The sequence below is a fragment of the Phalangium opilio genome, unplaced genomic scaffold (genome assembly GCF_054372755.1).
Source record: "Phalangium opilio isolate 3A_F unplaced genomic scaffold, DU_Popi_V2 ptg000038l_1, whole genome shotgun sequence".
In the NCBI taxonomy this organism is placed as follows: domain Eukaryota; kingdom Metazoa; phylum Arthropoda; class Arachnida; order Opiliones; family Phalangiidae; genus Phalangium; species Phalangium opilio.
The window spans coordinates 1658484-1802662 of NW_028324161.1; the positions used below are offsets into that span (position 1 = coordinate 1658484).

Consider the following 144179-nt stretch of genomic DNA (forward strand, 5'->3'; position numbering starts at 1 on the left):
GTCGGAACAAGATGGTCTTGCTGCAAATGGCCCAGGCCGTCGGAAAAAACCCTAAAGATGGAAGCACCAAGAAACTGCGCTGTCTACTGGACAACGGAAGCCAGGTAACGATTATCAAGGAAAGTGTTTCTAAAAGCCTGAACCTACCGGTAATCTCTGAAGAAGAACTGGACGTATACCCCTTTGAGGGAGCTGAACCTATACGCAGCAAAAGGAGAAAAGTTCGCCTAGAACTAGCTTGCACTTTTGACCCCAAGCGTCGAGTCACAATAGAAGCTTTCGAATCGAAGAAGGAGATAAGCGGAGCAGTCTTCTCGGTACCAAGTTCGGGTGTCGTTGAAGAAATGAAGAAAAGAGGACTCCGTCTAGTAGACACGCTTGAAGACAACGATGGCCAAAGTGGCTCTTCTTCCATAGATTTGCTTTTGGGCTCAGATGAATACTGGGGAATTGTTTATGGAAGGTTCGAACGCCTTTCTTCCAAACTCGTCGCGCAAAATACTGTTTTTGGATGGGTCATAAACGGACCAACGATGGTCACGTCCACGTCAATCGGCATAAACACGGCTTCAGTCATGCACATAAGCGCCGTAACTCCGTCCGAGGAAGAATTGGTCTCCACGCAACTCCGATCATTCTGGGAGCTCGACTCAATTGGTATAAGGGACTCGGATTCAAAATCACCAGAACACAGCGATGTTCTAACCTCTTTTGAAAGGTCCATTCAATTCAAAAATGGACGTTATGAAGTGTCGTTCCCTTGGAAACCAAATAAATTGGCACTCGCGGATAATCTCAACGTCGCTAAAAAGAGAACCCAAGTTTTACTAAGAAAACTGCAATCAAATCCAGTCCTATTCATGAATTACAACGACGTAATTAAGGAACAGTTGGAATCAGGAGTTGTCGAAAGAGTTAGCACCTCTATGACCTTAAAAATGGACCTCCCCACTTACTACTTTCCTCATCGAGAAGTCATTCGCGTCGCCAGCGAAACTACCAAGCTTCGAGTCGTACATGACGCATCCTCACACGCCCTAGGAAGTCCATCACTTAACGACTGTCTGGAAGCAGGGCCTAACCTGAACCCAGAACTTCTGGACGTTCTCATCCGATTTCGTGAGAATCGTATCGCATTTACCGCTGATATAACAAAGGCGTTTCTACAAATTTCGATCTGCGAAAATGACCGAGACGCTGTCCGTTTCCTGTGGATTGATGTAAACAATCCAGATGCTAACTCCAACCTATTGGTATACCGAATGACTCGGGTCCCGTTTGGAGTTACTTCAAGCCCATTCATGCTTGCAGCTACGATACGACACCACGTAAAAAAGTATAAGGAGAAAGAACCGGAAGTCTGTGACAAAGTTGATAAATGTCTATTTGTCGACGATTTGGTCACGGGAGGAAAGCACGTCGAGGAAGCTTTCGAAATATCTACCAAATCAACTGAGATTTTAAAACAAGCGGGGATGGAACTACATAAGTTCAAGACCAACTCACCGGAACTACAAAAACTATGGCACCTTCAAAACCCAACGACAGAAGAAGCGAAATCCACACAAAGCCTGTCAAATTCAGCAACTCTGAAGATACTAGGATTGTCCTGGGACACCACATCTGACTGCCTGATTTTCGTCATGGATGACCTATTGGAATTTCTCATTCTTCGGAAGAACACGAAAAGATGGGTACTCAGATCTGTAGCCCGAATATTTGATCCTCTTGGATTACTAGCACCCTTTACAGTAAAGGCTAAATTCCTTTTCCAAGAACTTTGGCAAAACGGGTCGACCTGGGACGAAGAATTATCGACAGACCTCTCGTCGAAATTTAACGAATGGTGCGAAGAACTCCGAAATCTGAGAGAAGTGAAAGTTCCACGGTACTATTATTCCCAAACGGGCAAAGAAAATTTGCTAGAGATCGAATTGCACACCTTTGTGGACGCGAGCGAAAAGGCATACGCCGCAGTCACGTACCTCCGTTTCAAGACTTGCGAAGGAAAAATAGGAACAGCGCTGGTCTCGTGCAGAACTAGAGTTTCCCCATTAAAGAAACTAAGCATGCCACGATTGGAACTAATGGGAGCTGTAATAGGATCTCGCTTAACTTCACACCTACTCGGAACCTTTGCTATTCGACCCACAAAAATTAGAATGTGGACCGACTCGACTATAGCACTTCAATGGATAAGAGGATCCGCGACCGAATGGAAGCCTTTCGTGTCTAATCGCGTTAGGGAAATTCAGACCCTAACAAATCCAGCTGATTGGAATCATTGCCGAACTAAGGACAATCCAGCGGACCTACCAACGCGTGGTAGTACCGTGTCAGATCTAATACATAATAGTTTATGGTGGAAGGGACCTACTTGGCTCGGTAAAGAAACCGAGGCTCACCCAAAACAACCAATAACTAAACAAGTATCCAACCCGGAAGTACAAGACGAACTCAGAAACTCCTTCCGGTCTGTTAATCTTGGCCTAGTCACTGTCCAGCCTGCTTCCGAGCCGGTATTCGAGCTGAAAAAATTCAGTACATGCTTTCTGAAACCCGTGTATCGAATAACAGCCTGGATATATCGTTTTACTGAAAACTGCAGGAAAAAGAAAACAGACAGGTCATTTGAGGAACTATCAACGGAAGAGCTCACACGAGCTGAAAAATATTGGATCAAGAGATCACAAGAAGACTGCTTTCACACAGAGGTCACTGCCTTACGTAACGGGCAAAGCTTTGAAAAGGAATCGAAAATCTATTCACTCCACCCCTACCTCGACGATGACGGTTTACTTTGCGTGGGAGGACGCTTAACCTCTACCTCTCTGAGCTACAGAGAACGTCATCCATGGATTCTCGCGTCCAAACATCGACTTTCTGAGCTCATAGTCTACAATGAGCACGAACGTTTACTTCACGCTGGGGTTACCGATACTCTGGTAGAAGTCCGCGAACATTTTTGGATTCCTAGCGGTCGGCAAATGGTTAAAAAGGTGGTACATCATTGTTACCATTGCCGTTGGACTCGAATTAAAGCCTCTGCCGCCGAAATGGCGCCGCTACCGTCCTTTCGAACAACGCCAGCTCCGGTCTTTGAAGTTTGCGGTCTGGACTTTGCTGGACCCCTTTACACGAAAGATGGGCAAAAATGCTACATTGCGTTATTTACCTGCGCCGTTACTCGAGCTTGCCACTTAGAGCTGGTAAATGACATGTCGACCGATAGCTTTCTTCAGGCATTTAGACGATTTATTGCCCGCCGCGGGATAGTTAAATCCATCTATTCCGACAACGCCAAGTCATTCAAAAGAGCCGAGCTGGATCTCAAGGAACTGTTCAAAAACATTCGAAGTCCGGAAGTATGTCGTTACTTTGGCAACCTAAAGATATCTTGGCATTATATCGTAGAAAGAGCCGCTTGGTGGGGCGGTTTCTGGGAACGCCTAGTCCGCTCAGTTAAGGGCTGCCTTAAAAGATCCATGGGACAGGCCCGTCTCACCATTGACGAAATCACGACCTACCTAACAGAAGCCGAGGCCGTCATAAACTCTCGACCAATATCATACGTCTATCAAGACGCTGGTGAACCAACTCCTCTCACCCCAGCGCACTTTTTGGTCGGAGGTCGACTCACCGCACTGCCTTCAAGGTCGTTTACGCAAAACCCTACAACTCCTGCTACGCGGATTCAATTAACCAGACGTTTGAAATTGCGTCAACGAATAAATGATACTTTCTGGTCGAGGTGGAAATCCGAATACCTTTTGGAATTACGCTCTGCGCACCACCGCTTAAATAAGATTCCAACACCGGAATTAAAGAAAGACGACGTGGTCTTAATTGAAGACCAAAATGTGCCCCGTTTATGTTGGAAGATGGCCGTAATTGAAGAAGTCTTTCGCGGACGCGACGGTATCGTAAAGTGACGGCCACACCAGTAATACGCGTTCGCTCTCTTCGCTTTGCCATGGTTGCAAGGTTCGCAAGCTTGAAACGCATTCAAGCCACATATAGCAAAACTTCTCGTTTTCAAAAATCGCGCCAGCCGCGGGTCCGAGGTAGCGTAGATTAGCGAAAGGACTCTCCGATATCTGCCAGCCAATCAGAGGGAGCGCTGCAATACGTCATTCATACAGTTGAGCAACTTGAGCTAGCTAGAGTAGTACCGTGCCACCAAGGCTTAATTTTACCTAGATAGTGGACTGCTCATTGTTTAAAATAATCATGGCAGATATTGAAATAAACGATGAGGAATTAATAAACGTTGTAAGAACGTTTCCAGAGCTGTGGAATAAAGCCTGTACTGCCTATAGAAACAACAGGAAGAAAGATGGAGCGTGGATTCGAATCTCCGAGAGGCTACATAAACCAAGTAGGAGTAATATTTATTTAATAACTGATTAGTATTCAATATATCAAGTTTATTATTGTGAATGGTAGTTGATGATCTGAAATCACGTTGGAAGTCAATAAGAGACAAATATGTCCGAGAGAAAAAGATTATGGATGCTTCTAAAAAAAGTGGAAGCGCTGCTTCCCACAGAGAAGCCTGGGAGCTTTTTGAGAGCTTACATTTTTTAAAGGACTCCATAAGTCATCGAAAGTATGTAAAAATGAATAAATTAGATCTTATAGACGCTTGTCATTAATCGAAAATCTATGTAGAACGAGCAACAACATGGTAAATGCCGAAAAACCACCACATCAGGACGAGCTTGTAATTGAGACTGATGATGGGGTGTTCAGTATCATCGAAGACCAATTGAGGGTATCAGATGAAGAAACCAGTAACTCAAGGCCAAGTACATGTTCTTCTAGTTCAAGTAGTAATACTCGAAAATCGTCGACATCCGACCACCTAGAGCAGAATGAATGCAAGTCTTCAGGCAAATATAAAAGACCAAAACAAAAACCTGACCCATACGAACAATCTCTTCTAAAAATCTGGAAGGAAAACAATGATAAAATGAAAGATTGTGATGGTGCTTCGGAAGATCCAGATAGGCTATTTTTACTCAGCTTAGAAAAGGATTTTAAAACCTTAAATGAGAAAAACAAAAGAAAGGCAAAACATGCTCTAATGGAAGTCCTAGAGAACCTGATTGATATCCAAGAAAGAGACAATTCATTATTGGAAAACGACCATTAAGAAATTTTCTTTATTAAAAATAAAACATTGATACTTTCAAATAAATCATCAATTATGATTAATCGTGTGCTCTTGCTTGGTTTCCTACTTTACCGTTAGTTGCAAAATAATCTTTGTACAAATCTCTAACTTGAATAGCTTTAAAACAATCTAAACAGGCTATCCGAGGTTTTAGTTATCATTACATGTAATAATGTAAGATAATGTGACGAAGCGGCTCAGTCAACGTGGGGCAAATGCCTCATTAAGTTTTGCTTGGCCATAGGCGTCAGTGGTCAAGCTAGAATTCCTCTTAAAGCAGTGTATAAGCAACACATGACGCAATGTTTTTGAAGTGAACGCGGTCGATCACCGTTAGAGTTAGCAGGAAAACCTGAGGCTTTGTCAATTTTATTTAAAAAGTATTTTTATTGGAAATTTTAAAAAAACTAACAGCACTAGCATTAACCACACTCATAGCAATGTTTAGTAAATAATAACCTTTATCGCATTGCTTAGAAAATAATACCATTAATCGCAAAGTTTAGGGTGTGGCGTAGTTTATGAACGGTTAATTAGAATTGAAATTTTTTTTTTGAAAGCAAAATCCTGTGATAATTTGATTTTACTGATTTTCTTGCAAATAAATCGTTTCCTTAAATTTCAAAGTTTTCAATATTTGCAATAATAGCCAACCCACTAAGAAGGGGCATGCGATTTGTGTGCGGAAAACTTGTAAATTTTCCCTCAGCATTCGCCCACAGCTCTTTAAGATAATCGGTAACACCCTGCCCTTCCGTAAAATTAATGTGAGTTATTTTGATCAAAAACCTGTTCCATTTATCAAACTTGGGAAATCGAAATTTTAAATGAAAGATATTTCCACTTACTTAAATCCTGGTGGTTCAATTTGGTTGTCAAAAAGTGGTACCAAGATCTCTCACAGAAAATTTGCTTTGATTAAAATTAATAATCGAAATTCTAGTTCTATAATATATCGACGAAAAGTTTTTTATCAGTTTTCACATCTACGTTTAAGCTTTGAACTGTTACACTCGACTGTAAAATATTCCTATTCGCGACTTAAACTCGAATTGGGTAGTTACACGTATGCGTTAAAATATCAAGTGTCGGAAAGATAGCAATCAGCTTTTAAGTGCTATATATATAACACGCGATTTAACATTGCCACCTTTAAGCAAGCTCGCATCTCATGAATGTTTTCAGGCTTCGTGTTTTTCTTCTCTAGTATTCTCACTTTAATTAATTATGAGATTTTAACATTATTTTTTTTAGTAAAACAAAACTTCTTGAAGTTGCTAATTCACAGTTTAATTGCGCCATAAGAGGAATCTTTTTACCCCTTCATATCCTTTCATTTTTTTAATCTTAACTGTTTTATCCTTTACTTCTTTGGCATGATTGTTTATATAATAATAGCAGTCGACGAGGTCACGAGGCTGCACTTATTACATTTTACGATGGTAAAAGCACCACCAAGCGAGAAAACACGGCGAACTAGATTAGTTAAAAAATATTCTCGCTTCGCCTAGATCATTTCAGAGGCTCGAAATGAACAATAAATATTCATGATGCAAATGATTTTATTCATTACTCAACAAATGAAACTTATCGGAACTCGTGTTATTCTACTTTTGAAATAAGCCTTTTAGCACACGGAGTCCTCAAGGGATTTCGAAAAAATTACCTAGTACAGGAAACGAATACATTGGATCGTTTCCCTTCTACTAGCAGAAAAACAAGTTGGGGATACGAAAATTTTACCTCACCGAGTCAAAATAAGAACTATCTACCTACTTATTTACCTATTTGAAATATTGATAAGCAATTGCCTTCGCTAAGGTACAAACAAAAATAGTTATTCAAGTGTTATGAAAAGTTGTATTCACTAATCCACAATTCGGATACCATGTTAACACTTTTCTCTCATTATACCTCAATAATAGACAGAATAATTGCCAGTTTTTCTAAATAGTTAAGTTAAAATGTCTCTCGCCACACAAAACGACACTATAAACAAAAGAATGAAATTATTGCGCGATCAAACCTTTAACTACGGCGAACAAGTTGTGGTCATGTCCATTGATTCTATTAGTGAACCTAAAACTATTAATTTAGCAGTAAATTTAATTCTCGGCTCACTCTGAACCATTAAGACCTCTCTAGAGAGGTTCATAGAGAGCTCAAAACACGACGCCAATTATAATCGTATTTCTTTTGGCTCAGTCGTTGGGTGTCTTAACTTTTAGGTCCAGACCAAACCAATAAGACATCAAGGGAAGGAATATAAGAATGGCTAGATTTTTCTTAACAGTCATTATAAGACCACATGATGTTCTTGTAATATCGAAATGAAACAGAGCTTTTCATTTCGATATTCCTAGAACATCATGTGATCTTACAATGACTGTTAAGAAAAATCTAGCTATACTACGATAATATCAGGGAGCACAAATAGACAAGAGAGTCAAAGATAGAAGTGGAAAGTCTAACGGCCGGCCAACAACATTTAAATAAAAATAAGCTTGGGGTATGAATCAAGAAGTAATTGCTTTCTACTCTAACCAATAAATTGAACCATGTATCGTCAAGACGTCAAGGCAAGGCATTATTCATTATATTCGCCTAACGATGATGGGGCGAAATGTTCCTTAAAAGTATACTGTTCGCGCTCTTTAGGAATGAATGTTAACTCGATAACAAGATTACCTTTACAAAAATCTTCTTAAGAACTCTTAAGAAAATTCCTTGGGAGATTTCTTTGGAAATCCTTATGGCGTTCTTTAGGAAATTGGGAATATTGGCCTCTTTTTCTTTGGAAATACCTTTGGAAATTTCTTGGGAAGTATCTTTGGAATTTTCTTGGGAAACCTCTTTGGAATTTCCTTGGAAAATGTCATTGGAATTTCCTTGAGAATTGTCTTTGGAATTTCCTTGGGAAATGTCTTTGGAATTTCCTTGGGAAATGTCTTTGGAATTTCCTTGGGAAATGTCTTTGGAATTTCCTTGGGAAATGTCTTTGGAATTTCCTTGGGAAATGTCTTTGGAATTTCGTTGGGAAATATCTTTGGAATTTCCTTGGGAAATGTCTTTGGAATTTACCTAGGAAATGTCTTTGGAAATATCTTGGGTAAATATATTTGGAATTTTCTTGGGAAATATCTTTGGAATTTTCTTGGGAAATGTCTTTGGAATTTACTTGGGAAATGTCTTTGGAAATTTCTTGGATATTGTCGTGCGAAATATATAGAGAAGTGGTAAATTAATTTAGCCACTTGAAACGAGGATACTTCTTACATGCAGAACCATATCCCAGTACAGGAAGTGTTGTTCTTATATGCTGAACTACACCCCTTATAGCGAGTTAAGATCTCGCATGCAGTGTGAAACTGCTTATAGAGTTGTAACCGTCCACACCAAGCTTCTCCTTCCCGCGAAAAACCGCGTCGTCTGCTTTACTCAATTTATATTTTTTATACTAAATTTTGTATAATGCCAAATTGTCCCGAAGTGGCGCCTTAAGCGCCACTGCTGTCAAACAATTAAAAAAACATTTTGTCGCGGGGATAAAAACCCCGCCGAAAGTCAGTCTCGGCAGTCAGTAAATGTAACGCGCTCGAGTCAGACGTGTTCTATTTTTTTACAATGAATTCAAGTTCATATTATTAAACTACCACTGCGTTTTCCTTGCAACAATGGACTATCTGGTAAATATAGTTAGTCATGGACAATAAGTCCTTTAAACGGGAACCTGGGAACTTCTTAATAGCTAGTTTTATTTAATTTCTTTGTGAGCCGTGAAATTAGGCCCCCTTTCCTACTTTTAAATTTTACGGTTACATAAAGTGCCGAGCTTGCCAGGACTCGTTACGACTAACATTACCATTTGTACTTAAACGCGTACTTGTGACATTACTTGTGCCTTTGCTTGAAAAGCCGACCCACAAGCTTTGTTCGCGGTGCTCAACGCGCAGTTGCCGGGATCCTATACTCCCCCGAGGAGGAACACTAGTCCTACGCATGGTCAAGGACAAGCGGCAGGAGGAATCCCACCTCCGCCGCCGCTACCGCAAGGTGCAGCGACCAATGTTTGGCTACAAACTATTCAAACCCTAGCTACTACATTAGCGAATGTAGGCACTAGACCAGCTGCCAAAAATAGGCCAAAACCATCCCCTCACTTAATATTTAGTGGTGTTGAAGGTGAAAGCGCGCCGGAATTCCTTCGGACTCTGACGGAATTCGCTGAATTTCACAGCATGACAGACAATGACATTATCGCGCTTCTACCCCAAATATTAAGGGTTTAGAGACATGAATAGGCCTAATCAAACAATTACGTGGCGTACAGTGAAAGGCGGGTTTAGAGACTATTTCTTTTCTGTACGAGCAGAGGAATCCCTCCGCCTATAAATAGCGCAATTTAAACAATCCGACAGTGTGTCTTTTGACGCGTATATCGCTACAATTACTGCGATGAATCAAAACCTACGCGTTCCGTACACTGACTCTGAACTTGTTGGTATTTGCAAGAAAAATATCCTCCCCGAAATACGCATCCATGTCTTTAACGACAACATAAGGACAATGCGCAGTTTTATCGAAAAGGGTCGCGTAACAGAAGAAATTTTACGAGCGACCCCTTCTAGCTCATTGTATCCTAGAGACAGTTCAAAGTCTACCTCGCGTGAAACCAGTGGGAGAAGAAATTCTCCCACAGCCGCGGTTTTAACTATACCGCCGGGGGGAGGTGCGAAATCAAAGGTCGCGACATCAAATGCAAGAAATACCAATAGACCAAAGACTCCTACACAGGTTAAGCCCGAGCAAAACGATTTAAGTCAAATCGAATGCTACAAGTGCGGACTCTTAGGGCATTATGCCACAACCTGTCCGGACAAACAAGAAGTCGCGCAAAGACAGGCTTCGGAAAACGCGAAAGCGGGAAGACAAAAAGGGGATCGTCTTCCCGCCGCGCGAAGAAAATAAAGCCCCTTATGGAAATTGGCTCTATGGATGTGCGTCGCTGTGAGGTTGATCCTCCCGTGGCCATAGAAGCCGTGTATTCGCATGGGACTTTCACGACTAGACTAGATTCAGGCGCTGATGCTTGTTTTATCAGCTTATATCAGTGGCGTAATTTAGTCAGAACTTTGAAACCAGACTTGGTACTTCCGGAAGAAGAAGAGACTCAATGTATAGTGTTAGGCGATGGACGTTATTCCTTCACGAAGGGACGCGTGCGAATAGACTTCCGCTTAGGACAGTTGAAACTAAAGCAAGAGTTTCACGTAGTTCCCTCACTGCCAAACGATTTTTTTCTGGGAAGAAAATTTCCTGTGTAAACATCGTGCCATTTTGGATTTTGGTACGAAAACGTGTCAGATTGACGGAACAACGTTTCCATTCGTGCTTAATCTCCCTGGGTTAAAGACACCAACCCCTCAGATTATCGAGGATATTGAACAAGCTGTCGCGTCGCCTACACTGAGTCCTGAACAGAAGGAAGACTTAAAAACTCTCTTATTACGATTTCCAAAACTATTTTCGGAAAAAGCGGGACGCACTAACTTAGTATATCACGAGATACACACTACCACCGATGTTCCCGTTAGTCAACGCGCGTATCGTGTTAGCGACGAGAAAAAAACGGATAATTGAAGATCATCTTCACGAAATGATCCGCGACGGAATCGTGAAACCATCCGTTAGTCCTTACGCGTCGCCTGTGGTACTTGTCCACCACAAATGCGGAAAGATACGTTTCTGCGTTGACTATCGTGCTTTAAATAAAGTGACCGTGAAAGATCCGTATTCGCTTCCGCGAATAGAAGAACTATTAGGAAAGATGGAAGCCCCAAAGTTCATCACAGCACTGGACTTAAAGAGCGGCTATTGGCAGATAGATCTCCATCCGCAAGCGAAAGCGAAGACCGCTTTGATCACGCACGCGGGGAAGTACGAGTTCGAAGTACTTCCGTTCGGTCTATGCAATGCGCCGTCGTCGTTTCAACGACTCATCGACGAAGTCTTCAGGGATGGACATCACTTTTCCATCTGTGTCTATCTTGATGACATCGTCATTCCATCCAGTACTTGGGCTGACCATTTGCAAGCCTTGGAATATGTCTTTCACCGACTGTCTGAAGCGGGACTTACGCTTCAGACCAAGAAATGTCGCTTTGCGCAAAGCGAAGCGACGGTGTTAGGGCATATAGTAAATGAACGAGGGATTCACATTGATCCCTCCAAGACTAGGGCTATAGTAGACTTTCCCGTCCCAAAGAACGTGAAAGAAATCCAAAGATTTCTGGGCATGGCGGGATGGCACTCTCGATTCATCCTGCAGTATTCCAAAATCGTTGCCCCGTTAAACCATCTTAAGAAGAAAGACGTTCTGTTCCAGTGGAAGAAAGAACAGCAGGAAGCGTTCCAGGCCATCAAGGATGCGATCTGCATGGCGCCTCCTTTAGCGGCTTACAACCCTAAGTTGCCGTGTATCCTGACAACGGATGCTAGCGACGCCGGACTTGGAGCTTTCCTGTCGCAAATTCAAGATGACGTCGAGGTACCTATTGCCTATGCCAGTAAACAACTGACCGACGTCCAGCGAAGATATACCACCACGGAAAAGGAATGTCTTGCTATCTATTGGGGAGTTGGAAAGTTCCGGCCTTACTTGGAGAATATACCGTTCACTGTGATCACCGATCACAAAGCTCTCCAGTGGTTGTTCACTCTGAAAGAACCAAATTCTCAACTTGTTAGTTGGGCAATGTACCTGCAGACGTATGACTTCAAGATCATACACAAGAAAGGAGTTGAGAACAAGGTTGTGGACGCATTATCAAGAGCGCCTGTCTCGCTATTAGCCATGTCCTTGGAAGACATGACTTCACCGTCCTCGTCAGAAGATTCCAGTCCAGCGGTATCCTCGTCAATGACGTCGACCTCGTCCTCAACCAGCAGCGGATTAGCTCCTCCTGCCAATCACGCATTGTACCACTCTTTCACGCTGGAAGAAGTACGAACGCCCCAACAAGATGAACAAGCCACTAATGACATCATAGTCCAGTTATCAGGAGATAATCCTCAACGACATCGGTACTACGAACTAAAGAACGATGTCTTGTATCGAAAGGCCTATGGTAGACAATCAGCGAAAATCTATTTGCCACAGCGGTTCCAGCGGGACGCCATCCGCTTGTTCCATGACCAGCCTCTATCTGGACATCGAGGTCGAGATCGTACCTGCGACAAGGTACGAGCCAGATACTGGTGGCCATCGTTCCGGCAGGACGTTACCGAGTACGTCCGCGGATGTCCTTTGTGTCAAATGCACAAGGCCCGCAATAGAAAACGTCCAAGTCTCATGCAGCCTAAGGCCATTACTGAGCCATTTGACTTGCTGGGAGTGGACATAATGGGACCTCTACCAAGAAGCCGTCACCATCATAAATACCTCCTAGTTTTCACGGACTATGCTACTAAATTTGTAGAACTATACCCGATGAAGAACATCACCGCCAGAACGTGCGCGAAGAAACTCGTCTCCATGATAGTTCGCTACGGATGCCCGAAAGCCATCGTGAGCGACAACGGGACACAATTCGTTTCTCAACTTTGGAAGGACATTCTCAAGATGTTCAAAGTCAAACCACGATACATCACTCCGTATCATCCACAGAGTAACATCGTGGAACGCACAAACAGAGTTCTGGGCGAAATTATTTCAACGTTCGTTGGTCGAGATCACCGAAGATGGGACGAGAACTTGCCATTCATCCAGTTCGCCATCAACTCGACTACACACACCACAACAGGAAGAACTCCTTTCTACCTAAACATGGGCAGGGAACCGAGATTTCCCTGGGACTTGGACGTGGGTATGCCTGTAGCGGACTTTGTTGAAAGGTCCGCATCGCTCTCAGCTTTAGCGAAGCAGCTTGCTTTGTCCAAGGAACTTGCCAAGAAAGCGCTACTACGATCAAAGGCGGGAAAGAATTGAATTTCCCGTTGGTGCGCTTGTCTGGAAGGAGACGCATCCCTTGTCTCAAGCGGCACGTGATGTCGCCGCTAAGTTATGTCCCAAATGGGATGGTCCCTACAAGATCGCAAAGAAACTAAATCGATTGCGATATCAGCTAGAAGACCCAGAGACTGGAGAAAACAAAGGGATCGAGAATATCGCTCATTTAAAGCTATATTGGTGGAATAAAGATTCTGCCAACCGGACGGAAGCCAGACATCCTCAACTTCAAGCAGTTCATCTTCTACAACGTCACAGTCCGTACCTATACTTCAGGACGCCTGAGTCAGTACTGGTGACGAACGTCGTGAGACTCGACGAGAAAGAAGACAACGACTGTTGAGAGACCAAGAAGTACAAACTGAGTCGTCTGGAGAAACCTCTTCCTCAACCTCATCTTCATCCAAGGATGATGATGGATCCTCTTATGTTCCCTCGGAAGATGTACCAGATCTACCTGCGGAATCTGAACCAGACGCTTTCGCCTTATTCTCAGATCCTCCAGCGGTCTTCCGAGTGAATCGGATGCCGCCAGACCTTTCTCCTCCTTCCTTTCCTGATAGGAGCTCGAGGGAGAAGTCTCTCCCTCTACCCTCTCCTCTATCTCACCCTGACGATTCCAGTTCTTCCTCTGAGTCAGAGGAAGACGATACGGAATTGTCCAACCCTGTTCCCATAAATCCTATGAGATTTGTCAATCCTTTTCGTAAAGGATGGAAACGTGAGATAGTGCTGAGGAAGCATCCAAAGCCTGGAGGTCCTGAACTGGACATTTATTATCACCCTCCAGCAACATATCCGCATCAGACTCTTCGGTCTCGCCCAGACGTAGAACAGTCTCTACGCCTGCATTCAATCACAGATGTGACGTCTTGTGATTTTAATTTTGCCCGTCAAGCAATCTCGCGAGAACCATGGGAGACTATTCGGAACGAAACATAACGTTTTGACGCGACCCATGGAATTCGCCATCGCGAAAATTAGCAGCGATAGAAGACTGCTGCCGAGGCCAGGAGGCATTCCTCGCCGCCTGCCCAAGACTCAGCGGATTGGGAACAAGAGTGCCGCAGCAGACGACTTTTCTTTGGGGGGGAGGATGTAACAGGGCCGGAAATAAGAAAAATTTGTTATAGGACATGTGTCCACTGACCCCCTTCTTGACTGGAAAATTTATAGGACATTTTCCACTGGAGTGTGTAAAAATTGTATCGCACGTCCATAGTCAAGCTATCAAAACTTCGGAAAATTTATTGGTCAAACTGTCCAGTGACCCCTTTAGTTTTTAAAAAAATTATGGGACATTTCAAAATTTTATTGGACAATGTCCAGTGTCCTGTGCTTATTTCCGGCCCTGGGATGTAACCGTCCACACCAAGCTTCTCCTTCCCGGGAAAAAACCGCGTCGTCTGCTTTACCCAATTTATATTTTTTATACTAAATTTTGTATAATGCCAAATTGTCCCGAAGTGGCGCCTTAAGCGCCACTGCTGTCAAACTGTTAAAAAAACATTTTGTCGCGGGGATAAAAACCCCGCCGAAAGTCAGTCTCGGCAGTCAGTAAATGTAACGCGCTCGAGTCAGACGTGTTCTATTTTTGGTACAATAAATTCAAGTTCATATTATTAAACTACCACTGCGTTTTCCTTGCAACAATGGACTACCTGGTAAATATAGTTAGTCATGGACAATAAGTCCTTTAGACGGGAACCTAGGAACTTCTTCAATTGCGAGTTTTATTTAATTTCTTTGTGAGCCGTGAAATTAGGCCCCCTTTCCTACTTTTAAATTTTACGGTAACAAAGTCAGACATTTAATCGACTTAAATCATCCGTAAACGGCAGAAAGCTTTAACCTTGTGCAATTGTATGGGGTACTAAGTGGGTTTTGGAGGCTTTAACGGCCAAGCAGTAGATACAGACGTTGTTGTTAAATTTAATAATGTATATTCACTGAAAGTTTTTACCTCTCCGAGTGACGATGACGTCACGGAGAGGTATTACACCGGACGTGTCTGTGTGTATGTCTGTCACCGCGTTCGCAATTGGTAAATCGGAGCAAAGATGTTCGCAATTTCCGCACCGCCTTCGCAAGTCGCAGAAACTATTAATATTGTTGCTCTAACACCACCACAAATAGACGCCGTACTCTTCTTCCTGGCTCCTATACACCACCACCTTCAGCCCTTTCATGCATTCCACATGCATACCAGCCTGAATTAACTGGCTTCTAAACACCACCATCATCTGGTGTTTCGTGCATTTCACATGCCAATCTGTAGCTTTGGCTTCTACTCTATTATCATCGTTATGGTTAAGATAACGCGGCGATCAGCTAGGGTTACGAGAAACGTCTAGCCTCCCTAAGGTAGGATCGCCACCAAAGGTTTTCGCAGTTGCGCTTTTTCTTATCCCTTACTGTTAATCAATCGCCTTATATACCCTAAATTTTCAAAAGTTCTGATATAGGTGTTCCCTACAAGTATAACGTTAAAGATAGCTATGTTTAAAATTATTTTCGGAATTAAGTTTCTTAAACCGACTTAACTATAATTAACGTAAAATACTGACGATTAAATTAATTAATATCAGTTATATTTATTTAATTATTTAAGATAAACTTCTTTCCATGTAATGGCACAAGTGAGAGTTTATATAGAACGAGTAAAGAAGATTGCATCTGAATCGAAACACTACACGCGTATCAAAGTTAATATAAAGCGAGTAGGATGATAAGATCTCTTACAAAACGATAACATTTTCTTTTTGCAGAATATTAAATGGAAATATTTTAAATATTTTTCGGATTTACGATTCTTTTAGTAGTTGTGTAGCTATAAAGCTCTGTTTCATCTAAATATTCCAAGAACATCTTTTGATATTAACATTTCAAATTTGGTGTTTTCTTTTTAATTCAGCTTTACTACATTTATTTATAGTGTAAACGCAACTCTTAACTTTATTACATAATATGGATTTTAATACTTCGTCTCTCTATAAGTATTGAAACAATTAGGTCTATGAAATAAGATACCCTTGATTTAAACCAGAATTGATCTTGTTTCGTGTCCTCTTATAAGAGGTGTTAACGGTTCAGAGTGAGCCGAAAGTTAAATACATACTTAAGGGATAGATATTAGGTCCTCATTAGAATCATTGAGGATACACAGGGAATACGCTTAAACCTTTGCAAATGAACTTGGCAATATCCCGCCAATTGAACTACGTATTTCCAGTTTTCTCACTGGCTAATGGAAAGTAAATTCGTCTCGGCTCGGAGAGGTTCATTTTGGTTTCCCAACTTGTTTGAGTATCAGAAACGCGTTTAAGCTAATTTTCTCTACAATGTTTTTAAAAAAATACTTATTTTGGACTCTAATTACGCTCGAAATAAAGATAAAACGTGCCATAAGAGAATTAATCAAAAATTCCGACTGACAGCTTATACTCACTGTAAATCTAAACATAACGATTTTAATTACTCTTATTTTACTTTTAATCTATTTTATCCATTACATCAACACCTCACGGATTATTAAAGGCAAAAAAAATAAAAAAATAAAAAATAGGTAAATATAACATTCCATTTCAGTGCTTGCTGAGCCTTAGCTACGGGACAAGCCTTCGTGAAACGTTTTTATTTTTTTTTAAACCATCAAGTTAATGTCTACCTAGTAAAACTTTAGCTAAACAATTTGGGTAAAATATTTTGAGATAATTATATGAAAAGCATAATTGCAATATATTTGGCCCTTTGAAATTCATCTCTAAAATTCTTAACTAATTTCGTTGGAAAATAAACCTTTAGAAATTCATCTATAGAATTCTTATCGAATTTCTTTGGATATTAAGATTTACTCCCATTTAACCCAAACCGTTTCTCCCAATTCCCATATCTCCCAATCCCATTTGATCCAACACTATGTCTTTCCCCCAATTTCTTTTGTCCCAATTCAGCATAAAACATATGTTAATAAGTTCAATGAGAATTTTTTGTTTTATTAACAATGATATGTTTTACATATTCAGTAGAAGAATGTTTAAGAAAAGGTGGCAGCTAACTATTAGGAGAATATTTTGGGAAAGGTGGCAGCTAACTATTAGGAGAATATTTTGGGAAAGGTGGCAGCTAATTAGTTGGAGAATGTTTTGGAAAAGGTGGCAGCTAATTAATAGGAGAATATTTAGAAAAAGGTGGCAACTAATTAATAAGACAATATTTTGGAAAAGGTGGCAACTATTTAATATGAGAATATTTTGGAAAAGGTGGCAACGAATTAAAGGAACCATTGTTTTGGAAAAGGTGGCAACGAATTAAAGGAACCATTGTTTTGGAAAAGGTGGCAGCTAACAATTAGGAAAATATTTTGGAAAAGGTGGCAGCTAACTATTAGGAAAGTATTTTGGAAAAGGTGGCATCTAATTAGTAGGAGAATTTATTTATTTATTTATTCATTGGAGGGATAGGGTTGCAAAGCCAAATTGACTTATGTGCAACCCCCCAAAAGCATTAAGGTACATCAAATGAACCGAAAAATATTAAATTCAGGCGTTGTTTAATGTTTTGGAACAGGTGGCAGCTAATTAATAGGAGAATATTTAGGAAAAGGTGGCAACTAATTAATAGGAGAATATTTTGGAAAAGGTGGCAGTTAACTAATTAATAGGAGAATATTTTGGAAAAGGTGGCAACTAATTAATAGGAGAATATTTTGGAAAAGGTGGCAACTAATTAATAGGAGAGTATTTTGGAAAAGGTGGCAACAAATTAATAGGAGAGTATTTTAGAAAAGGTGGCAACTAATTAATAGGAGAATATTTTGGAAAAGGTGGCAAGTAATTAATAGGAGAATATTTTGGAAAAGGTGGCAAGTAAATAATAGGAGAATATTTTGGAAAAGGTGGCAAGTAAATAATAGGAGAATATTTTGGAAAAGGTGGCAAGTAATTAATAGGAGAATATTTTGGAAAAGGTGGCAAGTAATTAATAGGAGAATATTTTGGAAAACGTGGCAACTAATTAATAGAAGAATATTTTGGAAAAGGTGGCAAATAATTATTGGAACCATTGTTTTGGAAATGGTGGCAGCTAACTATTAGAAGAATATTTTGGAAAACGTAGCAGCTAATTAGTAGGAGAATGTTTTGGAAAAAGTGGCAGCTAATTAATAGCATAATAACCTAACCTAACCTAACGTTTTGAAAGCAACCCTTTGCGGCATAAAATATTAGGCGAAACCATTCGATTGGGAGAAATGAGAATTGAATAGTTTGGGATAAAAATTCCGATTGGGAAATATAAGATTGGGAGAACTGGGAATCGGAAAGTTTGGGATAAAAATGTATTTTGGGAAACACAGAATTGGGAGAAATGGGACCATACCGATATTAAACCCTAGAGCTTCATTGGACATTTATCTCAATAATTCCTATCGAATTTCTTTGGGAAATAAACCTTAGACTTTCTTTGGAAATTTATCTCAAGAATTCCTAAAGAATTTCGTTGGAAAATATTCTCTAGACGTTCTTAGGAAATTTATCTCTAGAACTCCTAAAGAATTTCTTTAGAAAATAATCCCAAGACATTCTTAGGAAATTTATCTCTAGAACTCCTAAAGAATTTCTTTAGAAAATAATCCCAAGACATTCTTAGGAAATTTTTCTCTAGAACTCCTAAAGAATTTCTTTAGAAAATAATCCCAAGACATTCTTAGGAAATTTTTCTCTAGAACTCCTAAAGAATTTCTTCAGAAAATAATCCCAAGACATTCTTAGGAAATTTTTCTCTAGAACTCCTAAAGAATTTCTTTAGAAAATAATCCCAAGACATTCTTTGGAAATTTTTCGGGGTCGACTAATCTGCAGGTCCTCTGAATGTCTGAAATGCAGTCCACGGTAGGAAACCTACTATTTGTAGTATGCAGGTCGGTTCACATTTTCAATATAGGAAAGCAATTCTAAAATTCATTGCCTAATATACAGTCCAACAAATTTAGAGTTTCAACTCTGAAATCTTTTGACTAAAACGCAGTACTCTGAAGTGCAGTGCTCGAAATCTATTATTTTCAACTCTGAAACCAATTGACTAAAATGCAGTACTCTGAAAAGCAGTCCACGAAAATAATAAATTTCAACTCTGAAATCGATTGACTAAAACGCAGTACTCTGAAATGCAGTACTCAAAAATTATAATTTCAACTCTGAACTCTATTGACTAAAACGCAGTACTCTGAAATGCAGTCCTCAAAAATTATAATTTTAACTCTGAAATCGGTTGACTAAAATGCAGTACTCTGAAATACAGTCCTCGAAAATTATTAATTTCAACTCTGAAATCTTTTGACTAAAACGCAGTACTCTGAAATGCAGTCCAACAAAAATTATAATTTCAACTCTGAAATCGATTGACTAAAACGCAGTACTCTGAAATGCAGTCCTCGAAAATTATCAATTTCAACTCTGAAATATTTTGACTAAAATGCAGTGGTCTGAAATGCAGTCCAACAAAAATTATAATTTCAACTCTGAAATCGATTGACTAAAACGCAGTACTCTGAAATGCAGTCCTCAAAAATTATAATTTCAACTCTGAAATCGTTTGACTAAAACGCAGTACTCTGAAATGCAGTCCAACAAAAATTATAATTTCAACTCTGAAATCGATTGACTAAAACGCAGTACTCTGAAATGCAGTCCTCAAAAATTATAATTTCAACTCTGAAATCGGTTGACTAAAATGCAGTACTCTAAAATACAGTCCTCGAAAATTATTAATTTCAACTCTGAAATCTTTTGACTAAAACGCAGTACTCTGAAATGCAGTCCACGTAAACTATTAATTTCAACTCTGAAATCTTTTGACTAAAACGCAGTACTCTGAAATGCAGTCCAACAAAAATTATAATTTCAACTCTGAAATCGATTGACTAAAACGCAGTACTCTGAAATGCAGTCCTCGAAAATTATCAATTTCAACTCTGAAATATTTTGACTAAAATGCAGTGGTCTGAAATGCAGTCCAACAAAAATTATAATTTCAACTCTGAAATCGATTGACTAAAACGCAGTACTCTGAAATGCAGTCCTCAAAAATTATAATTTCAACTCTGAAATCGGTTGACTAAAATGCAGTACTCTGAAATGCAGTCCTCGAAAACTATTAATTTCAACTCTGAAATCTTTTGACTAAAATGCGGTGGTCTGAAATCCAGTCCAACAAAAATTATAATTTCAACTCTGAAATCGATTGACTAAAACGCAGTACTCTGAAATGCAGTCCTCGAAAATTATCAATTTCAACTCTGAAATATTTTGACTAAAATGCAGTGGTCTGAAATGCAGTCCAACAAAAATTATAATTTCAACTCTGAAATCGATTGACTAAAACGCAGTACTCTGAAATGCAGTCCTCAAAAATTATAATTTCAACTCTGAAATCGTTTGACTAAAACGCAGTACTCTGAAATGCAGTCCAACAAAAATTATAATTTCAACTCTGAAATCGATTGACTAAAACGCAGTACTCTGAAATGCAGTCCTCAAAAATTATAATTTCAACTCTGAAATCGGTTGACTAAAATGCAGTACTCTAAAATACAGTCCTCGAAAATTATTAATTTCAACTCTGAAATCTTTTGACTAAAACGCAGTACTCTGAAATGCAGTCCACGTAAACTATTAATTTCAACTCTGAAATCTTTTGACTAAAACGCAGTACTCTGAAATGCAGTCCAACAAAAATTATAATTTCAACTCTGAAATCGATTGACTAAAACGCAGTACTCTGAAATGCAGTCCTCGAAAATTATCAATTTCAACTCTGAAATATTTTGACTAAAATGCAGTGGTCTGAAATGCAGTCCAACAAAAATTATAATTTCAACTCTGAAATCGATTGACTAAAACGCAGTACTCTGAAATGCAGTCCTCGAAAATTATCAATTTCAACTCTGAAATATTTTGACTAAAATGCAGTGGTCTGAAATGCAGTCCAACAAAAATTATAATTTCAACTCTGAAATCGATTGACTAAAACGCAGTACTCTGAAATGCAGTCCTCAAAAATTATAATTTCAACTCTGAAATCGGTTGACTAAAATGCAGTACTCTGAAATGCAGTCCTCGAAAACTATTAATTTCAACTCTGAAATCTTTTGACTAAAATGCGGTGGTCTGAAATGCAGTCCAACAAAAATTATAATTTCAACTCTGAAATCGATTGACTAAAACGCAGTACTCTGAAATGCAGTACTCAAAAATTATAATTTCAACTCTGAAATCGTTTGACTAAAACGCAGTACTCTGAAATGCAGTCCATCAAAAATTATAATTTCAACTCTGAAATCGATTGACTAAAACGCAGTACTCTGAAATGCAGTCCTCAAAAATTATAATTTCAACTCTGAAATCGATTGACTAAAATGCAGTACTCTGAAATGCAGTCCAACAAAAATTATAATTTCAACTCTGAAATCGATTGACTAAAACGCAGTACTCTGAAATGCAGTCCTCAAAAATTATAATTTCAACTCTGAAATCGTTTGACTAAAACGCAGTACACTGAAATGCAGTCCAACAAAAATTATAATTTCAACTCTGAAATCGATTGACTAAAACGCAGTACTCTGAAATGCAGTCCTCAAAAATTATAATTTCAACTCTGAAATCGATTGACTAAAATGCAGTACTCTGAAATGCAGTCCAACAAAAATTATAATTTCAACTCTGAAATCGGTTGACTAAAACGCAGTACTCTGAAACGCAGTCCTCGAAAATTATTAATTTCAACTCTGAAATCTTCTGATTAAAACGCAGTACTCTGAAATGCAGTCCACGAAAACTATTAATTTCAACTCTGAAATCGATTGACTAAAATGCAGTATTCTGAAAAGCAGTCCAACAAAAATTATAATTTCAACTCTGAAATCGATTGACTAAAACGCAGTACTCTGAAATGCAGTCCTCAAAAATTATAATTTCAACTCTGAAATCGTTTGACTAAAACGCAGTACTCTGAAATGCAGTCCAACAAAAATTATAATTTCAACTCTGAAATCGATTGACTAAAACGCAGTACTCTGAAATGCAGTCCTCAAAAATTATAATTTCAACTCTGAAATCGTTTGACTAAAACGCAGTACTCTGAAATGCAGTCCAACAAAAATTATAATTTCAACTCTGAAATCGATTGACTAAAACGCAGTACTCTGAAACGCAGTCCTCAAAAATTATAATTTCAACTCTGAAATCGATTGACTAAAATGCAGTGGTCTGAAATGCAGTCCAACAAAAATTATAATTTCAACTCTGAAATCGATTGACTAAAACGCAGTACTCTGAAATGCAGTCCTCAAAAATTATAATTTCAACTCTGAAATCGTTTGACTAAAACGCAGTACACTGAAATGCAGTCCAACAAAAATTATAATTTCAACTCTGAAATCGATTGACTAAAACGCAGTACTCTGAAATGCAGTCCTCAAAAATTATAATTTCAACTCTGAAATCGATTGACTAAAATGCAGTACTCTGAAATGCAGTCCAACAAAAATTATAATTTCAACTCTGAAATCGATTGACTTAAACGCAGTACTCTGAAATGCAGTCCTCAAAAATTATAATTTCAACTCTGAAATCGTTTGACTAAAACGCAGTACACTGAAATGCAGTCCAACAAAAATTATAATTTCAACTCTGAAATCGATTGACTAAAACGCAGTACTCTGAAATGCAGTCCTCAAAAATTATAATTTCAACTCTGAAATCGTTTGACTAAAACGCAGTACACTGAAATGCAGTCCAACAAAAATTATAATTTCAACTCTGAAATCGATTGACTAAAATGCAGTGGTCTGAAATCCAGTCCAACAAAAATTATAATTTCAACTCTGAAATCGATTGACTAAAACGCAGTACTCTGAAATGCAGTCCTCAAAAATTATAATTTCAACTCTGAAATCGTTTGACTAAAACGCAGTACTCTGAAATGCAGTCCAACAAAAATTATAATTTCAACTCTGAAATCGATTGACTAAAACGCAGTACTCTGAAATGCAGTCCTCAAAAATTATAATTTCAACTCTGAAATCGTTTGACTAAAACGCAGTACTCTGAAATGCAGTCCAACAAAAATTATAATTTCAACTCTGAAATCGATTGACTAAAACGCAGTACTCTGAAATGCAGTCCTCAAAAATTATAATTTCAACTCTGAAATCGATTGACTAAAATGCAGTGGTCTGAAATGCAGTCCAACAAAAATTATAATTTCAACTCTGAAATCGATTGACTAAAACGCAGTACTCTGAAATGCAGTCCTCAAAAATTATAATTTCAACTCTGAAATCGTTTGACTAAAACGCAGTACACTGAAATGCAGTCCAACAAAAATTATAATTTCAACTCTGAAATCGATTGACTAAAACGCAGTACTCTGAAATGCAGTCCTCAAAAATTATAATTTCAACTCTGAAATCGATTGACTAAAATGCAGTACTCTGAAATGCAGTCCAACAAAAATTATAATTTCAACTCTGAAATCGATTGACTAAAACGCAGTACTCTGAAATGCAGTCCTCAAAAATTATAATTTCAACTCTGAAATCGTTTGACTAAAACGCAGTACACTGAAATGCAGTCCAACAAAAATTATAATTTCAACTCTGAAATCGATTGACTAAAACGCAGTACTCTGAAATGCAGTCCTCAAAAATTATAATTTCAACTCTGAAATCGATTGACTAAAATGCAGTACTCTGAAATGCAGTCCAACAAAAATTATAATTTCAACTCTGAAATCGGTTGACTAAAACGCAGTACTCTGAAACGCAGTCCTCGAAAATTATTAATTTCAACTCTGAAATCTTCTGATTAAAACGCAGTACTCTGAAATGCAGTCCACGAAAACTATTAATTTCAACTCTGAAATCGATTGACTAAAATGCAGTATTCTGAAAAGCAGTCCAACAAAAATTATAATTTCAACTCTGAAATCGATTGACTAAAACGCAGTACTCTGAAATGCAGTCCTCAAAAATTATAATTTCAACTCTGAAATCGATTGACTAAAATGCAGTGGTCTGAAATGCAGTCCAACAAAAATTATAATTTCAACTCTGAAATCGATTGACTAAAACGCAGTACTCTGAAATGCAGTCCTCAAAAATTATAATTTCAACTCTGAAATCGTTTGACTAAAACGCAGTACACTGAAATGCAGTCCAACAAAAATTATAATTTCAACTCTGAAATCGATTGACTAAAACGCAGTACTCTGAAATGCAGTCCTCAAAAATTATAATTTCAACTCTGAAATCGATTGACTAAAATGCAGTACTCTGAAATGCAGTCCAACAAAAATTATAATTTCAACTCTGAAATCGGTTGACTAAAACGCAGTACTCTGAAACGCAGTCCTCGAAAATTATTAATTTCAACTCTGAAATCGATTGACTAAAATGCAGTACTCTGAAATGCAGTCCAACAAAAATTATAATTTCAACTCTGAAATCGATTGACTAAAACGCAGTACTCTGAAATGCAGTCCTCGAAAATTACTAATTTCAACTCTGAAATCTTTTTTTAGTCTTCGAAACATTTTTGAAAATTATTTACAAAATTATTTTTGTACCATTTTTTTATACTTTTTACTTTTATTTAACTATTTCAAAATTTTTCAGATTATTATTATTTATTTTTAAAATGTTTATAACAGAATACCTTTCGAACACTTCTGCGGGGCTTTTTTAATTTTATTATATTTTTATTAGTCTTTTTTTCAAGACGTCATTTTTTGAATATAACAATAATCATTATTAAAGTTTATTAGCGAAGCATATTTAATATAATAGTTCCAATCCTTTATCCAAAAGGAACATTTTTTTAAATATGTACGACGAAAAAATGATGCAGAAAGTTAAATCTGTTATCCCGTCCTCAACAGACGGATGGATAACCGTTCTCAACTTGAAGTTGCACTTGACCTTCTGCATCATTTTTCTTCATGCAAATGCGGTAGTTGGTTCATCTATCTTAAATGGCCTTAATAATTATTATCATCATTTTCAACAATACCGACATTTTTGGCAGTTATTACAACGCTTAAAATATAAATACTAAAAACCTAAAAAAGCTGTACAGAAGTGTGCGAAAAATATGTTGTTAAAAAGAAAATTGAAAACAATGTTTAAAAATAATGTTAAGAAAAAAATTTGAAAAATAAAAAATTAAAGAACTAAAAAGGTTAAAATAAGTTAAAAAATATTCTTGTACAATTTTATAACTGAAACTTCTTTTACAAATGAGTCATTTAAAATGGCTATATGTTCTTGGTTACTCTGTATAGGAGTTCATATTGTAAACCTTTTTCACAAATGTTTCGAAAACTAAAAACATATCATTAAATTCGGGTGAAAAATCTGGGAAGAAATCCTTCTGCGTAGAGTTTACAAGTTCTCTCCCCGCTTGTTAAAGGAGTTTTCCTCCGCGGTCTAACCCGGTTTCTCCTTTCCATCAAAACATGCAGAGGTTAACGGTAATAGTTAGTATAGGGCGCTGTCGGTTAGCTGTGGCATAGGGGCTAGCCACCACCCCTCTATGCATTGTAAAGGCGTTACAGAAGTGGCAATAAGTCGCAAGATGACTCGGTCCAATTAGCTAGCTGAACTTACTCTACTTTTTAATCAGGCCTATAAATAATCCATTTTATATAACGAGTGATCTATAGGAGTAGTAAGCTATTTCTTTTAAATTTTATTCATTCTATCACTCACAGAGTTTAATTTAACCAGGGATAGATAAAATTTTAGAAGTAGGAATGGTGAACTGAGAAATGTGGGCGCGCGTCAAAGTTCCGGACCCCCTTCCACGGGACGGAGGGGTAAGCAAGAAGGTATCGTTCCTTTCAACCGAATTCCCAATGGACCGAAAACCCATTCGACCGAATATCCCGCAATGATTTTAGATTTCCAGCCCAATGGCTATATTCCCGATGGACCGAAATCCCAATCGTCCGAATATGCCCCTAAAAAATACATGAATATAACTTGAAACACTGTAGCCGTCAGCGATTCGGTGGTGTAGTGGATACGATGTTGGACTGCGAAGCGATAGGTTGTTGGTTTGAATCTCCGAAAGGTATGTTAACAATATTAAAACTAAATGTTTCGTGATACTAATTAAAACGCTCACTTTCATTCCTTTCAAGGCAAGAGATATATAGAATTAATAAACAAATTGTGCTTAAATGATGTACAGTCTCAATGGTAGTTCCATCAATGTCTTTAAATTTTAAATTAAAATTTTAATATTTTGGTTTCGGGTGGGTTAGGTTAGGTCAGGTTAGGTTAGGTTAGGTTAGGTTAGGTTAGCTTAGGTTAGTTTAGGTTTGGTTTGATTTGGTTCCAATAATTCGTTGACACCTTTTCCAAAATATGCTCCTTTTAATTAGCTACCACCTTTTCCAAAATATTCTCCTATTAATTAGCTGCCACCTTTTCCAAAACCTTCTCCTATTAATTAGCTGCAACCTTTTCCAAAACATTCTCCTATTAATTAGCTGCAACCTTTTCCAAAATATTCTCCTTTTAATTAGCTACCACCTTTTCTAAAATATTCTCCTATTAATTAGCTGCCACCTTTTCCAAAAGATTTTCCTATTAATTAGCTGCCACCTTTTCCAAAATATTCTGCTATTAATTAGCTGCCACCTTTTCCAAAATATTCTCCAATTAATTATCTGACATCTTTTCCAAAATATTTCTATTATTGCTAATAAATTGTTCGTGGTAAGAGGCGGGCTTTTAATACTCATAAAAATAATCTTTTTACCTCCAAACAAGGTTGGGTGAGGTTAGGTTAGGTTAGGTTAGGTTACGTTTGGTTAGGTTAGGTTAGGTTAGACTAGGGTAGGTGAGGTTCGCCGTAATTAAAACGTAGTTAAAATGAGTGCAGTAATACATTTTCAACTCACATTTATTTTAACAATAATAAGTTGTGAAATTAAAAATATATTTAATGCAAAACCACACAGTATGTCTTCTTCCAGTTCAATAGAATTTCGGTCCAATGGGACTATAATAAAATCGCACCTTTGGCTACGTTCGGTCGAATGGGACCCCAAAAAAAAGCCCCTTCTGTCGAATGGGAATGCGGTTCAATGGGACCAAAGCTGAAAGAAGAGGCGGGTTTAGGTAAAGAGGTAAAAAGGAATTAGGTATTTTTCACCGTCCCTGTCAGCAACGTCATCAGAACGTAGTTTAAGTGAGCCAATAAGATAATTTAAACTTTTCGTTACGTGTTGAAGGAAGGAGGCTCTATACTGGGCTATGAGTCGGACTGAAGTAATCAGAACGTAGTTTAAGTGAGCCAATAAGATAATTTAAACTTTTCATCACGTGTTGAAGGAAGGAGGCTCTATACTGGGCTATGAGTCGGACTGAAGTAAATATTAACCGTTCTCCATTACTACTTCTAAAATTAAATCTATCCCTGATTAAACAAAACGTACTGTATCTATGTGTGTGAGGAAGGAAAGCTCATTCTAACATCTTGGAGGACTGCATTATAGAGTACTGCATTTTAGTCAACTGATTTCACACTAGAAATTATTATTTTCGAACACTGCATTTCAGAGTACTGCATTTTAGTCAAAAGATTTCATAGTTAAAATTATAATTTTCTAGGACTGCAATTCAGAGAACTGGGTTTTAGTCAACCGAATTCAGACTTAAAATTATTATTTTCGTGGACTGCTTTTCAGAGAACTGCATTTTAGTCAAAAGATTTCAGAGTAGAAATTATAATTTTTTAGGACTGCATTTCAGAGTACTGCACTTTAGTCAACCGATTTCAGAGTTGAAATTTATTATTTTCGTTTACTGCTTTTCAGAGAACTGCATTTTAGTCAAAAGATTTCAGAGTAGAAATTATAATTTTTTAGGACCGCATTTCAGAGTACTGCATTTTAGTCAACCGATTTCAGAGTCGAAATTTATTATTTTCGTGGACTGCTTTTCAGAGAACTGCATTTTAGTCAAAAGATTTCAGAGTAGAAATTATAATTTTTTAGGACTGCATTTCAGAGTACTGCACTTTAGTCAACCGATTTCAGAGTTGAAATTTATTATTTTCGTGGACTGCTTTTCAGAGAACTGCATTTTAGTCAAAAGATTTCAGAGTAGAATTATAATTTTTTAGGACTGCATTTCAGAGTACTGCATTTTAGTCAACCGATTTCAGAGTTGAAATTTATTATTTTCGTTTACTGCTTTTCAGAGAACTGCATTTTAGTCAAAAGATTTCAGAGTAGAAATTATAATTTTTAGGACCGCATTTCAGAGTACTGCATTTTAGTCAACCGATTTCAGATTCGAAATTTATTATTTTCGTGGACTGCTTTTCAGAGAACTGCATTTTAGTCAAAAGATTTCAGAGTAGAAATTATATTTTTTTAGGACTGCATTTCAGAGTACTGCATTTTAGTCAACCGATTTCAGAGTTGAAATTTATTATTTTCGTGGACTGCTTTTCAGAGAACAGCATTTTAGTCAAAAGATTTCAGAGTAGAAATTATAATTTTTTAGGTCTGCATTTCAGAGTACTGCATTTTAGTCAACCGATTTCAGAGTTGAAATTTATTATTTTCGTGGACTGCTTTTCAGAGAACAGCATTTTAGTCAAAAGATTTCAGAGTAGAAATTAAAATTTTAGGACTGCATTTCAGAGTACTGCATTTTAGTCAACCGATTTCAGAGTTGAAATTTATTATTTTCGTGGACTGCTTTTCAGAGAACTACATTTTAGTAAAAAATTTCAGAGTAGAAATTATAATTTTTTAGGACTGCATTTCAGAGTACTGCATTTTAGTCAACCGATTTCAGAGTCGAAATTTATTATTTTCGTGGACTGCTTTTCAGAGGACTGCATTTTAGTCAAAAGATTTCAGAGTAGAAATTATAATTTTTTAGGACTGCATTTCAGAGTACTGCACTTTAGTCAACCGATTTCAGAGTTGAAATTTATTATTTTCGTGGACTGCTTTTCAGAGTGCTGCATTTTAGTCAAAATATTTCAGAGTAGAAATTATAATTTTAAAGGACTGCATTTCAGAGTACTGCATTTTAGTCAACCGATTTCAGAGTTGAAATTTATTATTTTCGTGGACTGCTTTTCAGAGAACTGCATTTTAGTCAAAAGATTTCAGAGTAGAAATTATAATTTTTTAGGACTGCATTTCAGAGTACTGCACTTTAGTCAACCGATTTCAGAGTTGAAATTTATTATTTTCGTGGACTGCTTTTCAGAGAACTGCATTTTAGTCAAAAGATTTCAGAGTAGAAATTATAATTTTTTAGGACTGCATTTCAGAGTACTGCATTTTAGTCAACCGATTTCAGAGTTGAAATTTATTATTTTCGTGGACTGCTTTTCAGAGAACTGCATTTTAGTCAACCGATTTCAGAGTTGAAATTTATTATTTTCGTGGACTGCTTTTCAGAGAACTGCATTTTAGTCAAAAGATTTCAGAGTAGAAATTATAATTTTTTAACACTGCATTTCAGAGTACTGCATTTTAGTCAACCGATTTCAGAGTTGAAATTTAGTATTTTCGTGGACTGCTTTTCAGAGAACTGCATTTTAGTCAAAATATTTCAGAGTAGAAATTATAATTTTTTAGGACTACATTTCAGAGTACTGCATTTTAGTCAATCGATTTCAGAGTTGAATTTATAATTTTTGAGAACTGCATTTCAGAGTACTGCATTTTAGTCAATCGATTTCAGAGTTGAAACTCTAATATTGTTGGACTGTATTTCGTAGAACTGCATATTTGGCAATGAATTTTAGAATTGCTTTCTAAGATTTGTAAATGTGAACCGAACCTGCACACTACAAATAGTAGGTTTCCTACTGTGGACTGCATTTCAGACATTCAGAGTACCTGCAGATTAGTCGACCCCAAATTTATCTCTAGAATTCCTAAAGAATTTCTTTAGAAAATATTCCCTAGACCTTCTTAGGAAATTTATCTCTAGAATTCCTAAAGAATTTCTTTAGAAAATATTCCCTAGACCTTAGGAAATTTATCTCTAGAATTCCTAAAGAATTTCTTTAGAAAATAATCCCTAGACCTTTAGAAATTTATCTCATGAATTCTTTAGGAGGTTCCAAGGAAGTCTTTGGAAATCGTTTCTTTAGAAAATGATCCCAAGGGCTCCAAAGAAATTCCTTTAGAACTCTTAAGAAGATTTTTGTAAGGGTTAAGAGATGTCTGGCAAATTTCTAACGAAATTTTTTCCATCTTGGGCGATTAGTATGATGAATTTCGCGAAAATTATCACATTTAAGTTAAAATATCAAGAAATGAACTTATGATTTTGACCTTGTTGGTATCAAAACATTTTTGGTTAAACATTAAACAATCCCAGTAATTGCACCGATTATAAATCTTTCCAAATTAGAGTAAAGAATGCTAACTTATTACATGGTTATCGGTATTTATTTCAAAAGCTACCCATCATATTTGAAATATTAAACACTATTCCTTCTCTCTTGTTTCTAGTAGGTGAGGAGTGCAAAGTTTGAGAATAAACCTTCAACATTCCACTTTATTTGATATGTTCTAAAGTTAGTGTATCGGAATCAAAAATATGTAATATCGCTGTTGCAAGGAAATAAAAGACATTGATTTAACCGAAATAGATATCCAATTCCATATCTTTGAGAGCCTACTCTACAATTCAATTCTTCCGCACATACCAGATTTCGGCGAAAAGGATAAAAATGGACAGCATGTTCAAAACAGCGAATAGTATGAACATGATGCTGATATCATGAAAAAACGTCGTCGAGAATTCCATGCTTTGCTCTTACTTCATATACTTTGAGCAACCATTCCCATGCTTTATATACTTCCGTCGGATATCATGTCCAGTTTCCCAATAATTCAATTACGGAAAAGTGATCATTTTCGTAGCAATATAAAATATTTCCTACAAACATATCTCACAAGACTCGCTTTGGAATTAAACAATAGCAGACGACATGAAAAAAAGAAATTAATTGAACTATATTTTCTAGCCAACTTACGCATGTACCGTGTGTAAAACTATATACGCAAAAGTAACTCTCCTCCGCGGCAAAAGCCGAACTCTTTCCTTTGCCCTGTTTTGGGGATGGAAATCTTGAACCGAGTATGGGGAAACTCATTTTTTACGTTGAGTTTCTGGATATCTATGTGCTTTTGCTAAACCCTCAGCGCTATAGGGATTTCCTTTAAAGAAATATACGACTCCTCCGAACACCTTGAACTTTGGCTTTCTCCAGCCTAGGCTTAGCTTTTTTCAAGGCTCGATACCTAACTCAAGCCGAGTATATTCTCTCAGTCCTACTTCTTCCCATTGTTAGGTGAAACTCTAGATCGAGATTTAGGCATACGCATCCACCCGCTTATCGGCAAATAAATTATAGCGAAGAGATATACCTGAGGATGGAAAACTTCAACTAGTCCAGTTAATGATACTTGATATCCAGCTTCGCGATAATTTGTCAGAACGTTGCGTTCGTAGAGCTCATAAGGGTGAGTGAAAGATTTGTTCGGGGTAGGGTTCTAAATCGGTAAATTACCATGGTAATTTACCAGGGTAACTGTAATTTACGATTTTCTCGGGTAAATTACGAAAACGGTAATTACCCTGGTAATTACCGTGGTAATTTACGCTGGTAAATTACCACGATGGTAATTTACCACCGAATTTTCATTTCTAACACTTGGAAAATGGTCTAAAAGCTCCATATTTTGCTCTACCCGTGCATACAAGTCATAAAAGGTTGAACGGCAAGCGTGGGAAAAATTTGATTAAGGAAATGAAATTTGATTTTCTCGTCTATTCTTGTTGTCGAGTTCGTTCGCTTTAGCTGGAAAGCTGTAGTTGTTAGAATTTTCTAGAGATGGGCCCATACCGATACCAATATCGGCACCGAAATTTGACTAAACCAATATATCGGCACCGAAATTTGACTAAACTGTTATCGGCCCTTCTCTAGAATTTTGTTTTAAAAACGTGAAATAGCAAAAATTCGCAAAATTGGTAAGAAAAAAGAAAGTGGATGTTGCTGTTCAAAAGTATTTTGAGCTGCAAACATCAAAACTCGGTGTTTAAATATTGTAAAACACTATGCTATAAAAAGAATAGCTGTGTTCAAGTGATATTTTCATTATTTAGCTTAAAAACGATCAATATAATTTAATTTTTTAATTTTCGTAAATTACCATGAACGGTAATTTACGCGGTAAATTACGGCGTAATTTACCATTTTCCAAAATTACGGTAATTTTCGAACCCTAGTTCGGGGGCATCGGGATATTAAAGTACGTAGAATGCATTCGAGGTGTAGAGTCTAAATCGCCGTACTTAAACAAAACAAACCATAAAACCAATATAATATTCCGTGTGTCATGTAGAAAAAAATACTTGCCAAGTCGATGTCATTGACGACAGGTGAGTACGTTATGTTAACCCTAAAAAAATAATAGTTTATCTCTTATGTTTACATTGCTTTGGGAAAGGCTGGAAACAATTACCGGCCTGTCGGATACAAAAGAAATTCATAGCAAAGGGTCTCTCCTGGTAGGTATGCGCTGAAATCAAATGTTTTCGTAATAAAGTTGAAGTCATTCTAGAACAAGTTGGAAAAACCAAAATATTACCTCTCCGAGTCAAGAGGAGGACTACAGCTACAAGCTTATTAACCTAGATATAGAATTATTCTCTTTTTTTGAAGTAAAAATCTACGAATTATTAAAGCAGTATTCCGAGCATAGCGAATATACAGTAAAGCAGAACACATTTTACACCTAATAAAGATATGTCTTGGACACATGGAAATCAGTCAATGGGAAAAAACAGGAAATGAAGTGTATAACTTCAGGAGAGATATAACCTTTACGTGTTTGAAAACGCCCAATTGTCTACGCCTCAACTATTAACCCTATATTCTCATATCTACATTCACAACTGGTCTCGTTTCACCTCAACGATATTCTTAGTTTCCCAACACGAGTGTTAACGTTAAATATCACCAAAGCTGATTTGTGGTTAGACGCAATGAAAGTCAATGCGCACCATAACAAGAATGAAAACTCCGAAGCTACAACACGATAACGATTAGCCCTTTCACCGATCTAATTTCCACCACGGTGCTTACTTCTATTATAAAATCTAGACCTTATTATTTAAACGTGTACTTAAATTTTGGCTCACTTTGAACCGTTAATGTCTTTTCATTACAGATCAAAAAATCTAACCCCATAGTTTACTTCATCTCGGGTCTCAATTATTTCCTTTTATTCTTTGGTTACGGAAAATACTAGATTTACCCGACAGAGTCTAGGGCTAGGCCTAGAGTCTAGGCCTTAGCTTTCTTCTTACAAGCACAATAGCAAGGATTATTCTATACACAGATGTAGTAGAGCTTAAGTAATATATAAACAGCCATTTCAAATAATAATATTAAAAAATATCCTTGGAATATCAAAATGAAACAGAGCTTTTAAACTACTAAAGGCATCGTAATTACGAAAAATATTTCCACATATTCACTTTATATTTTGGAAAAAGGGAATACTAAGGTTCTGTATGATTTCTATACACATCAACACAAGGCGAACTGCTAACGCGGCGCACTAGTGTAACAACGGACGGACACACACAGACAATATCATAGACTGCTTTTTGACCCTTTTTGTATTAATAATCCTAAATAATATAATTAATATTAAACATTTTCTTCGTTAGTTATTCGCGTTTTTGAGCGTTACATCGTTCTAAAAAAGAACAATTAATCATTCTTAAGAGACTTGACTAATATTGACATTTGAAATGAAGCATACGCCTGTTGCTTCGCCTTAGTCAAGTAGGTAGTATATTAAGGTTTCGAATCGGAGCTATAGGTAAGAACAGCGCAACTGCGTGAACCTTTGGTGGAAGCCCCGCATTTGGGAGGCTAGAAGTTTCTCGTAACCCTAGCGTATGTCTTAACCTTAAAGATGATGATGGAGATAGAAACCATTATGTACAGACTGGTGTCCATGAGGGATGGACAGAAGACCAGAAGATGGTGGTGTTTAGAAGCCAGTACATACAGACTGTTGTCCATGTGGGATGGACAAAAGACCAGATGATGATGGTGTTAGACCGACAACGGAGTAATAGCCAGTGTAAGTGGAATACAATTTTCCAGATTTCCGGGAACTGTAAATGTGGTTTGGAAATTGAGAACACATTTGCTGCGATTTGCAAACTGCGAACGCGGTCCCCTGGGGTGTAACAACAGACAGACAGGCACGGCGAAATTAGAACCTCTCCGTGACATACGTCACTCGGAGAGGTAAAAACCAAAACGGGAGACAACAAGTATTGAATCCAAAATTTAACCTCTTCAAGCGTAGTCAAATACTATAGCTTCTCAATAGTTTTACCTGAATTTGCAACACTTTTTGCTATTTAATAATAAGGAACTGCGGTTATTATTATGCACCCGTTATATACAAGTCTCTTTTGAACTAGGTGGTAATTTACACACCATTATCTTGCCATATTTAACAAATGCTGCAAGTTTTCCAGCATGATTCCTTATTTTTGGGGGGTGATGAGTGCGTGTTATTTTTTATGTTCTAACCTAATACAATACCCATGTTTTCCAACTTGCTACGTTAATATATGAGATGGCCCCGCCCCTACGGTTGGGTAGATTTACTTCTTATAACAACGCGCTTATAACTATTTTCCATCAATTTAGATATTCTGGAAAAAAATTATATGAATTATTCAATCGTTGTGTATAAGTCTCTTTAAAACTAGGCGGGCATTTCCACACCGTCCTCTGGTAATTTTTCAAAAAAGGATAAAGTTTTTCAGATGTGGGTAGCTTAAGATAGTCTCCTATGTGGTTACTTTGTACAGTACCCATGTTTTCTAACTCGCTACGTTAATAAAAGCGAGGATTCCCATTTCCGCACAATTTTTGAGAATCATAACCCAATTCCGCACAATTTTTGACGGCCCATTTGCGCACAGTTTATACATCGAAATTTGAGTTTCAACGGTTGGATACATTATCTCACTATTTTAGTATTTTCTATCAATTCAGCTTCATTGCATTCATGGGACTAACAGTTTTATAAAGTCCGTAAGTTCCCGGGGGAGGAAGCAGTGATGAAGGAAGTGCTTCCCTCCCGCGAATGGACTTTATAGACTCTTCCATTTACTAGCCTTGAGTCAAGCGTTCCATAACTTCCATTCCCATTCCCCATTTTGGACGATACTAAATTGACTGTTTTTAAAGGGGTGATAACTAGTATCAGAAGTGAGATGAGACTAGAAGTACTGAGCTAACCAAATTCTTCACTCGGCGAAAGTGAATATTCTTGATAACACACCAACGGTTGGCCCTCTAGTAGCGGTTTCTGAATTTCCCTCCAAAACGTGAGACGCTCGTGGCGGTAGACGGCCGAACTAGATTCAAGGAGCCGGGTCCGTGTTCTGCGGCTTTAGGTTGAGGGGAAGGGGGTAGGAAATGTTTTTGGAACTCGACCAATTTTTTTCTCTCTAGTGTAGGCGCGATGGAAGCGGCATAAAATCCTTAAATTTGTTCACTAGTGCCAGGATCTACTACCAATGCTAGAGCCCTTCACTTCTAGTCTCATCTCACTTCTGCTAGTATCGCACGAATAAAAGTTATAATATATGGCATGTTTCCAAAGGAGTTGTTTAAAATAACTAAGACTACCGAAAAAAGGTCTTAAAATTCATATTATCATATTGCTCTCAAATTCTTATTACAAATAAATCTTCAAATCCGCAAAATATCTTCAAACCTCTAAGAAAGCTTCAAATCTAAACAAATTATCGAATCCCTAGACAATTCTTTAAATCTAAATCTATATAAATCAAAGTCCTGACTGACTGACTGATAATCAAGGCTCAGCCCAAACCGCTTGCCCTAGAAGGCTGAAAATTTGCAGGAATGTTATTCTTAAGTTGTAGGCTCGTACTAAGAAAGATTTTTCCAATTTGCCGCCATCGTAATAATGGCGCCTAGAAATGTAAAAAAATCTTCTCTATGCAACAGAGTCCGCGCGTTTCAACCGATTTCACAAATATTTAGTACACTGGTTTCCTTTAACCTATAGACGGGCTCAATGGTCTTTCGGGTGCAATTTTTTGCCATCTTTTTAAATGGCGGCCAAAAACCTAAAAACCTTTCTTTATGGAATAATGTCCGCATGAAAAGTAATAAAAAATGTCCCGACGTGCTGACGGGCAACGCCGAGTGCCTTCGCTCCTAGGGTGCTACAAAAATATTAGTCATCAGTAAAATCTACCCATTCTTTATATCGTTTTGATGGAAGTTCTTAATACACGCTAGTCCTTAATAAATCTTTAAATCCGTAAGAAATTTTGAAATCCTTAATAAATCTTCAAACCCTTAATAAATCTTCAAACCCTTAATAAATCTTCAAACCCATAATAAATCTTTAAATCCTTAATAAATCATCAAATCCTTAACAAATCTTCGAATCCTTAACAAATCTTCAAATTCTAAGCAAATCTTTAAATCCTTAACTAATCTTTAAATCCTTAACTAATCTTTAAATCCTTAACTAATCTTTAAATCCCTATCAAATCTTTAAATCCTTAACAAATCTTCCAATCCGTAACAAATCACAAATCAAAGAAGTTTGCTTAGATTTCAAATCTCGTACAAATTTTTAACGAGTGACGAACCCCTCGGTTGAAGCTCTTTACTGTTACACTCGGCTGTAAAAATTTCCTAAGCAAGACAAACTCGAATAGCGTAGTTACACGTATGTGTTAGAATATAAAGCTTCGAAAATATGGCAATCAGGTTTTAAGTGCTATGTCATACAACACGCGATTTTACATTGCCACCTTTTTAAAATACTCACATCTCATGAATATTTTCAGCCTTTTTAGTTGACAAAGGGTTTCGAACCCGAAAGCTTGCAACTTTTAAAGCTCATTAAATTAAATGTTAAGAAAATATTATTCCAAAAAGTGATATCTAGTTTGTTCGGGAGAAGGTATAGGATGCCTAAGTATTCGCGCGCCATAGTCCCAGTCCCCCTTTCCAAATACAATGGGGGGGGGGTGGACGTAAAAGGAGGCCGGGCTATTTCGCCTCTCCTCAGTCGGAAAATACGTAATTTTCGTCATTCACATCGCGCTGACGTGAGTTTTCAAGAACCAATGAGATGCTGCATGTAATTTAGAGGCGATGATTAACTCCGGACCTACGTTTGGACTGGAGATAAAGCTGTAAATGTGGCGAATTTATACCCTCTCCCTAATAAACTAGATATCACTTCTTGATTTTACTTAAAAGAACGGCCTTTTCTAAATATAAAAGGAAATGTAAAAAAAAATATTTCTTATTTATGCTAATTAGAATTAGCATTTAATTAGTCTTAAAAACGAGGACTCTTGTGGCGTCTGCTAAACCTAACCTCTTACCCAGACGTCAATATGATTGGTTGAGTTCTCACAGGCTGAGAGAGGTGAGGGTAAGGTAGGTTCGGTTTAGCGGGCGCCACAAAACCAATGATGGCGCAGTAGTCCTAGTTCATGAAACTAATTAAATGCTAATTATTTTGTAATAAGATATCATTTATTATTTTTATTATTTTTATTATTTTTCCTTTTATATTTAATAAAAGGCCGTTATTTTAAGGTATAATGTTATGTTACCAGAAATTTTCTTTTGATAAGTTAAAAATAAAATCGTGAAGCATCCGTACTTTTTTAAAATTTTTTGCATTTAGTCCCCATCATGGTAAAGAAGCTTAATTTATATGCTTAGAATAGTCAATATTCCTGATGTAAATGAATTTATTCACTACTCAACAAAAGACACACATTTGAGCTCGTTTCCGGATAATGTTGCTTCCTAGGCAATTAATCCTTTGTAACGATCGAGGCATTTCCAAAACATTACTTAGCAGAGGAAAAAAAACAATACTTGGTAGAGGAAAACAAAACATTACAAAATTGCCTTGTTTCCCTAAAATCTTCTAGTAGATGAAATACAAGTTGGGAAACAAAATTTTACCTCTCTTTGTCCAAAGGAGAACTATTTAACAACTTATTTACCTGACTTAAAGTGTAACTGTTGCTCATTATTGATAAGCAACTGCGGGCAATGAAACTAAAATAATCTATTCAAGCCGAGGGGTCGGTCATTCATCAAATCCCGTACGCTACCCGCAAAATCCAACTTAAGAAATCCGAAATCAATGCTGATTTTGAAATCCAATAAAAAATCCGAAATCAGTAAAGAAATCAAAAAATCAACAAAGAAATCACAAGATCCGTAAAGAAATCACGAAATCCAAAAACAAAAGAAATCACAAAATCCGACGAAATAACGGGAAAAATATCAAAATCCGGGGAAATCATGGGAAAAAACCTCAAAATCCAAAGAAATCAAGGGAAATATCCCAAAATCACGGAAAAAATTGCAAAATCCGACGAAATCCGTTGGATATAATAGAATTTTGAAATCAAACAAAATCCGACGAAATCAAATGAAATCCAACGAAATCTGAAGAAGTCAAATGGGATTCGAAATCCCGTACACTTTTTCAAAAACGTCCGACCCCTCAATTCAAGAGTTTTTGAAATTTTTTTTCCCAACTCGGTAGGCATGTAAACACTATCCTCTCGTTTTACCTCAACAATAGCTTTAATAAATGCTAACTTTTGTCCATAATTATGGATGTTATTGTGCGATCAGTCGTGCATTTACGGCTGGGGTCATGTCTCTTATTTTTTCTATTAAAGGACCTAAAACTTTTTATTTAATTGTGAATTTAATTCTCGTCTCACTCTGAATCGATCAGACCCTTCCAGAGAGGTTCGTAGAAGACACAACCACAATTTTAATCCTATTGTTTTTGTCTCAGGCATACGGTGGCTCAACTTTCTGGCCCAATCCGAACCTATAAGATATCAATGGAAGGAATAAAATTTGGCATAACTCTCAAAAGCTATTCTTGAAAATCGAAATTAAGCAGAAGTTTATAGCTACCAAAAATAAATAGGGGAAAGTGTCGGACTGCCATATTTTCCTGCCTTTGCCTTAGCTTGACATGCATTTCGAGACGCTCAAGCGCGCGAGAGGTTTTTAAAATGGTATCAGCCAATCAGATTTGTAGTTGATGATGTCATTCTTCCCGAGAATAACGCTCGTTCGCCACCAAACGGGAGAATTTGGCATAGGCGTATCTCAAGGAAGAGACCTCCGCGCTCCGTTCTATTTTGTTGTTTAGTGTTATTTTCGCGTTTGAACGAGGTTAAAGTTTGTTTAAAACGTTAGCACGCCGAAATTAAATTAAAATTGCCGCGGATGTTCTTGAAATCATCATTTAATTATAAAAAACACATCGTTAAAATCCTTTAGAATTTCGTTTAAACTTAGGCCCTGGGTTGTCATTATAAGCTAAAACGTTTTAATATTAGTAAATAACATCAATATTAGCAAACTAAATTAATACAATCATGTACATCATCAAATTAAATTGTGGCGATAAACCGCAGTGGCCACGGTTAGCCTCAGTCAAAAGCGGCTAATGTAATATAAAACCGCGCTATTTCTTCACGCGCAATATCACAAATTATCTTAGGTACGTGGTGAATAGGCGAGGGGGATGAAACAGATTTCGCAAGTATGCATTCACCCCTCCAAATGCATGTCACAGACGAAGGAGAGAGTCCGACACTTTCCCCTATTTATTTTTGCTACACAACATCTAAAGTCATCGAAATGTCGCAAGATATTTCTCATAGTTTAATATTATTTTGCGAAAAGAAAAACAATATTAAGGTTGGTATAGGATTTCTTAAGTTACAAGCAGGAACCGTCTACAAGCACGAGGTAAAAACTCGGTTAAAAAGCAGCAGGGAGTATGAGCATGGGAGTAGAAACTGTAGTCTTACTAGAAACTGTGAAATGTTATCGCATATTTCTTGCATCTAAACTGTTGTTCTAAGTGTGTCGCATTATATGTTTCTTTTTCGATTTCCTATATGAAAAACAAACCGTCTCTACCCTAATTGCGAGAGTCACACAAGAAGCTTCATTACGATATCATTACTCGTCCTATATCAACTTTGGAGAGAATTTCCATGATTTTACGGTTGTGTTCTATACCCACCCAAAGTTTCTTTCATTTTCCTTCAAAAGTTAAATCGAAACTGGTCCAATTTGATTATGGACAATATTTTTTGAACTTTTTGCAAGGAATTTTAAGTTCGTTTTTGATAGTTAAGTCTTATTAAGTTAGTTGTTAAAGGTTAATATTTAGGTAGCTTTCAATTTACTCATAAATAATATCGGTTATTTTTTTTGCCCAAAAAAACCTAGGTTGAAAATGTGTTTTCCATGTGCCACCCTCAGCTCTATATATTAGTTATTCTACTAGCTACTGGTCTAACTATTTGAACACAGACACTAATACGTACACATTTCCTTCTTTTCCACCGGGTACGTCATGTAATGGCAGTTTCCGAAATAGCAACAGTGGTTAAAAGAAAAAGAAAAGAAAGAAAAAACCTCCAGGTCAATTCAAAACTGCAGTATTAGAAATAGCTCTTTTTGAAAAGAGTTTTGAACCACAATTAACGCAATTGTCCTATGAGTTCGTCTTAGATACTGTCTTTTGAGTGCTTGTTTTATCAATTATGTAAAATATTCATCGATCTTGATTGTTTAAATTTTTGAAGAACTACTCTATTTGAGTTGAAATAATCCAACCTAACGTAGTTGGGGCTCAAATAACCCAACCTAACCTTACGTAACGTAGTTGGGGCTCAAATAACGCAATCTACCCTTACCTAACTTATTTTGGTTTCGAATAACCTTACCTAACCTAATTGGGGTGCAAATAACCCCACCTAACCTTAACTAACCAAGTTGGAGTTCAAATAACCCAACCTAACCTTACCTTACCTAATTGGGGTTCAAATAACCCAACCCTAACCTAATTGGGGTTCAAATAACCAAAAATAACCTAATTGGGGTTGAAATAACGCAACCTAAACTTACCTAACCTAGTTGGAGTTCAACTAACCCAACCTAACCTAATTGGGGTTGAAATAACCAAAAATAACCTAATTGGGGTTGAAATAACGCAACCTAAACTTACCTAACCTAGTTGGTGTTCAAATAACGCAACCTAACCTTACCTGACCTAGTTGGAGTTCAAATAGCCCAACCTAACCTAGTTGGAGTTCAAATAGCCCAACCTAACCTTACCTAACCTAATTTGGGTTGAAATAACCCAACCGAATCTTACCTAACCTAATTGCGGTTCAAATAACCCAACCTAACCTTACCTAACCTAGTTGGGGTTCAAATAACGCAACCTAGCCCAGTTCGCGTTCAAATAACCCAACCTAACCTTAGCTAACCTTATTGGGTTTCAAATTACCCAACCAAACCTTAGCTAACCTAATTGAGGTTCAAATTACCCAACCAAACCTTAGCTAACCTAATTGAGGTTCAAATTACCCAACCAAACCTTAGCTAACCTAATTGAGGTTCAAATAACCCAACCTAACCATACTTAATCTAATATTATTTGAATTCAAAGAGCCCAATCTAACCTTACCAGACCTAATACTATTGGGTTTGAATTTTCTGTCATAACCACATATATTTTTTGACTCAAACTGTACAACATTCGCAGGCGAAGAGCCTTGATACTTCACAAAACTCCTTTTGTGATATGCAGGGAAAATGTGGAAGAGGTTTAAATGCGTTTGTAATCGTCAGAAATACCTCTAATTGAACTGCAATCTCAGTCAATTACCATGGTTCTATTCTATTTTTGTTTGACGGCCGAAAACCTTTAAATCAAGATGGAGATACAATTTCTTCAGTTTTGTCTCCTATGGTCATAAGGACTGTAAATTACAGTAGCAGACCCATACTTATGCATTATAGGGTTATGATAATATCAAAGTAGCTATGGACTCACAAGTATTCATGTATGCATATTGAATATAATGACGCAAGTGAAAATTTATTATCAGATTAATAATTATATCCAGTGTAACACTATCCTTTTTTGATAACAACCTCGTAAAATGAATTTGTGGTAAATATACAACTAATTTTTGACATTTTTTAATTCCTACGAGGAGTCAAGGACATAATTCATAATTTAAATATTCGTTAAGTACTTAATTTTTATAGCGTTCAAAAGCTTACGCAATTTTTGCTACATCATCTATTTGCTGGTAGGTCTACCCTTACCCACAACTTCATTTCCGTATAATTAGAACTTAAATCGAAATATTATAAGGAAACTTATAGATTTTTCATATGTTTTTATTTGCACTAACTATTGTACTATTTATAGCATTTCAAAGTATTTAAAGTATAATATACAATTTATAGCATAATATAGTATAGTATATTAATATGATAATATATACAGTACTATTCTCGAGGGGTCGGACGTTTTTGAAAGAGGGTACGAGACTTCGAAATCCAATTTCATTTGATTTCGTCGGATTTCGCTTGATTTCATTTGATTACTTGGGATGATTTTTGATTTCAAAAGGTAAAATCCACCGGATTTCGTCGAATTTTGAGATTTCTCCCGTGATTTCGACGGATTTTGTGATATTTCCCTTGGTTTTCGTTAGATTTTGAGGTTCTTCCCATGATTTCCTCGAATTTTGAGATTTTTCCCATGATTTCGTCGGTTTTTGTGATTTCTTTTGATTTTGGATTACGTGAATTTTGTAATGGATTTCGCGATTTCTTTTCTGGTGCTGTGATTTCTTTGTTGATTTTGTTATTTCTTTGTTGATTTTGTGATTTCTTTACTGATTTTGTGATTCCTTTATTGATTTTGTGATTCCTTTATTGATTTTGTGATTTCTTTTCTGATTTTGTGATTTCTTTATTGATTTTTTGATATCTTTACTGATTTTGTGATTTCTTTACTGATTTTGATTTTTTGATATCTTTACTGATTTTGTGATTTCTTTACTGATTTTGATTTTTGATATCTTTACTGATTTTGATTTTTGATATCTTTACTGATTTTGTGATTTCTTTACTGATTTTGTGATTCCTTTATTGATTTTGTGTTTTCTTTAGTGATTTTGCGATTTATTTATTGATTTTGTGAATTATTTACTGATTTTTAGAGATGGGCCGATACCAGTTTAAACCGATACCGATATGATCCGATACTTCGGAAACCGATACGTACCGATACCGATATTTTACCCAATCCTTCGATTAAACCGATATCAAACCGATACCGATATGGTATCGGTATCGGCCCATCTCTATAGATGATTCTCGATCCAATTTCGGTACTTGAAACTATAAAACTGGCTTATCATACGACAAACCCATTTTGGACATTATAGTAACGTTATCCAAAATTAGATGAAAAACTGTGCTGTCTCAGAGTTTAGACCATCTACTCTTAACATAAGTATTTATTTTCTTTAAAAAATATCGGGTAGAAATATCGGTTCATTTATAACCGATACCGATATATCGGTTAAAGCCAAATATCGGTACCGATACCGATATGGCATTGGTATCGGCCCATCTCTACTGATTTTGTGATTTCCTTACTGATTTCGGAATTTTTATGGGATTTTGAAATCAGCATTGATTTCAGATTTCTTAAATTGGATTTCGCCGGTAGCGTACGGGATTTCTTGAATGACCGACCCCTCGACTATTGTAGTATATTATAGTTTTATGGTATATATATATGTATAATACAATAACTTGATAGTAGCCTTCATTTTCTTTTTGTCTATCCCACTTAGACACCTAATGTACCCGTCGATATGACTGGGTGTCGAAGGACTGGTATCTGGAGAGAATTTTCCGTCTATGTAGACAATAAATACTAACGCAATTTTTAGAATAATATCTTTATAGCTTTCAAATCCTATAAAATGTAACTTAGTTAAGGGTTATTCATCAAGGTTAAATGTTATAGGTATAGAATAGCAAGTTTCAATAGGCTTAATGAATAGGGGATCGTGGACAAAACCTTTAGGTACTTAGAAAAACAAGCCACATTTGAAACCTTCCCCTAAAGTTGCTGATATTAACCATTCAGATTGCAGGGTTCAGTTATTCTTTAGGCAACTGTTGAGAAGAGATTTCTATTAAAAACATCATTATCCATTTGAGCTTACGTGACTTGTGCTAAGCGTAACAGAACGAGCGCTCTAAGTAAGTTGGAAGATCGAAGGTCAAGGACAGCAATACTAAAGCACAGAATCAAAGACGATAATCGTTTTGTTGGAGTTTGGATATCTGGGCCTTATCGAAAATATTTATTATATTTATTTGAAAATACTTTTATGAAACTATGGCAGTGACTTTGCTTTAAGTTTGGTTTTAAAAGCTTTATTTTGACTTTCAATTTTTAAGGTTCCTGTAAGAAAAAGGAAATTTTACGATCGGTTAATTGTGTTGTGACAAAAAAGCATCATTCAATGCTATTTTATTTTTGGAAATATAAATTAGTGCTGAACATACGTTATATAACTATGAATATTTAGTAAGATCTGTAATTAATAGTTGAGTTATGCTTCCTAAAATATCATTCATCCTCTCCTAGAATTTTACATTTATTTGTAAAATTGTTTACTTCTATCAAAAAATATTTACATTGCTTGAGCTGTAGCAAGAAGTGATATCTAGTTTATTAGGGAGAAGGTACAAGATGTCTAAGTATTCGCGCGCCATAGTCCCAGTCCCCCTTTCAAAATACAAGGAGGGACGTAAAAGGAGGCCAGGCCATTTCGCCTCTCCTCAGCCGGAAAATACGGAGTTTTCGTCATTCGTGTGGCGCTGACGTGAGCTTTCAAGAACCAATGAGATGCTGGTTGTAATTTAGAGGCGGGGATTAACTTCAGAAATACGTTCGGACTGGAAATAAATATGGAAATGTGAAGAATTTATACCTTCTCCCTAGTAAACTAGATATCACTTCTTGGCTGTAGTACGAAAACTATTCTTTACATACACCTCCGATTTGGACAAATGAGGAGCTGACGGAAAGCGATACCCAAGTTTTCCCTTTCTCTCATGACTCAAGGGACATGAGTCTATAAAAAGCGTGTAGTTTTCTCCTTTTCTAACCCTTTCTGTTGGATCCTCTGCGACATACGTGAAATAAATAAATTCATTCCTTAAATTTTACAAAGAAAAATTGGGGATGGAATTTCCGACCTTCATCAATGACAAAAGTCAATAAACCCTCGCAAGATCAGCAAATTTTCAAGACTAGAGGTCTTGAGGAGCTAGCTATCGCTGTCTGCGATTAAAAGCACTCTTAAAGATACGGCCTCGGCTTGGGCTTTCGTTCCACGAAAAAACTTATAATCGTTATGAGCATATGACTTTTTGAATAGATAAGAAACTTTATATGTCTCACTTAATCTCACTTGACCCATTGAATAGGTTAGAAGAAAAATAAATGATTTTTTAAAAAAAGTCCTACATTATCAACGCATCAATCACGCCACTTACCAAAGGGATTTCGAAACTGTAAAAATAAACTTAATATTTAAATTTACTTGTATTGAATTACTTTATGAAATTCTATTTACGTTTTCATAGATAAATCGTGCAAAATAATATTATTTATTAAGATAATATTAGTTCATAAAATTATGTCTCTCGAATTTTCAGCGTGGCTTAGCTATTTAAGGCCAATACCTTAATAAGGAACGATCATTCAATGTATATTTTTTATAAAAAGAAAGAAAGTTTTGACTATTAATAATCATACATGAAAGAATAAACATTGCAGAATGATTTGCTGGCAGCCAATAACGTAATCCTAAATTCTTCAAATTAAAACATTTGTATATCATTTTTCTGATCCATTTCATTTTGTTCACGGATCTTTTACTTTTTCAATTCTTTCTTTTAACAGAGTTCTTGATATTAAAATCAAATAATTCGTTGATTTAATATTTTAATAACAACCGATCAAGGAATCCTTTCTGTTTGCTTTTTCATTGACAAGCGTTAATTCTTTGGGTTTTTTTGCCATTTTAATACACCCAAAAACTGAATTTCAAAAATTTAGAAAATTTAATTAAGTATCATTATTAGCTCTTAGATTCTTTTATCCTTTAGGAAAGAAGAGTAAACGAGCCAGAAACTAATTAGGTTGTGCGGATTGATAGTGTTGCAACATATTTAATAGAATCATCTTTCAGCCCTCATAGGCGGCAGGAGAAAAGTATTGTGTCAATCTATTAGACCTTTCATAAGTATGACATTACCTATACTTCGTAATCCTCGAAACTTACTGAAAGCTAGTTCGAGATCGACGCAAGAATTGACTACACTTGGTTTTGAACTAAGCCTTTGTCAGCGTCTCACCAGTGGTCGCTTTACGAGAATTTATGACGTTTCACCTACGTCACTTCATGACAATATCTCAGTATTCAATGGCAAACTTATGGAACCTTACTTATGAAATTATGAAACCTTATACATAGCTCAAGATCTATTAAACTAAGACCTTTGTTAGTATATACGTAAGTTCAATAATAACATGAAATATTCTCATAATCGGAGATATTATATCAGCTGGCCAGCTTGTTATTACCTTAACATTCCTAGAAGCGATTCCTTGTGAGGCAGGGTCAATCTTGGACGAGGAAAGTATGTCTCTTTAGTGGCTGAGTTGGTGCTGTTTAAAAACCTAGCATATTTTCCATGTTTGGGCATCTTCAACGGCAGAAATATTGTAGAAGCAAAAACTCGTGTTAGTAGAAGTTAATGTTTCTATAAGCAGGTGTTACCTATTTTACGTTTATGCTTGGGGAAAGTGTTGGCTACTCTAGAAACATACTTTCGTCCTTTAAGGGCCAATATCAGTTTTTTGAGACATTTCTTTGGGCCATATGCCTTAATTATCTGTGAACGACGTGTGCCGTAGTTAGCGGCTTACCTTTCCTGTTGCTTCGAGAAAAGGAAAGTAATTTTGTAAGCCCTACTCAAGTAGATACAAAAAGTAGTAATTATCCGACAACCCGTAATGTTAAAGGAATTATTATTTTAGACTTTCCAATAACTTGCCCATTCCGTTCACAAAAGGGGACCTTTTTATAAATATGAAGGGAAAAATGTTAAAATAAAAAATAATCGCTTATTACAAAATAATTATCATTTAATAAGTCTTGAAAACGAGGACTGATGCGCCTCCAATTTGTTTTGTGGCGTCTGCTAAATTGAACCACTTATACCTACGGGATTGGTTGAATTCTCACAGGCTGAGAACTTGGGTAAGAGGTTTGATTTAGTAGACGCCACTAAAGAAATGGCGGCGCAGTAGTCCTCGTTTTTAAGACTAATTAAATGCTAATTATTTCGCAATAAGAGATTACTTTTTTAAAATACTTTTCCCTTTATATTTAGAGAAAGGCCGTTCTTTTAAGGTATAATGTTATGTTATCTGAACTTTTCCTTTGAAACACCTGTAAAAACGCGGAAACTAATTATCCTTAAAAAAATAAACAGTACGTAAATGGAAAGTGTAATACTTATTGTTTCAATGTTCTTTATGGTACACATATGGTCAAAGTTACATATTTAAAGACATATATACGTCTGTTTAGAGCCTTACATAGTAACAAAATTCTTTGGTATATTTCCATGGAATTTTTCTTTTGCGATATACCGTTATTTCTAGATATCACAAAACGAAACTGCAAGATCGTAAACAAGGCGAAAACAATTTATCAATTAGGCTAAGTTCCTAATAGTAGACTTTACTAAAAGTGATTGACCCGCGATCCATGTCTCACATATTCTTAAATAACAGTTGTTTTTCAGTTCGATAAGATAAGGGCACTCTTGAATGATGAAAAGCTAATCACAGCCAAACGTCTAAAATCTGGCTTCTTCAAGAAATCAGAAGCGTAATACCGTTTTATCGCTAAAAACGGCTCTCGAAATAAATAAAACAAGACGGACCAAGGGCTCGTAATAGTAGCCACATCGTACGAGTGAATAGCCCCTCTATACCCTACCCTAATGAGTGGAGAACCCCTCTATACCTTACCCTAATGAGTGGATAACCCCTCTATACCTTACCCTAATGAGTGAATAGCGCTATCTTTTACAATTCTTAAATGATTTACCGAGCATAGAATCAGAGTTAATAGCCCCTCGATGCCCTACTCTAAACAGTGAAAAAATTATAACCGTATAAATTTACTTATGCTGTAATTCTAATATTCCGGCGAATCGAAGAACAGATAGTTTTAGTGATAATCCCCTCGATAGACTTATGCCGATGCACACTTATCGCTTCTTATAAATTTCTAATAAGGACTTATGCCCAGATACTTATGAAAGAGAAAGTTTAATTATAGTGATTACCCATTTTAGTGATTATCCCCTCGAATTACCTTTAGTAAACGCATAACGCTCATTTAACTCTATGTAAGCTCTATCTAAACCCACATTTGAATTAACCGCCAAACTTTCCAGTCAAACATGTCATAGATGGCGATAGCTACCAAACGAGAACGAAACACTCGAGGAGCGCGGTAGGAAACGGGGAAAATCGTTATCTATTTTATTAGCACATAAATAAAAAGAAAATAAATATAAAAACCCCAAACATACAAATTCATAAGTATCCGATCCCACAGATTAAGATGGACACCACCCCACATCACCCCGACATTTTAGAGATAGAGCTAAATAATAAAAACTCGAGTATTCTATCAAGTCTCTATGGCTCAATGGTAGAATGTCTTTCTACTGCGTGAGCGACGCGGGTTCGATTCACGGCTGCGATCAGAAAAAATTTTAATTAATATTAAATCTCTAACCGAGTACAGTTACCCCTATGGGTGGGTTGGGGGAATATAAAGTTCCTTTTAAGCTAAAAAATAACGATAACGAAGCGACAACCCCGGCCACTACTACTACTACTACTACTACGACTGCTCGGGTCAAACTAAGAGCCTCATCGTATACTACGATGTGGCTAAAAATATTCTGGAAATATACCGAATTGACCCTCAAAAATATTTATTTTCTAATCAAAAAAGACTAGCATTATTATCTCATTAAAATATATATTTTAAAATAACCCATTATATTCTGGTCATTGAACTTTAAAATACAATGACTACTGTTTTCGAAACTTAAAATACAGAGTACATAGAACCAACACGCAGAAGTGTAGCCTAGTTTACTCTCAAAACGTTTACAACCATTTTGAAATCGTTAAAATGTGCAATTGTTTACCATAGGTATCCTGGGAAGCCCTTATATAAGAAGTTTCCGTATGAGCGGATCCCATAATAATGGTCCTCATAACCCCTCTTTCACAAATAACGGTTTCCCGAATACGAAGTTTACCCGTTACTGCAGTTCCTATTACAGTGGTTCTCGTAATCGCGACGTACCGTTACAGCAGTTCCAAAAAAGAACAGTAAAACCGAGAAATGCAAAACGACACTCTTTCATGATGGTGTCGATTTGGTTATTTGAACTTAAAGGAATAGCGACGTGATTTAAAAATTATCTCAAATCTAAAGAAAACCTTACTTTTTTGAGAGTTTAAACTCTTCTGATTCCAAAAATATGCTGGAATAATATTTAATTATGAGGGAAAACACAGAAAAAACACTTTGAAAACTTGAAATTTGGGGGACAAAGGCAAATTTGCGGAGAAGATTTTTGGCGGGTTTTTCACCTTGCTACGTCATTCACGGCATCTCGCGGAAAAGCCAAGCGCGAGACTCCCGAGTTTACTAATGCGGCGCGCGCGCGAATCTGAATAAATTAGGCTTAACACTTAGGCTGAGACACTTATAGGCGTCACGTGCCAAGCGCGCGCGCCCGAGACTCCCGAGTCTACTAATGCTGCGCGCGCGCGCGCGAGCAAAGAAAATATAGAACTATCGTCTGCGCGCGAATCTGAATAAATTAGGCTTAACGCTGCGCGGCGACACTAACAGGCGCGTCACGTGAGCGACATCTAGAGTGAAAATTTCTCCTTACTACGTCATCAAACGAAAGAAAATCTCAACTAGGCCTTTTCCAAACACAAAAATTTGATTGCAATTTAATAAATTGCTACGAAACCAAATAAAAAAGTAAACATATCATAATAAACTAGATTTTTCAAGGATTTTTTTCGCATTTTAAGTTTGTGGGTGACGAAAATTATGTCACTAACACTTTAACTAAATCTGGTTAAACTTGGTTACATTTATCAAAAAAGTCTTAGATTAGGTTACGGTTAGTTATGTTAGAATGGGTTTAGTAGTATAAGGTTCAGTTTTGGTATTGTAATTCCAACGCATGTACTATTAGATCAGGTAAGTTTAAGTTAGGTAAGCGTATGATGGTCTTGAATTTGATAGATTAAGTTATATTGATGTATTCTTTACAGGAATATCCTGGGATTTCTGTCCGTTGAGACTATAGCCATTGGTAAATTTCAAAATCATTGCAGCGTATTTGGTCGAATGGGATTTCTTTCCATTGGGAATATAGCTATTGAGGTAGATATCTAAAAATCATTGCGGGATATTCGGTCGAAAAGGATTTCGGTCCTTTGGGAATACACCCTAAAAGAAAATCGTTCAAATTTCCTAACCGTCTTTTGAGGATTGACAGAGCATTCTGGGTAATCAGTATATTAATCTGATTGGTTTAGACGGCTATGGGCCGATTTTGCGCAGTAGTGGCTAGGAGTATTTAATGGCGGAAGTCGGGATCTGAAGTTTCGAGTTAAAATAATTTAGGAACTGGTTTAGAGCTTTACCACAAGCTCACAACTTAATTACCTTGTTGTTTTTGAAATGGAGTCTGAAATCGTAGAAAGGTAAGGAGATTTCCTAAGCTTGTCATTGAAAATTTTGAAATTACACAGTTTTAGATTTTGGCAAAGGCTTAGTAAAGTTTTTATAATTTCAGACCTGCTTTGGCAAACCTTTCAAATGAAGTTTACGCCATTCCAAAAGGAAACTGGACGAAACTTCTCAAGAATATCCCTAATACTTTCAATGATCAAACTATTCATAGGCACCATTTTTCAAGAAAGAGCGGGAAGCATAAACTAAAAGGCTATCGAATGTTCAAAGCGCAAAAAGTAACCAACGTTTTAATATCTCACGAGAAGAGTAGATCAATCTCTCATGTCAAATCTAAAGTCCACGCTTCATATACTGCTAAATCCATTTATTCTGTTCATATTGTAATGGATTCTGTTAGTGGCAATATAAAGAAAGGGGCTTGTGAATGTAAATCAGGTCAAGGAGGGGTTTGTTCTCATGTGGCTGCAACATTGTGGTTTCTCTGGGACTGTATCATGCAAGGTTTGACATTCATTCCGAATGATGTTTCACGAACTGACATTGCCCAAAAATGGGGGAAGCTGAACGTGAAGAATAATTTGTCCACAACGAACTTCAGTATTTTAAATTTTACAAAGCATACTCCTGGGAAAGAAGTTAGTAAAAGAAGCTCAAGGAAGCTGTGTGTGTCAAATTACGTTTCTTTGCCTGTTAACCCTTCTTTCGAAGAAAACAAGTCTCAACTAGAGAAGTTGGAAGTGGATTTTAAATCTCAAAACAAAAGGAGAATGTGGCAGGTGATCTTAAGACAGGAAAATCATATGCCATCAGAATTCATTCCAATCACCTATGGTCATATTGTTAACCAAAATGATATTTGTATTGACGAGTCTTTGAACAGCGAAATAGAGAGGCTAAAACTACCTACGCAGCTTATACATAGAAGTTCAGAATTGGATTTTCCAGAATCAGTTAAAGTGACTGTAGAAGAATCAAGGAAAATAGAAGAATACACAAGAGAGCAGTCTTCATGCCAATTATGGAAAACTGAAAAGAAATCTAGGGTGACTACATCACATTTTGGGTCAATCATTAAAAGAAAAGCGAAAGTGACCCCACAATTTGTTGCGACAGTTCGTGGCGGTGTAGATATAAGCAAATTAAAGTATGTAAGAGAAGGCTTAGACAATGAAGCAACTGCTCTTCAAAAATATTGTGCAATGAAAAACAACAAGGTTAAAACCTTCAAAGTTGGGTTAATTATTAATCCAGGTATGCCTGCGTTAGGTACGTCTCCAGATGGGCTCATTTATGATGAAGATATTAAAGAGTTTGGCCTCATAGAAATTAAGACCCTAGCAAAGGCTAAAGAACTCGGACTCAGTATTGACGAAGCTATTGCTGGAAACAATCTGAAAACCAAAATATGTTTGAAAAGAGACGTAACAGGAAAAGTCATTTTGAACCGCACTCATAATTATTTTTATCAAGTGCAAGGCCAGTTAGGCATAACTGGTTTGTCATGGTGCGATTTCTTTGTCGACACAGGAGTGGACTGTTTTTGTGAAAGAATCCAGTTTAACCAAGAATTATTTTTTGAATCAATGTTGCCAAAACTTGAATCCTTTTACTTTGATCATTTTTTAATTAATGTTTAGCTAAATTGTGATTAACATTTGTGATAAAGGTACAAAGCTTTAAAGAAACTGTTCCTATTTACATTTAACAAAGCTAGTTGTGATAAAAACACAAAGTACAAATTCCTTCGTTGCTCAATAAAAACTTTTAAAATTCCATATCCACTTGAATTGGGCATTCTTTTCTGTCTAAAAGTGGTTCATTTATAAAATTTTGCAGGTAGCAACAAATGTACCAAATTTTTTCTAAACTTGCATGCATTGAATTGGGAAACGTAAATTTAAGAATACGGAAACTTTTAATCTCTTTGATAACTCTTTCTATGTGAATTCTTACATTCGCAATTTCTCGAGTTCTAACTTCATCTGATAATGATAATTGTTTCCTACCACCTAAGAATGGGGGAATGTTTAGATCTACTCCTTTGGCAGCTAATAGATCATGTATTAAAAATCCTCGGTCCGCAAGAACCATGTCACCTTTTTCCAATTTTTCCAGAAGACCACTTTTGGCAGTTATTTCCACATCACTTTCTCTACCTGGAGCTAAGGGGGAGATAAATGATATAAAACCATTTGGCGTAGCTCCTATAAGAGCTTTTGCTGTCGTATGCCGCTTGTAATTTGAGTAGGTATCGCACTGAGTACCATAGTCAGAGGGCCTTTCAATAAAAAACTCAGTGCAATCAATGATAACCCTGGTTGTTGGAAATTTTTCCTTAAATTCATTTGGCATGTACTCGTTTATAACTTGTCTTGATGGCCAGATAGGGATGATGGTTAGCTTTCTGTATAATAAATCTAACCATGTAGTTATGTAATTACTAACACTAGTCAGAGATATTTGAAAGCGGTAAGCCAAGTCTTGGTTTAGAAGCCCAACTCTCAGTTTACATAATGTTAAAAATAACTGGTCCTTAAATTCTATAACCATAGGCCTTCCTCGAGAAGATTCATTCCTTTCCGTTGACCTTATATAGCCACCTCCTTTACTATAGAGTGAAACATTAGGTAACGCTGGTTCAATTTGTCGGTATAGAATATTCAGATCTTCAAGGCAAGAAAATCCGGTATAAAATCTTAACATCTTATCGCTTTTCGAGACATTTTCCAAACGAAATTTATTATTTTGACTTTCGGACTCTTTTTTCTTAACATCCTCTTGTAATCGCTGAAGTTGTATTTTCAACTGGGCGTTCTCTGTTCTTAAACAAACAATGGATTTTTCTGATTCCATCAAATCCTGCTGCAACTTTTTCTCGTTGATCCTAATCAAATCCAACTGTTTTCGAAGTTCATTAACTTGGATATTAATACCAGAAGAATATGGGTGTTCTGTAATGAAATTACAAATGTAATAACCACTTATGTATTTTACTATTCTTGCCTTAATAAGCGGAAGATATCAATGTCGCAGCTGAGGAAAGCTATACTTCTCAAGCTCTAACAGTGGCATCTTTGCTCATGGCTAGAGGAATACCTAAATGAAACATTTGCAGATTATTTTTATTCTTTACAATGGTTTTGACAGGGCTTGTTTCTTGCATGGACACTTTCGAACCCAGCTCTACTTCCGCTCCTATCTCCATAAGAATTCCTTTCGGATCGCTATCCAACACAACTATGTCCGAGATGAAAATGTTTTTTGGCAGTACATAATTGCCGATATATATTGGAACTTTGTCTTCATACTTCCGTTTTCCATCGTGATTAAAATGAAGGCCACAAACAGCACTATATTTTTTTGGTTGCCATCTTAGTTTTTTCGACGATCTAGGTTGATTATCACCATCCATATCAAAACTAAGCTGAATTCTGGCGATCCATTCTTCCTTAAGGGCAACATCATTAGGAAAAACAGAAAAACTTATCTTTTTATCAACTAGGTCACGGTGAACACGTGAATAACTCTTGCAGTTGTGTACACAACATGCTGTACCACGGTGACTAGTCATTGTTAATAATTTGTTTGTAACCACTTAAGTTCTAATACACTAACAGTTCACTAAGCCTTGAACTTTTTTGAAATTGAAAGAGCAGACGAATAAATTTATTCAACGAAACCTTTCGCCACTAGATGGCGTTGGTACTCTATTCGAAAAAATCCCGACTCGGCGATATAAGGTGTCCAGCTTGTTTATTTTCTTTAAGGGTCTATTCGGTTGAAAGTAAACATACCGCTTATACAAGGTACAACCAATATCGTTAACGAGAAAGTGAAATTACTTTAAAAAAATGCATTAGACATTTGTAAGGTTCAAGACGATTTTTGTTGCTCCATCTCAATCAATTCATCATCTAGAGTATACCTAGAAACGTCCAACAAGCTCGTGGAGTGGAAGTTTAAACAAAACTGATATTTAGTACTTACACAGAATATTGTAAAATTCGGAGCATTTATTGCATACCAATTAGCTATAGATGTATGTTTGAACTTTTAGAGTCGTGTTAGCTGCAGCAGATTCTACAGATTCGTTAATTTGTGAAAATATAATAAAAATAGTACGAACAATTTAAAGTCATGACTAGCTGATAATCAACGCCCAGGCCAATACTCAAGTTGTCGAGACGAACTAAGAAACCTTTTTTATCATCGACCAACTTGAAATGGCACCCAGAATTGTTAATAAAACCTCGATTCTACTGTTTATGTACACTAATATTTAGTACACTGGGTCCTTAATCCTATAGATGGGCTTTAGGGCTTTTAGGGTTTGATTTACCATTATCTTTCAAATAATGTCCCGACGGGCTGTAAGGCAAATTTGCTCTTAGTATAACTCGGTATTTTTAGCAATTATCCACGTCATTTAAATGTATCCGTACATATAATTCGTTAAAATTGACTTAATACTATTAAATTCACCAAGAAGTGATATCTAGTTTATTAGGGAGAAGGTATAAATTGGCCACATTTCCGGTATTATCTCAAGTCCAAACGTAGGTCCGGAGTTAATCCCCGCCTCTAAATTACAACCCGCATCTCACTGGTTCTTGAAACCTTACGTCAGCGCGACGCGAATGACGAAAATTACGTATTTTCCGACTGAGGAGAGACGAAATAGCCTGCGGCCTCCTTTTAGTCCCCCCTTGTATTTTGAAAGGGGGACTGGGACTATGGCGCGCGAATACTTAGGCATCTTATACCCCCTCCCTAATAAACTAGATATCACTTCTTGATTCACACACAAACTTATTCTTTTAATTCAACACACGCATACCACTCCATTTGTGTTTGCCTTTAATATTTCGCCTAGCTTTTATCGTACTTCCGCAAAAGCAAAGACTATATAGTTTAGCTGTATTTCTTGGACAACTCACACACTTTGATTTGTTTTGCCCTACACAGGTGCCCGAGAAGTTAAACACTTTTACAGGCGTTTTAATCTAATTGTGATATTAATCGGCCTATTATTTACATATTTTATCTGGTCGAATACAAAAATCCCATAGTAGAAACAAAATGAAACTTTCACAAGAATTTATATTCGCCCTCAATAAGAAAAAAATCCAAGTTTAAGGTGGAATTGTGTCGGGGATGACTGTCTACTCAAGCTTTGAAGTGGACACTCTCGCCCATCATTAAAATTAAGGACGATATCTTCCAACGCCCGTTCTTCCAAGGCTTATCGTATTAATGAACTAAATTAAAAGATTAAATTGTGCAAATACCTTCTAAGAATTCAATTTTACAAAGACCTTTGTCAATACATTTTCCAAAAACAGTTTACACTTTTAGGACAAAAAAGTCTGCACTTTTATCCTCCAAGTAGCCTGGTCTCCTTGTGTAAGTGGTCCTAGTATGAAAACAATGTACAATGAGAATGTTACCATTACGTGACCCAGAAGAAGTGATCTTCTTTACAAATACCTGACGATATGAGTACATTCATTTATTCTGGTAAATATGGACAAGCTTAATACTTTGTGATTTCAAATATTAGTAGTAAAATGTGCTCAATGGTTAAACTAATCGCTGGGCTTAAAATCTGGCCGGTACCATCTTATTTAGTGTTTTTCAAATTTCAAACAACCCATACTATTAATGTTTTGGGGGTGACTTTTCAAATTACTTGAAACTAGTCGGGCAGAAAAATGTTTCGTCCTCCTACCAGGGCCAAGTTCAAACTGGTTGTCGGGTTATTAGCGGATCGTGAACAAGAAGGGATGGAGGACTAACAGGGCGGGGTCCGTCCTTCTCCCAGGCTATATTATTATTTTTGTTTCATAAAACTTTTGATATTCAGTATGTGAAAACATGTGTCCAGTTTGAATTTATTTGACCTAATCAAAGCCCTCTGTGGTAGTTTCATCCAAGGACAGACTAGAATTTCGATGTTTCACAGGGCAGCGCGGGACTCGTTTGACCACTCATTTCATCCCAGTTCCAAAATTCTAGGTTGAAATCAGGATTGTTAAGCCAATGTGATTGATTTTCCTGTGGGATGTTAAACTTCTTTTTTTTTTTAAATAAACTGAAAACCTAAAAAAAGCTGAATAAAAACCTGAGAAAGACCCAACTCGAAGTGTGAAATATTCATTAAGTTCATTGAGCATTTCAAATTCAAACATGATATTCTTCTCTACTTCACCGATGCCCATTTTAATAATTTTAACCGATAGGTATCCGTTATTGTTTTTTATATCCAAACAGAACCCGACAACCATTTTTGGACTAGGTCTAATTACCCGATACCCGAAAAAGCCTCGTGTATCCGCCCCTATATCATACAAGGACAGTTTTGATTATCCAAACCCGATTTGATACCACCACCCGCACTTTTGTACCGCGATTCCAGAAACAGCGGCTTTGATCAGAACTGCTGTTATGGGAAATAGCATGCAGTTTCTAGCGTGAGTTTTTATCAATTCTTAACCCTACAGTTTACGTTACCTATTAACCCTTACAAAAATCTTCTTTAGAACTCTTTAGAAAATTCCTTGGGAAATTTCTTTAGAAATTCTTAAGGAGTTCTTTGGGAAATTGGGGAATATTGGCCTCTTTTTCTTTGGAAAATGCTTTGGAAATATCTTTGGCATTTTCTTGGGAAATAACTTTGTAATTTTCTTGGGAAATATCTTTGGAATTTACTTGGGAAATATCTATGGAATTTTCTTGGGAAATATCTTTGGAATTTTATTGGAAATATCTTTGGAATTTTCTTCGGAAATATGTTAAGAATTTTCTTGGGAAATATCTTAGGGATTTTCTTGGGTATAACTTTGAAATTATCTTGGGATATATAGGGAAGATTATGGGGTAAATTAATTTATCCCTCTAGAAACGAGGATAGTTCTCACATGCAGAACCATATCCCAATGCAGGGAGTAGCGCGGGCAGTTCTCGCATGCAGTGCGAAACTGCTTTTAAATATAATCGACTTAAAAACATCCGAAAACGGCAGAAAGTTTTAACCTTGAGCAAATGTATGGGGTAGTAAGTGAGTTTTGGCGGCTCCAATGGCCAAGCAGTAGATACAGATGTTGTTGTTAAGTTTAATAATGTATTTTCACTGAGAGTTTTTTGAGTACCAGAAACGCGTTTAACCTAATTTTATCTACAATATTTTTAAAAAAAATATTTATTTTGGACTCTAATTACGCTCGAAGTAAAGATAAAACATGTCACAAAAGAACTAACTTTAGGTTAATTTTGCTTTTCAAAAGCGAAAGTTTCGACTGCCAGCTTATACTCCCTGTAAATCTAAACATCACTATTTTAATTACGCGTATTTTACTTATAATTTAATTTAACCTTTAATTTAACCTTTGGAAAAGTTTTCATAAACACCTCACGGATTATTAAGGGCAAAAAAACAAAAATATGTAAATATGATAAACCATTTCAGCACTTGCTGAGCCTAAGCTTACGGGACAAGCCTTCGTGAAACGTTTTTAATTTTTTAGCCATCAAGTCAATGTCTATGCAGGAAAACTTTAGCTAAACAATTTGGGTAAAAATATTTTGAGATAATTATATGAAAAGCATAATTGCAAATATATCTGGCCCTTTGAAATTCATCTCTAGAATTCTTCACGAATTTCATTGGAAAATGAACCCCAGACCTTTTGAAATTTATCTCAAGATTTCATTAAGAATTTCGTTGGAAAATATTCCATAGACGTTCTTCGGAAATTTACCTCTATAATTCCAAAAGAATTTCTTTGGAAAATATTCGTTATACCTTCTTTGGAAATTAATCTCTAGAATTCCTTAATAGTTTCATTGGAAAATAACCTCTAGAATTCCAAAAGGATTTCTTTGGAAAATATCCGTTATACCTTCTTTGGAAATTTATCTCTAGAATTCCTAAACAATTTCTTTGAATCTCAAGACATTCTTTGGACATTAGTCTCAAGACTTCTTTAGGAAATTCCAAAGTCTCCATAGGGTTCCAAAGAATGGCCTTTGGAATTCTTAAGAACATTTTTGTAAGGGAAGTACAACCAGATCACCTAGCCTAGCCTTACCTGACCTAATACTATTCGGGTTGGAATAACAATACCTAAACTGACTCTAATACTACTGGGGTTCAAATATATTAACCTACACATAACCAAGTTTAACCAGACTTAATTAAGTTCAAATAACCAAACGGACACCATCATAAAGTAGTATCGTTTTTCACTTCTAGGTTAATTGTACTGCTCTTTTGGGAACTGCTGTAACGGTACGCCGCGCTTACCAGAACCGATGTTTTGGTAACTGCCTTAACGGCTTAACAACTTTTTATTTGGAAACCGCTATTTGGGGATCCGCAGTTATGAGTACCGCTATTATGGGATCCGCTCATATGAAAGCTTGCGCCACCCTTGCAACCCTAGTAAATTCTGGTTGTTGCTAACCACCAAATTAGAAATGCGTGTTATTTAAAGATATTATAATGTCTACCGTGATTAAACGAAACCTCTTTTTAGACATTTGATAAATGTTGTTATCGAGCTTCATAGGGTTTTCTCGGTTTCTGGGCTCGTATTGACAACTTCCAATATAGCCCAAGACGAGACTGTAGAAAAAATATTTTTTCTTAATATCTTATCGTCTCGAGTATTTCTGAAGTGTCTGTATGAAATCAGATCAAAAGCTAACGTTACGTGACCACGTGACGACGATTTAGCAAAGTATAAAAGAAGGATGCGGAGCGAAGAAACCTTGTGATTCCCTCTGACTGGGCTTAGAGGTTTGACCAAAATGAAGCAAGGCGTTATTCTCACCCTCGCGGCTTTTGTCGGTAAGCTATCTTTAGTCTATTATTTTTGCTTTAGCAATAGACTTATGTAAATCAATCTTTGTGCCCTACGTGAAGTGTAGTCTTTAGAACGTTTTAGAATTACTTTTATTTATTCTCTAGAAGTTACGATTCTGCAGTAATTTTTGAAAAAAACAAAACTCATATTTAAGTAATCACGGATGTACCTCATTGGTCTTTGATTTATTCTAGAGAGTTTTAGGCTTAACCTCAACTCGAATAAAAACAGTAGGAACCCAGTAACGCTAACGATGATGCAATTTATTTAGTTTTATGTAAATTAAAACCGAACAAAATTCTTTAAAGAGAAATTTTTAATATTCAGTTTTTATTTTTTGGTCAGCAGATCGATATTGTTATGTATACTAGTTACGGGTTTATCATTAAACTTTAAGCAATCTACTCTGCAGGGTGAAAAATTAATTGTATTGTGAACTTTCTTAGAAAATGCAACTGAAAAATAGGTTTCATCACAAATTTGAAATTTTGAACATGATAAAGCTATGAACCTTTAAATAATGTCGCTCGATTCGAATATTACGGGGTATAATTTTTCCTTAACATTCGAGCTTAATTTCTGTCAATCGATTCTCATATAATATTATTTTACTTAATTACCTCAATCTGATCTAATATATTATTATTTTATTTAATTACCTCAATCTGATCTAATATATTATTATTTTATTTAATTACCCCAATCTGATCCAATATATTATTATTTTATTTAATTACCTCAATCTGATCCAATATACTATTATTTTATTTAATTACCTCAATCTGATCCAATATACTATTATTTTATTTAATTCCCTCAATCTGTTCCAATGTATTGTTATTTTATTTAATTAACCCCATCTGATCTTATATATTATTTTTTTATTTAAGTAACCCCATCTGATCTAATATATTATTATTTTATTTAATTACCTCAGTCTGATCCAATATATTATTATTTTATTTAATTAACCCCATCTGATCTTATATATTATTATTTTATTTAAGTAACCCCATCTGATCTAATATATTATTATTTTATTTAATTACCTAAATCTGATCTAATATATTATTATTTTATTTAATTACCTAAATCTAATCTAATATATTATATTTTTTTTACACATTAGCTCTACTTAGCCTAAAATCTTTATTATAAATTACTTAGATTATATTTAAATTTTTTAAGTATATCTGCTTCGGTAACCAAAAAAAAATGTCCTCGACTACCCCTTTGCAAATTTTAGCCTTCTAATCTAACTCACCCAAAAGTAGGATTAGAAGCCTGAGAAGGAGAAAACAGACTGACATCCGCCTCAGGGATTATATTAGACGAATAACGATGCATTAATGAATTTCTTAGAGGATATATATTTCGTTCTTTCCTAACGAAGGCAGAAACCATTTTTAAATAGATTTTCTTAAACTCTTAATCTGACAGTATCAGCGTATGCCTATGGTGGCTATTTAACGGGCCACGAATATGTGTACAGCTATGAAGCGAGCGTTTTCAAAGAATATAATGCGAAACACCATCAACATTCCGGCTTCTTTTTCAAGAGCAAAGTTCACATTCAACCGCACGACGATTTCTTTGTGATCAAGGTAAATAACACTGAAAACTAAACCCATTTTTATATACTATTTTAGCGTTAGTTCCGCGAAAAATAAGCGATTCCCTATTTTGTTAATTACTTTCCATTTCAATTCCTTATTTAGAAAAAAAAATGCTTTCCTATGATTTCGTGTAACCGAACCTCTCAGTCTTACTAGCATGAGTAATACCATAAGAAATCCTCCACATAAAGTAGACATCTGAAACTGTTTGGTGGAACGTCTCCCCCCCCCCTTTGACGTACGTCAGTGCTTCCAAGAGATCGGACGCTAAAAATACAAGAGATATTTTTCTTTCCCTGGTGACGCCCTGTGGCTATTTAAGTATATATGGGTGTGACCTGGCTCTCTTCTATATCGTGGGTTTATTCCCCGCTAGCTTCGACCTACGTTTTTTACACTGATCACGCGGTACTTTCCACCCCGCACAGTACTGATGTTTTACGTTTCAAATGAAAAACGGGGCAAAAGACGATCAAGTTTTTACCATGGTTTTTAAGTCAGAATACATTAGAATTTTAATACATTCTCGCGTTTCATATTGAGAGTACACTAAATAGGACTCTTGTCTTATATATATTAATACCAAGTTGGGGTAGGCTGTATGCTACAAAATAGTCGACTATAGATGCCATTTGGATATAGGAACTTAATTGTAGATTATAATTTTATGCTAGTACCGTGAATTTACGCCTGTATTAGAATACGAGTATTTATACTATAGGCCTGTAATCTCACGGTAAAAAAGAGTTCGGCCTTATCCCCTTTAGTGATGTGGAAGGAATTAAGGCGAAGGCGGTATTTAAAGTAAAACCGTATGTTGACAGTGACAACACCATTTAAATAGCCTCTAGGTTATATATAAATAAATTAATGGTAGTACCTTCAAAATATCGAATAATTTAAATTTATGGTATAGTCGACGGCCAGTCGTGAATACCGGCCAATCCAATATAAGGCTTGAAAACATTTTCCCACACTATTACAGGCTCTATCATGTATATCCGCTGTTTTTGCAACTAATACAGGTGCCCGAAACGATATGTTCTTTACCCGTATTGAAAACATAAGACGTTAAATTTATAGTAAGGTTGGGGAGACCAAGTTTACCACGTTTCAGCGAAATGGTTCTAGACAATGAGCGATAGTTCCTTATTAATGTTTCTCTCAGTGAAATTAGAATCGATCTAAATGAACTCTACACTTACATTATACGACTAACATCATCCAATTTTCAAGTTTTTCTACCGATTTAACTAAATAAATAAATTACATTTTAGGTTGACGATTTAGTCTATGACAAGGCCAATCTTCGAGTTGTTGGTTCCGAAAGTTATGATTATAACTTGCGCGAACACAATGAAATTACCGAGCATATTGAGAAACCATTCAAAGTTTACTTTGAACATGGAATCGTAAGTCCTCAAATAAACTAGACTTTCCTTAAATATCATCAAAACCGTAGCCATAAACTCCAATATAAATTTCAGGTCAAGAAGCTGGTCTTCAACCGCAACGACGCGGCTTATTCAGTCAATCTCAAGAAAGGTCTCGTTTCATTGCTCCAACTGAACTTGGATCACGTTGATGTCATTCAACGTGTTGACCACAGTGGACGCTTGACTGGACCGGACCCATCATCTCACTATTTCAAAGCAATGGAGGTCGGAGTTACTGGTGAATGCGAAACGATATACGAAATTGGATCAGACGAAGATGCCTTCCACACTGAACCAGTTTTTAACGTAACAAAGTCCAGGAATTTCATGAATTGCGTGAAGATGCCATACCTTTTCTATCACAGCAATCACTATGATACCTGCTCTGATTGCTCCGAGCAAGAAGTAAGTCATTATCCTTAAAATGTTTCTTGTCATTAGAAACTAAGAAATTGCTTAACTTAGCACCCAATTCACTTGAGTGACATCTACTACTACAACATGAAAGGAAATCGCATGAACTTCCTCATTGAACGGGTTGATACCGTTGGTGAACTTTACTTCTTGCCTTACACCCTAGAAGGAGAGCGTCCATCAACTCAAGCCAAGTTAGAAGCCATTCAATACTCTTGCAGAATATTAAGTCTTATATTAGGTCTTAAGTTAATTAATATATTATGTATCACTTTCAGTCGAACTCTGCAATTGTTGTTTGACCGTGAGATTGGATCCAGCGATGACGTTCAATTCTTCACCGTAACAGGAGACGTTGTTACCAAAGAAAACTTACTCTTCGAGTTTCCATACACTCATGACTTTTCCGAGATTGTCGATTTAGAGAAACCTCACTATTTGTATCACCTTTTGGATGGAAAGGCCAACATTGAAGAGGTAATTTTATCAATTTTCTAAAATGCAGTAATCGAAGAGTTCATTTAAGATGCCATCAAAACACATTGCAGATCGGCCAAGTTTTTCTGGAGCTCGTTCAATCGTACACCGATCAGGAGTTCTCTAAACACATTAAGGAAAAAAGAGGAACCGTCAAATTTCTTGAAATCGTCAAACTGATTTCGACCTTATCATTGCAAGACATTCAAGATTTCCATAATCAATATGTCCACAAAGATAGGGCTCCCGGTGAACAAATCACGAAGGAACAACTCGCCAAATAGTAATGTTACTTGGGATGTTTCATTTTAACATCAGTAATAATTAATTATTCTGTTTAGCAACCTATTCATGGATGTTTTGGCTGTTTCTGGTACCAACCCTGCCATCCTTTTTTTCAAACGCTTGGTTCAAAAGAATGTCCTTCCGAAGATAACCGTCCAACACTTTTTGGAAGTTTTGCCACAGAGCATCAAAGAACCCCATGAAGTTCTTTTGGATGCCATCTACGTAAGTTACACGAGCCTTTACACATGTAAGTAATAAAAGGTTTCATTACCGTTTTCTAACTGCAGAGACTTTGTGAAAAAGACATCACTAAGCTATACCCAAGACAGAAGGCCACATGTTACTTGTCTCTCAGCTCAATTGTCTACGAAAATTGCGTTAGTAACTACTACGAGCACCAAAAGTATCCATCCACTGCCAAGCGAATTTGCACTCCTGAAGATGCTGTCAAATACTTCCATGTAAGTCTTATTATTAAAGTTTAGTTATTAAATAGGACAGCGAACTCGAAAGTTTAATTTAAAATTGAAAATTATTTTATTATAATACTTATTTAATATGCATACTATTAAAATCTTTTTCCACAGTACATCATAACTAACGTTGAAGACCCAGTCCAAACCGAACGCGATAGAATCACTGCCATTAAATCGGCCGGGAACTTCGGACTGAAGAAAAGCATCCACTTCTTAAAGAAATACATTCACCACTTTGACTATCCCACTTATTACAGAGTGTCTGCTGTAATTGCTTTGAGGAGGACTGCCAGAGCTTACCCGGAGTTGGTCCGAGAGATCTTAGTTCCAGTTTATTTTAACCATTCTGAGCCAAATGAACTCCGTATCATGGCTTTCAACTTTATTTTAAGAACCAATCCCGATTTAGTTCTTTTGGACACAATCGGTCAAGCTCTGTATCGTGAACAGAGCCGACAAGTCACTTCTTACGTATACAGCTCCTTCTACCACCTCGCTCACTCTGACTACCCATGCTACAGAGAAATGTAAGTAGTTATACAATTTACGTCTAACAACCAACCATTTAAAAAACATCCTCATTGTAGCAAGAAACACCTTCAAATTGTGTTGCGCCACCTTGAACACCTAGACTTCCACGTTCAATATGATCTGCGACACTCAGTAGCTTACGTCAGCAGTGGATACGACGGTAACATTCAAAAAATCGGTTAATTTGATCATATAATGATCGTAACAATATTTTACAGAAAAATATGGATTTGGTGGTTCTTCAATTTTCTCGTACATAACATCAAACGACAGTTATATTCCAACCAGTCTATACTACGGTTCAAACGACTTCATCTCTGGAAAGCACTACGAAACATTTTCTGTTGCTTACCTCGGTTTTGGACTCGACAAATTTTTTGACAGAATCTTTGGACCCGAAGGGCTTGTTGAAAAGAAATCCCTCTTTGATATCTTCAAACGTCGAGTTGCAAGAGATACCGCTTCCGTAGAGAAGGAACTTAAAGAGATTGATGAAAGGGTAGATAAATTTATTCTCTAGACCTTTGCACAATTAAGGATTGGAATTTGGCACTTAAAATTTACTTTTCTTTCAATCACCAATTTTTCGCTCTCGAAATACTCGTGACAGTTATTGGTATTGGTGTCAAGTTGAGTTGGTTTAAAAAAAATTTAATTTTTCAGCTTCACATCAAAACCAGGGAGTACGAGCCCATTCACGGTGACCTTAGCCTCCGAGTTTTCGGTAACGAAATCACCTTCTTCCATTTCGATGAACACCTTTTCGAAAACTTCCTACGTGAGGGAGCTTTTGGAGTACCAGATGTAGAAGACTACCTTAAAGACATCCAAGACTTTACATACAAAAGATTTGTAATGGGCAAAGATCACCTGTTGTTCATTCCTCTCGAAGTTGGTCTTCCCGCTTTCTTGAACTACAAAGAGCCAACCATGATTTACTACCACAACAATCACTTCAAATTGGACGTACAACCTAGCATCTTCCCCGACAAGCGAAAGAACGAGCCACCAACTTCTGTTCACCTCGGAATTGATGGTTACTTTATGTAGGTGTTACTTCATTTATTTTTCTATCAGTCTTTTCACATTCAATTTTATATAATTCTTTAGCCACGACCAATTGAAGCAAGCCACCTTGGGTGTTTATTTGCCATTTGAAAAGACATCTCTAGGAGTCGGTCGCGTTGGACGCCAAATCATTTCCCTCCCAATCAACATCGACTTAAGCTACGACTTGAAGGCACACAAGTTTACGTTGAAGTCCTTGAAGAACCTGCCCTATAATTTACTGCACAAATGCAGCTACCCTATCACGTATATCGATAATCTCAGAAACCACGTTCCTCTGGTTCAAGAAGAAGGTCTATTACCATACTATAAGAAGGAAGAAATGAAGAAAGTTGAGTATAATTTGGGACATGACTATTTCGGATACGGATTTCACGTTGAAGGCTATCACGGAAAGTTGCACAATTTCGAAAGCCTTGGCTCCATAAGGAAGTTCCTTTACGAAAATGATCTCAGGCATAAGCTATACTACTTGAGTATGGATCCTTATATCACTGCGTATGATTTTGATGTTCATGTAACTCCCGATAACAACGCTCCCACCAACGAAGTAAGTTAATCCTTGTTGTTTCAGTTAAGTCAAAAGGGAGTAAGGGGTTATTTTTGTCTAATGTTACCAATTCAACAATACTCACAATTTTTAAGCTTTTAAATATCAAAAAACAGTCGTTGAATATAGAATTTTGCGTCGACAAAGAACATAGTAGTGCATTAGATGCCATTGATAGAAAGCAGTCTCATTTCGGATATCATGTTTTAGTTTCCCTTTAATTATAAAAATGGTGTCTTGGTGTTAGAAGTTGCGAGATGATGACACTCCATACATCAGTTTCGCGTCATACCATAAGCCCAAATCTATTGAAAGATGGTCAAGACGAAAGTCGCTGAACTAAACATAAGGTTTTCACATTTCGCCCTGATAATACTATACGAGTCGTAACTTCTCCACGCCCCCTTCAAACAATTTATTGGTTTCAGGATACGTTAAAAACTTTCGCAGATACGACAGCTATCTCTAAACACAATTTAAATTGCAATTCATTTTTATCATATTGTAATAAGTCAGAATAACAGCTAGATGATTTTGTTAATCAGACGTTTTGAGATAATAGAATTCTTTGAAGTGAAATAATTTCCATAAACTCTAATAACTAATTGTTAATTAATATTACACGTATTACTTTCATTGAACAGATCGATTTAGTTCTCAACTACGATCACTACGACTCCAAGGTTCGTGACAACAAACCATACCGCTCAGAAGCGTTTGATTTCGAAGATGGATCTGAAGAACACATAAAGAACTACCCTGGCCGTAAATTCTACACCAACGTCTTAAAAGTGGAACTTCAGTATAAAGGTGGCAAAGACCGCAAAGCCGTAGCGGAAATTGCTCACACTCACAGCTGCGATCACCAATACCAAAAGTTGAACGTCTTCTACGACAGATCGCCGTTCTCTGCTCAAGAGACTGATCATTTCAAAGTAAAACTTACACATATTTCATGAGCCAGAATAGTGTACTTTTGCAAAACGTTTTGTTCCGTTTCAAACTAGGTATGTCTCTCAGCAAACTTAAGGTACCCTGAATATGACATGAAGAAACTATACAACTTAGACACTTTAGACTTGGATCAAAAGATCAACGCTGCTATGGTAGTCAACTTTGGAAAAGACTGCAAGTCTGATAAGAAAATCACTGTCCGTGGTGTTTTGAAACGTTCCGAGGAACAAATTCGTTTAGAACAAAATAGGGGTGAAATTGATCCATTACACTATAACCCATATGCCCACTACTATAAACTCTGCTTGAGAGATAGGGAACAAAGAGGACAACATTATTCAATCCCTTGCAGAAAGTACATCTACTACGCCACCAAGATGCACCGTTACCTTATCAACATTGAACTTGGTGGACAAGTATGGTGCTATTTCCAATATTTTTCTAAACCTGAATAGTGACTACGAAATAAGAATAATATTCTTTTAGATGTCGGAGTCATTCTTGCACGCCATTCCCAAGGTCTCTAACTTTGTCGACCATTCACTTTACTACTACATGGAACAAGAACGTTTCGGTATCAACAACGAAGCCGGAAAAGAGAACATTGAAATTGATTTCTCCGTTACCGGATCCAGGGCCGATATCCATCTTCAACGCCCGCATGATGATACTCGCTTCCGTCAAGTTCCAATTCCGAAGTTCCTAACTCCATTAAGCGCCTCACCTTATCTCAGTCACACCAACTTAGCTAGATACAATGGCTACTTCAGAAAACGTAAGCATCTTGGTTTGGCCCAAAATTGCAATTTAAAAAGCAGGTTTCAATGAGTTTTCTTCAAGGCATGCCTTACTATTAAAGGATATAGAAACCTTTTCAATTCCTTCTTCTGCCTAATAACTTAATTTTAATTTTACCATAGCTTTCTGTACCGTTGAGGGAGACTACGTGCACACCTTTGACAATGTATCCTACCATCTTCCTGAAATCAACTGCTACAAAGTTATTGCCAAGGACTGCTCAGTTCACGAATACTTCAGCGTATTAGGCAAAAAAACCACCAACCAGAGATTTAACAAGGCATTGAAGGCTTTCATTGGCAAAGCCAAGGTTGAGATTTTGGCTGTAACCGACGATAGTGACTTAATCGTACGAGTCAATGGGAAAAAGGTCGATGTTACAACCGTTGATCCTTATTTCTACGAAGTTACCGATGGTGATCATCATAGAGAACTTTTCCACATTGTCTACAATGGACTTTACTATTCCATCTACTCGGATAACTACGGAGTCATTATCTACTTTGACGGAAAGGCCATCATTACTGAAGTAAGATTTCTAGTCCTGCAATATATCTAGGGTGAACTGGAATGGAGACACGGCGCGTCGTTCTTTTAGGGTAGCACCTTAGGCCCATAAGAACAGGCAATGCCACTAGAAGAACGGGGGTTTTAGCCAGTCCATCAATATTTATTGGGCTTAGAATGTATCGATACCTGATGCATTTTAACAAATCGTTTTATATATTTTAGCTATCTCCCTATTACCGAGGTAAACAATGCGGCCTCTGCGGAAATTTCAACAATGAACGTCATTTAGAGTTCGAAGGTCCTGAACAATGCGTATATCACAACATCGAAGAATTTGCTTACAGTTATGCCGTTCCCCAAGAGGGTTGTTCAGTTCCAGATGTCCATAGTGCCTGCGAACATGCCGGTAAGACTCGCTCAAAAGACTGTTAGAGTTTCAAATGCACTTTTTATTCGAAAAAACGCGTTCGACTTCTTCTACACTTTACAAATCGCCAGTGACCCTTATGTAACTAAGACGGAAAGACACGGGGGGTCAAACTTTGCCTTCCATTTCCATTTTTGGCACCTGCGCTGTAGTCTTATTGTATAATGAGAATGAACAGAGACGGTTATGTATCAACTCATTTGTATGTACCGATATGGAGTGTTCCCTCCCCCTTTACTTACGTGGAAAAGGTACTTGGATTTTGAGAATAGATTTTTAGGCAATCCAAGGGAGGAGAAGATAGGCTTCTGGGAATGGTCGTGGTTTTCATAACTATGGCCTAAACAAAAGGTTAGAAAAAAAGAGGCACAAATCACTCAGAATATAATCACGAGTTCTCTTACCTTTAACACTATATCGCATGCTGAAAAATATTCAATTAATTGTAATTTCCTGTTAATTTACTATAAATGTCAGACTAGACCTAATGCTAAAGATTTAAAGACATGTTCAAAAACAATACTTATATTTCATTCAAATAACTCATCAACTTAATGTTAACAGGTAAAGCCGCTACGTGCAAAGCGTACAAAAACAAGTACATCTACGTCGAAGGCCGCCAACGACAAATTTGCTTTTCCAAAGTGCCTCTTCTCGAGTGCGCATCCCATTGCAAAGAAACCCGAAAAGTAACCCAGAACGTTGGCTTCCACTGCATCAACTCAAAGGACTCTTTCGCCCGCTTCTTGCAAAGAGAGAGCCGAAACCGTGTCCTTACTGAGCTGAAGAGTAAATCGGAGAACCACTTCAGTGAAGTTGAACACCCAGAGGACTGCATTCCCAGCAACGTTTAGAGGACTTACCCTGAATAATAAGCAGCATTTACCAACTTAAATAAAAAAAACCCGATAGATATACCATAATTTAGGGAATATAATAAAACTCGATGGTAAGCCAAAATTTACTTTACGTAAACTATTTTTATTAAATACTCATTAACATATTGCTAAACTGCGGGATATGCAATCGGAACACATTTTATTAAAAAATGGTAAATGTAATTTTCTACGTGGATTCAACATGGTCTATGATTACTTTCTTCATCTATGTGTTTAACTTTTTGAGTAATATAGTATTAGGCCCGTCATATTTTTTCAAAAAAAAAGATCTGTTCTCCATCTACAAAATTCTCAGTTTTAAGGATTTTTAAATGGTTTATTTAGATTTAGGAAAAAAAATTATCCGATTGAAATCAATCTTCAATGCAATTACATAAACCTGATAATGGGAATTAGAAACGGTGATAGGGAAAATAATTGTACATATACTCAGCATGAATCAATAAAAAATGTTTTCTAACATAATGATCTTCACCTTCTTATTTTGCTATTCAGTATTATATTTTCTGATTGCTCAGAAACTCTAGTTAAATTTACTGGCCCTTAGAAAAAAAGCAAGAAATTTTGGGTAACATAACAAACTTTATTTTTAAGAGAAAACTTGGTACTTCATTACACTCTGAATTTCTATTGAGAAGTGATCGCTTTTTCGCTCAACCTTTCCTAGCTGAGCTACAGGGTGGTCCTTTTTCTAAAAGAACCAACCTTAAAACCTGGGTGATTTTCCCTTCTACTATGGTGAGCTTTTAGCTCGGAAAAAACGTTGACAGATTTTCATACAATTCTACGCTTAAAGATTTTATCGATTATTTTCCACCACCTGATACAACAAATACAAAATTTCCCAACATACTCCCCACCATGAACAATATTTGGTTCATAAACTTTTAATTAATTAATTTCTAATGGGTAGAGAAGATTTATAGCTCTTCTTACTACCTTTCCATTTCCTAACTTTATGGTACATGATCGGATTTTTCCATCACGACCTGGTAATATCTTCTCAATTTTGGCCAATTTCCACAAATGTCTCGGTTGATTAGAGTCATTTACTATTACTACATCATCTTCTTTAATTGGATTTTTAAGACTTGGTATTTTGACGTTATGTGCCGACCTTAATTCGAGAAGGTATTCCCTTGTCCATCTGTTCCAAAAGTTCGCTAATAATTGTTCACGGTATTTAATCCGTTTTAACACCGCGTCTCTTGTTTTCATTTCCAAACTTCGAGTTTGGGTGGTTGGAGGTAATGTGGTTACTCTTTTGCCAAGCCATAAATGGGAGGGGGCTATAGGAGCCAGGTCCGAACTATCGCTACTCTGGTATGACAAAGGTCTTGAATTTACTTGGGCTTCAATTTCCGTTAAAACGGTGTTTAATTCCTCATATGTTAGAAGCGCGTGGCCTAAGGATTTTTTCAACGCTATTTTGACAGTTCGGACCAAACGCTCGTAAAACCCTCCCCACCATGGGGCTCTTTCAACTATAAATTTCCAACTTACACCTATATTTCCAAAACATTTCAAAACCTCCTCCTTTTTTATATTTTTCCACATTTTCTGCAAATCTAAGTCAGCTTTTTTAAATGCAAAGTCTACACCTGAATTTTCAAAGGGGGGAGATTTTGTTACTCTATCCTCAGGGAGAGGCGCTGTTATTTCAATTAGTGGCTTAGTTTTCCATTTTCGACATATTAAACAATTATTTAAACGTTTCTTTACTACTTGTCTGCCTCTAATAAGCCAAGAGCTTGCTCTAATTTGCGCTAAAGTATTGTTTACACTAGAATGGTATAGTCTTTCGTGTTGTTGGTCTATCAATAGTTCTGAAATTCTGTGATTTCCGGGAAGGATGATAGGATGTTTTTCATCAAATTCCAAGGGTGCTTTGTGAAGACGACCTCCAACCCTTAAAAGTTCCTTTCCATCCAAGTAGGGGTTTAGCTCGTACAGTTTCGAGTCTCGTTCAATTGGTTCTTTACGCTTTAACGGTTCAATTTCATTCGTAAAACATTCGCGCTGTGCCGTTTTAATCCAATAAGATTTTGCTTCATTAACCTCATCCGCCGTTATTGGAGATAACTCTTTAACAGAATTTGGTTTCGCGTTTTTCGCGAAGCGCTTGATCCACGCGGTTATTCTTAGAACTCTATTTAAATTACTATAATCATTTAGATTTAGTAAAGGATCTACCACTTCTGTTATGCACTTTAATTGACATACTTCTAATTTTCGCGTTTCTCCGTTTAACTTTTCAAACTCATTTTCCGTTAAATTTTCATCTTCTTGAGGTGGCCAAATTTCTTTAGACAATGAGAGCCACTTAGGCCCGTGCCACCACTTTTCGTTTTCCGCTAGAGATTTAACCGTTTGACCTCTAGTTAACAGATCGGCTGGATTTTCTTTACCAGGACAATGACGCCACCAACTCGAATCGGTTAACTTTTGAATTTCTTCAACTCTGTTAGCTACAAACATCTTTCTGAAACGCGGTAAATCTTTGATCCAACAAATGGTTACTCTCGAATCTGACCATAAATATATTTGGGAATTAGATAATCCCAAAAGCTCTTTAATTCTAAACACCAATCTTGCCCCAACGAGAGCCCCCATTAACTCAAGTCGCGGTAGTGAAATTCTTTTAGTGGGCGCGACCCTAGCTTTAGAGGTTAGCATTTCAGTGGTTATTTCCCCTTGTTTTGATTCTAATCTCACGTATACGACCGCTCCGAACGCGCTTTCACTAGCGTCGCAATAACAATGTAGCTCTATCTTTAGAATTTCTTCTTTAGCGAAGGGTAGTAAGGCGTACCGAGGAGTTGAGATCAAAGAGAGGTCGGACAGTTCGCTGCACCATTTTTTCCATACAATGGTGAGCGCGAGGGGGAGAGTATCGTCCCAGCCCAGATTCTTAATCCATATTGCTTGAAATATAATCTTTACACGAATAGTGTACGGTGTAATCAGTCCTAGTGGATCGTATATTCTTGCCGCTGATTGTAAAACACAACGTTTGCTGTTTGCTAAATTCTTCAGATCGTTGATTAACTTTCTGGCTTCGAAACCGAAAGTGTCGCTCTCTGGGGTCCATCTCATGCCCAATACTTTTGATTCGGGATTATCTTTGTTAGTCATAATTTTTGCTTCGCAATTAACTTTCGTGGTATTTTCGATCCAGCCTTCTTTTCGGTTGCGCTCCATAAGTTCATTTGAATTGCTTTTCCACTTTCTCATAACCATATTTGCCGCTTTAAATATTTCTTTTGAATTTTTTGAGAATTCAAACGCTGAATCTACATCATCTTCCCCTGAAGTTAAATCATCAACGTACAGTTCTAAATCTAGTTTTTCGCAAGTGTCAGGTAGCGCTTCTCGATATTGTTCTAGATGATGTCGGATTGTAGCGGCTAAATGAAATGGGCTCGATGATACTCCGAATAAAACTCTTTTCATGCGATATATCGCAATTTTTGGATTTTCCCTAAACTTTGAGGGTTCGTTTAACCAGATAATCCTGACGGCGTCTCGATCTTTGGGGCTCAGTGAAATTTGTAAAAAGGCTTTTTAAATATCAGCCACAACTGCAACTCTTTTGAACCTAAACTTTAGCATAACGTCTAACAAGTCAGGATTAGGGTTCGGTCCCTTCAGGAGGCATTCATTCAGCGACTTTTTCCCTTTTTCATGGGATGAAGCATCGAAAACTACTCTAACAGGGGTAGTTTCCCTCTCTTGATCAATGACGGGTTGATGTGGGGAGTAGTAAACAACGTTCGATGTGGGTTCCTCTAGGTCCACCTGCTCTATTATTCCTTGGTTTTCATATTCTTTGAATATCGCTGCGTAGTGTTCTAGTAGGCCTGGGTCTCGCTCAAATCGACGACAAAGGTATTCGAATCTTTTCTTTGCCATGTTAAAATTTGTGCCCAAATTATTTGTTTCTTCAATCCAAGGTAATTCTACTTCGTATCTATCTTCTTTAAACTTGACGCTTTCTTTAAACATCTTTGTGGCTAATTCATTCTCTGTATTATCTTCCTTGTTTTCAATCTCTTTTATGCCCAAGGATTCTAGTTCCCAGAATGCTCTTATCTCTTTATCCGCTTTATTTATAATGTCCTCTTCTTGCAGCATTATTGGGACTGATTCCCTATCTTCTGTCTCTTCAATTACTATCATATTGCCTACTGTATTGGGTCCTTGCACTACCCAACCAAATAAACTCTCCATGGCGACTAGAGAAGACGTCAAACGATGAGCTTCTCCTGTTAAGACCTGCCAATATACATCTGCACCTAATAATAAGGCGATCTCTTCGGTTCCATCTCCATTATACTGATCCGCTAATTTTAAATTATGTTCTCTCAATTTCGCTTGAATTTCTTGGCTAGGAACCTTAAGGCGAGCAATGCTAATCTCTGGGGACTCGATGGCTTCAATTATTATTTTGTTTTCGCTTAGTAAACTTTTCAGCTCTAACTTGACTCTTTTGCTAATTAATCTCTTGCTGGTGGTCTCACCAAACGTCAGAAGGTTTAAATTTGCCTCCCCTACTTCTTCTAATCCTAGTTTTTTCACAATATCCGCTCTGATAAATGATTTCTCGCTTCTTCCGTCTAGGAGACATCTGACTACAACTTCTCCCTTCTCTCCTTTGACCAATAATTTTGCAGTTTGTAAAAGAACGTTTTTACTTGCCATTTTTCCATGTGAAGTTGAAATTTGGTTGACCTGGGTGTCTTCCTTTTTTCTCTCGTCCCTTTTCTGGTTTCTCTCCTTTTCTTCACACAAAGCCACGTGATGTCGCTTATGGCAAACTGAACAGTTAATTTTTGCCCAACAGTCTCTGGATGTATGACCTCCCTTAAGACAACGGAAGCATCTTCTCTTGTTAACTAAGATTTCTTTACGTTCTTCAAATGTTTTGGGACAATCTATTGGTTTATGGCCCTCTTTTTCGCAAAATAAACAATTGGAAGCATTTTGGGAAACAACATTCATCATAGAAGTTGTAGATTTCTGTTTAAAATCTCTGTTATTCTTTTCCTGATATCTCGTTGGTTTAGAAAGCTTTTCTCTTTCGCTACTTCCGCTCGCTGTTTTAACCGCGTGTCCCTCAAATTTCAATTGTGATACTGCCAAGGACCGCTCTCTACTTCTTAAATCTTCCCCGATAAAATCCAGTAAAGTTCTAATTTTCCAATTTCGGTTGGACGCATTCGCTCTCGTGTAACTTAGCCTAATTTCGCTCGGTACTAATCGTAGTATCATAGGACACAAAAAATTTTCAAAGGTTTCCGGCTTTACCTTCAGTTCTGTCAGCGCTCTAACTTGGACTTCACAGCAATTGTGGAACTTTCTTAAACCCGCTAGATCATTCGTATCTGATATCGCTTCTAATGTCAACAACTTATCGATATGTGCGTTCACCAACATCTCCTCTCTCCCGAACTGTTCTATTAATGTTTTAATCGCTTGGTCGTAATTATCATTAGATGGAGTAAGTCCCTTAATCGCGTCAGCCGCGTCTCCGGTCAGGTACGATTTTAGATAAATGAATTTATCAATTTTGTCATAAGGCTTACTATGAAACGTAGATTCGAAGGAACCCCAAAAGGTTAACCAATCGCAACTGTCTCCGCTAAACTTTTCAATTTGTAACTTGGGAAGGCTGACCGATAATTGGGTACTCGCTCGTGATTCCTCTTGTATTTCCTTTAACGCTCTCTCAATTTTCTTGCGGTAACGAATCACACTCTCTTGGTAAGCTTCTAGTTCCTCAACTCGCTTATTGATATAACTTCTTCCAATTCGTCGTCCAGTTTCGTTAATACCGCATTTTTGTGATTGAGAATTTCTAATATATCGTCTAGTTTTTCATAACTTCTTGGAGTTTCTTGTAACAGTTCATTTGTCTCTTTTAATATTGAATCAACCATCGTTTGATTTCTTAAACGCTTGTCTTTCTTCCGCTTTGCTTCGTCTTGATCCATTTTTCTTACTCTCGCTGATTTCTCTTAACGCTGATTTCTCATTTATTAACGCTGATCGCTGACTCTAACTACCCTACTCTAGATGCTCATCTAAGGTCCCGGGTTTCGGCACCATATTATATTTTCTGATTGCTCAGAAACTCTAGTTAAATTTACTGGCCCTTAGAAAAAAAGCAAGAAATTTTGGGTAACATAACAAACTTTATTTTTAAGAGAAAACTTGGTACTTCTTTACACTCTGAATTTCTATTGAGAAGTGATCGCTTTTTCGCTCAAGCTTTCCTAGCTGAGCTACAGGGTGGTCCTTTTTCTAAAAGGACCAACCTTAAAACCTGGGTGATTTTCCCTTCTACTATGGTGAGCTTTTAGCTTGGAAAAAACGTTGACAGATTTTCATACAATTCTACGCTTAAAGATTTTATCGATTATTTTCCACCACCTGATACAACAAATACAAAATTTCCCAACATTCAGTACTAGAAAAATTCAAGAAAGTTATTTATGTAATGACGTAATGACGTTTTTGAACATTATCGAGATGCGGTTTTATATGCACAATGCAAATTTCAATCATTTTGATAGCAATAACGCATCTAAAACCCATTTAAAGTGTCTGTAAAGCCGTCGGCGGATCGTTGAATATTTTATTCTTTTTTTTCTTGGAAAATGTCGTTATTAACGTTACAATTACCCGGGAGTAAGCAATACGAAAGTCTTTACTTCTTTCCGGGAAAATAGTGTTTAGGTATTTTCCTATTTTTGGTGTTATCAGAAGTCCATTAAATTTGCCAAGGAAGGAAACAATTACAATAGCTGGTATGGCGTACGTCTCTGCTGGGGTAAGAACTCCTTATAACTACATGGATTGGTGGTTAAATTTTTCCCCCATTCCTAACACTGTTAGAAATCTCGAGCTTAAATCTAAAGTCTTTCTTGGCGTGAGCGGGGCGTGACTTCTTCAGGCCATGAACGCTGAATCTCTAAAGGGTAGATCGTTTGCTTTATTAAAAAAAAATAAAAAAAAACGAATGGCCACGCTCGTTAAATAGTTTTTTTTCGATAGCTTTATGAAGAGTATTAAAAAACTGAATGACCTTGACTGTTCTAAAATTCAGACCCCCATCCCTTCTCCTGATTCTATGCTAAAGAGTGCTCGGTTTTACAGTGGAAGGTGGCGTTTTCCGGTCCCTTTAGAGATACAGTGTTCATTTTCAGCCAATGGTTTTTTCTCTCTCGATAGGGCAAAGTTGGCGTACGAGTCGCACCTAAACAAGAGATATGAGGAACATTATCACCAGGTGGTGAATGTGTCGCCCTTCATCAGTATTGCTAAACAAGAGAGGGGAGTCCCAAACCCAGCTTTTGGTTACTTCCTAGCAGTGGCGCCGCCCGTAAATTTCAGAGGGGCCCCGAAATTAGGTTCCCATAATATTAGAATACCATTATTACAATATTTTGATCTAGGCCTACAAAGCAATTTACTTTAGACAAAATTTCACAAGGATGATGAACTTTTTGGCATCTGATTTTTACAATATTCTACAAAATGGAAAATGGGTTAACACTTTCGTGTTAAAGGTTTTTGACTAGCCAGAAAGTTTATCTCGCTTTTTGATTTTTGGCCACATCGTATGACGTACATCTACGATGAGGTTCTTAGTTTGACCTGCCCTGTTGTCATTCTCATAGTAGTAGTAGTGTAAATTTTTGGTTCGTCATTGAAGGGACAGTGAATGAAAGAGGATTGTGGTGAGGTGATATTTTTCGTTATTTTTTAAATGGAAGGGGATTGTAAAAGCAAGTTTAAGCATTTCACTTAATTGTACAAGTGAGGTTAATGATTGTGAATTGTGTTTTACGTTTTCTCGATATATCTAAAGTGAAAGAAACGATTGTTGGATTGCCTTAATATAATGGAAGCTGTTAAACTCTCCCTTTAAAATTCCTGTCACCCGTCGACAATAAGGATTTCAAGCATTCAATCCCGCTCCTCTATTTAAATATTCAAGGAAATCGAGGTTAACATTAAATGAAAAGCAAGTATATACTGATAGTATATATTTTTTTATATGTTCTTAAGGCGGTGTTTATCACGATCCCAAAATTTACCTGAATTTCTCCTGAGAGCGAAAGTAATTTTGAAAACAAAAGGAAGTTAATAGTATCAGAAGTAGTAGTATGAAGTATGTAACATTTGCCTGGGGGAGCTACACGATATTCTCAAAGCTCCTCGGAAAGAAATTTCCCTTACGCGGAGGAACATAATTCGGTAACGCGGTCCCTTCGGATCCTTGCGAGCCTTCAGCCTTAAGAACCAAATTACCAGGTACATAAATTAGGGAACTACTATTAAGACTGAGTAGGGTGTCTAAAATATTCCTTAGTTAAAACTATTCACAATACCAAAGATTATTTGGGAGTAAAGGCCCGTTTTCAATCAAGCTTTCTTAGTTGCTTTTTTTAGGAGCTTCGCTTCAACAGTAAATCGCGATTTGCTTGACAAAAACGCAATTCAAATGGTGAAGCAAAACCGAAACTCTTCACCCGTTTTCAAATTCACTTCTCTCGCCTCTCCACGCTCGTCAGGACCCGTGTTTATATCAGTTGTCTTCTGTTCAATCTTTAGGCTTGTTAAAAAATACTCATAAATATCCTTAAAATAGTTCAAAACACCATTAAAATGCTTCTAAATATCCTTAAAATAATTAACCCTCGATATTGTTTTTGAAAATTAGGCCTATTCTAACTTTAAAACACGCGGCGCAAAAAAATAGCTCAAGAGAAATAACGTACCCACGTGACTACCAGGCCAATCGCTTTTTCGGATGAAAGCGAAAGCAAATATCTACCCGTGGTAGATACCAGCTTTTCGATTATTTCACGCGAATCTGCTTCAGAAGCGCCCAAAAAAGCGCGTTTGAAAACGGGTTCCGATTTAGCTTTAGCGTTTTGCTTTAGTTTTTGAAGCAAAAGCTTCATGAAAAGCTTGATTGAAAACGGGCCTTAAGGCACAAAGATCTTATCAATCTGGGTAGCTTTTGCTTGGACTATTTAAGACTATCTGTTTTCTTATAAGGAATCTTTTCTGTTCTCGCGGCTACGGCGAGCTCAGCCGCCGGTGGCTCGGGAATCGGGATAATGCTGATATCTAGCCAAGGCTTAGTGTAGTATTCGAGTCTACTATTATTTGCAGAGCTATTTTTCTGTTCAAATTAAAACATTTCTTACAATATTTAGTTGACTACTTATTGAATGACTCGAAAATTTTCGAAACTTGAGCATTAAACGTTGAATATAATATAACGACTAACGAACGATACCGCAAATTTGCCTTCCTAGCCAGTGGCGTCGCTAGGCCTTTTTTGGGGGGCTATAGCCCCCCCCCCAAATTCCAAACTTAGCCCCCCCAAAATAATCTGTAAACCCTACCAAAAATTGCTGTTAGCAACCTAAAATTTTGTAGCAATATATAAAAAAAATTCCAAATCAAACAGTAAAATTTTGAAGAAAAAAAACAGATGGAGACATGAAAATGTTTCATGTTCTATCGAAGGGAGTCCCAATAGTGTGGACTAAAAGCTAACGAAAACTAAAAATAAAACTAAAACGAGTGAAAATCCTTCATAGTCTTTATCAATAAAAGGTTGTACATCTTTAAAATACGAATAATTTCACGTTGACACAAATTTACGGATAGTTTCAAAGGTCTACACATTTTCCAAAGAACCCATTATGCAATTTTTAGCCACACCGTAGCATACGATAGGCTCTTAGTTTGACCCGAGCCGTAGTAGTAGTGGCCGGGGTTGTCGCTTTTGTTATCGTCAGATTTTAGCTTAAATGGAACTCGATAGTACCTCAAGCCCAATAGTGGTAGCTGTGCTCAGCTAGAGATTTTATTTTAATTAAAACATTTTGGCACCGCACCCGGGAATTGAACCCGGCTGGCTGGCGCAGCAGTAAGACACGCTACCACTGTGGGGTCGGACACTTCTGATTTTTGTTTAGGGTCTTTGATTTTTTTTCTTTTTATTTATGTGCTAATTAAATAGATAACGATGTGGCTACTATTAAGTCCCAGCGCTTGGGCCATTTTGTTTATATTAAGTTCTTATAATAACTTTAAAATAGTTTGCCCCCCCCCTCCAAATTTCAAACCCTAGCGACGCTACTGTTCCTAGCTTCCCGGTTATGTCGACGGTGAGGCCGAGTCGAGGTCCCGTGCAAGAAAATAGTAATAGCCGTTGCCGATTGGTCTGGCATTAAAGACGTTATCCACGGTTAGGGGGCTTATGATTGGTTAGAAGCTTTTTTGTTCGTCTGCTTAGTTTTTACTTCGGGAATGTCATGAAATTCGTGGCTAAAGTTATCGAAAAGTGGGACTTACGTACTTTTTTATGTGTGAAGCATAATCCGCTTTTTATAGTATCTTTATATTTAAAGGGTATGAGAAGCTTCGTTTGAAAAACCTCTGATTTATATAACAAAAGATAGAATTAATTTCTGTAAATTCAAAAATGGCAAGCTTTTAATTCTCCGATTTCTGGTTATTTGGTAATATGCATTTGAAAATCCTTCATATGCAAATCCTTTTTTTTATGAAAGGCTAAGACGTTTCCCTGTAGTTCGACGTCACAGATATATTTTTTTCACGTGACATGGTGCCACTCTCTCCGCTATATCAGACCAAGAGTTTAGACTGGCCGCATTGGTGAGAAGCTAGAGACGCGTATACGTCGCGCCAGCGTGGGAAATAAGGCGGTGGTCCAGGGCAAATGACCAGTTTAAAAATTGCCTGGACCAGTTTAAAAATTAAATCGGGGGGGGGGAGGGTCAGTGGTCCACAGGACCACTAAGAAAATTCAAGGGTTTCCAGAGTCCAGACATTAGCTAGTATATTGTAATTATCCACTTCTTCAATTTAGCAGACGACGCGCCCTGGTCAGTGGTCATGGACCAGTTTATTTATTCCAGGCCAGAGGGGTCGCTGGCCCAATGTCCAGTTTAAAAAAATCCTTATTTCCCACCCTGCCTCGCGCGTATAGGATTCCCGTGCTTTTTTTCCTCAACGTCATAGTGATGTCATCAAGCAGGCGGACAAGCTCGACAAGACAACATTGTTGATATATCGAAACTGAGTTTTCGTGATTTTTCAATGAATTTTAAAAATAGAAACATTGTCTCAATTGTGTCGCACTATTATAATTATAACAGAAGAAAATGAATTGAAGTTAGGATTACTAGTAATCATTACATCACACTTAAAGGTAGCGCATCGAGGGGCTATTCGCTGAAATTTTCTATTCGTTACGATGTCACTAAAATTATGAGCCCAGCCCTAGGGTCATCTTGTTAACTTAATATTATCGACGTTGCGCAACAAAATTTTTCTCTTGAAATTTTATAAGGGGCCCTCTAAATCTTCCTTAGCCTATCTGTAAAAAAATCCTGGCGGCGCCACTGCTTCCTAGGCTAATTTAATGGACTTCTGGTGTTATTTAGCCTTATCTGGCAGGTGATAGAATTGAGCCAATCACAGTGCCTTTGCTAATGCTACGGTCAACGGTCGGGATCCCCGACTCTCGGGAGTGGAAGCAAGAAATTTTGGGTAACATAACAAACTTTATTTTTAAGAGAAAACTTGGTACTTCATTACACTCTGAATTTCTATTGAGAAGTGATCGCTTTTTCGCTCAACCTTTCCTAGCTGAGCTACAGGGTGGTCCTTTTTCTAAAAGAACCAACCTTAAAACCTGGGTGATTTTCCCTTCTACTATGGTGAGCTTTTAGCTCGGAAAAAACGTTGACAGATTTTCATACAATTCTACGCTTAAAGATTTTATCGATTATTTTCCACCACCTGATACAACAAATACAAAATTTCCCAACATACTCCCCACCATGAACAATATTTGGTTCATAAACTTTTAATTAATTAATTTCTAATGGGTAGAGAAGATTTATAGCTCTTCTTACTACCTTTCCATTTCCTAACTTTATGGTACATGATCGGATTTTTCCATCACGACCTGGTAATATCTTCTCAATTTTGGCCAATTTCCACAAATGTCTCGGTTGATTAGAGTCATTTACTATTACTACATCATCTTCTTTAATTGGATTTTTAAGACTTGGTATTTTGACGTTATGTGCCGACCTTAATTCGAGAAGGTATTCCCTTGTCCATCTGTTCCAAAAGTTCGCTAATAATTGTTCACGGTATTTAATCCGTTTTAACACCGCGTCTCTTGTTTTCATTTCCAAACTTCGAGTTTGGGTGGTTGGAGGTAATGTGGTTACTCTTTTGCCAAGCCATAAATGGGAGGGGGCTATAGGAGCCAGGTCCGAACTATCGCTACTCTGGTATGACAAAGGTCTTGAATTTACTTGGGCTTCAATTTCCGTTAAAACGGTGTTTAATTCCTCATATGTTAGAAGCGCGTGGCCTAAGGATTTTTTCAACGCTATTTTGACAGTTCGGACCAAACGCTCGTAAAACCCTCCCCACCATGGGGCTCTTTCAACTATAAATTTCCAACTTACACCTATATTTCCAAAACATTTCAAAACCTCCTCCTTTTTTATATTTTTCCACATTTTCTGCAAATCTAAGTCAGCTTTTTTAAATGCAAAGTCTACACCTGAATTTTCAAAGGGGGGAGATTTTGTTACTCTATCCTCAGGGAGAGGCGCTGTTATTTCAATTAGTGGCTTAGTTTTCCATTTTCGACATATTAAACAATTATTTAAACGTTTCTTTACTACTTGTCTGCCTCTAATAAGCCAAGAGCTTGCTCTAATTTGCGCTAAAGTATTGTTTACACTAGAATGGTATAGTCTTTCGTGTTGTTGGTCTATCAATAGTTCTGAAATTCTGTGATTTCCGGGAAGGATGATAGGATGTTTTTCATCAAATTCCAAGGGTGCTTTGTGAAGACGACCTCCAACCCTTAAAAGTTCCTTTCCATCCAAGTAGGGGTTTAGCTCGTACAGTTTCGAGTCTCGTTCAATTGGTTCTTTACGCTTTAACGGTTCAATTTCATTCGTAAAACATTCGCGCTGTGCCGTTTTAATCCAATAAGATTTTGCTTCATTAACCTCATCCGCCGTTATTGGAGATAACTCTTTAACAGAATTTGGTTTCGCGTTTTTCGCGAAGCGCTTGATCCACGCGGTTATTCTTAGAACTCTATTTAAATTACTATAATCATTTAGATTTAGTAAAGGATCTACCACTTCTGTTATGCACTTTAATTGACATACTTCTAATTTTCGCGTTTCTCCGTTTAACTTTTCAAACTCATTTTCCGTTAAATTTTCATCTTCTTGAGGTGGCCAAATTTCTTTAGACAATGAGAGCCACTTAGGCCCGTGCCACCACTTTTCGTTTTCCGCTAGAGATTTAACCGTTTGACCTCTAGTTAACAGATCGGCTGGATTTTCTTTACCAGGACAATGACGCCACCAACTCGAATCGGTTAACTTTTGAATTTCTTCAACTCTGTTAGCTACAAACATCTTTCTGAAACGCGGTAAATCTTTGATCCAACAAATGGTTACTCTCGAATCTGACCATAAATATATTTGGGAATTAGATAATCCCAAAAGCTCTTTAATTCTAAACACCAATCTTGCCCCAACGAGAGCCCCCATTAACTCAAGTCGCGGTAGTGAAATTCTTTTAGTGGGCGCGACCCTAGCTTTAGAGGTTAGCATTTCAGTGGTTATTTCCCCTTGTTTTGATTCTAATCTCACGTATACGACCGCTCCGAACGCGCTTTCACTAGCGTCGCAATAACAATGTAGCTCTATCTTTAGAATTTCTTCTTTAGCGAAGGGTAGTAAGGCGTACCGAGGAGTTGAGATCAAAGAGAGGTCGGACAGTTCGCTGCACCATTTTTTCCATACAATGGTGAGCGCGAGGGGGAGAGTATCGTCCCAGCCCAGATTCTTAATCCATATTGCTTGAAATATAATCTTTACACGAATAGTGTACGGTGTAATCAGTCCTAGTGGATCGTATATTCTTGCCGCTGATTGTAAAACACAACGTTTGCTGTTTGCTAAATTCTTCAGATCGTTGATTAACTTTCTGGCTTCGAAACCGAAAGTGTCGCTCTCTGGGGTCCATCTCATGCCCAATACTTTTGATTCGGGATTATCTTTGTTAGTCATAATTTTTGCTTCGCAATTAACTTTCGTGGTATTTTCGATCCAGCCTTCTTTTCGGTTGCGCTCCATAAGTTCATTTGAATTGCTTTTCCACTTTCTCATAACCATATTTGCCGCTTTAAATATTTCTTTTGAATTTTTTGAGAATTCAAACGCTGAATCTACATCATCTTCCCCTGAAGTTAAATCATCAACGTACAGTTCTAAATCTAGTTTTTCGCAAGTGTCAGGTAGCGCTTCTCGATATTGTTCTAGATGATGTCGGATTGTAGCGGCTAAATGAAATGGTCTCGATGATACTCCGAATAAAACTCTTTTCATGCGATATATCGCAATTTTTGGATTTTCCCTAAACTTTGAGGGTTCGTTTAACCAGATAATCCTGACGGCGTCTCGATCTTTGGGGCTCAGTGAAATTTGTAAAAAGGCTTTTTAAATATCAGCCACAACTGCAACTCTTTTGAACCTAAACTTTAGCATAACGTCTAACAAGTCAGGATTAGGGTTCGGTCCCTTCAGGAGGCATTCATTCAGCGACTTTTTCCCTTTTTCATGGGATGAAGCATCGAAAACTACTCTAACAGGGGTAGTTTCCCTCTCTTGATCAATGACGGGTTGATGTGGGGAGTAGTAAACAACGTTCGATGTGGGTTCCTCTAGGTCCACCTGCTCTATTATTCCTTGGTTTTCATATTCTTTGAATATCGCTGCGTAGTGTTCTAGTAGGCCTGGGTCTCGCTCAAATCGACGACAAAGGTATTCGAATCTTTTCTTTGCCATGTTAAAATTTGTGCCCAAATTATTTGTTTCTTCAATCCAAGGTAATTCTACTTCGTATCTATCTTCTTTAAACTTGACGCTTTCTTTAAACATCTTTGTGGCTAATTCATTCTCTGTATTATCTTCCTTGTTTTCAATCTCTTTTATGCCCAAGGATTCTAGTTCCCAGAATGCTCTTATCTCTTTATCCGCTTTATTTATAATGTCCTCTTCTTGCAGCATTATTGGGACTGATTCCCTATCTTCTGTCTCTTCAATTACTATCATATTGCCTACTGTATTGGGTCCTTGCACTACCCAACCAAATAAACTCTCCATGGCGACTAGAGAAGACGTCAAACGATGAGCTTCTCCTGTTAAGACCTGCCAATATACATCTGCACCTAATAATAAGGCGATCTCTTCGGTTCCATCTCCATTATACTGATCCGCTAATTTTAAATTATGTTCTCTCAATTTCGCTTGAATTTCTTGGCTAGGAACCTTAAGGCGAGCAATGCTAATCTCTGGGGACTCGATGGCTTCAATTATTATTTTGTTTTCGCTTAGTAAACTTTTCAGCTCTAACTTGACTCTTTTGCTAATTAATCTCTTGCTGGTGGTCTCACCAAACGTCAGAAGGTTTAAATTTGCCTCCCCTACTTCTTCTAATCCTAGTTTTTTCACAATATCCGCTCTGATAAATGATTTCTCGCTTCCTCCGTCTAGGAGACATCTGACTACAACTTCTCCCTTCTCTCCTTTGACCAATAATTTTGCAGTTTGTAAAAGAACGTTTTTACTTGCCATTTTTCCATGTGAAGTTGAAATTTGGTTGACCTGGGTGTCTTCCTTTTTTCTCTCGTCCCTTTTCTGGTTTCTCTCCTTTTCTTCACACAAAGCCACGTGATGTCGCTTATGGCAAACTGAACAGTTAATTTTTGCCCAACAGTCTCTGGATGTATGACCTCCCTTAAGACAACGGAAGCATCTTCTCTTGTTAACTAAGATTTCTTTACGTTCTTCAAATGTTTTGGGACAATCTATTGGTTTATGGCCCTCTTTTTCGCAAAATAAACAATTGGAAGCATTTTGGGAAACAACATTCATCATAGAAGTTGTAGATTTCTGTTTAAAATCTCTGTTATTCTTTTCCTGATATCTCGTTGGTTTAGAAAGCTTTTCTCTTTCGCTACTTCCGCTCGCTGTTTTAACCGCGTGTCCCTCAAATTTCAATTGTGATACTGCCAAGGACCGCTCTCTACTTCTTAAATCTTCCCCGATAAAATCCAGTAAAGTTCTAATTTTCCAATTTCGGTTGGACGCATTCGCTCTCGTGTAACTTAGCCTAATTTCGCTCGGTACTAATCGTAGTATCATAGGACACAAAAAATTTTCAAAGGTTTCCGGCTTTACCTTCAGTTCTGTCAGCGCTCTAACTTGGACTTCACAGCAATTGTGGAACTTTCTTAAACCCGCTAGATCATTCGTATCTGATATCGCTTCTAATGTCAACAACTTATCGATATGTGCGTTCACCAACATCTCCTCTCTCCCGAACTGTTCTATTAATGTTTTAATCGCTTGGTCGTAATTATCATTAGATGGAGTAAGTCCCTTAATCGCGTCAGCCGCGTCTCCGGTCAGGTACGATTTTAGATAAATGAATTTATCAATTTTGTCATAAGGCTTACTATGAAACGTAGATTCGAAGGAACCCCAAAAGGTTAACCAATCGCAACTGTCTCCGCTAAACTTTTCAATTTGTAACTTGGGAAGGCTGACCGATAATTGGGTACTCGCTCGTGATTCCTCTTGTATTTCCTTTAACGCTCTCTCAATTTTCTTGCGGTAACGAATCACACTCTCTTGGTAAGCTTCTAGTTCCTCAACTCGCTTATTGATATAACTTCTTCCAATTCGTCGTCCAGTTTCGTTAATACCGCATTTTTGTGATTGAGAATTTCTAATATATCGTCTAGTTTTTCATAACTTCTTGGAGTTTCTTGTAACAGTTCATTTGTCTCTTTTAATATTGAATCAACCATCGTTTGATTTCTTAAACGCTTGTCTTTCTTCCGCTTTGCTTCGTCTTGATCCATTTTTCTTACTCTCGCTGATTTCTCTTAACGCTGATTTCTCATTTATTAACGCTGATCGCTGACTCTAACTACCCTACTCTAGATGCTCATCTAAGGTCCCGGGTTTCGGCACCATATTATATTTTCTGATTGCTCAGAAACTCTAGTTAAATTTACTGGCCCTTAGAAAAAAAGCAAGAAATTTTGGGTAACATAACAAACTTTATTTTTAAGAGAAAACTTGGTACTTCTTTACACTCTGAATTTCTATTGAGAAGTGATCGCTTTTTCGCTCAAGCTTTCCTAGCTGAGCTACAGGGTGGTCCTTTTTCTAAAAGGACCAACCTTAAAACCTGGGTGATTTTCCCTTCTACTATGGTGAGCTTTTAGCTTGGAAAAAACGTTGACAGATTTTCATACAATTCTACGCTTAAAGATTTTATCGATTATTTTCCACCACCTGATACAACAAATACAAAATTTCCCAACATTCAGTACTAGAAAAATTCAAGAAAGTTATTTATGTAATGACGTAATGACGTTTTTGAACATTATCGAGATGCGGTTTTATATGCACAATGCAAATTTCAATCATTTTGATAGCAATAACGCATCTAAAACCCATTTAAAGTGTCTGTAAAGCCGTCGGCGGATCGTTGAATATTTTATTCTTTTTTTTCTTGGAAAATGTCGTTATTAACGTTACAATTACCCGGGAGTAAGCAATACGAAAGTCTTTACTTCTTTCCGGGAAAATAGTGTTTAGGTATTTTCCTATTTTTGGTGTTATCAGAAGTCCATTAAATTTGCCAAGGAAGGAAACAATTACAATAGCTGGTATGGCGTACGTCTCTGCTGGGGTAAGAACTCCTTATAACTACATGGATTGGTGGTTAAATTTTTCCCCCATTCCTAACACTGTTAGAAATCTCGAGCTTAAATCTAAAGTCTTTCTTGGCGTGAGCGGGGCGTGACTTCTTCAGGCCATGAACGCTGAATCTCTAAAGGGTAGATCGTTTGCTTTATTAAAAAAAAATAAAAAAAAACGAATGGCCACGCTCGTTAAATAGTTTTTTTTCGATAGCTTTATGAAGAGTATTAAAAAACTGAATGACCTTGACTGTTCTAAAATTCAGACCCCCATCCCTTCTCCTGATTCTATGCTAAAGAGTGCTCGGTTTTACAGTGGAAGGTGGCGTTTTCCGGTCCCTTTAGAGGTACAGTGTTCATTTTCAGCCAATGGTTTTTTCTCTCTCGATAGGGCAAAGTTGGCGTACGAGTCGCACCTAAACAAGAGATATGAGGAACATTATCACCAGGTGGTGAATGTGTCGCCCTTCATCAGTATTGCTAAACAAGAGAGGGGAGTCCCAAACCCAGCTTTTGGTTACTTCCTAGCAGTGGCGCCGCCCGTAAATTTCAGAGGGGCCCCGAAATTAGGTTCCCATAATATTAGAATACCATTATTACAATATTTTGATCTAGGCCTACAAAGCAATTTACTTTAGACAAAATTTCACAAGGATGATGAACTTTTTGGCATCTGATTTTTACAATATTCTACAAAATGGAAAATGGGTTAACACTTTCGTGTTAAAGGTTTTTGACTAGCCAGAAAGTTTATCTCGCTTTTTGATTTTTGGCCACATCGTATGACGTACATCTACGATGAGGTTCTTAGTTTGACCTGCCCTGTTGTCATTCTCATAGTAGTAGTAGTGTAAATTTTTGGTTCGTCATTGAAGGGACAGTGAATGAAAGAGGATTGTGGTGAGGTGATATTTTTCGTTATTTTTTAAATGGAAGGGGATTGTAAAAGCAAGTTTAAGCATTTCACTTAATTGTACAAGTGAGGTTAATGATTGTGAATTGTGTTTTACGTTTTCTCGATATATCTAAAGTGAAAGAAACGATTGTTGGATTGCCTTAATATAATGGAAGCTGTTAAACTCTCCCTTTAAAATTCCTGTCACCCGTCGACAATAAGGATTTCAAGCATTCAATCCCGCTCCTCTATTTAAATATTCAAGGAAATCGAGGTTAACATTAAATGAAAAGCAAGTATATACTGATAGTATATATTTTTTTATATGTTCTTAAGGCGGTGTTTATTACGATCCCAAAATTTACCTGAATTTCTCCTGAGAGCGAAAGTAATTTTGAAAACAAAAGGAAGTTAATAGTATCAGAAGTAGTAGTATGAAGTATGTAACATTTGCCTGGGGGAGCTACACGATATTCTCAAAGCTCCTCGGAAAGAAATTTCCCTTACGCGGAGGAACATAATTCGGTAACGCGGTCCCTTCGGATCCTTGCGAGCCTTCAGCCTTAAGAACCAAATTACCAGGTACATAAATTAGGGAACTACTATTAAGACTGAGTAGGGTGTCTAAAATATTCCTTAGTTAAAACTATTCACAATACCAAAGATTATTTGGGAGTAAAGGCCCGTTTTCAATCAAGCTTTCTTAGTTGCTTTTTTTAGGAGCTTCGCTTCAACAGTAAATCGCGATTTGCTTGACAAAAACGCAATTCAAATGGTGAAGCAAAACCGAAACTCTTCACCCGTTTTCAAATTCACTTCTCTCGCCTCTCCACGCTCGTCAGGACCCGTGTTTATATCAGTTGTCTTCTGTTCAATCTTTAGGCTTGTTAAAAAATACTCATAAATATCCTTAAAATAGTTCAAAACACCATTAAAATGCTTCTAAATATCCTTAAAATAATTAACCCTCGATATTGTTTTTGAAAATTAGGCCTATTCTAACTTTAAAACACGCGGCGCAAAAAAATAGCTCAAGAGAAATAACGTACCCACGTGACTACCAGGCCAATCGCTTTTTCGGATGAAAGCGAAAGCAAATATCTACCCGTGGTAGATACCAGCTTTTCGATTATTTCACGCGAATCTGCTTCAGAAGCGCCCAAAAAAGCGCGTTTGAAAACGGGTTCCGATTTAGCTTTAGCGTTTTGCTTTAGTTTTTGAAGCAAAAGCTTCATGAAAAGCTTGATTGAAAACGGGCCTTAAGGCACAAAGATCTTATCAATCTGGGTAGCTTTTGCTTGGACTATTTAAGACTATCTGTTTTCTTATAAGGAATCTTTTCTGTTCTCGCGGCTACGGCGAGCTCAGCCGCCGGTGGCTCGGGAATCGGGATAATGCTGATATCTAGCCAAGGCTTAGTGTAGTATTCGAGTCTACTATTATTTGCAGAGCTATTTTTCTGTTCAAATTAAAACATTTCTTACAATATTTAGTTGACTACTTATTGAATGACTCGAAAATTTTCGAAACTTGAGCATTAAACGTTGAATATAATATAACGACTAACGAACGATACCGCAAATTTGCCTTCCTAGCCAGTGGCGTCGCTAGGCCTTTTTTGGGGGGCTATAGCCCCCCCCCCAAATTCCAAACTTAGCCCCCCCAAAATAATCTGTAAACCCTACCAAAAATTGCTGTTAGCAACCTAAAATTTTGTAGCAATATATAAAAAAAATTCCAAATCAAACAGTAAAATTTTGAAGAAAAAAAACAGATGGAGACATGAAAATGTTTCATGTTCTATCGAAGGGAGTCCCAATAGTGTGGACTAAAAGCTAACGAAAACTAAAAATAAAACTAAAACGAGTGAAAATCCTTCATAGTCTTTATCAATAAAAGGTTGTACATCTTTAAAATACGAATAATTTCACGTTGACACAAATTTACGGATAGTTTCAAAGGTCTACACATTTTCCAAAGAACCCATTATGCAATTTTTAGCCACACCGTAGCATACGATAGGCTCTTAGTTTGACCCGAGCCGTAGTAGTAGTGGCCGGGGTTGTCGCTTTTGTTATCGTCAGATTTTAGCTTAAATGGAACTCGATAGTACCTCAAGCCCAATAGTGGTAGCTGTGCTCAGCTAGAGATTTTATTTTAATTAAAACATTTTGGCACCGCACCCGGGAATTGAACCCGGCTGGCTGGCGCAGCAGTAAGACACGCTACCACTGTGGGGTCGGACACTTCTGATTTTTGTTTAGGGTCTTTGATTTTTTTTCTTTTTATTTATGTGCTAATTAAATAGATAACGATGTGGCTACTATTAAGTCCCAGCGCTTGGGCCATTTTGTTTATATTAAGTTCTTATAATAACTTTAAAATAGTTTGCCCCCCCCCCTCCAAATTTCAAACCCTAGCGACGCTACTGTTCCTAGCTTCCCGGTTATGTCGACGGTGAGGCCGAGTCGAGGTCCCGTGCAAGAAAATAGTAATAGCCGTTGCCGATTGGTCTGGCATTAAAGACGTTATCCACGGTTAGGGGGCTTATGATTGGTTAGAAGCTTTTTTGTTCGTCTGCTTAGTTTTTACTTCGGGAATGTCATGAAATTCGTGGCTAAAGTTATCGAAAAGTGGGACTTACGTACTTTTTTATGTGTGAAGCATAATCCGCTTTTTATAGTATCTTTATATTTAAAGGGTATGAGAAGCTTCGTTTGAAAAACCTCTGATTTATATAACAAAAGATAGAATTAATTTCTGTAAATTCAAAAATGGCAAGCTTTTAATTCTCCGATTTCTGGTTATTTGGTAATATGCATTTGAAAATCCTTCATATGCAAATCCTTTTTTTTATGAAAGGCTAAGACGTTTCCCTGTAGTTCGACGTCACAGATATATTTTTTTCACGTGACATGGTGCCACTCTCTCCGCTATCAGACCAAGAGTTTAGACTGGCCGCATTGGTGAGAAGCTAGAGACGCGTATACGTCGCGCCAGCGTGGGAAATAAGGCGGTGGTCCAGGGCAAATGACCAGTTTAAAAATTGCCTGGACCAGTTTAAAAATTAAATCGGGGGGGGGGGAGGGTCAGTGGTCCACAGGACCACTAAGAAAATTCAAGGGTTTCCAGAGTCCAGACATTAGCTAGTATATTGTAATTATCCACTTCTTCAATTTAGCAGACGACGCGCCCTGGTCAGTGGTCATGGACCAGTTTATTTATTCCAGGCCAGAGGGGTCGCTGGCCCAATGTCCAGTTTAAAAAAATCCTTATTTCCCACCCTGCCTCGCGCGTATAGGATTCCCGTGCTTTTTTTCCTCAACGTCATAGTGATGTCATCAAGCAGGCGGACAAGCTCGACAAGACAACATTGTTGATATATCGAAACTGAGTTTTCGTGATTTTTCAATGAATTTTAAAAATAGAAACATTGTCTCAATTGTGTCGCACTATTATAATTATAACAGAAGAAAATGAATTGAAGTTAGGATTACTAGTAATCATTACATCACACTTAAAGGTAGCGCATCGAGGGGCTATTCGCTGAAATTTTCTATTCGTTACGATGTCACTAAAATTATGAGCCCAGCCCTAGGGTCATCTTGTTAACTTAATATTATCGACGTTGCGCAACAAAATTTTTCTCTTGAAATTTTATAAGGGGCCCTCTAAATCTTCCTTAGCCTATCTGTAAAAAAATCCTGGCGGCGCCACTGCTTCCTAGGCTAATTTAATGGACTTCTGGTGTTATTTAGCCTTATCTGGCAGGTGATAGAATTGAGCCAATCACAGTGCCTTTGCTAATGCTACGGTCAACGGTCGGGATCCCCGACTCTCGGGAGTGGAGACTGGGGAAACGCCGGAGCGGGGCGGCTCACAAACACTCACAAGAGAGATTAACCGGATTAGTACAGGGCAGGGTTGGCAAGTTTTAAACAAATTGTTTTAAACAGCCATGAAAAAAAACTTTAATTTGTTTAAAACGTTTTAAGCAAAAAGTTTAAAACATGTTTTTTTATGGAGAAAAATTTCGAATATTTTTAACTCTTTTTTTATTTGAAAATGAACGAAAATATTAAATAATAGAAATAATAAGCTCCAGTCAAAACCTTCCTTTATTCGACTGTTTCAAATGTGTGTTTAATTGTTTGGAGACCCTACCAGTTGTTTTATCCATTACTAATCTGTATTGAAGACTGTTATTCAAAAATATGATTAAGGATAACTTATTTTGTCATCTACTTAAAGCAAAGCAATAACATTTTTCCTATGTGGTTTCTCTACACTGTTGGTACATTTTACTGTTCTAAAAAGATTACGCGTAATCTATAAAGCCAGGCCTTTGACAATGCTAAAATTAATACGCTTAATCCGAAAACGGAAAACATGAGCGCCTACAAATAAGTAAGGGGTGGTGACGTTTCAAATGTATGATGAGTTCTGACCAAGAAACTCGGAAGTACGGAAGCGGAAATGACTGAATAGTGGCCACAAAAGAAATCAGGCATTTAGACATTAGGGGTTAAATGTACAAATTTACGCATCACACTCATTTTGAATCCGCTATTAAAAAAATTATATTTTCCTTTTGAAAAGATCGTTTGCTTTTTTTTAAACAGTCAGTAGAATTTTTCAAATATTCAATATTGTACCCTCAACACGTACTCCCTTTTAAATAATTAATTTCATGATAAAATGTTTTCCGAAAATCTAACTTTAAATCGTGTTATAAACAATAAAAACACAAATTTTTTTAACTAAGTTTTTGCCAACCCTGACAAGGACCCTTTCTTACACCTTCAAATTCTAAATTTTAGGAGCTCTTGATTTTCCTGTTTGACTTTGCAGTACATGTTCGTTGTACGTTGGTCTAGGGGTATGATATTCGCGCTGGTTGCGAGTGGTACCAGGTTAAATCCCGGAAGGTCGCGTCTTAAAGCTTCATATTATAAATTTAGGAGTATTTTTATTTTCGTGTTTTACTTCTCTATACGTTTCGTGGTTCGTTGGTCTAGGTGTATAATACTTGCTTTGGGTTCAAGTGGTCCCTGGTTCTAATTCCACACGGACAATTTCTTACACCTTAATTGAAATTCTAAATTTATTCAATATTGAACGCTCAAAATAATTAATATCATAAAATAATTTCGGAAAATCTAATTTGTTCTTGAAAATGCGTAAATTTGTAGTTGTTTCAATCAATTTGGAGGGAATAAATCGACTAACTGTTAAATCAGTGGATTGAATTAAATATTGATTAAGGATTAAATTAATATAAATAAAGAAAAATTGCAATATCGGGACTTCAGACAATTGATAAACGTCACTCTTATCGTTTGTTTTTTCTGTCTTGGTCCAAACCAAGACCTTTTTTAATCAAGTAGGTTGTGAAAATAAGCGCCTTGCGCTAGCGGGAGTAGTGGCTTAAATGGAGAGCCGCGATATAGACTATTAGATCTGGAAGAGTGATTTAAACTTGTTTAAAACTAGTTTTTTTTTTGTTTTTTTTACTGTTTTTTTCTACTTGTTTAAAAAACAGTTTAAAACAAAAAATCGTGTTTTAAACAATAAAAAACACAACTTTTGTTTTTTTTTTAAAAACTTAATTTTTGCCAACCCTGGTGTTGCACGAATTCATACATTTAATTTCGTATATCGAAATGCTACATTTCTAATGTCGCGACTATGAAGGAAAGGTTGCACTGCAATTTCCCTCTTCGTACTTTAGAGTTTTATAACGTCACCACCCCTTTCTACATTGTTGGCGTTACTTGTACACCGGTAACGTATTACGCATAATCATTTTAGCACGCGTAAATACCATTTCGGAAAACACACAGTGGCGAGGCCACCATTGGGTATTATCCCTCGCACCAAGGGTCACCGCCAGACGGTAACAAAGTTGACTACAAGCAGGAGGCTAGTCAACTTGCACTGCCTATAGCGGTGCTTCTGGGCGAGAGAGAGAGAAGACCTTAATGGCGGCATCACACCTGTGTTTTAATTCTCTGTATGTAATTTCTAAAATGGTCTACTCTCTTACAAATGTACACCGATTAGACTGAGTGATCGGTCCTTCAGGCGCTAGCGAGTGTCAAGCCAAAACAATAATCATTCTTGTACACGAACGTTTTATAGTTTTAGGTTATTAAGGTTGGTGGGCAAGTCCGGAGAGTCATGTACCGTTCACTAATGTGAAAAGGTTTCGACCTATATGGTAATATTTGCTGGGTGTATTGCGTCGGCTCAGATGACCCAAAACACTGGAACCACTGGTGATTGTAAAATTTTATATATTGGGCAAATGGAGGAAGGGGGGGTTAAAGGCCGACTTCCACCGAAAAGGGTTCTTACGAACTGAAGACCGTGCATCGATTCTTAACAATAGAGCGACCATGCCAATTTTCGAGTCCCCACTGGGGCAAAATTTGGAGGGGTTCTTACGAACTGAAGATAAACAATAGAAAGTCTCTTAAATATTTTATTCCCGATTTTTACGACCCTCTGAAGGAAAATATCTATTGCTTATCTTCAGTTCGTAAGAACCCCCGTATCAAGGTTTTCAGTTCGTAACAACCCCCGTATCAAGGTTTTCAGTTCGTAAGAACCCCTCAAAATTTTGTCCAGCGGGGATTCGAAAATCGGCACGGTCGCTCCATTGTTACTCTCGATGCACGGTTTTCAGTTCGTAAGAACCCTTTTCGATGGAAGTCGGCCTTTAAGTTAAGTGTGACCTTCTTCGTTTAACTGGTAATGAATGGAGATATAACAAGCCATTGGTACTGAAACGTATTTCTTTTTATGTAATATTTACCCTTACCTTTGGTTATATACCGTTATCATACAGTGTGGAAGAGATCAGAGCAACACCTACCTTTGTGGAAAACCCCCAAAACCCCTGACGGACTACTTCACTGCAGTACATTTTCGAGCTCGTATACAGGGTGTGACATGTGTCATTGTATGCAAATAAGAACGTGCAACAAGTATCATAGTGAATATCGTTCAATGATACGCACTTTGAAACGTTAAAGACCTACGATTAAGCTTAGGAACCAAGGCATCACACTACAAATTAAAGGGCTGTTTGGTAAACCCATCAGCGTAATTGTTCGATGTGCCTACCGTCGTGGTGTAGGCACTCTTCAAGACGATTGTCCATGCCTTGTATTACGTTTTCTAGCATTTGAGAAGTGATTCGTTCAATTGCGCTTCGAATTCTGGCCTTCAAGTCGACTACATTTAAAGGTTCTGTTGCATACACCTCCCTCTTAACATATCCCCATAAGAAGAAATCAAGTGGGGTTAGGTCAGGCGATCTTGCTGGCCACGGAATTGGTCCACCTCTACCGATCCAACGGTTTGGAAAGTGCTCAGTTAGCCATTGGCGCCCTCTTTCGGATGATTTACGAACTTAAAACGGTAACAATACCATTTCGCAATGCTAAGTGGACTACTTGCTTAATAAGATATCCGTCTCTCTATTGGCCGAGAAGCTCATCACAAGCGGACCCAACCTCCAATCCAAAAATTGAAGTTTCGTACATTTTTTTAAGTGGGGTGGAATTTTTTAGTGAGACCCAGCTTTCCGCGGCTGATGTTAGTTGGCGCCGAGAAAAAATGTTAGGAGAGAAACTGGGTGTTCAACTACTATTTACTCTCCGGTAAATACATTCGGCCTAGCCTTGGGATATCAAGTTTTAGGAACACTCGAGATGAGACGTTCTTTAGAGAGAACCTGACACACAATTCGTAGGCTGGAAAGCTATGTACTTGGTGTTAGATTATTCACCTTGTGAAACAACTAAAAGCTTTCCCAAATGGTATTTCTTAATTAAAGGTCCGTTCTTACTTTGACAGAAAGTGGCAATGCGTGTTCTTTCTTGATGTTGACAGAAGATAAACAACTTATTTATTCATGTTTCCATAGAAACCTTTGTGTAAACATATATAATGTAGGTGAAGTACAAAATAGCTTAACTGATCGATGTTCCAGCAAAGTTAACTGAGTGGAACATTACTATTTAAACAATCTAGAGGCAAAAAATAAAAATTAATTATTATTATAGCCATATAATATTGCGTTTTCTGTTAAACAATTATTAAAGAGACCAAAATGAAAGCGTACTAATTTTTCTCATTTAAAAACCAGTAGACCAATAAACGCTATCTATCATCGAAGAAGTAAGCGAGATTCGATGGATTAGCAGTTTTATGACTAAAATATTTGTTTAATTTCAACAAAAAACTTTATCACTGTATTTTTATCAGTTCATTTTATTTATTTATTTAGTTATACAAATTTGTGAATGCATTACATTGACTTTGCAAAGGCAAGAAAGTGACAGAAAATGTCAGATATCTCATGAAAATACAATTATTATTAAATCGATTTTAATATTTATGTAAAAAAATATGCAACCCTTTTCAACGTCAGAAGTTGTAGGTTTTTTACAGACGGCTTAAATGTGTGTACCTTAACGTGCTTCATGGCGTGCCTGCACATTTGGAAGCTTATCTGGAACTAATCATGGTCTACTTCACGAATGCAAAGTACTCAGATATCCATCTTATGTATGGACTGGCTCGGGGAAATGCGGTGGAAGCTCGGCGCTTGTACCAGGAGCACTTTCTTCAACGACAAGTTCTCAATCAACAAACATTTACGGCAGCCGACAGACGCTTGAGAGAAACCGGGAAACTTCAGCCGACGGGACCTGAACCTCGTGCGGCGATTGTTCGCGAGGATGTAGAGGACACCGTTTTGACAATTTTCGAAGATGATCCAACAACCAGTACCAGGAACGTCGGGCGGCAATTGTGCGTTAACCATGTACTCGTCTGGAAAATCCTTCGAGGACATCAGTTCCACCCATACCATTTGCAAAAGGTACAAGCTTTAAATGAAGCTGATTATCCGAGACGGGTCGATTTCTGCCAGTGGTTTGTGGCACTGGTAAATGACTTAAGACTTTCCGCGTACCTTGCTAGTTTCCGACGAGGCCAATTTCTCGCGTGACGGGATACTTAATTTACCTAAATATCACGAGTGGAACCAACAAAACCCGCACGCGACCACTGTCATAAAACATCAAGTTCAGTTTAGTTTGAACGTCTGGTGCGGAATTGTAGGAGATCATTTAATTGGGCCTTACTTTTTGCAACCGAGGCTAAATGGGGAGGCGTACTTGACCTTTCTGCGTGACAATTTACCTGAGCTTTTAGAAGACGTACCGTTACGACTGCGACAAATAATGTGGTTCATGCAAGATGGCGCACCGCGCCCTTTTAGTCTTCAAGTTAGAGCATATCTTGATGTCGCGTTTCCCCGGAGGTGGATAGGTCGAGGCGGAACTGTTGCGTGGCCAGCAAGATCTCCCGATCTCAACCCATGCGATTTTTTTCTTTGGGGCCATCTCAAGGACTTGGTATACCGAAGTGAAGTTCGCGATGTCGGAGATTTACGACAAAGGATAATTGATGGATGTGATAGCATCCGTAACACGCCAGGAATCTTCGAACGTGTTCGTGAATCTTTGAAACGACGCGCGCAAGTTCGCTTAAACGTTGATGGTGCCCATTTTGAACAATTTTTGTAGAACAATGTAATTGGGTTTCATTCGAATTATTGTAAAAGTAATGATGTTCGATTCGAATTATTGTAAAAGTAATGATGTTCGATTCGAATTATTGTAAAACTAATGGGGTTCGATTCGAATTATTGTAAATGTAATGGGTTCGATTCAAACTATTGTAAAATTAATGGAATAGATTCGATTTATGGTAAAATTTAAGGGGTTCATTCGAATTATTGTAAAAGTAATGTGTCTAATTGAAATAAAGAATAAAAGACTGGTCAGTTACCAGTACATCTGAACAAACAAGTAACCGATATCTGAGCTACTTTCCTTACCTTTAATTACAATCATTAATAAAAACAAAGGGACAAACGCTTTTGGCCGTTTAACACGTTCACGGTCTTCCACTAGCTTTGAACTTATTTCGATCATTGCCTTATGCTCAATAATCGAAAACAATTGGGTCAAAACCACAATACTTGTGCTATAATCCTGCAAAATCTTTGTTTTTCGGCCTACTTTTGAGAGCCCATAACGTCGCAACGGAACGCTTTACCCCAAAACGTCATAGGACCTTTCGGACTCCTTTTGAGCCAAGGAACATGTCTGTTAATTTGTGCCAGACTTTCCAGAAACACCCTGTATAGTATATTTATTAAGTATATCCATGTACTATGTTTTCCTCTAAAGATAATCTACGCCGTTTTAAAACAAATTTATCCGTATTGGCGCATTACAATGCGAATGTAAAAATCCACTTTCAAAACTCGGGCAATCACCAAATTAGGAAACTATGAGAGCGACTTAACCCATAAGACTAATTTATACTTGTGCTTCGAAAAAATTTTTGAAAATTGTTCATCTACTCTATGGAGTTTTACCAGCGCCGCGCCTTACCAGGGATACTAGATGTTTAAAGAGGGATTATCAGCTAGAGCCTTTCACGTAAGTTCAGACGAGACTGCGGCAGAGGGTTTTTTAACGGGGATCTATAACGCACGCCGTCTTGTTTTTCCCTATCAAGGACAAATTGAATTCCTATTCCGAGTATTCCCCCATTTTTGCGTTCCACCGGACCTAAGCCGTTCCACAGCGCGCCTATTTCTCTTAGATTTCGCATCCTCCCGCCATCATCCTTGATTTGGCTTTGAATTACACTAAAATCTACAAGTCCGGTAGACTGTACTGCGCATGACACGCCGATAACTCTGTCGCAATTTCCGTCTCCCTTCGAATCCCTCTTAAAGTATCTAGTATCCCTGGCCTTACATTCGTCGCACTATTCCAAAAGCGGATTATGCTTCACACATAAAGTACGTAAGTCCCACTTTTCCATAGCTTTGGCCTTAGATTTCATGACATTTCCGAAGTAAAAACTAAACAGACGAAACAAAAAACTTTTTAACCAATCAAAAGTCCCCTAACCGTAGATAGCCTCTTTAATGCCGGACCAATCGGCGACGGCTATTTCTATTTTTTTGAATGGGACCTCGACTCGACCTCGCCGGCGACATAACCGGGAAGATCGAAAGGCAAATTTGCGGTATCGTTCGTTAGCCGTTATATTATATTTAAAGTTTTAAAGCTCAAGTTTCGAAAATTTTCGAGTCATTTAATAAGCCTTCAACTAAATATTATAAGATTCTTTTTAATTTCAACATTCAAGGAAATCGTGAGGAATTTTAAAAGCAAAAGCTTCTTGGAACCGAGTTATTAAAATTATAACATAAGTTAATTTCAAGCTTTCTGTTTATGTCGCACTATTTCAATTAAAACAAAAGTGAATTTATTGACGTAAGAATAATTAAGTAGATAACAATGTGGCTGCTATTATGGCCAAGCCCTTGGGACGTCTTGTTTACATTTTACAGAACAAAATAAAAATATTCTGTTCGGAAAACACTGCTCTGTAGTGGTTTTAATGGTTTTTTGCAGTTAGTTAAACGCAAAAATTCTTTTTATGAGGTCACTCTTCATGATTTCGGTATTATGGATGACAAATTTTTGGAGGCCACTTCTAAAATTTTGGGGGGGGGGGCTCGGGCCCCACGGGCCTATAGAACTCTACGCCTATGCGCGTAATTTTTCAAATCCTTTTTGTCTGAAGAATCTTATAATTTAGCTTTATTTCGTGTCCATACCACCCAGTGGGCTATATTCCAATTGGTCACGATTTCAATGCATAGAGAGGTGTTGGCCAGCCCCTATGCCACAGCTAACCGACAGCGCCCTATACTAACTATTACCATTAACCTCAACAAGTTTTGATGGAAAGGAGAAACCGGGTAATACTGCGAAGGAAAACTCCTCTAACAAGTGAGCACAGAACTTGCAAACTCTACGCTGAAGGGTTTGTACCCCGGCTTTTCACCCGATGTCACAGTCCGGGATCGAACCCAGGACCCTCTTGCTGCGAGGCGAAAGTGCTAACCACTTCACCCCAATAAGAAAAAATAGATTTTAATAATTTCCCTTCTCAATGTTATTGATCTAGCGCAAGGGCCCAAATATTTTACATTAAGAGGCCTTTCAGGGCCTTACTGGGCCCATAACGGCGTTTATAGGCCCCCAAAAGTGAAACGAGAAGTAGGCTATAGCCTGTGTCGCCTAACCCTGGCGCCGCCACTGAGAGAGTATAATACTTCTGCTTCCGTGGGCTGCGCCTCAATTGAGGGGTTTGATTTCTACTGCTCAAGCGCCAAGATCTCCTCTCCCAGCATGGTCTCATCACAGCTTTTCAAGACAGAAAAATTGTTTCCACAAAACAGACTATGGGTTTGAGGCTGTAGACGAGGAGCACCTCCCACTCCCAGAATCTCTAGAGCAGAGCTACTTTCTCAAAACACAATATCTAACCACTAATTGGCTTCTTGAGGGTAAGAGGGGGGAACTGGACGACCCTTAAACAAGGTAGAAAGCGGGTCTAAAGATAAATTTGGACCCAAGAACTTTACTCCTCTATTTTCTCTTGCTCTTTTTCATTTCCTCTAATTTTCCTATAGATAGTTATAAATATTAATAGTGTTTATTAACTAAAATGGCGTTTAACTTCAATAGTTGGTTTTCATCATCTCAACAAACTTGTTTGAGTGACAAATCTCCTTAATAATAATTTTTGTTAATCGCAAACATCTCTCCGATAAGTACGAAGGTTGAAATAGCGAGAGCAATTAACCACAAGAAAAAAGATCCACTGACAACTTTGACTGTCAAAGGTAATGTTTCCTCCGGAGGTCGTCTCCATTGTGACATCTCATAAATTATTTGCTTCGGTATTGATTTATAGTGGATAAAGTTGCGCTCCATGATATTCATGACTCTAGGAATAATAATGCAATTAAGTCCTTAATCTTAGACTCTGGGCTTTAAATTCAGATCGTCTAAAGAATATAAAAAATAACTTTAGCCATATCAAAATCATTTAGGCCTACTTTGTATTTCTAAACAGGACAACAAAAGCAGTATTTCATATTGACCCAGGTGCAGAAACCGTAATGAAGAGTAGATATCATTTTTTCACACCCTCACCCTACTCACATTAAATGTAGCTCTTTAAAATTTAGAGTTATCATATTGCAAACCTCCAATCTGTATAGCAATTGATTAGATCACTTGCAAGTTTAGCACTTACGATCTGATTGCAATTTCTTTGATATCTTGTCTGACACGAAATGATTTGATGTAAAGGAAAAAATATTCTCTGCGGTAACTGTGGGCTCCAACGTAAAACTCCAACTTGGGTTTCTCCTTGCACTTGTATTCTTTTTCCATCAAATCAAAGTTCATTCTTGGTAGTTAAGCCGAACCAAGCCTTATTCTCGATGACCGGATCGTATTTGCAATTAAACACTTCAATGGCGTCCAGGGTCAATATCTTAGATTTACAGATTCTCATTCCTGGATCAAAATATTTGTACGCGTTCGTGGGCTGGAATAGAAAAACGTAAAATCACAAATTTTTTTCAATTTGTTTTGATTTCTTTCATCACACTGGTAATTCCATGTTGCAAAAGAAAATTGTCTCAGAGAAATATTCAGCAAAACTGAGATGTATCCGTTCGATCGTCATGTTTAAAACATCATTTAAGCTCTCAACTACCAAGTATTCTTTAAGAGTAAAATTTGTCTTCATGTATCCAGACATTTTGAAGGCCAAAAGAAGAGCTCCTACTAGCCAAGAACCGCATAAAAGTTTCCACGAAAGTTTTTTCGATATTCTGCTGAAAGCTGGAATTTCAGTTTACCATATTAATCAGTGCTAAAACAGCAATCAATTTTCTTGGTTTTCAAAGCTATCAAATTACAATTTCCAAAAAACACGGAAACAATTTCCAGAAGCAATAGAATCAATTCCGAAATATGAAATGTTCTCCTCGCTTTGTGGATAATCTTGTCCTTGGTCTTCCACAGCAAGAGACAGAAAAGAAAAATTGCTGCGAGCAGAATAATGCCTGCCTGTTTTGTATAAACTTGATGTAATGTAATATTTTGGCATGAAAAAGGAATGGTTAAATTGATAAAACATGCAACGAAAAGAAAGAATACATTTAAAACGAGTTTCTGTATCAGCCATACTCAGTTCCATTTATTTGGAAAATTGACATTTCCCACTGTACCACGAAAAAATTAAAAACAAGGGCTTTCATACAAAATCGGTCCACGTGGTTTCATGCACTGAATGCTTTTCAACTCTTAAGTGCAAGGACTAGTCATTCTATTGCAGTTAACAAATCATTAAAGTATGAAAAAACCCTTGCCGTTTCTAGAGTAGTTTCATAATTTGGAGTACGAAAAAAAGTTCCTGTCACAGAAAAATACTTAATTAAGCATTATTTTTCCCTCGGTTTAATAATATTTTTTTAACCCTTGGCTAGTCGAGTCATAGCCGATATTAGAAAAGCGGTGTAAGTTACATGCATGACTTTTGGAAAAACCTCAAAATAGTGAAACATTGCTTGCCAATTTTAGAAATATATGTTTTGTCTTTCTCAAATGCTTTCCTAATCTAATTAATGGAACGGAGTATTCTCAAAACATCGTTTTACAAGGTGATCTCATTATTTTTGGCCAGTAGTTTTTATGGGACAATATTATTCAACTGAAATTAGCAGACTAGCTACTATTTTCTGTTGTAAGAATGATAACGAGAAAATTAGGTATAGACTTGATAATAATGATACTCATTAGACACACAACGTCTTTAGGGGTCTGAGTCCTTGTTTCACCTTTTAAGCGGGTGTAAGGTACAGCACTGGAACAAACAATTCTGCAACCACCTCGGAGATGACAGCAAGCAAGAAACGAGATGGATTATTCTAGGTCACTTCGTCATCCGATCAATCTTTCGTATGAAACTACACTTGAACTCACCCCAAACTACATAAACAAGTTGGGAAACCAAAATAAACCTCTCCGAGTTGATTTTCAACTGCAAACGCGATGAAAAGCATAGACATGTCCAGTGTAATACCTCTCCTTGACGTCATCGTTAATCGGGCCAGGGAAATCTGTACTCTTTCCGTTCAATGGCTATCGATACGGTGCTCTAGCTTTAAGTCGCACGATCCGTCGGAACATTGGGCCACGTCAGCGGAGAACAGACTACGGAGTTTTTGATAAGTATTTCTCTGTCGCCATTCTGCGAACTTTTCCACAAGTTCTTCGCCTCAAAATCCTTTGAACCACTTTATTTTTTTAAGCGTTTATAAATCGTAGATCAATACTTAACTGAATTGCAAGAATTTATTGCGTTCGAAACGAAAAACGGTTAGAAACTATGGAGAATTTTCAATTATGCCGAAAGTTTTTTTTTCAAGGAATTTTTAGTTCTATAGAGAATTTTCAATTATGCCGAAAGTTTTTTTTGAAGGAATTTTTAGTTCTATAGAGAATTTTCAATTATGCCGAAAGTTTTTTTTTGAAGGAATTTTTAGCTCTAAACTTCTAATACATGTCATTTACAAATTTGACTTCTTGAATTTTGCTATGAGACTTGATGACTTAAATAATTAATTTTACCATAGTAAACAAATGAATTTACTAATTTTCCTTCTCCAAATCTGTTTTAAATAGTAGGAAACCTCCTAAATTTAGTAGAATAGAAGCTAATGACCACAAATAACCAGACCACTCTGCATTTGCTTTTCATTAAGCATTCTATTGCAGATCGACTACACGTAAAAGCGTTATATTTTACTTACTTTCCAGTCAATCATTAGGAACTGTAAACTTGTGGATTCTTTTAATACTGGATTAGAAATAGTGACGGCTTCCTCGTAATCAAATAAAATGGGAGCGTGACTTGTTCGACGTTTCATAGAAACTGTTTCCAAAATTTTACCAAGAGGAAGAGCTCTTCTCTCAATGTGCAAAATCTGATTAAAACATTTTACTCTTGTACAAATTTTTTTCGTAAAAACAGCTTCGATTCTGTAATTTCAAAAACGGATTTATGTAAGAAGAACGTTGAACGTAGCAAATTCACTACCCATCCTCGCATACCTTATTGAGAAACTTCGTCTGCTTATATTTTGACTCCACCCAAAACTTCTGTATATAGCCACTTCTAGAGATCGGAAATGTTATTCTTCATTATAAAGCGATTTTGTATACTAACCTTGGTTATTTTTATCTCTATTTTCATGGTTATATATTTTTTTCAGAAATTGCGCCAGGGGTAAAAAAGCAAAGTGGGATAACTCCCGATTTAGTGGAATTAAGTTTTAAATTTAAGAATTTAAATAATTGATGTTGAAGAAAAGGTAAATACTTAAAAAAAGAAACATCAATTATTTATATTCTTAACTTTAAAACTTAATTCCACTAAATCGGGAGTTATATCGCATTGTTGTCCACTTTGCTTTATTACCACTGGCGCAATTTCGGAAAAAATATTTAACCACGAAAATAGAGATAGGAATAACATTTTCGATCTCTAGAAGTCGCAACATACAGAATTTGTGGGTGGAGTCAAAATATAAGCAGACGAAGTTTCTCAATAAAGCATGCGAGGATGGTACTAGAGGCTAAAGCTACGATCCGACGTTCTTAGTACATAAATCCCTTTTTGATAATTTTCAAGCTCACGTTGTCCGAGAGATTGGCATACTCTCTCATTTTTAAATTCCTGCATGCCTCAGTCTCATTAAAAGTTAAATTTTTTGACAGTTCAGACTTTTCCTAAATAAATATTCTTAAACTTCGTATTCTCTCATGTGTATGAGGTGTAAGATTATAAACTTTGACGCCTAATTTTGCATTAAAATTACTAATGCTAATTTTCAAGTGGAACCTTGGGGGAAAATCAAACCGCTCAAAGACAATACCATTTTATTAAGAGTACTTACTACAAATCGATAAACATCACTACTCAGCTTGCATCCACATAAACAAGTTAAATTCCTAATTCCAATATTTGGTTTGTGTATAAACAGTTTTAAAACTTGCAACATCCACGTTAAATTTAAATAATACCTGGCTGTTAAATATTCGAAAATATACAGTTTCTCTTCAATGTAATACTTCATCTTTAGATATTTATGAGACTTAAAGGTAATTATTTATCCGGATTTTACGTCAAATGTAACGAGGATCCTGAAAATATTCAGATTAGTTTTCACGTAACTCTCATAGCATAATTATATAACAATCTTGATTTATAAATATTTACAAGCAGTTTATGGCCCTTTTCATAAGTGGTACCTAATTTGTTTATAATATTTGGGTTCTGAGGTAAAAAATAAAAAAAATCGAGAAAGGACACTTTTTGGTAGTAATTTATTTTTTAATCAAACAGTAGTTATCTTTGCGAAATAAAAAAAAACTCATTACGAAAGATTTATTTTTACGATTTAACATAACTAGAGACGGGCCGATAGCAGTTTTAACCGATACCGATATCATTCGATACTTGGGATACCGATACGTACCGAAACCGATATTTTGACGAATCCTTCGAATAAACCGATATTAAACCGATACCGAAAAATTTGCCGATATCAAAAATAACAATAAATAAGAAAATAGATGCTAAAATATATGTTGGAAAATAGTAACTTTATTTTGATAATAAATCACAGCTTTTAAGTTATTCCAATATGAGAATTTCTTATATTTTTGGAAATTTTCTAAACTGTATGTAACGATTTTTCCCGTGTTAACTCGCGTTCAACTTGAAGGTCAGCCATCCAAAGAAATAATACTAATTGTATTATGTAATAAAACAATATTTAAAGAGTGCGCTTGTTCAAAAACGACAACTTCGACATTTGAGGTTTCAGGCGACTTCTTTTTGGAGTAACAGAATCCCCAGTTATACGTCTGCTCACTCTGCTGTGATTCGTTAAATATTAAGTCTTATGGCGCCATCTACTCTCAACATAAGTATTTTTCTTTAAAAATTATCGGGTAGAAATATCGGTTAAGGCCAAGTATCGGCCCATCTCTAGTGTAAGCTGCGTTTAAAACATGGGGGAAAATAGATTTTAAAATGTATATAATAACAGGGATATTCACCTTTTTAAAATTTAACTAAAAATGTCTGTAGTAACACCAATGTTCTAAAAACGAAGCCTTTAAATTTCGCGACAAACAGTAGATTTTCCCGCCATCTACGTGCTGCTGTTGAATGAAATTTCAGGCATGTCAATGGGCGGAGCTTTACATTTCCCCACTCGGTCTACATTCCACTCTGGGACAGAAGATAAGGTCAAAAAACATACCTCCTTCCGTAGAACTTAATACTAATATTCGGTTCCTTCGAAAGTTCGAATGTTCCCCAAAAGTCGGGCTTATCGAATTCATTGAACGGGCTTCTATACACCCTTTCGACGAGTCTAAAGCAAGTAGTCCACTTAGCCTTGCGAAAGCGTATGGTTACCGTTTTAAGTTCGTAAATCATCCGAAAGAGGGCGCCCATTACCTAAATCCGAAAGCATCGTTTAAGAAATGTTACCAGATGGCGTTCTGTTCGTATTTGTATACTTGACCTTACGTTAACGATACGGTTTCGCAAGGCTTAGTGGACTACTTGCTTAAGAGGGAAAGGCGCGGGGCTAAAACTCTGCCCTTCATCTCGCTTTTTAGCGCCTGCACTGTAGGAGTTTTGGATCTGAGAGTGCACAAACACGGCACTGTAGCAACCCCCTTGTATCTCCCGATACTAAGGGTTGCCTACCCCTCTTTTCCCGTCGAAAGGGCCGGTGTATAGTCTTGGTCCATATATTGAAGTAACGCCGCCGATACGGCGGTCGCGTATTTACGGCGGTGAAACCTAGCACCATTTTCGGAGGTGCAATGCTGCCAGACACTTTTCCCTACCCAAGTATTTTTTGGACTGATTGTCGTCAGTTGCTATTTATTCCGTGTTTAGACACAGAACATCCGTAAGGGTTAATTTTTGTTTATGGAATCTTTAATTGGCTTAATCTCAATACTATTTAATAGGTGAATATATAAAGTATTTGGTCTTGCTGAACTTGTCAAAAAATAAAACGTCATCACAGTTGCGCGCGATTTTGCACGAGACGTAAGTCTAGATGTAGAATGCTCGTGAAGATTTTTTTTTCAAACTAAAACAAATTTCCTCACGTGCATTCTTTCCATGATCTTACGAATTTGAGCGCGAGCGTCATTTTTCCACACTAGAAACGTCACTCGTGACGATTTGTTATATTTTTCAATTAGCTCCTCCTACTTTATATATTTACCTATTAACTGAAAACCTCAATTTCTAAATGTGGAAGAAATTAAAGCATAGCAAAAAACAGAATCTTTTTACTCTGGAATAAGTCGTAAATTGTTTTAAATGTTAATTTATGACGTTTTGAGCGTTGGACACTTTTTACAAATTTTGAAAAATGGGTGAATACCCAAATATCGAAGAAAAGAAAATTCGTTTTCCCAAAAATTTATATTGAAAAGCAGTTCAAATGAAAATAGACTATTTACCTATTGGTTCTTTTGAATAGAACGATAAATTTTCTTCCACGTTAATAATCGTAGTTCCTTAACTACGATTCCTTTCAAGAATATAATGCATTTGCAATACAAATCCATTATGAACTACAATGATTTTGAATTTTTCCGTTAGATTTGTTTTTCAAATTACAAATTTCTAAACGAATTTTTAGTTCCTTCTAACACAGTTGCCCTGTTCATTGCTGGTTTTTTGCTATGAGGCTTGATGCCTTTAAAAAGAAAATTTACGGTAATATATATATGAATTTAAAAGTTTTTCTTCTCCAGTTAATATCCCTTTAATATATTCGACGTATCACAGCTTACAAAGACCATTAGGAAAACCTTGATCAAGGAGGCCTTTATCGCTTTCACTTCAAAATATTAACGTGCTTTCACATAAATTATCCATTAGTATGTACGAAACGCTGAAGCTTTTAATTAAAGGGAAGATGAAATGGTCAGACAAACACATTTTTATCGATTTATATTTGTGAAATAACCTCGATATCATTAGTAAAACATGACAAAACTATTCCGTTAATTTTATATAATTTATATAATAAGTTTCAAAGATGTCTTGCTAAGATTAACAAAAGCCGTTTTTTTATATGCAAATATTTATAATATTGTGTAGTAAACTTGAAACGTCACCACCATAGACATTAGAACATGTATTAAGAACCTAGACAAACTCTTGCGACATTCTGAGACGAAAACTTCAATCCCATACCTTAGTATGTGTGATAGGGTGAGTTATACAAGGCTCCCCTATCGAAGAGTGAAGGAGCTATTAAATTTCAACAATAAATAAATACCGTAATGTTTCATCTTGCAAATGTTTAAATTATCTGTTAATAAACCTCTCTGCATCGTAGAAACACTTTTCCTACCATTAAAGGGTATGAGAAGCTTCGTTTGAAAAACCTCTGATTTATACAACAAAAGATACAATTAATTTCTGTGAATTCAAAAATATCAAGCTTTTAATTCTTCGATTTCTGGTTATTTGGCAATATGCATTTGAAAATCCTTCATATGACATTATTTGAAATCCTTTTTTTACGAAAGGCTAAAACGTTTTCCTGTAGTCCGACGTCACAGATATATTTTTTGACGAGAGATGGTGCCACTCTCTCCGCTATCAGACCCAGAGTTTAGACTGGCCGCACTGGCGAGATGCTCGAGACGCGTATACCTCGCGTGTATAGGATTCCAGCGCTTTTTTCCTCAACGTCATAAGATGTCATCAAACAGGCAAACAAACTCGACAAGACAAAATTGTTGATATATCGAAACCCAGTTTTCGTGATTTTTCAATGGATTTTAAAAATAGAAACATTGGTTGAATTATATTAAAAACTTGATATTTTGAAAGTAGAGACTTGAAAGTGTAACATAGTACCACTTTCGTGGTAAAATATGATATGAAATTTTAATTCCCTTACCCTTTAATTTTCAATACAGATACTATATATATACACTCGATATAAAAAACTTAATCATAGTTTTATATCTGAAATTATTTCTTAAAATCATATCAGCTCCTTTCACTCTAAACTTCAAACAATGTTACAGCGACAAAAGTGTTGTTACCGATTGCCAGTCTGATCAAGCTTGGTTAATAAAAAAGGATTGTTGCTCAATTGGTGCACTTTTCAATACTTTTAACATATGGCAATATTAGAGACACATTACTAAAGTACGAAACCCTACATAAATGTTTCCATACACACACTTACCTAAATACATTTATGTCTATATTCACATACCTATAGTACCCTTCAATACACCCATATTCTTTTAAATTCTTACCAAATTGATAGCTTACTTAATAATACTTAAACGTAATATTTCTACGCGAACGAGATAGGTTGATAACAGCTTATTTAAATTTGATAACCTTCTTCCGATAATTTGTAATCTGTGGGATATTTCTAGGTAAAAAGATGTGTTTGTTAAATGGATAATAATACTCATTATTTTAATTGATAACTGTTCTTGAAAATACATATGCATTGAGCAAATTCATTGAACGTGGCCGAAACTAATTCAAACTAATTGATTAAAACTCCAGATTAAAGTGTCTCGAAAAAAACGCGGCCAGTCAGTAGCTTGCGCGCGTTTATAGGTGCACCCGTGGAACAAGTTTTCTGATTAGACAGGATTAGAAATTAAGATAATTAATTCTTGAATTTTCACACCTCGAGCTACATTTTGCTCGACACGGAGTGTGATGATAATTTTGTATGTGGTTGGGCACGGCATTAGGCATTTGGCAAGAGACACAACTAAATCTATTTGAGATATTACCTTAATCTCTTTTCTATGTACTGTACATTGTTATTAACTACAAAATGAACCATTAAAAAATACTTCTCACCCTTATTGAAAGATCACTTGTCTTTTTTTTAACAAAACGTTTTAAAGTAGCTTTAATAATATCAACCTTCTGTATTCATTTATTACCCTCTGCACAGAATATCAATGTTTCAACGTTAATCATATACTTATAAACACAAAATCAAATAATCATTCAAATTGTTATATTAACACTTTTAGGGCTTTAGATTTTACTTAAATGGTCTCATTTGCATGTGTGGAATTTAGTGTTATAGTCAGCTTGAGTAAATGATAAAATGAGAAGCAAGTAGGAGATGAGAGCCATTAAGATACCACCCAATGAACTCTGGTTGATCAAAACACATTTCAAGAATTTAAAATTTAAACATCCATTGTTAATCTTAACCATTATATAATTTTCCCTGGCCCTATCGCCGTTGGATAAATCATTTGATGTTTTAAGAAATCTTAGATGACAGGCCGAAATTAACAAATCTTTGACACCACCCAAAACGCTCATTGTTGAAAACAAAATTCCGCCACTCAATAAGACTAACAATGGGTCAAATATATTAATTATTATGTTCAATACTTCAGAGCGTTTAATGATTTGTACCATAAGCGGTATCTGCAAACAGAAAACGATTATCCATTCTATTAGCCACATAAAAAAGGCGTATTTGAACGAATAGTTTAAACCTTCCAATGCAACCAAAATTTCTGTATGTTTTTGACAAAATTCTTCAACATCAATAATATCAGAAGTAAATAGGGGGAAGTACGTATCAAAGGGGGTTTCGAGAGGCGTCGAGTTATGGTATTTTTCGCGCCTTTCCGCAACCGCGTTTTTGGCGGGAACTCGCGGATGAATACATTTCCCCGAAACTATTTTCTTTTCCTCTGCTCCTGAGTCAAGTCGGCTCCGTACCTTCGCTCTGTAGTCGGCCCGGCAAGCTACGGACCGGGACCGGGAGTACGGAGTCGACTGCCTGGCCCTAGTAACAGCGTAAAATTTTATTCGGCCTGATATCCTGTTTTAGTACATTTTTAATAATAACTGAATGTTTTCTAAATAAAAAAAATAGAATAATAAAACTAAATATTTACTGGTTATATTAATTTAGATGTGATTAGAATCAGAATGATCAGATGCGTAAAATTTTAAAATGAACTTAAGCCTCTGCCTAAGCTTAACAACACAACTAGCCTGAATAGTGAACTTTATGACCGAGTGGTGGCGCATGATAGAAAATTTCCCTGGATAAGTTGCCTCACTCTCATTGGACGAATTCAAATTTTGGGCGCAAAGCGTGATTTTACAATAAAGGGACGCCTTACACTAGCTAAAGCTGGAGAAACGTACTTCCCCCTATTTACTTCTGATAATATTAAACAAATTCAAGGATAAATATTTAAGTCTTATTCTAATACAATCTACAGTTAAAGATAAAGATAAAGCTAATTTAGCAACCATAGCTAATAATAAATTTAAGTTCCACAGTATTGTATCTACAGTAATTATAAAATAGGTCAGAAAGAAACCATGGAGGTTTTAAGTATTCCCAATCACCTAGTACGTGCTCAACGTGAATGTCTACATATTGACTAATCCATGCATTTATTAATGATATTATTACAAGAAGAGTAAATAACAATACTTTTAAAGTGATGACAACGTTAACTAAAGTTCGTAACTTCAGTTCAATATCTGAACATAGTCGTAACGCTTTTAACCTTTTCAACACAGTGGTTTTGTTAAAAGCGCATAAGCTGACGAAAAACATGGTGGTGTATAGTCGTATAACGTGTTTCCAAACGAGTTAAGAAAGTTTATGAATGTACTGTTGCTATGTATTTTGTACGTATCAACAGAAGTCCATTAAATTAGCCTAGGCTAATTTAATGGACTTCTGTTATCAACGATAGTACTGTACGTTTGAATTCCACAGTAGGAGCTGAGCAATATTATGGTGATCCAATTTTGCAAACTGAATTTATGGTTTGCTTTTACCAATCCAAATAAATTAAGGAAATTGAACGCCAAATTGAACCAGAAGTTGTTTTTCACAACTTCCATGTCTCCTCTTGCTTGGTAGAATTTCCTTTCAGGTTTAATGCGAAGATAACTTTCAACTTTATTCTTCAATGCTGTCAACATTACGTTTATGTTAGCTAACTTAACGGTAAAAAGTCTAGAAAACGAGTGAAAATGTTTGAAGAATCGTTGAGTTAATGAGCTTCACATTTTTATTATAAATATTCCGTGTATGACCTGAGCGTGTTTACTCACATCAGCCTTAAAGTATTATTCAGTCCACGCCTTACATGTTCAATAATGCAAAATACACTTTTACGTATAAGAGAACAGTGTCAATCGTTCTTATGTTATACAAAGTGGCTTAGCGTGAAAATGGGATAAATATGTCTTAAAATATTCCAGTCCCCATTGCCTCATCCAAGGTGCCCTTTCCAGGGGATCGACTAATCTGCTGAATGTCTGAACGTCTGAAATGCTGAAAATAGTAGAATTCCTACTATAAAATTCACTCATCCTACCAAACCGTAAACTGTCTGAACCTTTTCGACTATTTTTCTGAAATGCCGAATTCTGAACAGTGAACATTGAAATTAAAGTAACAGATAGTCTGAAGCTTTTTGACTATTTTGCTGAAATGCTGAATTCTGAACCGTGAACTTTGAAATTAATGTAAGATAGAGACCGTCTGAACTTTATTGACTACTTGCTGAAATGCTGAATTCTGAACCGTGAATTTTGAAAATGAAGTAGAATGGAGACCGTCTGAACTTTTTTGACTATTTTGCTGAAATGCCGAATTCTGAACCGAAATTAATGTAAGATAGAGACCATCAGAACTTTTTTGACTATTTTGCTGAAATGCCGAATTCTGAACCGAAATTAATGTAAGATAGAGACCGTCTGAACTTTTTTGACTATTTTGCTGAAATGCTGAATTCTGAACCGTGAATTTTGAAAATGAAGTAGAATGGAGACCGTCTGAACTTTTTGACTATTTTGCTGAAATGCTGAATTCTGAACCGTGAATTTTGAAAATGAAGTAGAATGGAGACCGTCTGAACTTTTTTGACTATTTTTCTGAAATGCCGAATTCTGAACCGAAATTAATGTAAGATAGAGACCATCAGAACTTTTTTGACTATTTTGCTGAAATGCCGAATTCTGAACCGAAATTAATGTAAGATAGAGACCGTCTGAAATTTTTTGAATATTTTGCTGAAATGCCGAATTCTGAACCGAAATTAATGTAGGATAGAGACCGTCTGATCCTTTTTGACTATTTTGCTGAAATGCCGAATTCTGAACCGAAATTAATGTAAGATAGAGACCGTCTGAACTTTTTTGACTATTTTGCTGAAATGCTGAATTCTGAACCGTGAATTTTGAAAATGAAGTAGAATGGAGACCGTCTGAACTTTTTGACTATTTTGCTGAAATGCTGAATTCTGAACCGTGAATTTTGAAAATGAAGTAGAATGGAGACCGTCTGAACTTTTTTGACTATTTTTCTGAAATGCCGAATTCTGAACCGAAATTAATGTAAGATAGAGACCATCAGAACTTTTTTGACTATTTTGCTGAAATGCCGAATTCTGAACCGAAATTAATGTAAGATAGAGACCGTCTGAAATTTTTTGAATATTTTGCTGAAATGCCGAATTCTGAACCGAAATTAATGTAGGATAGAGACCGTCTGATCCTTTTTGACTATTTTGCTGAAATGCCGAATTCTGAACCGAAATTAATGTAAGATAGAGACCGTCTGAACTTTTTTGACTATTTTGCTGAAATGCTGAATTCTGAACCGTGAATTTTGAAAATGAAGTAGAATGTAGACCGTCTGAACTTTTCTGACTATTTTTCTGAAATGCCGAATTCTGAACCGAAATTAATGTAAGATAGAGACCATCAGAACTTTTTTGACTATTTTGCTGAAATGCTGTATTCTGAACCGTGAATTTTGAAAATGAAGTAGAATGGAGACCGTCTGAACTTTTTTGACTATTTCGCTAAAATGCTGAATTCTGAACCGTGAATTTTGAAAATGAAGTAAAATGGAGACCGTCTGAACTTTTTTGACTATTTTTCTGAAATGCCGAATTCTGAACCGAAATTAATGTAAGACGAAAATAGTGTTATAGCTTATTCTAGATCTCACTAAGAAAAGCAGAATCTACAAAAATTATGAAATTTGTGATAATAATATTTGAAAAGGTTTAATTGAGATAAAATTAGGAAAAGGTCCCATTTTATTTGATTTGTAAGTGAAGTAAGCATCTAATTTCTGGAAAAGGTGGATTTTAATTGAGAAAATTTCAGAAAAGGTCTCATTTTATTTGAGTATAAAAATTTTGGAAAAGGCAAATTTTATTTGAGAAAGCCTAGTTACTTAAAAACCATTTAGTGCCTTTTTCCCAAAATATTGGTTGAATGCTTTTTTTAGAAACTAAAATATCGCTAATGTAATTTTCGCAACTTCCCGCTTATATTCTCCTTTTCCTTATTTTTGGAATTTCTAAAATTTTCCTCACCCAATAATTTGGAAATTTCTCAGATTTTTTTACCAAAAATGAATTGTTTTGGTAAATTCTGTATGTCCTAAAAATACCATAGCTATACTTCTGTCGCCAGTCCTTGAAGTTCATTTAGTTGCCCTCCCCCGGCATATTATCAATTCGGCATTTCAGCAAAATAGTGAAAAAAGTTCAGATGGTCTCAATCTTACATTAATTTCGATTCAGAATTCGGCATTTCAGCAAAATAGTGAAAAAAGTTCAGACGGTCTCCATTCTACTTCATTTTCAAAATTCACGGTTCAGAATTCAGCATTTCAGCAAAATAGTCAAAAAAGTTCAGACGGTCCCCATTCTACTTCATTTTCAAAATTCACGGTTCAGAATTGAGCATTTCAGCAAAATAGTCAAAAAAGTTCAGACGGTCTCCATTCTACTTCATTTTCAAAACTCACGGTTCAGAATTCAGCATTTCAGCAAAATAGTCAAAAAAGTTCAGACGGTCTCTATCTTACATCAATTTCAAAGTTCACGGTTCAGAATTCAGCATTTCAGCAAAATAGTCGAAAAAGTTCAGACGGTCTCTATCTTACATTAATTTCAAAATTCACGGTTCAGAATTCAGCATTTCAGCAAAATAGTCAAAAAGGTTCAGACAGTTTACTGTTTGGTAGGATGGGAGAATTTTAAAGTACGAATTCTACTATTTTCAGCAGTTCAGACGTTCAGACATTCAGCAGATTAGTCTATCCCCTTTTCCAGGAACGTTGAGAAAATTAAGTGTCTGCTTCGTTGAATTATGTTTCACTTAGAAGCCCATGGTCATTGATGTTTTAATTGAGTGTCACACTTGTTGTTATTATGCTACGTATGGTAATAAAGACAATTTAGCAAAATATCTATGTTTGTTTAATCTGCCGAGAAAGCTCTTGGGTCTTGCTATTTACCTCTCCGAGCGGCAATGACGTCACGGAGAGTCATATCGACTGAACGTGTCTTATGGGTGTGTGCAGGAATACATAGATTTACTACTTGGAATCCTTAAGAGGCCATTTTATGGGCCTGGGTGTTTGACTGAAAGGGGAGGCGGTGTAGAAACCATCACCGTTGACGTCATGCATAATTTATTTGACGTATTTTGCGACCTGCGCTGCGACTCCCGCGACCTATGCGCGGTGAACCCGAATATAAACATGATACGTCGTCTGAACAAGTAGACCAAGGATTACGTTTCTAAAAAAAGGCGAGACTTGCTTTCCGTTAAAAACTCGATATTACTATTCTCACAGGGTGGAGTAAAAATTTAATTCCTTCCACTCTTCACCAAAGTTATACAAAAACAAAACATCAGCATCCCTATGCAAAGGCTTAGGGTTTAAGGGGAAGTAACGTCATCATTTCTCGAAATTATTATAGCATTCGTTTTCAATACTGAATTTCGAGCTACACTAACTTCTAAATCGTCGACTTCAGTTACAGTTAGAGAAATTTCCGCCTCAAAAACGTCGTTAACGTCAAACTGTTCCAAGTTCTCGCACTTTCCGACCATTTCGGAGCCGAAACTGATGCAGACGACAGCTTAAAAGGTCATGATCTCGATCTGTCCCACACATTCGCATAACCAATGAGACGCGAGGAAGGAGGAGCAGGTGGTTTAAAAGTTTTTGGCGCTTCCCCTCACAGTCAATCAGATATTTGTATGGGGTCTATGGCCTCTTATAGATTCCAAGTACTAAATCTATGTATTCCTGGTGTTTGTAATACAGGAAAATAGGTTTTAACCCGGAACAAATTGAAAACAAGACGGCCCAAGGGCTCGTAATAGTAGCCATATCGTACGAGTGAATAGCCCCTCTATACCCTACCCTAATGAGTGGATAACCCCTCTATACCTTACCCTAATGAGTGAATAGCGCTATCTTTTTCAATGCTTAAATGATGTACCGTGCATAAAATCAGAGTTAATAGCCCCTCGATTCCCTACTCTAAACAGTGATAAAATTATAACCGTATAAATTTACTTATGCTATAATTCTAATATTCCGGCGAATCGAAGAACAGATAGTTTTAGTGATAATCCCCTCGATGAGTTTACAACATAGACTTATGCTGATTCACACTTATCGCAAATTATAAATTTCTAACAAGGACTTATGCCTAGAAACTTTTGAAAGAGAAAGTTTAGTTATAGTGATTACGCATTTTAGTGATTATCCCCTCGAATTACCTTTAGCAATGCTAAAATGATCAAACGCATAACGCTCATTTAACACTATGTTAGCTCTATCTAAACCCACATTTGAATTAACCGCCAAAACGTTCCAGTCAAACATAACATCAGAAGTCCATTAAATTAGCCTAGGAAGTAACCAAAAGCGGGGTTTGGGACTCCCCTCTCTTGTGTAGCAATACTGAAGAAGGGCGACACATTCGCCACCTCGCGATAATTTTTCTCAGATCTCCGGTTTAGGTGCGACTCTTACGCCAAAGTTTGCCCTATCAAGAGAGAAAAAACTATTGGCCGAAAACGCCCCCTTCCACTGCAAAACCGAGCCCGCTTAAAAATAGGAGAAGGGATGGGGGTGTGAATTTTGGAACAGTCAAGGTCATTCAGTTTTTTATGACTCTTCATAAACCTATAGAAAAAAAACTATTTAAAGGAAGGGTGAAGTAGAAAATCAAGTGGTTTTTTTATCGATTCCCCTACTATTTACAAGACGAGTCTGCATAGTCAAACATTCAGGAAATACTAGCTCCGAATGATTTTAAAATTCAAATTAGGTTCAGATTTAAAAGATAATTTTAAATAAGGACGTCCGACCAATCGCGTAACCCCCTGCCTTTTTATAATTAGTAGCAGAATCGATTAAAAAAACCACATGATTTTGTACTTCACCCTCCCTTTAACAACCGTGGCCGTTCCTTTTTTTAATTTTTTATAAAGCAAACAATAAACCCTTTAGAGATGCAGCGTTCATGGGCTGAAGAAGTCACGCCCCGCTCACGTCAAGAAAGACTTTCTAGAGAGGAGCTCGAGATTTCTGACTGTGTTAGGAAAGGGGGAAAAATGTAACCCCCTATCCATGGAATTAGAAGGAGTTTTTATCCCAGCAGAGACGTAAGCTATACCAGCCATTATAATTGTTCACTTCCTAGGCTAATTTAATGGACTTCTGATAACATAGATGACGATAGCTACCGAACGAGAACGAAACACATGAGGAACATGGTAAGAAACGTGGAAAATCGTTATCTATTTAACTAGCACATAAATAAAAAGAAGATAAATATAAAAACCCCAAACATACAAATTCATAAGTATCCGACCCCACAGATAAAAATTCAAAAGTATTCGACCCCCATAGATTAGACATCACCCCGACATTTTAGGGATAAAAATAAATAATAAAAAACTCGGAGTTTGTATCAAGTCTCTATGGTTCAGTTGGTAGAATGTCTGCCTATTGCGCCAGCGACCCGGGTTCGATTCCCGGTCTGACCTGAAAAATTTTTAATTAAAATTAAATCTCTAACCGAGCCCAGTTACCCTAAAATCTGACGATAACGAAAGCGAAAACTCCGGCCACAAGTACTACTACTACTACTACGGCTCGGGTCAAACTAAGAGCCTATCGTATACTACGATATGGCTAAAAAGCTGAAAATTTCAGACCTTATAGATTTTTTTGCGCTCTTTAACGTGGTGTGGTCTCCCACACTCTCACATTGCTCGAATTTCCGCCATATTGGAAAATGGCGGACAAAATCGAGAAAATACTTAATAACTCTGGTTCTACTTACCCGATTAACACGTAATTAGGCTTCAATTGCAGATTACCTTCAAACAAAAAATTCATGTCTAAAGAAATTTTGCCCTACAACTAACCAGAAGTATTACCACCATATTCTGGCCTTTGCCGTTGTCTATTCCATATAGACACCAATCTGTACTAATTGACCTCTAACCCCATCATCTTATCGTCTTTTTCATTGTCTATAACACATGTACAAAAATCTGAACATTGGCTTCTACTCCTTTATCATCGTCAAGGCTCAGAATCTAAGCGGCGATCAACAAGGGTTACGAGAACGTCTAACCTCCCAGTGGCAGGGTGTCTACCAAACATCCACGTGACTGCGCTTTATCTTACCACTAGCTGAGAATCGGCTGCCTTATATACCCTTATCCCCTTCTGATATTATTTATATTTATTAAATATACTAAGAAAAATAGTAGTGAAGATTGATTATGGAGTCAATACACAATTTACATGTCATAGTTAATACAGAGCGGAATAAGACCTGTCCCCATTGTATTACAAATCATCGATACAATCTCCAAAGTTAATATACGACAATTAATTATATATTTGCAACGAAAAGTTTATAAAGAAGAGCAGATATGTCGATTTAGGGTGACTGACAACTGAGCAACTAGGGTGACTCTCAAATACGGTAGTGAAGGTTGGGTTTTCATCACATAGAAAACCAAAAACAAAAGCTACAGTGTGACACACTTAATTTTATTAATTAACTGTTGAAATAAGCGACAACATTTCATATTTCCTAATAAGTATACAGCTTCTAGTCCTAGGTTCACACTCCCTGCCTTGTGTTCATGTGTAAAGGAATTAATCCAACAAAACCTTATTTCATTTTTTACAATATAAATGAAAAATATGGAAAATAGTTTTAGGAAGTGTGATCTGTCCAGGGTTTTTGATTTAAATCAGTTGGATTTAAATCATGATTTAAATCAAGCGATTTTTTTAAAAAAATAATTTGATTAAAATCAAGTATTTATTTTTATTTTTAGAAAAATGTATTCTAAGGTCCAAAAAAAGTTTAAGAAACTAAACTAGAAAAGACCTATAATTAAAAACAATCGTGGTTTTGGCATATTTCAGTTTAAGTTTTTCCTAGAACTCCAGTTTGTCTTGCCACTCGTGGTCAATTTTAAGCAAGATTCGAAATAGGCTAGGAAATGAAATAGCGGTCAAGCTAGTATTTTTGTACAAGCATTTGAATAGTAACAATAAGAATAACTTTGTAAAAAATATCCAAAAGCTGCTTAAATGTCATGATTATTTTGCATTTTGTTAATTTTGACTCAAAAGTTTTCATATTGGTAATTTACTAACTAGTAGTTCAACATAAATAAAAAAAATCATCAGATAAATCAATAAAAATCAAAAAATCGGATTCAAATCAAAAAAACCAACAACCCTGGATCTGTCTATAGTAATTTTGATGCTATATAGCTCTGTTTCATTTCGATATTACAAGAAAATCATTAGATATTATTACTTGAAACAGGTGTTTACATATTAATCACCGAAATACATTTATTGGACTGATTTCCACCGAATTATTGGACTTTATTAGTTTGACTATAATTATGGCCAAAGGCAACAGAAGCGCATGCTTATTATAGGGCTAGAGACTCCAAACCTACTTATAAATATTTATTTTAACAATTCAAGGGTCTTTCTTTCCCGATATAAAAATTCATTATACGACTTCAAATATCGCATTAAACACTGGATCTCGAACTTGGTAAAAAATTATTTTCCATCAAGTTGAATATTTCTATAACCTGAAACGATTAGAGAATATATTAATTTCAAAAATAAACACTAACCCAGATACATTTTTTCTAGAGCTCGATGTTATCACAAGAAATATTCGGGTGTACCTTGAATGAGCAGTTCCCAGAAAAGCATTACCTGAAACAGCAACCGCGGTTTCATAAAAACAGCGGCGTTGTTCAAAACTGCTGTATTAGCAACAGTGGCTGCTGTTTTGGGAAATAGCAGTTTTTACCTCGAGTATTGAAGAATTCTTAACCCTACATTTTACCTTACTTATTAAGTGCAACAAGATCATCATATCCTAAGTTTTCCTAACCTAACCTAACCTTACCTTACCTGATTTAATACTATTCGGGTTGGAAGAACAATGCCTAAACTGACCCTAATACTACTGGGGTTCAAATAAACAAACCTATCCTAACCTAATACTACTGGGGTTCAAATGAACATACCTATCCTAACCTAATAGTACAATCATTTTAGCCCAAAAATACACTGAACCCGGAACAAATTGAAACAAAGCTGAAAATTTCAGACCCTGTAGATTTTTGTGCGCTCTTTAACGTGGTGTGGTCTCTCACACTCTCCCTTTGGAATTTCCGCAATATTGGAAAATGGCGGACAAAATCGAGAAAACGTTTAATAACTCTGGTTCTACTTACCCGATTACCACGAAATTAGGCTTCAATTGTAGATTACCTTCAAACACAAAATTCACCTCACGATATTTGGCACTACAACTAACCAGAAGTTCACAATCCGACTCTGAAGATTAGCCTCATATAAAAAATGGGTTTTTAAAGCATTCGATGGTTTCTATTTTCAGAATACATTTCCTAAATCGAGAAAACGCTTAATAACTCTGGTACTACTAACCCGATTAACACGTTATTAGGCTTCGATTGTAGATTACCTTTAAACACATAATTCATCCCAAAGATGAATTGTCCTACAACTAACCGAAAGTTCACAATCCAGCCCGGAAGGTAAGGCAAATCTAATTTTTGAGTATTGCGAAACGGTTTCAAGCGAAATAAGTGAAAACAAGGATTTTGTAGAGTGGTAACCAAGGATTATTTAAAATGTCTAAGGATAAAATGCAGAGAAGGAGATATCGAAGGTAGATGCAGGGAGCACAAATCCATTTTTGTGCTCACTGGTAGATGTTCCAAACGGTACCTAGCGGGCACAATCGGCAAACCGGAAAGCCAATATTTTGAAGCGTCAACACGTGACCGGGTTCTTGAAAGTTTTGTGGCTCTCTGCCTGCTCTAGCAGATCTACTAAAACCTTGCCTACTAATCTAAATTAGTGTAAACTCACCTCATATATTCTTGAACTTAATGTTTGCTTTAATCAAGGATTATTGCTTTAATCTATTATTAAAATTAAATTATGATTTTTAGGAACTAACCTCATTCTTGAATCTTGAACTAAATTTTCTTAACGACCGTTAGCAATTCGAAATAGAACTCAGCATGCTTTCGAAAACTATTTCTCTTTCGTCTATGCTTTCGCGATAATAAGATAGGTGGCGCTATATCGGTATTTCTTTTCCGTTTGACGCACCAAAACAGTAGGTGGAGAAGAGGGGGATGGGTTAAAATTTCGGAACAACTAGAGAACATTCCCTTACTATAGAGATCTGTGTGTACGTTTTATCCTTAGACATTTTAAATAATCCTTGTGGTAACGATTGGTTTGAGTTCGGATTCTACCTGCCTCCAGCCCCATTCTCTAGCATTTAGGCTGCTTCCAAGCCACGTTTGAACTTTGTGATATGAATGCTGCTTTGCTGCCGCACTTGTTGGTGTAAGAGAAGCTAATTCAAAATTTTAACTCTAGGAGCTTAATTCTATAATCTTCAATTAAAGTATACACTTGGTTATGTCAACTTTGTTTCACAAGCCTTAACTCAACTTTAGCCGTATTGACAAGTGCCGGCGAACAATGGTATATATTAAAACAATTTGGTTTATGATGGTGCAAAGGCTGTTTTAAACACTTCCGTACTATACATTATAGCTCCGGTCATAAAAGAAATAGAATTTGTCAGTAATGGGAACTATGTTCTTCATTTTAGAAATGTATTCTGAAAATAGAAACCATAAAATGCTTTAAATCCCCATTTTTTATATGAGGCTAATCGTCAGATTGTAAACTTCTCGATAGTTGTGGGGCAAAATATCATAAGAGATGAATTATGTGTTTGAAGGTAATCTACAATTGAAGCCTAATTACGTGTAATCGATTGAGTAGAACCAGAGTCATTAAACGTTTTCTCGAATGGGAGAGTGTGGGAGACGACGCCACAATAAATAGCGGCCAAAAATCTAAGTTCTGCAATTTTCAGCTTTATTTCAATTTATTCTGGGTTAAAACCTATTTCCTGTACTATAAACCACACCTACATCATCATAAATGACACTTCTAGGTTGTATACTGCTCTTTTTGAAACTGCTGTAACGGTACACCGCGCTGTATAGGGATCTGCCGTAGCGGGAAAACTACGTTTTCAGGAAAGCGCTGTTTGGGGAACCGTAGCTATGAGGACCGCTATTATGGGATCCACTCGTACGGGAACTGCTTACATGAGGGCTTCCAAAATATTCTTTCTTTTCTAGAATGATTAATATCATGGAGAAAGGGGGGCGGAGTCGAATTGACTAGCGTTTCTCGGTCACTATGCGTAGTAAGTTTCACCCCCAAGTGGGAGAAAACTGTGGGGGTGGAATGGGGAAAGATTCTTGCACACCGTGGTAAAACCACCATGATGCTTCTTTAGCTACATTTATCACACCCTCTCTCGACCATGTCTCGACTTAGCAAATTCAAAATATAGTGGCAACATGGTTCCAGGCTTCCATCGTTTTAGATAATAACTTTGGCTTTTATACACGCAGTATATACCCATATTCAAATAATTAATACGTGAAATATTACCTAATTCACCAAAGCTTGCCTCCGTTCCTCCGTAAGTAGCAGAAGGCAATTAAATTAAACTCGCCACCATGGTGCCACAGACAGCGCCAGCTAACTAGGTCACGTGTGTTTACCACGATGTGGATGATGCGACCCCCATTATTTCAACCCACCCCGTCCTCCCGTTTTTGTGGGAAATTATATCGCGGGTAGGGCTCGGGACAGAGTTCGGCTCAAGATTTCGACTCCTCCCCCCTTTCTCCATGTTAATATATTCTTACAAAACTCTTGTTCCAATTTGATAGTGCCACTCTCTTTTTCGCAAAGCCATTCTTCGGGTTCAAAGGTCATTCCTATAAAATGGGCCCTCATACTCCAAGCTCTAATGCTATCAAGACTAACTTTCAGTCCCAGAAACGTAGACTCTTTCCCTTTCCTCGGAGAGTAATTAAACAAAGCTTCAACTAATACTTCTTCGCCAATTTCGCCATGTTCTAAAATGGCCGACAAAAGCTCTCTCCCGGGAAAATTTTTCAGAAAAACTTTTCGTGATTCTTTAAACCCGTTTTGGCCTTTGTCTTTGTTCAAGTATATTTCAAGGTGTCCCAGATGTTTCTTTTGATTCAGGTAATCCTCTTCAAGCAATTTATAAACAACGTCATCCTTGAAGATAAATTTTACATTTCTTAAGAGTTCACTCAGCTCTTCATTTGTTTTTAATGGGTTCCACGCTGCTATGAATTGAATTCCTATCATTCTGGGAGTTTGCGTAAACAGTTGCACATTATCTGGACTTCTCACAAATAAACCGAAAGCACTCGGTTTTAACTTTTGCAAAATGAATGCAATTTTTTTATCACTGCTATTTTGGCTGTCGAATCCGTTTTGTAAGAAACAAATGGACAGATAATCCAAGATCAACTTGTGAATTGGCTCGACAAGATTGGGTTTGTCCCATGATCTACTCAAAGACTTAATAGGTTGAAGTATTCCACAGTCAAGTATAAACTTTCTTTCCTTGTCATCTTGAAACACCATCTCGATATCTTTCTTCGGAAACGCTAATCTCATTTTATGCAAATTGCTTAAGTGAAACTCCCCCAATTTGTTAAGTAACATTTCTCTATCTCTCTCGTTCATGGACGACTCCAAGCGTTCGCAGCATTTTCTACCCATCAAAGACAAAACTTCTTTTATGACGTTCGATATTGTTTCAAGTTCCTGTACTTCCTTATTTTGATAAACATAACATATGAGATACAACATAAACGGCGTTATTCTAGTCCTAAATTGTAAAATGTACTTATTAAGTTGCGAGAGCACGGTTTGCTGTCTGATAGTGTTGAAAGGAAACATGCTTTGTACGATTTTTTTGCCTGATTCTCCGGTAAGACCCACGATTCGAAAATGACGTTGAAATAATTCCAAAAAGTTCTGTCTTTCCGTGCTTCTCGATGTGACGATGATGGTAGAACTTCGAAAAACTGTTTGGGATACGTCCGTTTTGAGTTTAAGGAAATTGAGAAACTGTCTTCGCTTGGAATCAGAGAGTTCATCAAATCCGTCGAGAATTATCAGTATTTTTTCGGCTTTTTCTTTTAGCGCTTTAAGAGTAAATTCAACGTTCACTGGAGCGGATGCGTTTACTTTGCAAAAATTCACCAGGTTTTTTTCAGGAGAATCGATTTCAAGCAGGTCTCTTAGTCTAAACATGATTAACAAATGAAAATCTTGGGCGAAATTGTCCAGTTTTCCAACGCTCCAATCATAGGCCATTTTCAGACACAGGGTTGTTTTTCCCATACCAGCTTCTCCACGGATGAGAATTCTTTTTGGGGAATATTTGTGGTTTACTTCTGGTATAAGAATATCGGTTAAAGACACCGATTCTTTTTTCGAAAGTTTTCCGCTTCGACTCAATTCTTGCATTTCCATCTCGACATAAAAGTCTTCAGGTTCAAGTTCAATATCCATGATGTCTCCCATTGGTCTAAACCAGGCAACTTCCGAAGAGTAAAGTATTTGCAAACTTTGTTTCATGTCTTCAAGATGTTTATTCAGTTCTGTAAGTAAAGAATAAACAGTTTTCACTAAACGGTTTTTGCCGTTTCCTCAGTGTTGTCAGGCCGTTAGTGAGCAAACAGACTGCTAAGAGATACGCTAGCTGGTCAGTTTTGATTGAAACTGACCCGCTAACTTATCTCTAAGGGGCTTGACAACAGTGCACCGAAACTAATAGAGACAGGAAATTTCTTCTAGCCTCTTTAGTGAAAACATACTATTTTAACCCCTTTAACTTTTAGCAGAAATACATGAACCGAAATTATCGGAGACATATTCCTCTAACGCTAGAGGCAAGTTCTCTTTGTTTCCCCTCCTTACGCGCCGTATTTTATAGCCCCCTGTTAGAAATACAATCATCTCTGGTTCAAGAGGGAGCTTTGAATACGCTACCTAGCGATTGCTACAAGAAGCTTTGTTTATACACAGACTAAAAATATACTGTGGCAAAGTGTCTCTTTTAGTCTTTGTAATAATGGCAGTCTGCTCTTCTTGTAGGGATTAAGTGAAAATTTAATCAAGTGCCTTATTTTTTAATCAAAATTGAGAAATAAATGGTCTTGAAAGGTTTTTTAAGTAAGTTACTAATTCTTCCACGTTTAGCATAATTGCAAACTAACCACCAACCAACCAGTGCACCATTGACCATTAGGCCTAGGTTTGCAGACGACGTCACGACGATTTTAAAGAAAGAAGAAAATTCGTTTGGCTGTCACCATGGCAACGAAATTACCCATGATTCCAAAAATATTTTTCCCGCTGCCGCGGGAGGGTAAAATCTACTAAGCTTCCTTCTAGACTCTCCCCATTCACTCGGAGACATTGCCTGTGGCGAAAAAAAGCCTTGTAGATAATTAAGGTTCATGTATTTCTGCTTTTAGTGAATAACTTATTATTATTCTAATGCCACAGAGGGTGCTTAAGCTCTCTAACAAAGTCAACCCCCTAAAATTTACAAGTCAAAACCTAGAGGCTTGATTTATGGGTACAATTGTTGGCATACTTATTGTTAATTCTTTGAAATATTTGGTTGGGCTATGACGCGAAAGTTCAAACACCCCTGCCCTGGAAGCTACGTGACTGGTCAATATAGGTTATTTAATTTTGGAATCAGTTATAGAATAACACTTTACCTTGACTAATGTAACCAGGAATTCATAATAACCCCCTTTCGTTGTTTTATGAACTCCTGATGTAACTAATATTGTCGAAAACGATCTTCCCAACAACCTCATTCCGATGCGTTTATTGCCCCTGATATTCAGTATAAGCATAGAAATAAATCTCGAGTTATTTACCCAACTGAAGTTTCTTCGCCGAATCTTCCGGGTGGTGATGGTGGTGAATAACGTTTACTTCCGCTTCCACCACGCGATTATTCTGTTGATAAAAATGTATTTGTAAAAAATACACTAACCTCTTTCAATATGAAATGTAGCGATTGTTTTAGATGGAAACGTACATCACCCCCAATAATGTTTATTTCTTTCTTGATATCATTGTTGAATATTCCAGTAAATGAGCCAAAATAAGTCTCTGTCTTTTCCGCAATCTATTGAATTGAATTTGAATTTAAAACAAGAAATGCAAGTCGCCATAAATTACTGATGTAGGGCAAACAGTAATTAAATACTGGTAATTTAATTTTAGTACTTTAGGATTTCAATTGCTACAAGTAAGTTATTTATTTTCTTAAAATTTAAAAGGGGAATTTACCGTATATAAAAACGTCTCAATGTAATACAATAGGTTATTATAATAAACATACATTTAACGCTGGCTGCGAACATCCCTCGCTCGTATTCATCTCAACTACTTGTAGTCGAGTAGAATCCAGTTCTGATAAACTGTCGTCGTGATCTTCAAGTTTGACGTCTTCATGGCTGGAATTTCCGTGATAGTTGCTAGCAGCCATAATTCAGTTTTCCAAATTATTTTCTAATAAGCATAAACCAAGATTATGTAATAATACTACTAGCTCAACTTTCTATCAACGTATACGATCTTTATACTTATTATGTTGTACTTTTTTTCCTGAAAGAACTTCGCTCCTCGTATTAGTATGAATACCGACTGACGTCAATCTTCTCTCGCGAGTCCCATCGCCTTTATAAACATTAACTACCTAGAGTACGTTTAAGTTGCAAACTTTTTCCGGTCACGACGATGAAGTTTCGGCTTCATACACAAGCGAGCGTACCCTTTTCTCGCTCTCTCATAAACGCGCCTTTAGAGAAAGAGACAACGTCAGAATGTAATCTACATTTTTTATATGGCGTTTTAAGTTTTATTTTCAGAATCGTTCAAGGCCGTTAAACGGAGGGTGGAAAGGAAAATCTAGTGTTTTTAATTTTACACGTAATTTTAATTACGGTAAAATTTAAGAAACGGCACCAAAACCCCTGTCCCTGTCCCTGTCCCGGACGCGTCCGCGAAACGAACGCTTACGATGAGAGAGAGAGGGAAACCGGTCGCGTCCGCGAAACGTACGCTTACGATGAGAGAGAGATCGCTAGCGTACGCGGTGGCGATACGAAGCTCCGCGTAGAGAGAGAACTGCCTGCCTGGTATATTAGTGAGAGGGGGAAGAGGGAGAGGGGGCATCCCGCTCGGAGAGAGAGGAAAGAAAGGTAGTTTAAATCTCGCGGGAAACAAGATGATAATTTTCGTGCACTACTGCACTTTGTGCGCGTGATACATCAGAGATTATGCTGGATGGTTAGGTTAGGTTTCGTAAAATAGAGGGGACGCTTTACGGTCATAGTGATTTCTGGTTTAGGGGATCCAGGATTTTGTTTAAATACATTATTTGATTCGTATGGTTTTTTAAAATTATACTTTAGTGGGGTGCACAATTTAGTTTCATTAATATTATTTGAAATGTGACGTTGGCTTTTTTGAGTGAAGGGAAACAAGATGATAATTTTCGTGAACTACTGCACTTTGTGCGCGTGATACATCAGAGATTATGCTGGATGGTTAGGTTAGGTTTCGTAAAATAGAGGGGACGCTTTACGGTCATAGTGATTTCTGGTTTAGGGGATCCAGGATTTTGTTTAAATACATTATTTGATTCGTATGGTTTTTAAAAATTATGCTTTAGTGGGGTGCACAATTTAGTTTCATTAATATTATTTGAAATGTGACGTTATTAGAAATTAAAGGGATACACGATTGTGTTTCAGAAATGTTTTTAGTTGTACGATTTATTGGAAATCAACTATACGGGGGGTCACGTGAGCCGTGTATTAGTGAGAGGGGGAAGAGGGAGAGGGGGCATCCCGCTCGGAGAGAGAGGAAAGAAAGGTAGTTTAAATCTCGCGGGCTTTTTTGAGTGAAGGGAAACAAGATGATAATTTTCGTGCACTACTGCACTTTGTGCGCGTGATACATCAGAGATTATGCTGGATGGTTAGGTTAGGTTTCGTAAAATAGAGGGGACGCTTTACGGTCATAGTGATTTCTGGTTTAGGGGATCCAGGATTTTGTTTAAATACATTATTTGATTCGTATGGTTTTTAAAAATTATACTTTAGTGGGGTGCACAATTTAGTTTCATTAATATTATTTGAAATGTGACGTTATTAGAAATTAAAGGGATACACGATTGTGTTTCAGAAATGTTTTTAGTTGTCAACTATACGGGGGGTCACGTGAGCCGTGTAAAATTACTATTAAGGCCCAGCCCTTGGGCCATCTTGTTTTCTTAAATAATTTCTCATATTATAAATATTACGCAGCTTTTGGTTTCGTGTGCTTCTCGTTCGGTCCGAACGCCACTTAGAAATAACTCCATTTATATTTTTAATTTTAATGTGGACTTTGTTATACAAAAAAACTACCTTTTCTTAAAAACTATCCTTTCTTTTCAAAATGGGAGGACCCCAATATAGCATGCTCGATATGGAGTTAAGACAGAACATCCGGTTAGTGTTTCAAGACACTTTAGATGGGACTTCGAAGTTATCAGTCGGCCAAAGTCCATTTGTTTGCAGATATATCAAACATCTTTGGATTCACATACGGAATGTTTGTACTTAAGAACACCAGGTGGTAAAACACCAGAGTAAGCTTTACCCCCGACTTTTGTAAAGGGTGTATTACGACGACGTCAAAAAAGAAACTAAAATCCGGTCACGACGATGAAGTTTCGGCTTCATACACAAGCGAGCGTACCCTTTTCTCGCTCTCTCATAAACGCGCCTTTAGAGAAAGAGACAACGTCAGAATGTAATCTACATTTTTTATATGGCGTTTTAAGTTTTATTTTCAGAATCGTTCAAGGCCGTTAAACGGAGGGTGGAAAGGAAAATCTAGTGTTTTTTTCTTAAATAATTTCTCATATTATAAATATTACGCCCAGAAGTAGCACATTGCGTATCTCTTATTAGTGACACATACCGGCTCTTTGGCCTTGGTGAAGGAAAACTTGCTTCAATTAATCACTCCTCCGTCACACTTTGGCTCTCATTAACACTTAAGCCAAGCACAATGGTATATAACCATTGAACAGAATTCCATTGGAACGAAATTCCATTGGACCGAAATAAAAAATAAGTTGTTCTAATTGACCGAAGCTAGCCGGCTGTTCCCAATGGACCTAATTCCCATTGAGCAGACTTCCCATTCCTGTTGGACAGAAGTCTCGTTGGAGCGAATTTCCCATTGGCGCGATTTCGCATTTTATCGTATTCCCATTGAGCAGACTTCCCATTCCTGTTGGACAGAAGTCTCGTTGGAGCGAATTTCCCATTGGTGCGATTTCGCATTTTATATTGCTATATTTATTAAGGTCCTTGAAACATAAACTTGGGCCTTTCCAAAATATTCTTAATTGTTAGGTTAGGTTAGGTTAGGTTCGGTTCGGTGTGAGGAATCGGATATAGACGAATTCATTTATTCCATAAATAAGCCGGAATTCTCGTTAACAGCAGCTTCAAGCTTGGGCGTAAAAGCTACGCCAGTCATCGTTCACTAACTCTAGCGTTGGCTCTTGCCAGAACGAGAATAGCTGCTTGCCCCATGTACGGTTGGTTTCTCTTCTTGTACTTAATGAATTCATCTAGTATGGGGTTTGCACTTTACGCGCTTAAAACTATAGTTATAAAAATAACCAATCTGTCGAATGGGATTTTCAGCCGAATGGGATTTCTGTCGAATGGGATTTTCAGCCGAATGGGATTTCTGTCGAATGGGATTTTCAGCCGAATGGGATTTCTGTCGAATGGGATTCGACCGAATGGGTTTCCGCGTCACCGATCGAAAGGGATTGTCGGTCGAATGGGATTCTGCCCAATGAAATTCTGCCCAACGGATTCTATCCAATGGGATATAAGCTATACAATCATTATGTAGAGAAATACGATCGCTTTTCAGATATCGGGAAGAACGCGCAGCCTTTGGTTTCGTGTGCTTCTCGTTCGGTCCGAACGCCACTTAGAAATAACTCCATTTATATTTTTAATTTTAATGTGGACTTTGTTATACAAAAAAACTACCTTTTCTTAAAAACTATCCTTTCTTTTCAAAATGGGAGGACCCCAATATAGCATGCTCGATATGGAGTTAAGACAGAACATCCGGTTAGTGTTTCAAGACACTTTAGATGGGACTTCGAAGTTATCAGTCGGCCAAAGGCCATTTGTTTGCAGATATATCAAACATCTTTGGATTCACATACGGAATGTTTGTACTTAAGAACACCAGGTGGTAAAACACCAGAGTAAGCTTTACCCCCGACTTTTGTAAAGGGTGTATTACGACGACGTCAAAAAAGAAACTAAAATCCGGTATTTTTTCAAGCTCTAAAAGATTTGTGTTTTATACTCCCTTTAACATTGTAGAGGAATATCAAATGTGTTGCTTGCGCAGCTATATGAAATTGCATTCGATGCACTAGTTTTGCTTTCGATATTTCTAATAATTAAAATAATTTGAGATACTCACTTTAATGTTACATATAGTCTTTCAAAAACTTTAGGCTTTTCAATCACTTGTACGATAAGAGTCATATCTTTCCTGCGATAAAGAATAAAAACAAACGATTACTACTGATTTATCATTTTGGGATGAACAAACTCAAAGCAATTTGAAATCTATGTATCTAAAAATGAATAGTAGGTCGATTTTGTATTATTTTAGGTTTTACCAAGTTGAAATTTTAATTCTAATCGCGTTAATTGCGAACATTATTACAAAATTTTCCAATCAGTTTTCGTCAACATTTTTTCTTCCTTAAGTTTAATTTTACACCTTTTTTTATAGGGTTTACCTGTAATTAAGCCGCAGGCTTAGAAGCTATGTTTTTGTTTTAACGATTTCAATGCTAACTGGGTCATAGAAGTGTCCTTGGCAAGGATATGATGAATCATTAAAGGAGACGAGGTTTACTTGGCAGGTCAAGCCACCTGTGGCGGACATTGGGGAGGGGGCAGTCGGCACCTGTAGAGTAAGATTGCCGACATTGTCGCCCAGAAGCTTGGCTTACAGGACTGCGACACACTCAAGAAAAAATATAGCTTTTTCATACTGTTCAATTCACACTGCTAGAAGTGCGAGTTCGGCTAACTTGAAACGATCATCATTTAGCCAAATCAGAAGTCCATTAAATTAGCCTAGAAAGTGAACAATTATAATGGCTGGTATAGCGTACGTCTCTGCTGGGATAAAAACTCCTTCTAATTCCATGGATAGGGGGTTACATTTTTCCCCCTTTCCTAACACAGTTAGAAATCTCGAGCTCCTCTCTAGAAAGTCTTTCTTGACGTGAGCGGGGCGTGACTTCTTCAGCCCATGAACGCTGCATCTCTAAAGGATAGATTGTTTGCTTTATTAAAAATTGAAAAAAGGAACGGCCACGGTTGTTAAAGGGAGGCTGAAGTAGAAAATCAAGTAGTTTTTTTATCGATTCTGATACTAATTATGAAAAGGCAGGGGGTTACGCGATTGGTCGGACGTCCTTATTTAAAATTATCTTTTAAATCTGAACCTAATTTGAATTTTAAAATCATTCGGAGCTAGCATTTCCTGAATGTTTGACTATGCAGACTCGTCTTGTAAATAGTAGGGGAATCGATAAAAAACCACTTGATTTTCTACTTCACCCTTCCTTTAAATAGTTTTTTTTCTATAGGTTTATGAAAAGAGTCATAAAAAACTGAATGACGTTGACTGTTCCAAAATTCACACCCCCATCCCTTCTCCTATTTTTAAGCGGGCTCGGTTTTGCAGTGGAAGGGGGCGTTTTCGGCCAATAGTTTTTTCTCTCTCGATAGGGCAAACTTTGGCGTAAGAGTCGCACCTAAACCGGAGATCTGAGAAAAATTATCGCGAGGTGGCGAATGTGTCGCCCTTCTTCAGTATTGCTACACAAGAGAGGGGAGTCCCAAACCCCGCTTTTGGTTACTTCCTAGGCTAATTTAATGGACTTCTGGCCAAAGTAATTTCCCCATAAATATTGAAAATGGTTTATTTATCCATGTTCATTCATTAAAATACGGAAATATCGATGCATCAGTTTCGATACAATTACTAAAAATAATTTCCGTTTTAAATTTTTTTCAGGAAAGCATTCGTTTCGTCAGAAGTCCATTAAATTAGCCTAGGCTATTTTAATGGACTTCTGGTTTCGTTAAATAAAATATAAAGGGGGTGTTTTAAGATAAGGCCTTATCAGATAACATATTAACAATTAAGGTAAGTGTTTTCGTAAGATACCATTTGGCCTATATCTCTACATTCAGAGAACATTTTATTAGGCGCTGCACCTGCCGGGGGGGGCTTATCAGCGCCCCCCATCGTCTCTCATCACTGTTCCCAATGGAACCTGCGAGACCGCCATCAAGGCACACGGGATCGGCCAGCGGCTGCGACTAACGCCCCTTGAACAGGTGACGAGAGCGCTACACCGTCAGCGGCGAGCCCAGCCAGGAGGTGCTCGGTGACAGCGAAGGACTAAGGCAGCAGAAGGCTCGAGAGACCGGGGGAGTGCCCTCCGAGCACAGCAGTGCCATACGGTCCAGGAATGTATCCGCGGCCCCCAGAGGGTTTCCAAGAGCTGGGGATGTGCCATAGCAACACCAGGACGGGGGCGAGGCGGCCGAGAAAAACGTTCGCGGAACGGGGCAGGGAAATGTCCGAACCTAGGGCGAGCCCAAGGTACCATCCTAACCGGCACACCGAACTCGGGCCCCTCCGCCACGACAAGGCCTTTTGCTCTGCTCCAACGGGACGACGACCCCGAGGGAGCGGGAGGGGGAATATCTCTACATAATAGGCCTTTTAGAAAAAAGCAAAGGAATTCTGGGTAAAAGGTCCAACAGCAATTCATTTGTGTCAGTTCAGTTCTAACTGTAGCCAATCAAACCCAATTTACTCGAGCAGTGGCGCTGCATGGCGTATTTATAATGGTCGCTTTCTGTCTTGGATTTACCGTCATAATAGTATTTTTGTACTTTCAAGTTTTCAATTGTTGTTAGTTATTATGTATACTTAATTTCGTAAATTATAGTGTAGATATTATTCTATGAGAGCGATTGATCTCTTATTCTATGAGAGCGGTTGCTCTCTTAGATAAGACTTCATACTGACTTTAATGTATAAGGAGGGTTTTTTGTTCGGATGTAACCTTTTTCGTATTATGTGTACTGTTTTGAAAAAATTCAACGGATCTACAATCCAGGCCCTTAATATGTGGTTAAAATTTCAAAGAGATACATTAATTAGTTTATTTTATATAAAATAAAGTTGCTAAGGGTGATTTTCATTTCCATAAAATGATTCAGTCATTTTGGCAAAAAAAGGGAAATTTTCCCATAGGAATAACACGGGAAATGTTTGCTGTGATAGCCAAAGTGACTCGACCATTTTTTGAAGACAATTTGTTCGATAGGTCTGAAAACGGTTATAAATGAAAGGTCGAACATTAAACTGGGGCCTTTTGAAGTTTCTTTAAAAACAATTAAGTCGAAGTATTGTTTTTCTTAATTTTAATTACATACTCTAAATTGCGTTGTTTTCCCTTAAACTGCGGAACATACGACTTTTTAGTGGTATGGGTTAGGTAGTTGTTTCACCCCAATTATACCGCCTTTATAGACGATTATACTAGGTTAGCGATCGAGGGTGATTAAACTAGGTTAGCGTTCAAGGGTGATTGAACTAGGTTAGCGATCAAGGGTGATTGAACAAGGTTAGCGAACAAGGGTGATTGAACCAGGTTTGCGATCAAGGTTAATTGAACTAGGTTAGCGATCAAGGTTAATTGAATTAGGTTAGCGATCAAGGTTAATTGAACTAGGTTAGCGATCAAGGGTGATTGAACTAGGTTAGCGATCAAGGCTAATTGAACTATGTTAGCGATCAAGGGTGATTGAACTAGGTTAGCGATCAAGGGTGATTGAACTAGGTTAGCGATCAAGGGTGATTGAACTAGGTTAGCGATCAAGGGTGATTGAACTAGGTTTGCGATCAAGGTAAATTGAACTAGGTTAGCGATCAAGGGTGATTGAACTAGGTTAGCGATCAAGGGTGATTGAACTAGGTTAGCGATCAAGGGTGATTGAACTAGGTTAGCGATCAAGGGTGATTGAACTAGGTTAGCGATCAAGGGTAATTGAACTAGGTTAGCGATCAAGGTTGATTGAACTAGGTTAGCGATCAAGGGTGATTGAACTAGGTTAGCGATCAAGGGCGATTGAACTAGGTTTGCGATAAAGGTTAATTGAACTAGGTTTGCGATCAAGGTTAATTGAACTAGGTTAGCGATCAAGGTTAATTGAACTAGGTTAGCGATCAAGGGTGATTGAACAAGGTTAGCGAACAAGGGTGATTGAACCAGGTTTGCAATCAAGGTTAATTGAACTAGGTTAGCGATCAAGGTTAATTGAATTAGGTTAGCGATCAAGGTTAATTGAACTAGGTTAGCGATCAAGGGTGATTGAACTAGGTTAGCGATCAAGGGTGATTGAACTAGGTTAGCGATCAAGGGTGATTGAACTAGGTTAGCGATCAAGGGTGATTGAACTAGGTTAGCGATCAAGGGTGATTGAACTACGTTAGCTATCAAGGTTAATTGAATTAGGTTAGCGATCAAGGTTAATTGAACTAGGTTAGCGATCAAGGGTGATTGAACTAGGTTAGCGATCAAGGCTAATTGAACTAGGTTAGCGATCAAGGGTGATTGAACTAGGTTAGCGATCAAGGGTGATTGAACTAGGTTAGCGATCAAGGGCGATTGAACCAGGTTTGCGATCAAGGTTAATTGAACTAGGTTAGCGATCAAGGTTAATTGAACTAGGTTAGCGATCAAGGTTAATTGAACTAGGTTAGCGATCAAGGGTAATTGAACTAGGTTAGCGATCAAGGGTGATTGAACTAGGTTAGCGATTAAGGTTAATTGAACTAGGTTAGCGATCAAGGGTAATTGAACTAGGTTAGCGATCAAGGGTAATTGAACCAGGTTAGCGATCAAGGGTAATTGAACTAGGTTAGCGATCAAGGGTAACTTTCCACTGTGGAAACGAAGGGAAAGCTATTTGAGTTGGACTGGGCGTTGATTGTCATGTCAACCAGTCAGGATGAAATTTTAAACAATGGACACGCTAAACCCTTAAAAGGAGCTCCTGCTTTTCTCTCCTAAGGTTTAAAACGTTAGTTTCTAAACAACTTTTATTAATATTAAGACTGAAGTCCAGATATTAATAAAAACTGTCTTTGCAGACAAAGACTTGAAAAAGTAAGAGATAAGTTTATAAATTAATTGCCTGAAGTGACAGATATTAAAATTTTGACTTTTGAAGACATGATTATAAAACATTTAATATTTGAAAAAAATTCTCATCTTAGTGTTTTTCACCAAAATTTAATTTGGCGAAAATATTTTTCAACATTATTTAAACAAGTATTTTGCTCTTAATAATAATTTTAGAAAAAATGGCATTTCCAAGAATATTTTAAGGGATTTTGGATACTAGCTTTATACCAGTGTTTTTTTTTATTAAGAAAATCCCGTCAGGGATTTTCTATTTATACTCAATCCGAAATCGTAATGTTAAACTCTATGGAGCTTAACATTATGAGGTGCAAACATTTTCGCGACCAAGGGGGTACACTTTTTTCACAGCCTAACTTTACAGCACTAGCAAAGGCTGAAAAGGTATAGTATCTCATTTCTCGTAGAGTAAGGTTAACTTTGCCTTTTTGTATAGGTTTAAAAAAAAATTTAAACCGCGCGCTAGCTCACGCGCCAGCACGCGCTGAATTTCAATAAAAGTTTCAATTCAAATCTCGCGCTTAATTTCACCATTTTGATTCTCTAATTAAGTTCACGTGATTTTTTTTTTTAAAACTCTTTGGGCCTATTTTTTGTCTTTGTAAGCCTAAGGTTAAATGATCATAAAGAAATAGTTGGAGAATTTTTATAATTTGCACATGGTTTCAAAGAACATTTAGCATAGTGTGTTTTTATACAGTGCATTGTATTATCCGACCATTCCAATTTCCGAATGTAAGTTACGATTTAGTGAAATACTATATAATTAGTCTTAAAAAAATTGGACGGATGAGTTTCACTATTCCAGAACTAATTTATTCCGAAATAACGTTTCTCCCCAAAAAGGGACAGATATTATACAAAAACGAGTTTTGCTCCGCAGTCCTTAAAAAACTGCATTTATACACAATCCGCGGCACTTTTTCAAACCCACAAAGGGCCAGAAATTAAAAATTATTTTATGTATTGCAATTTGAAATTAAGTTTAATCGATATGAGAAATTTGGTTTTAATTGCGTAGTTCAAACATTTGTTATGATTAGAAATTTTACAACAAAAACGGGTATAAATGCGGCGTTTCGGAACAAAGAGCTAAATCAAGGACGATTATGACTCGAGTTCGAATTGAAGTTTAAAACTTATACAAGATGTAACAACACACATATGAACACCTTTTCTGAATGTATGATAAATGTCTGAAATACGACACTGCTTTTAAAACCACAAATCAGAATGAGGGACCTCATTTTAGGAGTAGTAAAGCGACATTTTACTCGAAATAAGTGTTATTATCTCTTCCACCCTGAAAAATTAAAATGTTAAAAGCTCATTTTGTATTTTTTCGCCTTAATTTGACAGGGATAAGTTTTTACGGGAACAGATTTTATATAATTTCATACGTGAAAATCTAAGCTCCCTTTATCTCGAAACGCCGCATTTATACCCGTTTTTGTTGTAAAATTTCTAATCATAACAAATGTTTGAACTACGCAATTAAAACCAAATTTCTCTAATCGATTAAACTTAATTTCAAATTGCAATACATAAAATAATTTTTAATTTCTGGCCCTTTGTGGGTTTGAAAAAGTGCCGCGGATTGTGTATAAATGCAGTTTTTTAAGGACTGCGGAGCAAAACTATGGCACGCCAAACCGGACAAAATTCGAGATCTCATCGAATGTATACGTCGAGAAATCGAATGTATACGTCGAGAAAATCGAATGTATACGTCGAGAAATCGAATGTATACGTCGAGAAAATCGAATGTATACGTCGAGAAATCGAATGTATACGTCGAGAAATCGAATGTATACTTCGAGAAATCGAATGTATACGTCGAGAAATCGAATGTATACGTCGAGAAATCGAATTTATACGTCGAGAAATCGAATGTATACGTCGAGAAATCGAATTTATACGTCGAGAAATCGAATGTATACGTCGAGAAATCGAATGTATAAGTCGAGAAATCGAATGTATACGTCGAAAAATCGAATGTATACGTCGAGAAAATCGAATGTATACGTCGAGAAAATCGAATGTATACGTCGAGAAAATCGAATGTATACGTCGAGAAAATCGAATGTATACGTCGAGAAAATCGAATGTATACGTCGAGAAATCGAATGTATACGTCGAGAAATCGAATGTATACGTCGAGAAATCGAATGTATACGTCGAGAAAATCGAATGTATACGTCGAGAAAATCGAATGTATACGTCGAGAAAATCGAATGTATACGTTGAGAAATCGAATGTATACGTCGAGAAATCGAATGTATACGTCGAGAAATCGAATGTATACGTCGAAAAATCGAATGTATACGTCGAGAAAATCGAATGTATACGTCGAGAAAATCGAATGTATACGTCGAGAAAATCGAATGTATACGTCGAGAAAATCGAATGTATACGTCGAGAAATCGAATGTATACGTCGAGAAATCGAATGTATACGTCGAGAAATCGAATGTATACGTCGAGAAAATCGAATGTATACGTCGAGAAAATCGAATGTATACGTCGAGAAATCGAATGTATACGTCGAGAAATCGAATGTATACGTCGAGAAATCGAATGTATACGTCGAGAAAAACGAATGTATACCTCGAGAAAATCGAATGTATACGTCGAGAAAAAACATGTATACCTCGACCAAAACGAATGCATACCTCGACAAAAACGAATGTATAAGTCTAGAAAATCGAATGTATACGTCAAGAAAAACGAATGTATACGTCGAGGAAAACGAATGTATACGTCGAGGAAAACGAATGTATACCTCGAGAAAAACGAATGTATACCTCGAAAAAAACGAATGTATACGTCGAGAAAAACGAATGTATACGTCGAGAAAAACGAATGTATACGTCGAGAAAAACGAATGTATACGTCGAGAAAATCTAATGTATGCGTCGAGAAAAAGGATTGTATACGTCGAGAAAAACGAATGTATACGTCGAGAGAATCTAATGTATACGTCGAGAAAAACGAATGTATACCTCGACAAAAACAATGTATACGTCGACAAAAACGAATGTATACGTCGAGAAAAACGAATGTATACGTCGACAAAAACGAATGTATACGTCGAGAAAAACGAATGTTTACGTCGAGAAAAACGAATGTTTACGTCGAGAATATCGAATGTTTACGTCGAGAATATCGAATGTATACCTCGAGAAAAACTAATGTATACCTCGAGAAAACGGATTAATGTTTATATTAAGTATCGTCCTATGGTAGTAACTGTACCCAATGGAATTGAAAAATGACAAATTGAGCATGGCGTCTCTCACCTAAGTTAAGTATGGGTGCATGCAAATTATTTTGAATCACTTGTGCGTTATTTCTAATAATGAACGTCAATTTAATTACTAATAGTCACAAAGGAAAAAAATTGGTAATAAAACGCAACGAAAATTTTCTAATTTCTACGGAAAAAAGAAGAAATAACATAGCATAGGCGCTGTTAGCTTAACTATTAACGAACATCTTTTAAATATATTTTAGATAAGTAAAATTAAATGTTTTTCAAATATGTTGATCATATGTTATTGACCACACCTTTGCTGAATGTAGTTGAGAACTCTTATGTATATGTTAATTCCATGATTTTCGTCTTCTGATAACGGGTCAAAAAGTGAGACTATTTCTTCTTCATGTTGACGAGTTAAGCGAAAACTAATATTATGTACTATAACATTATTGTTTGTTTCAACAGTTGTGTTTAGATTATTATTATCGACCCCATAGAATCCTGGATTAGCGAAATAATCTTGAGACTCTGATTGAATTTCCATCTGGTCTAGTCTACTAGCAGACCACAGCTGAATGGGAGAAAACCTAGCTTCAGTTCTAAGTGAATGGCTGTTCCATTGCTGGGTCATAGTTGCGCAGGATCTTCTTAAACGAGGAAGATATACAAAATGTAAGGCATAAACATGCATGTCGTTGTGAATATTCAGCAGGTTTTGATTTTCCAAAAACATAAATATTTCACGGTAGTATGCTGAAATGAGTCGGTTGACTTCAGCCCAAAGCCTTTCAATCCTTGAAAATTTTAATAGTGTTTTAGTCTTATGATGGACAGACCCAATTATCTATATGGAGTCAATTTGCCTATACTCGTTTTTTTACCTTATTGGTCAATGTAACCTTTTGGAGGACGTTTTAAATTAGGGTGGAATTAAAATTTTAAACCTTACCTTTGATTGTGAACTGAAAGTCCTGTTATGAAACTTCCCCTATTTAGACCTCGGTTCCTCAACATGTATCTCGCAACTTGCAAATTCTCCACTCCCTTATCACCCCTTACTCTATGAGGAAGTCCATATAACTCTACACCAGCTTGGAAACACGCCAACGCTGTGTCACCTCTGTTATTTGTTGCGCAGTGTAAATATATAATCAATCGACTAAACCCATCGATACACCCATGGAAAACAAATCTCCAACTTATTAGTTTGTGGTTGGTGTCCATGTGCCTGAAAATATCCATATAATCAGAAAAAAAACTATATTACTTATGGCAATCTTATTTAGCCATCAAACTACATCTATGGGTTTCAGTTGTATGATTTCGGGTGCGATGAGCATTCGATATAAGTGAAATTAGTTCCCTAAAACTAGGTTCCCACTCGACCGAAAAAAACCGGCGGAAATCACGCATCCGTCGGTAGAAATTTTAACTTACGCCGGCGTCCGGCGGTAGCCCGTTCACACTACGACTGGATTTTGAGTTTGGCGGTAGATATTTTTGGGTCACGTGACAGATTTGAGTGTTTTCCACAACATCTATTTCGCACTCTGAATTGGTATCTTTGTCCTTTTGTCACTTAGATCGTACAAGAAGGGATATTTTCTAACCCCCACAATAAAGTCTTCCTTATTGACATCTATTCTCTGTTTACTTTCATTAGTTTCATTTTCGTTTCTTGGTGGCATGTTTCCTATAAGCCTTGGTTAACCACAAAAATGGCGGCTATCAATCTATCTCGCGTATGCGTGCGATCTTGAAATTTATGACGTAGTCAGTGGGGTAATTTCATTGGCTGAGAAACCGGCGTAACGCCGAACACGACCAATAAAATAGAACATAACTTACGCCCGGCCAAACGAAATTTCCGTCGGGCTCGTCGTAAAGATTTTTCGGTCGACCCTCATTCTGCCGGGTTTCCGTCGTGTTTTTTGTCGAGTGGGAATCCAGCTTTACTCAATCATATGTATGCTACAAACTATTTTCAAGGTTCTATCGACGAACTAACTCAACATTTACTCACCAAAGTGCGTTAGAGCCTTTAACATTGTATGACCTTCTCAAAATTGGATATCGGCGTCTTAGAGCTCTACCCACTGGATCTAATACGTTCAGTCTTTCACGCACTCTGTACCGCTCGATTCGAAGGGAACGAGCTCTTAACCCACCAATTACGTAGGTCTCTCCAACATTATGCGTATCTCTTAGTAATGCCAAAATATGTCGATCTAATTGTTCGTTGGAAATATCAACATGCCTATTGAAGTTTAAATATTCCCTATGCCGAAACAATGTTCTAACATTGGTTCCAAGAAAACTGGCCGTGTTAGTCCACGATAATAAAAGTCTATTTCTGCAGAATAGAAGCTGATCATACGTAATGTTTAAGCGTGGCCGACCAACAGAACCACGATGTATTACCGGACAAGTATATTCATCACAAATCATCTCTTCACATTGATCCATTCGGATTTTAAATTCGTCGATTAAGGAATTCAATGTACCTAATAGTAAGTTAATCCACTCTAACAAATCAGATTCTTGATGATTTCCATTTTGCCGTAATAACAAGGCTAAAGTTGCAAGGATTCTATGATGAGATTGCAGTTTTCTGTGAAAACGTTCACAGACGTTGACATCATGGCTATCACGTTGGATAAAAACTGATTCAAATGTCCTTGAAAGTTCGTAGAAGTAATCTTCAATTTCATTTCCACTACTTATGGTTACGCAGAGCACAATTAAACAAATAAATTTCATGATATAAATTTAATTTAATCGATTTCCAAAATTTCTGACGCCGGCATTGTCCGACTTTTTTCAGAGCACTTAGTAGAAACTTACAAAAAATAGAGTATCAAATATAGCGCATGCGTAAAAACTTGCTTCAAAAGACATAAAATATACCCTCGAAAACATTTAATGGGTATGGACCGAACAACGACCGTGGGAAAGTAAAAATTTCACCACACCGAGAAATTTTCCGTAGCTACGCAGTAGATGCCTTGGTTTGAAAGGGGAACGTGTGTATCATGTCGGGCAATTCGGAAACTGAATTAGCGAGTAATGTTTCAAACGAAACTGCGGTTAGAGACGCCCTTTCAAACATTTTACAAAATATCAATACGTTATCAAGCGCTGTTACTTTAAGACCAAACGTTACAAACCTGAGAACAATGGCTAGACCACGTGAATCGCCAGATAACGAAGGAGCTTTGGGACGAGAAATAAGAACAATGTTCGCCCCTAACAACTACCGCGGCGTTAATGAAAGCGCCGGTTCGTCACGTGCACCACAATTCAATTACACTGGAAATAGCAGGACAAGAAGTTCAAGTAAATGTCGCCGTTTAAGGTCTGGGAGGTCGTACAGCGCAGATTCATCAGCTCCTTGTCAAAAAAGGTATATAAGTTTATCCAACTCTGTACCGTAGCGTTAAAAGCTGAAAGGAGATGTAATTTTTAAAATACCTAGTTTTAGGGCAGTTCTAAAAATAATTGCGAAACTATGGCGAAAGGGTGCAGCACATATTCTCGGCCTAAAATTAAATTGCTATGTAAGGCTTAAGCAAACGACGTTGCGTTGGAGGCAGAGATATTTAAAAGTACTACGTGTTATGGATTCGTAGCTATTGCGTTTCACAAGGTATTTCGATTAGGTGCCATTTAAGGAGAGAAAAAATGTGACTTGTGACATCCCCCCCCTCCCCATTGTGAGTTAACTGCATTTCGTTTCTGCAAGTGGACTCCAGGTTCTCCGGAGTCCCTTAGTTATGTACGTTCCTTTTCCTCACGAGACCTATCTACTTCCGACTCGCTTTAGAGCCACCTCAAACCATTTTTTGTTACGTTAGATCTGGTGTTCAGCCTTTGGACCTAGTTGTGAATACATAAGGCGTAGAATTTATACATATCGTTGTTACAATTTGTAGTACATTTGCAGATCCTACAAGAA

The 144179-nt window shown here is 37.0% G+C and overlaps 11 protein-coding genes and 2 long non-coding RNA genes across 14 annotated transcripts in view; 5 read left to right on the plus strand and 8 right to left on the minus strand.

Moving 5' to 3' along the window:
• The window catches only part of LOC149682590 (uncharacterized), a 5424-nt gene extending 1492 nt beyond the window's left edge, over positions 1-3932 (plus strand). The window contains exon 1 of the mRNA XM_089834195.1: positions 1-3932. This exon is cut by the window's left edge and continues 1492 nt beyond it. Coding sequence (XP_089690321.1) covers positions 1-3932 — 3932 coding nt within the window.
• LOC149682591 (uncharacterized) lies at positions 3928-5155 on the plus strand. The gene is made up of 3 exons (XM_089834196.1): positions 3928-4378; positions 4447-4609; positions 4672-5155. The coding sequence occupies exons 1-3, from the start codon at positions 4231-4233 to the stop codon at positions 5153-5155; spliced, it is 795 nt and encodes a 264-aa protein (XP_089690322.1). The 5' UTR covers positions 3928-4230.
• A 38164-nt stretch (positions 5156-43319) lies between these two features.
• LOC149682592 (uncharacterized) lies at positions 43320-45424 on the minus strand. Its single transcript, XR_016365499.1, has 3 exons — positions 45276-45424; positions 44786-44863; positions 43320-44681 (listed from the first exon to the last, which is right to left on the minus strand). It is a non-coding gene; the product is annotated as an uncharacterized LOC149682592 (long non-coding RNA).
• A 1509-nt stretch (positions 45425-46933) lies between these two features.
• On the minus strand, positions 46934-47961 carry LOC149682593 (uncharacterized). The gene is made up of 3 exons (XR_016365500.1): positions 47812-47961; positions 47071-47745; positions 46934-46996 (listed from the first exon to the last, which is right to left on the minus strand). It is a non-coding gene; the product is annotated as an uncharacterized LOC149682593 (long non-coding RNA).
• A 2889-nt stretch (positions 47962-50850) lies between these two features.
• Positions 50851-52892, plus strand: LOC149682594 (uncharacterized). Its single transcript, XM_089834248.1, has 2 exons — positions 50851-51119; positions 51212-52892. The coding sequence occupies exons 1-2, from the start codon at positions 51097-51099 to the stop codon at positions 52746-52748; spliced, it is 1560 nt and encodes a 519-aa protein (XP_089690374.1). The 5' UTR covers positions 50851-51096; the 3' UTR covers positions 52749-52892.
• On the minus strand, positions 52649-54882 carry LOC149682595 (uncharacterized). The gene is made up of 2 exons (XM_089834247.1): positions 54208-54882; positions 52649-54062 (listed from the first exon to the last, which is right to left on the minus strand). The coding sequence occupies exons 1-2, from the start codon at positions 54680-54682 to the stop codon at positions 52876-52878; spliced, it is 1662 nt and encodes a 553-aa protein (XP_089690373.1). The 5' UTR covers positions 54683-54882; the 3' UTR covers positions 52649-52875.
• Positions 54883-59820: 4938 nt separating this feature from the next.
• Positions 59821-70884, plus strand: LOC149682596 (vitellogenin-6-like). Its single transcript, XM_089834249.1, has 20 exons — positions 59821-59959; positions 61416-61579; positions 62869-63003; positions 63079-63432; positions 63493-63635; positions 63720-63918; positions 63990-64201; positions 64260-64428; positions 64494-64667; positions 64794-65209; positions 65270-65373; positions 65432-65712; positions 65877-66259; positions 66324-66831; positions 67476-67766; positions 67839-68201; positions 68272-68560; positions 68706-69112; positions 69316-69499; positions 70085-70884. The coding sequence occupies exons 1-20, from the start codon at positions 59920-59922 to the stop codon at positions 70372-70374; spliced, it is 5106 nt and encodes a 1701-aa protein (XP_089690375.1). The 5' UTR covers positions 59821-59919; the 3' UTR covers positions 70375-70884.
• A 426-nt stretch (positions 70885-71310) lies between these two features.
• LOC149682597 (uncharacterized) lies at positions 71311-73872 on the minus strand. Its single transcript, XM_089834197.1, has one exon. It carries the CDS (start codon positions 73870-73872, stop codon positions 71311-71313), a length of 2562 nt encoding a protein of 853 aa, XP_089690323.1.
• Positions 73873-73983: 111 nt separating this feature from the next.
• Positions 73984-76412, minus strand: LOC149682598 (uncharacterized). Its single transcript, XM_089834198.1, has 2 exons — positions 76254-76412; positions 73984-76206 (listed from the first exon to the last, which is right to left on the minus strand). Exons 1-2 carry the CDS (start codon positions 76410-76412, stop codon positions 73984-73986), a joined length of 2382 nt encoding a protein of 793 aa, XP_089690324.1.
• Positions 76413-76911: 499 nt separating this feature from the next.
• On the minus strand, positions 76912-84905 carry LOC149682599 (uncharacterized). Its single transcript, XM_089834199.1, has 4 exons — positions 82392-84905; positions 79206-79397; positions 78522-78532; positions 76912-77005 (listed from the first exon to the last, which is right to left on the minus strand). The coding sequence occupies exons 1-4, from the start codon at positions 84903-84905 to the stop codon at positions 76912-76914; spliced, it is 2811 nt and encodes a 936-aa protein (XP_089690325.1).
• A 111-nt stretch (positions 84906-85016) lies between these two features.
• Positions 85017-87445, minus strand: LOC149682600 (uncharacterized). Its single transcript, XM_089834200.1, has 2 exons — positions 87287-87445; positions 85017-87239 (listed from the first exon to the last, which is right to left on the minus strand). The coding sequence occupies exons 1-2, from the start codon at positions 87443-87445 to the stop codon at positions 85017-85019; spliced, it is 2382 nt and encodes a 793-aa protein (XP_089690326.1).
• Positions 87446-120125: 32680 nt separating this feature from the next.
• LOC149682601 (uncharacterized) lies at positions 120126-128501 on the minus strand. Of its 2 annotated transcripts, none has more exons than XM_089834251.1 (6): positions 128222-128501; positions 127964-128133; positions 127658-127747; positions 127494-127575; positions 124416-126197; positions 120126-121217 (listed from the first exon to the last, which is right to left on the minus strand). In XM_089834251.1, exons 2-6 carry the CDS (start codon positions 128108-128110, stop codon positions 121186-121188), a joined length of 2133 nt encoding a protein of 710 aa, XP_089690377.1. In that variant the 5' UTR covers positions 128111-128133; positions 128222-128501; the 3' UTR covers positions 120126-121185. The 2 variants fall into 2 exon arrangements, with proteins under 2 accessions (XP_089690377.1, XP_089690376.1); XM_089834250.1 differs by having other exon boundaries at positions 128208-128501.
• A 14755-nt stretch (positions 128502-143256) lies between these two features.
• LOC149682602 (uncharacterized) overlaps positions 143257-144179 on the plus strand; it is a 5770-nt gene continuing 4847 nt past the window's right edge. Inside the window, exon 1 of the mRNA XM_089834201.1 lies at positions 143257-143627. Within this exon, the coding sequence (XP_089690327.1) occupies positions 143257-143627 (371 nt within the window). The remainder of the gene's footprint in view (positions 143628-144179) is intronic.

Excerpts from the sequence above, each read along its gene's own strand:
- LOC149682599 (XM_089834199.1), bottom strand. The coding sequence starts at position 84,905 with ATGAAAAGAGTTTTATTCGGAGTATCATCGAGACCATTTCATTTAGCC. Across the intron at positions 79,398-82,391 it reads TAAAGTTAGGAAATGGAAAG|CTTTTCATGAAGCTTTTGCT; the intron begins GTAGTAAGAAGA and ends TTTTCAATCAAG.
- LOC149682591 (XM_089834196.1), top strand. The coding sequence starts at position 4,231 with ATGGCAGATATTGAAATAAACGATGAGGAATTAATAAACGTTGTAAGA. Across the intron at positions 4,379-4,446 it reads CGAGAGGCTACATAAACCAA|TTGATGATCTGAAATCACGT; the intron begins GTAGGAGTAATA and ends TGTGAATGGTAG. Across the intron at positions 4,610-4,671 it reads GACTCCATAAGTCATCGAAA|AACGAGCAACAACATGGTAA; the intron begins GTATGTAAAAAT and ends AAATCTATGTAG.
- LOC149682594 (XM_089834248.1), top strand. The coding sequence starts at position 51,097 with ATGGAGTCTGAAATCGTAGAAAG. Across the intron at positions 51,120-51,211 it reads GAGTCTGAAATCGTAGAAAG|ACCTGCTTTGGCAAACCTTT; the intron begins GTAAGGAGATTT and ends TTATAATTTCAG.
- LOC149682600 (XM_089834200.1), bottom strand. The coding sequence starts at position 87,445 with ATGGATCAAGACGAAGCAAAGCGGAAGAAAGACAAGCGTTTAAGAAAT. Across the intron at positions 87,240-87,286 it reads TTCTCAATCACAAAAATGCG|CGAGTTGAGGAACTAGAAGC; the intron begins GTATTAACGAAA and ends TATATCAATAAG.
- LOC149682595 (XM_089834247.1), bottom strand. The coding sequence starts at position 54,682 with ATGACTAGTCACCGTGGTACAGCATGTTGTGTACACAACTGCAAGAGT. Across the intron at positions 54,063-54,207 it reads TCTGCAAATGTTTCATTTAG|AACACCCATATTCTTCTGGT; the intron begins GTATTCCTCTAG and ends ATTTCATTACAG.
- LOC149682596 (XM_089834249.1), top strand. The coding sequence starts at position 59,920 with ATGAAGCAAGGCGTTATTCTCACCCTCGCGGCTTTTGTCG. Across the intron at positions 65,210-65,269 it reads TACCCATGCTACAGAGAAAT|CAAGAAACACCTTCAAATTG; the intron begins GTAAGTAGTTAT and ends TCCTCATTGTAG. Across the intron at positions 67,767-67,838 it reads AAGAGACTGATCATTTCAAA|GTATGTCTCTCAGCAAACTT; the intron begins GTAAAACTTACA and ends GTTTCAAACTAG.
- LOC149682598 (XM_089834198.1), bottom strand. The coding sequence starts at position 76,412 with ATGGATCAAGACGAAGCAAAGCGGAAGAAAGACAAGCGTTTAAGAAAT. Across the intron at positions 76,207-76,253 it reads TTCTCAATCACAAAAATGCG|CGAGTTGAGGAACTAGAAGC; the intron begins GTATTAACGAAA and ends TATATCAATAAG.
- LOC149682597 (XM_089834197.1), bottom strand. The coding sequence starts at position 73,872 with ATGAAAAGAGTTTTATTCGGAGTATCATCGAGCCCATTTCATTTAGCC.
- LOC149682601 (XM_089834251.1), bottom strand. The coding sequence starts at position 128,110 with ATGGCTGCTAGCAACTATCACGGAAATTCCAGCCATGAAGACGTCAAA. Across the intron at positions 127,576-127,657 it reads TAAACATTATTGGGGGTGAT|AATAATCGCGTGGTGGAAGC; the intron begins GTACGTTTCCAT and ends TTTTATCAACAG. Across the intron at positions 126,198-127,493 it reads GGCGAAGAAACTTCAGTTGG|AACTGAATAAACATCTTGAA; the intron begins GTAAATAACTCG and ends CTTTACTTACAG.